At 39.2% G+C, this 144179-nt stretch overlaps 4 protein-coding genes across 6 annotated transcripts; all 4 read right to left on the minus strand.

Moving 5' to 3' along the window:
* Positions 1-57387: 57387 nt before the first annotated feature.
* LOC129209108 (pancreatic alpha-amylase) lies at positions 57388-61901 on the minus strand. The gene is made up of 10 exons (XM_054832952.1): positions 61670-61901; positions 60922-61068; positions 60518-60715; positions 59549-59779; positions 59019-59152; positions 58809-58931; positions 58589-58688; positions 58255-58376; positions 58019-58144; positions 57388-57701 (listed from the first exon to the last, which is right to left on the minus strand). The coding sequence occupies exons 1-10, from the start codon at positions 61835-61837 to the stop codon at positions 57512-57514; spliced, it is 1539 nt and encodes a 512-aa protein (XP_054688927.1). The 5' UTR covers positions 61838-61901; the 3' UTR covers positions 57388-57511.
* A 4601-nt stretch (positions 61902-66502) lies between these two features.
* LOC129209107 (pancreatic alpha-amylase) lies at positions 66503-71021 on the minus strand. The gene is made up of 10 exons (XM_054832951.1): positions 70790-71021; positions 70040-70186; positions 69636-69833; positions 68664-68894; positions 68134-68267; positions 67924-68046; positions 67704-67803; positions 67370-67491; positions 67134-67259; positions 66503-66816 (listed from the first exon to the last, which is right to left on the minus strand). The coding sequence occupies exons 1-10, from the start codon at positions 70955-70957 to the stop codon at positions 66627-66629; spliced, it is 1539 nt and encodes a 512-aa protein (XP_054688926.1). The 5' UTR covers positions 70958-71021; the 3' UTR covers positions 66503-66626.
* A 4603-nt stretch (positions 71022-75624) lies between these two features.
* LOC129209184 (pancreatic alpha-amylase-like) lies at positions 75625-85166 on the minus strand. Its single transcript, XM_054833211.1, has 11 exons — positions 85074-85166; positions 83329-83544; positions 81626-81772; positions 80037-80234; positions 78291-78521; positions 77256-77389; positions 77046-77168; positions 76826-76925; positions 76492-76613; positions 76256-76381; positions 75625-75938 (listed from the first exon to the last, which is right to left on the minus strand). The coding sequence occupies exons 2-11, from the start codon at positions 83494-83496 to the stop codon at positions 75749-75751; spliced, it is 1539 nt and encodes a 512-aa protein (XP_054689186.1). The 5' UTR covers positions 83497-83544; positions 85074-85166; the 3' UTR covers positions 75625-75748.
* RNPC3 (RNA binding region (RNP1, RRM) containing 3) lies at positions 83503-105039 on the minus strand. 3 transcript variants are annotated; one of them, XR_008578007.1, is made up of 16 exons: positions 104804-105033; positions 102810-102857; positions 101303-101421; positions 100076-100153; positions 99206-99317; positions 98649-98717; positions 97043-97191; positions 95976-96101; positions 95105-95238; positions 94107-94268; positions 93835-93929; positions 93697-93755; positions 93093-93225; positions 92047-92119; positions 88157-89159; positions 83503-83544 (listed from the first exon to the last, which is right to left on the minus strand). XR_008578007.1 is itself a non-coding variant. In XM_054833209.1 (15 exons), the coding sequence occupies exons 1-14, from the start codon at positions 105023-105025 to the stop codon at positions 92060-92062; spliced, it is 1566 nt and encodes a 521-aa protein (XP_054689184.1). In that variant the 5' UTR covers positions 105026-105039; the 3' UTR covers positions 88012-89159; positions 92047-92059. The 3 variants fall into 3 exon arrangements, 2 of the variants coding, with proteins under 2 accessions (XP_054689184.1, XP_054689185.1); XM_054833209.1 differs by lacking the exon at positions 83503-83544 and having other exon boundaries at positions 88012-89159; positions 104804-105039; XM_054833210.1 differs by lacking the exon at positions 83503-83544 and having other exon boundaries at positions 88012-88234.
* Positions 105040-144179: the final 39140 nt, after the last annotated feature.

Genomic DNA, 144179 nt, shown 5'->3' on the forward strand with positions numbered 1-144179 from the left:
TTGCCAATTCCTCATCCAGTCTGTTCAATTTCCAAGAGAATGTGCCTGGAAATAATCATCCTTTTTCCGCTCTGTGATACCTGTGCTTTCTTGTCAGAGACTCACTCAGCCGCTGTTCCTTTTCTGAACATGCAGTTTTAATAGAAATGCCACAGGTAGTGAGTCTACTTTAATGACTAAGTGCATTGAAAATCATAGAGTGGATGCATTAAAAAAGAGTTGAGAGCTTGCCCCGAAAAAGCTTTTGAAACCCCACCATAAGTATGGCTAATCTTTAAGAGTAAGATTGTGACTGTGGTGTCATGCAGTAGGAACCCCTTTCATACCCGGCGGGAGCTAGTTTCTGTCTCTTTTCCAGAGGTACAACAACGTCAAAGAATTTGCCTGCTTACTCTACTAGGCAAGTGGGTGGGCAGGTAAGAATGGGCAGGAAAAGACTGCAGCCTTATTTTCTTCTCCTTCCTTCCTAAATGGTCTTTGTTTCTGGTTTGGAAGGATAATAATTTACTGTTCAGTTTTGCTCGGGAATGGATACACAGTCAAAAGCAATCTTCTGTCAGAAATTACATGAACCAGTTGTTTTTTAAGTTATTGATTCATCAAAGGCACTTTTTCCTGCTGAACTAATGGTACTCCATCTAACCATTCTCCAGACCTTGCTTATGCTACATTTACATCAGCTCCTCTCCTGACCCAACAGGAGCGATCATTAGCAAGGGATTCTTTTCCTCTCTTGGGTTGGAAAAGCCTGTGTAAAGCTCAAGGCTGTTGCAAAGGTGTAAGAATCGTCAGGGTGTATGTACACAGCCAGGCTCCTGGCTTGCTTTGCACAGGGCAGTCCCTCTGGAAGCAGGGCTCTCTGTGAGAAACATTCCTCCGAGAATTATTGCTATAAAGAGGAGCGATCTGACCCATATATATTAGAGTTGAAAAGACCTCTGGAGTCACCTACTCCAGCCTCTGCAAACAATGTAGGTTGACGTGATCCTCAGGGACGAACGTCTGCCTTGAAATCAGTGACCCTCTCAGTTATATTACCTCCCTCTTCTCTCATTTTGTACTATTTAATCTACATTTTTCCCTTCAGTAATTTTGAGCTATTACTATACTTCTACCTGCTTTCCCTATGCTGCCAACAGTCCTCCCACACCATCCTCCACCTTCTTTTTACTAATTCTTCTTAAGCACTCACAGCCTGTTATCATGTCATCTTTTCTCTAGACAGGGCAAATTCAGCAGTTGGTTTTCTTGCCTAACTACTCTTAATACAATAGTTGCTGTCTTCTGAACTTCAAGATTTTTTTTTGTTTGCTGGCTGCCCTATTTAAGTCATCTTTTTTCTTCAAATCTACCATGATTTCCTAGTAGGGAATGCTCAGAGTGGTGAAGATGTAGCCTTACCAGCAAGGACTGCGTAAAACATTTTTTTAATTCCGTGTATAAGACCTTTCTTCATGTAGCCACAAGGACAGTAATCAATGGGATAGCAGAAAACACTGAATTTTACAGAAGTCAAAGGAAAAACCACTGAGCACTATGGAAATCAGTAGAAGATGAATTAGGGCAGAAAGATTAAAAAATTCGTAGAATGATGTAGTAGTTTCTTAATAATCCAAAGATAGATATCCACCCTTAGATTTATATTTATTTTTTCTTTTTTAGAAAATTTTTTTTTTTTTTTAAGAACATAGAAATTACATTTTAAATCCTTTTTTCCTTGTGTCCTCCACAAAACACTTTGGGCCAAAGCTCCTTTACTGATTATCAGTCCACCCTGAGTGCACACGGCACTTTGCCCCCTGGTCTGCAGGCCACCCAGCTCGTGCCACCATGCAGCTCAATATCCGGAATGCCGCCACCTCTTACCTGGTTCATGCATCATGTTCTAAATCGCAGCACTTATGGAGTGCAGGTGAAATAACTTAGGATAAAGGCAAGGTCTGGTTTGAACGAATCAGCACCAATTTTGGTTCAGAGTTAAGAGCATATTGGTAGTAATACTGTGAAAAGGAACATATAACCTCTCTTTTTAAAAATTGCTTTTAAATTGAGGGGACAGAAGGGTTGGCTTATGTAAGTATGTATATATTATATGTTTGCTTTCATTTTAATTACAAATAATTTTGCATAATACACACTCAGAATTGTTTGAAACACATAAACTGTAGCTTATCATATTTCTCAACACATTGTGAAAAAATAATGGAGGAGAAGGATATTCGCTTTAACACATAAAACTTTAATTAAATGTATCAATATGTGAAGCATCTTTCTTCAGAATATTATTCAATATTGCCACCTTCAGGCCAAAGTGTATCTAAGCATTTAAGGACATTTTTTCCCACACAGAATCTTACAGTTTTGTATCTTTCTGACTTTTTAATTCATGCTAGTGTTTTTTGCTCTGGGAGGTGGAGGGCAGGCAGTGGTGGCATTGTGAATTTGGGTAAATTAAATTCCCTGAGCTTAAGGAAAGAAAAGCAGAGGGGAAGAAAGCACCACAGTTAATATGTTAAACCCATATAGCGTGTGGTTTCCTTTAACAAATCATCTCAGAGAATTAGAATTGTGCTCGTCGGTCTTCTGTAGTTTACTTTTCTGTTGCCTTGTCTCTTGCAAAACTTTTCCCAAGCTTTCCCCCTTTCCTCCTACTTCTACCCTGGAAGAATAAGGGTGATTTGTAAAGTGAATAGGTTTGGCTTGGTTGAAATTCAGATCAAAGTTCAACCTGAATATATAAGAGAAATTCACTAAATTAAGGAGAGACAATGAATTCTGCTGGAAAAGAAAGGAAACTTATGTGATAGTAACTAAACTGTGATCTTAATCTATATCAAAACTGTCAAAGCTATTTGGTTGTACCAAACATTTGAGTCTCTCTTTAAGGGTTCAGTAGAAAAATTGATAAATAAAAGTAACCCTTGTAGGTAGGCACTCGCATTAAGTAACATTTGCTTTGTCCATGGTCTTTCCTCTGCTGGGTTCTTCCAGTGCTAAGTAGGGAGATTGGTCCATGGCAGTGAGTTATTGATTAACTGATGGTGGGATCCCATTTCCTGTGTATCCAAAGCCAAATCCTTTTGAAATATAGCGTTATACAAACAGTGCCTTCCACCCAGGGAAAAACGTCATGCTGTTCAGTAACAACAATGGCAAACGCTCCCTTTGGACTGAGGCATAATGCTTCACTTCCCACTTAAATGGTTTTGCACTGTTGCACTAAAGAGCTGGCACATTACTCCCCACAGGTGGCTGCATTTCAGCGGTTGGGTGAAGTGAGTCTCTATTGCATCCTTCAGCTGTAGTGAGTACTAAACATAACATAGGGCTCCTCTATTTCCACAGGCTATTAACCTTCCAAAACATTTACCTCTGAGGCTAAACTTCACAGTACTTCGGCTTCGATTCTGAGAAATGTCTCTATTCAAAAACAATGCATTAAGTGAGAGTGAATTAAGTCCCCTTGCAACAAATGGTAAGCATATGCCAGAGCTAAGCTGGGGCTTAAACAGCTTTCTGAACTGAGTCCTTCTCAAAAGTAATATTTTTATTTTAGCAAGTTTGAGCAAAACATCCATTTTTGAATAATGACAGAATGGCAATAAAACACATAACATTACTGAACTTCTGTCTGTAAAAGCTTTTTAAATTATGGCACTTTATCAATAGTATTTTCATAGGATTTACAAAACACAGAAGTTCAGAAGAACTGAAAGCTGACATCTCCAAAAGAAAATGGTTGACATAAAACCCCCTAGCTTCCTTCTGGGGAAATACAACCCTCATCCAGCTGACAACAGAACCACATAAACAAATAGTTTAAATTCTCTGTTAGCTGAAGGTAATATTTGTTTAATAGGGCAGATGGAAAAGGTTGTTCTCCATAAGTAGCTGAGCTGGTTGTTTAACCACAGGCACTTGAACAGCTTCAGGTGCGAGTACAATCCCAAGTGAGCTTGGAGGGAGCAGCTTTACCAAGAAAAGGGAGGTATGTATGTTACAGCTGGACTAAACAAGATGCTATATATGCCATGTCTATAAAGTATCACACAAAACTTGCAGAGAAAGGTAATAGCTAAGCATTCAATACCGCATTTTCATTCCCACTGTCATTTAGAAAACATGGCTGAAGATGAGCTATTCTCTGCATTTATAAAATGGAGAATTATAACAAAAAATGAAGGGCTGTAGAAGTGGGTGGTTAGTCAGAAATACTTTCTGCAGTGGAAAGAAGAAATAAAAATAAAATTAGATACTAAAGGGAGGAAAGCACATCCAACAATAATTCAGCATTCAGTCACTGGCAAAGGGAGCTTAGCAGTCTAAACAATAGTTTTTGAAATATTTAATCTGCAGGATCTGTGGATATCTTATGTGTAGGAAGAGATGTCTTGGCTGTTTTCTGAAATTAAATTTATTGAGGTCTGTGCATTATATTACATGGATTTATTCTGATTAGATGTAAAGCTAAATGTCTTTCTTCCCAAGGCAGATTCAGAAACTCAAGAACTGGGTTTTTTGGGGTTTGTTTGGTTTGTTTTTTTTTTTTTTTTTTTTTTAATGTTGTGGGTTTACCTCGGGGACGCTGCAGCATTGTTCCTGCACCCGTGGTAGCTCAGAAACTGGCATGCCAATTGGCTGCTGCCTTGCACTTGAAAAGCTGCTGCAGTTCAGTGTGGCTACATGGAGGCAGTTATAATACACTCATCACAGTGGTATCTGAACACTGTATAATCTCTAAAGTGCTTGAGGATGAATGGCTTATAAAAATGTAGAATATTATTACTGTACTCTACTTAACTGGGACATACTGCATAGGGATAGCTGCTTTACTGGGTCTATCTCTGTGGAAACTGATGCAGCGTGTAGTAATGACTGTTAGTTAATCGAGATAGTATTGGCATATGTTCTGCTTAAGAGGTCTGATTTAGCTTCTGCTAAATAAAGTGCTGTTTAGCCAGGTGACAAATAGGTGTGAAGTCCTGAACTGGTTTTTAAATATGTAAATTGCCAAATAAAGACAGAGAAGCATATTTTGGGTAGTTCATTCAAGGGTGGCTGAGTTCAGTGGTGCTGGCTGAGGGTAGGAGCAGTCTGTCAGCATCGCACCAAATTGCTTTTGATTGTGGCGCTGACAAGCCCACCGGCCGTGGTAATTCTTGCTTGGCATTTCTGTAGCTCGTAACAGGCGAGTGTGTGCATTGCAGCGCATAAACAGATGCACACCAAATACTGCATCACACCATCCAGTTATGGGCCTGACCACTCCGAAACAACCCAGTGTGTGTGGTGCACTTTCTTCCCAGGTTCCCCCAGTGGAAGGCATCAAAGCTTTTGGAGTGTATGGGGAGCATGTTGCTCTCTTCAACAAGCTGTCTTGCATTTAACTTCTTCCTTGCTGCTTTTGAGCATGCTTGGGCCTGAGTAGGCTTTTTCATGTGAATTTGGTAGGTCTCCTTGGACTGTGGTTCACTGAAGTGCAAAGCAGGAGTTCTGCTAAATTAAACAGCAGGCTGTGGAAGAACGATATTCAGTTTTTAGTGTTGAAGGGCACTGTGGCTTGATGGACTTGGCATATGTGGAAGTGCTACCCCTTTGTCTTCTCAGCCTTAAACCATTCACTCAACTGTAATGTAACAGTATATGAGTCTATGCCTTTTTCCGTAAGAATGTTGGTCTTCTCTCACCTGGCAAATTATATATCCCCTTCACAGGAAAGAAATGCAATTTCTCTGTTAGAAAGATAATCATGCTAGTAAACGCTGCATATCATTGTAGTCTTCATAATGGGATATTAAAATGAAAAGCCCACAGATGCTCTGTAATGATTTACAGCCTTGTTCATTAAACACCTTAGGCTGTTTTATTTTACCATGGAACCAAACAGAATTTATCTTTTCTTCTGTATGGATAAACCCTGAAGATACTGATAAGTCATTTCTGAGTAAAAATTTGTAAAGCCACCATGAAACCAGTAGGTGATCTCAGAAATTATTTAAACATTCTTTTCAAAATTAGTGTTTGATACCATATTAGTACTGATACTAATACAAATACTAGTACAAATACTGATTAGTATTTGTTTTCTGTATGACAAATCCTTTTAAATATCCTGTATGGTGGGTCTGGTAACTGCTGGAAGCTGTGTCTTATTATAGCTGTTTGAAATATACATTGTAAAATTAATTTCCTTCAAAGTGTATTCTGCTTCTGAGTTCACATAGTTTCCATAAAAGTTCAGTGTTTCTGTGGTTTTCTTTTCATACTGTCAGCAATTTCTGGAAAGCTTTGGGTTGGCTTCTTATCCCTAACTGAGAGACTCCATAAAAGCTGAGCGAACCCTATGATATATTCTGCAGTTCTAACCGGGACTACAAAATTGTGTTTGTCAATAAGCTGTGATGCTTTGTACGCTATATTTGATATATTCCTTGAAATCTCAATTGCTGAAATCATGTACAGAATTAATCTCATCTAACTTATACTGTCTAAAAATTAAAGCATCCATTTTAAACTGGTTTCCTAAGTACTCCCCCTTCTATGCGTGGCTGTGTAAACAGTCTGTTTGATGGAGTTCCAGGACAAGGCGAGGTGTGAGTTTCTTTCTGGAGATGCTTTTCTCTCTTTTTCCACTAACAGAAAGGGACTTTGGCATGCTTAGCCTACCTCTTCCCTTTCTGAAACTCATTCTCTGGGTTCTTTATGATAAACTGTAACTCTTTGCATACTTTCTACTGTCTATCTTTAAGCAGAATAGTGCATTGCTTGTTGTTTCTCTTTGCAGTTTGTTTTAAGACTAGTATATTATTTAATATGTCTTCTATTCCCTATTTCCTACCTATTTCACATTTAAGTGAGGGTGAGGCTGTGAAGGTCTGTTTCCAGTGCTCTGTACCCCATAGGTACTGGGGCTCTTAGCTGCCGCCTGGGTGAACAAGGTTATTCATCTTGCTCAGTGCAGAGGCTCTCCATGGAGCCAGCCGACTGCTTTTTGTGGGACCAAGAAAGTCAGGGGTACCTACTCAGGAAATTCTCAGCAGAGCTCATAGGACCGGCCATAAAAGTATTTCAGATGCAAATATTCTACTCACAGTTGCAGCTGTGTAATCTAGAGGAGTACCTCCTGATTTAGAGATGTGAGAACAAAATGTAGCCCTATTAACTTAGCTGCTCCTAGGCTATGAGAATGTCAGTTATGAATAGGTTGGCCCTGGATAATTAGACAACAAACTTCTTGTTAACTGCTAGTAGGAATCAATTCTTTGCATGGTCTTAATTCATAGTATTTCACAGAGAAGGCGTATCAGACTCATGATTAGTTTTATTCTCTGTAAGCCCTTTCAAGTCATAGGATGAAATAAAATTATGACCGAATCTAACGATGGACATGGATCAAGAAGTTTTTTTCTCTCTGTCATGAAATGGAATGTTATGAAAAGGTTTCCTTCCTTTATTAGTTTAGGAAAGAAGAGTCAAGTTGAAAAATAGAACAGAAAATAAAGGGAAAGTTATAGTCTGCAGTAGGAGGAGAGAGACCATTTCAGCTCTTCCAGTTTGACAGAAAATATCTTTGCCTGTCATCATCACCTTTCATTCCCCCTACTCCCAGCTTATGTTAAAATATTTACTGAGGCTGTTGCCTAAAAGCACAGCAGCTAAACCACTTTAGTATGGGGTGAATTTGCAACAGGATTCTTATAATTTGTGCCCAGGGACTGGAAAGAACTGTGCATAATTATGCAAGAGGCATATGTAACAGGCTAAATGGTGAAACAAAAAGGAAAAGAAAGGAAATCACTCATGGACATGCCTGGGAATTGACACAATAGTTTTCTCTGAAGCGGTTCTGTCATATTGTGAAAATACATGCTTGGACCATTTTAAAACTTTTTATTATTTACTCAATAGACCATAACAGCTCTGAAGCTTACTGCAGTGTTTATTCAACAGACCAGGTCTGTATTTCTGGTCTAGCATGTAAATATGTATTTGAGCAATTCTAAAAGGGCATATTTTACTCAATGGACCATAGTGGCTCCTCTGGAGCCTGTTAAGTTGCACAGTATTTTGTAGTATGTTGCAGTTCCAACATTAATACAGGCATACTCATCTCCATGGTGTGCTCTTTCAATATGCTCTAAGGACTGGTTCCCTTCTAACCACTGAGCTGCCTGCATGGAAAGGGAGATTGCTCCAAACAACATTACATTGTGCCAGACTTCCGTGTCTCTTTTTAGAGACACCTGCCTTCTGGGGGTGAGCAGATCAGTGGGAATTAGTGCCACTATCCAGATTTGACTGGAGGATCCTATAGTTAAACTCACATGAAGAAACAAATTCTTCCAGTCGCCTGGTAGCTCCTTCATGCTTGCTTGAAAATCTTAGTTTTCTGGTGTATCTGTGAATGTCTCAGTGATATTATCTTACTCACACAGAATGTATTGTCTTTTTTAAATAATGCAGACACTTGGCTTTGTCTTGCACTGATTCTTGTCAGCATCCCCCTGCAGAGGATCTGCATGTTTCTAGTGACCCAAAAGGGAAGGCAGAGCAGGAAGCTAGAGCTTCCTGTGAAAGCCTGAGGTGCAAGGGTTAACTTTTCAAACCATGAACACCTCTCCAGGTTGCGTGAGGGAGGAGCTCTTCTGTAAACAGCAGTCACTTAAGACTACAAGGGTTTTCACCTATGCCTGGCTTTCCCACAGAATGACAAAACCTGAGCTTGAGTTAGTTACCTCAGACCCTGTGACAGGATGAGGATCTTGTATTAGCTATGAAAACACCTAGACAGTTAAAAGCTGGACCAGAGTCTCAGTTAATGCATGTTAGCTATATGACTGGAAATATTTTATATTGTCATTTCTGCTCCTTCCTTAATTTAGTGAAAGAAAATTGATTAATTGTTGAATTTTTGGGGGGATTATGCATTTTTTTTGTTTTGATTTGGTTTTTTTGTTTTCTTAGTTTCCTCACAGCTGCTGGCATTGCTAAGGCATTAACAGCAGTAAGAGAGGAGTTTGCATATGCAAATTTTACTCCCTTAATTAAAATCAGGAGCACTCGATTACACTGCTGAGCCCCAGAGCTGCAAATATGTAAACAAAGGTTACATGCTCAGAAAGGAAAATCGAGCCCTAAGTCATGTTTTTGTGATAGACTTTTGTTAGTTCTTAGTCTGCTGTTAATGTGAAGCCCAGTGCCAAATTAAATTCCTTATTCCTAGGTTCAAGTACATGTTGTTCCAGGAGCACACTTTGTGGTTATTTTGTTTAGGTTTTGGATTATTTTGTTTTCATTTTGTATTTGCTCCTCTGGCTTGGAACCCCCTTGCTTTCTGGTTGGTAGGAATAAAGCAATTGAGAGCAGGTGTAGCTTGAATAATGTGATGGGGCATCTAGAAAAAGTGATTAACAGGAAAAAGAAGCTGTGGATTTTCATTTGTTTTTTAATTGTCCTCCTGTATGTGGCCTTAGTCCTTTGAAATCCAGAGAATACTGTGTATCTGCTGCCTACAGAAGCTATGAGAACTTCACTGATGGACCTGAGAATATGATTTGGTGAGACATTGTTTCTTGTGGTAACCACCCTTCTCAAAATGCTTGATCCTGTCCTTGCACCGTAGTCTTTAGCCTCCCTCAGCTATGTTGATAAACGGTCCGTGATAAATTGGATCATTCAAATGATCCGGTCACAAGAAAAACAAAAAACCCAGCAGAGCACCCTAGTACCATGCACTTTCTCTACACCAAGTAGTTTCAATTACCTAATTCATAGCACAGTTCCACAAACAGTGCTGGAATGAGAGCCCAGGTGTGACCCAGTGAAAAAAATGACAGGGGAGGGATAAGTTGAGGAGCAAGAATTTCTTAGACTAGATGTATCAACATCATGAGCATCCTTTGCAGATGGACCCTCTCTGATAAAGACACTAGTGTTACATTTCAGTTTTCCTAAGTTTTTCTATGCATAAATCAGTGTAGCAGTACAGAAGATTTGCTTTCCTTACAAACACGTGTCTTACTGAGCTGTCAAGTTCCTTTTTTGATCAGTTATCTCCCAGTCTTAACAAATAAGACCAGTCCTGGAACAGCTATGGGTATTAAAAGGACACAAGATACTTATTCTGGTGTAACTCCCACAAATCCACATCTTCCCCAGGTGTTTCCTTAAGAAGCCATGTATACAGTGCAAAGTAGGTGTGATAGTCTTCGGTGCTGTTTTGTTACACTTTGCAAGGCACAAGTGACTGTATATGGTATTAGTCGGTAGAGAGTAAGACTGTTGTTTTAGGTAAGAAGCTCTGAGATTTTCTAAGGCTATGGTGTGATATGCCCTGTTCACATTTTTAAAAAATAATGTTGCAGGGACTTATTTTTGTCATTTGTCTTAATTTTAATACTTTGAGGTCTTTTCTGTTTACTGTCTATCTATTTATCGGCTTTTGCTGATATGAAAGATATGTAGCAAAATTCAGTATCTGCACAGATGATGCCCCAGAAATAGCAAAGGCTGATGCCAATATGTCACATTTTCAGTTTGTAAATTCCACTGACTTGTTTCACTTTACGGATACAGTTCAAGCCCACTCTCCACACACAGCTTCTAACTGATTTGTAAAAGAAATCACCACAAACATCACAGGTCTGATGAAAGCATAGCTGGCAGGACCTAAGTTCAAGGCAAATCACAGCTACCCAAGTGCCTATCATAGTACAGCCTTGGGTGAGATTTACTGTCATTAAGACAGACAATTTTGATCAAAACCCATAGAATCAAAGCATATATTCACCAACTCCACATACTGACCCCAGCATAAATACACAAATGGCCATACTCTGATCTGTGACATAGACAGAGACTTCGTGTCATCTGGAAAATGGATCTCTGCATTTTGTCTTAATTTTGTGTGTACTTAGTACACAGCAAAAGTAATATGCAAACTAGATTATTAATAGAAAGCAATGCATTTCCTAAAGATGAACTAGAACCCAAACACAAAGGGCAATTTTCTGTTATCAAGATAAAGTGTCTTCTTTTGTCAGTTCCTGCACACATCGCATTAACATTAATGACAGTTTCAGCCACATGCATGTATATCTCTCATTAACACTAATAGGCAATACATGCAATAGATCTCTGGTTAATACTGATGGGAATTAAATATATGTGCCACGCTCATTAGCATTAATGAGGGTTCTCCTGTGGATATCTAATGATCATTAATGGGAGTTACACACATGTGTATTTTCCATTAACATTAGTGGCACGTGCATCTCTCATTAATATTGATGGAAAATACAGGAAGCCATATCTCTCATTAATATTAGTAGGAGTGATGCGCACACTGCAAGGAGAAAGCTATTCCTGCCATATCCTCAATAAGGAAAGTTTGAGCTGTTGTTAATTCCATTCTAAAGCAACTTCAGTTTGTGCTGTCTTTTGGTGAATTATCCAAGGTCTCCATGACCTTGGTCACAAGGCACAGGTTTCCTTCCTACACGAATGAACTATTTCTGAAAAAGCCCAAACATTATTTTCTTTGGTACCAGACAGCATTTCATCTCTGTGTTGGGTTTTGGGGTTTTTTTTAAGCAAACATATTTCTGAATTGCTGCTATTTCATTGAAAAGTCTGTATATGCTTTTCACAGCATAGGGGTGGCACACACCAGCTGCTGAGTTATTGCTCATAGGCACACAAAATTTATTATAAGTTCTTGTGATCATAACTCCGTTTTACATCGTGCACTAATGCAGTGTTGTGTTAAACTCTGACACAGTTCCTGATTAATGTAGTAGAGACTAAAGGCCATAGCTTCCCTTTGGAGTAAAAAAAAAGTAGGAATTTACTACAGTACTGAGCTTTTTATCCTCCCAGTTACAAAGGGATTAAACTTCAGTGCCCCTTTCAAAAAATGTGTTCTTGCGCCTGCCAAACTGTTGCCGTGGAATTTTCTATGGGACTGTATTTTAGATCTCCTTTTGAACATCCGCCATTGCTGTTGTGTAGTGTCAGTGCAGAGCTCAAAGTTTCACATGGTGGGGCAGCTGAGGGGTCTGCTCCTGGAGAGGACTTCCCTCTCTCTCCTCCATAGGGCATCACTGCTTGGGTGGGTGCTAAACAGCCAGGAAGAACCTGCAGCTCAACACCAGGAGGCCACACGGTGTCCACATGGTGGGAACAGGGATGAGCAGACTAGGTAACAAAGAATGTTGATCTCCCTACCGAGTTACATGTATGGAGACAGCAGAAGGTGATTGCATAAAGCTCTGGCCTGGGAATCAAGTAATTTGCAATCAGTTCTCACCTTCATATCCCATCGTAGGATAATTTCTTCTTTTTCTATTCTTTGATATACCTACCACCTTGTACACAGGAATTATAACCTGAAATAGAATCTCTAGATGCCACTGTAATGGCTTAGCTACGGTTAATACTAACAGCCACATTAGATATATGCTATTTAAACTAGAAAGCAATATATTTAGTTTTAAACTGCCCTTTGGTAAGATAGTCTTACTGCTTTTCTTATTACTGTACAGAATTAGAATATCCATTGGCCATGCAAATTAGTTACAAAAAAGATGAAAATTAAAGGATTATTTTTGGCAAACACAACTGTACTATATCAGATACCTTAAGGCTGGGGGAGGTACATATTACACCTTCCTGTGCCAGTAAGTCCCCTGCCGTACAAGAAGGCTTCAGCGCAGGGAACGGCAGGCTGTATCACTGCGGCTGCTGCTCCATTTCAGGAGCCTTCTGGGGAGAGGGAGAGGGAACGAGAGTGTGAGATCAATTTTAACGCCCACAAGAGCTGTGCAGACAAACTGCCTTGCATGAGCCGTTTCCACCTGCCCTAGCTCTGCCCCAGCTCTGCTCCTTCAGCAGCTTGTGTTGAGCATTCTTTTGTTGCATATTGGTTCCTAATCATTACGGTGATGTAAGAGATGTTGACGCTGCTTTCTTTACCAGCAGATGTTTTACTGCTGGGCTCCCTGACCCCAGCAAGGTCTATATGGGCCCCATATGTAATCTACTTCAATTCGCATGAAAATCAACAACAAATTTAGATACAGCAGGCATAAATGCATAAAACCCTTTATACACACAAACACACAGATTCAGACATATGCTTGCATAAGGCGCACACACACATGCACACATTTATCCACACTCGTATTCACCCATCCTGAAAAGTCTAATACAGGACAGGTGATTCTAGTGCTAAAGGATGACAGATGCAGATGTCAGAAGACATCAAGGAAAATCACAACAATAATATTTTATCTGGCTACAGCAGCATTAAAGATTCTAATCCGTAACTACAGCTTTCACTTATAATTCAGAATTCAGCTGCTAAACAAACTAAATAATTTATCAAGTACAATATGTTCTAACTCTGCAGCTTGCAAAACTGCAGCCATACCTTTGTTTCAAAGAGTCACCAAATGGTGGAAATGTCAAGCTCTTCCTTAAAGTGCATCTTCCTCTATTCCCTTGGTAGATAGCACTGATATTTTTTTTTCCTAAAGATGTTTTATTGTTTTTCTACTTTTCATCAGGGTGGGGTTGCCATGGCAATAAAGTAGGATTTCTTGCTGGATTTCACCTTTGCTGTCTAGCTTCATACGGTTCTCTCTCCTCAGAGCAAACATGGTGGACGCAATGCACATACAGATGTCTGATTTCAGATTTCTTTCTCGAGTGTTCTTGGCAGCTGCTCTCCTGAGACAGGCAAAGCAGCACTTCACAAGCAGCACTTCACATTCATCCTCCCACTCTCTAACGGCCACCATCACGTCTCCCTTGCTTTGTGAGCTCTCTTTTAAGATGGACAAAGCTTTTCATGAAAGACTTGCTTCCAGTGTAAACAGAAACTTTTGTTTAAGCATTTCAATTAACTAAATGACCAAATCAATTCTCCTTCTCTTGAAATAAGTTGAGGTTAAATGGAGAAATATGCCACAATAGAAGTTGGAAACATCCATCTCACATCCCAGCAATATGCCCAGAGCTAAGCCAGTTGCCAGATTTAAAAGGCTGGATTTAGACTGACGCTGCCATCATGACTGTGCCTCTGAACTGGGTCTCTCCCTTCTTCTCTCTCAATGTTTATCCCAATCTCTCTCAATGTTTGTTTTCATCCCAATTTTCCCAGTTAAACTTCTAGGACTTCTCCCAGAAAAAAAAAAAAAAAAAAAAAAGAGTTCAAAATTTACATCACTCACCAGGATGAAGAGTTTTCATTTTATATATCTCTCTCCAAATATATATAATCTTTCAAAAATAGATTATAAATCTGTTATCTATATCTGAATTTCACAGTGGTAGCATCTCAGAAATCCAGATGAAAAGGGATAGTTAATGCAAACTTAAGTCACAGTCCTTCAGTGTGAACCTTGCAGATCAGCTCTTCTCTCCTTGTGGAGTACCATCAGCAGAAAGAGCTGATATTTCAGGGTACACTAATGAATAATTCATCCCATGAAAGTATCACTAATATAATCAGAATTTAAAACTCCATATCCCAGAAGCTATATATCATAAAAGAAATAAAAAAGTACATAACATTTTTAATGCAATGTGATTTTTTTCCCTTTAGTGTTTGGATTTCTCTTTGCAATTCAACCAAAGTAAAATAGGGATGTATTACACAAACTCCTGTGGATTAGCCATGATGCCTTTCTTTGCCAGTTTTCAATACTGTGCTTGTAATGGTCAAGCTGTGAAAACATTTCCTGATTTCCAGTTCAAGGGTTTTTTCCCAAGTTCCAGAAAGCAGTTTCTCTGCTTTCCTTCTGTCTTACTCACTAGAGTTGCATTAAGTTTCCCTCTGATTTGACTAACATGGCCCTGGCAGAACATCAGTGTCATTTTAAAGTATCGCTATAATATTTGTTCTTCTGACTATATTGGTCTCTGACTACCAATCCCAGTTTCTCCCTTGAACAGATACTATTAGTATAATTATTATTCATACGCTATATTACCCAAGAGACATGGGCATCGTCAAGCTTTTCCATTTAGTTAATGCCTTAGAAAACTTACAATCTGGGTAGAAGACAAAAAGCAACACATGGGTATCAAGACAGAGGGGAAGAAGGGTGCAACAAGACTACATGACTTTGCATGCTAAACAGCAGTATCAGCACTGTGATAGTATCTCTTACTTTTGGGGTATTATGATAAAAGAGAGATTGGAGGGGAACCTCCAGAGCACTCAGATGGTCATGTAGCTGTTCCTTCAGGACCTCTTTCATAGGATCTGGTGGGGCAAATAGCATGAAGTTATTTCTCTGAAAATCTTGCAGTTAGCGTAAGAGGTTGGCTTGCCAGATGAATGGGTAGTAGGAACTGATTTCTTAATAAAGTCACTCAGAAGATTGAACAAACTTTTTTGTGATATGAGAAAATTTAGTGTGTGTTATTTTGCTGAACTGGAACTTCTGTTTTCAGCCTGGTAGTAATGGCCTGCAAATACGGGTTCACTGCTGCCATCGTGACAAGGACTCTCTGTACTTTACAAAACAGACTCTGTTTACTGATTATGCCCCAGACTAATACTTCTGAGCATGGTATGTCACAGCTATAGTGATAATCATGGTTGTAGAGCAAGCTGTGCTTTGGCTGCTTCTCTCCAGGTTGCTTCTCAGGGCAGAGACCAAGCTTCCTGCCAGTTGTTTGGACAGGACTGGGCAATCCTGTGGCTTTTAAACCAGACCTCAGCTCAGTTTACGAACGCACAAGGCCCAGCTTCGCCTGGTACTGGTAAGCCTTTCCTCAGAGCAGTTGTGACAGTGCCTGATTACAGAGACCTAAAAGCAGGTTCTGCACAAAAAAACAGTGTTCATTCTGTCACCTGAAACAGGCAGCCTGGGTAGATCCCTTGTCCTGGAAAACTGAGCTGCAGCTGCTGACTTGCTGCTATTTTAAGAATGCACCAAACCCCAGGCAGCAAGTGAGAAGAAGAAAATTAGAATGTTTTTAAAGGTAATTACATTGCTTAACATTTTTATCAGGAAGATTTCAAAGTATTTTGCGTGAGTATTACTATTATTGCCAGGTTATATACATGGTGGGACTGAGATAAAGTACAGATCAGCTACTTTCTCAAATCCATGTGAGAGTTAAGTGAAAAAATCAGGAAAGGGACCCCCACCTTGGCTTTCTATTACGTGTTGTAACTGTCATGTAGCCCCATGTCATGTACATTTCTGGTATTTATGATTCTAACTCAGCTGCACCCTTGCCATTTAATTCAATGACAATATGTGCATTTGGTGGGGAAAAAAGGGCCTATTTTTCAGGCAAGCCATGCATGCTGATTATAGTCTAAAATGCATTTAGTGTGAAAATCTGATGGCTTTTGAAAATATCTTCCTGGACTTTTTGCTGAGCCTGCCAAGAACTCTGATAATTAATGGAAATAATTTTTGTGACAGAAACAAAAAGGCTGACCATATGTTTTGGTTATAGTCCTATACTATTTCTCTGAAAGAAAAATGGTACTTCAATCTGCATTAAGACCTGTCAGAACTGAAAACACAGTTCATTGCTTATCATGTTTACACTGAATAAAAGCAGAATTTAGCTTTTATGTTCAATTGCATTATTAGCAACATCTAATAATATTTGATTAACAAATTTTTATAGGCCCAGGGACAGAGTTGGCTGAGCAGAGGTGCTGAAGCATATTATGGTGCGGTATTGCCTGTGTGTCGGCACGTGAGCTCTATCCATAGTTGATTCAAATGGGAAGACCCATGAGCCAAATGTCAACTTTGCCATATGAATAGTAACCATGATGTTTACAATACCAGATTACAGCAGAGGTTTGGTCAGGTACTCTTACATTCCCCTAGCTCTGTATAACTTAAAAAAAAGCTGCCTCAGATTGCCTTATTCTGGGGGAAAAAATCAACATCTGTAGCTGAGGATGATTCCTGACTGCTGCCGAGAGAAAAAAAAAATCTCATAGGCTTCACTGCTGTAGAATGAAGCCAATAAAATGCAGCAATGCAACTGCAATAATGATGGACTACACAGAGGTGTTTATCATGTATGCATGTGATCACATTTATGAAAAATATTTTATCGTAGTCCTTCAAAAAGTCTTGCAGGCCAGATAGTGAAATGTCTCAGATTTTTCATTTTGAATATTTCAGTAATAACAACAATGGTAATGGATAATTTGCACATATAATAGCTTCTGTGTGTTAAGATAGTAAAGTTATTAACAACCTTCATCTAAACAGCAGGTTCCTTTAAGCACTGTATACAGGCATTGTGTGTTTATTTGGCAATTATGTAAACAGGAGTATTAACAACTCTTGTCTAGGGTATGGGAATGACTCTTCCTACGATGATAAATACTCAGTCACCCTTTAATTCACTTTCTAACCCTTCTGCTGAGATGCCCAGTAAGTCTGCTAATTGGTAGTGGTCACTCATGACAGGAGCAGCAGTGACCTGGGAAGCAGAGCAAGACCTGTGACCTCCTCCTTCCAGCAGCTACAAACAACTGCCTGTTTAGGAGGATAATTTCAGCTCCTTTCCACTGCCCTGTGCTGCATTCAAATTACTGTCCTAAAAGGAAAAGCCTGGGCAAGGGCCATGACAAACTTTAAATACATTTATTTTTAGGACACTTTAGCAGAGGGCAAGCAGAGATAGTAAGACTTTGAACCAAGGAGATCACTGCTCTTCAAACAAACAGTGAATATCTGACCTATAATTGAAGATGGGTCATGGTGTCTTATTTCTTGTGGGTCTTATAGTAGCCATAGGTAGTCAAAGAGGCAGAGGAGTTAACACAATTCATATGCTGATGAGCCAGCGCTCTTTCACGTAAGAACTGAGTTATGGTTTCTCTGTGCAACTGGATGAGAATCAGTTCAGTACACATTAACCTGTTATTCTTCAACTGTGTGATGTCTTTAATATTAACCATTGTCTTTATTTCTGTATCTGAGTAATTCCCTGAGAAGGGATACAATATTAATAATCTTGAATAGTTTAGAAATTTGCTGATACATACTTGCAAATGCTTTAATCACCTTGCCAGACAGAACCAATAAGCAAATATCTGTTGCGCGGAAAATGGTTCAGATAAATTAAACAGAGTATTTGTATGTGTTTGTTACTGCAACAGTATCAAACAGACTAGGTCTGAATAGTCTTGTTTTCAGAAATTTGATCCAATGCAGATTACAAGAAGCAAGAAAAAAACCCTCCTTTCTGATTAAAGAGTACTGGGAAGGGCAGGTCAGCCGTTGATTTCCATGCTCACTTTAGACACGCTCGATGTGAATACAACACTAATACAAATCTGAAGGATTTAAATTTGTTAATTTTAGAGTGGACCAAACCCACAGTTCTCGCCAACCACACTGCTCAACCTGAGAGAGAGTGGGACATTATTCCCACTTTCAGAAACCTAGCTCTCGGAAAACAGAAACCAGTTTGTGTCATCACAACAAACGTGGAGAGATGTCAGTGAGGGCTGTAACTTCAGTCAAGCATCTCAGAGCAAAATCAGACAAACTCTTTAGTGACAAAGATTCAACATTAGTGCAAATGCTACTAGTTATAAAATAGTGAGGGAAAAAAAAGACATGCTGTATAGGTGAAATCTCAGTAGACTGATTCAATTTTTTCCGTGAAGCATTAGCAAGGTTTTAAATAGCTGCAACCTGCATATTAAAAATGCCCATGTGTATAATACATGAATAAGGGCACCTTGGCTGAATACATTATGGAACAGAACTGTCATCTTTACCCCCTTCACAACCATACTTTTGCTTGCTTATGTGAATAGACAAGAATAGCAAGGAGCACTTATCAAAAGTTAAATTAGACAGTGGATCAATGGATTAAGATCCTATTTTTAAAAAATGAGCATCCCTCCACCATTTCCTTTCTTTCCATCACTTTCTCAAAACAGATCATTTCTTTGCAGCTCTTTATTTAGACACAAAGCCTGGTAAATGATCATGTTTTATCCACAGACTGACTGGAGCTCTTTTGTGATTCATTCACCTGCTGCTCCAGCAAAGACGTAATCCCATCTTCATTTATATACCTAAGAGACAATTCAGATACAGGAAAGAATGTACGCTACTGAAAGGAGGCTGCTACATCTGCTGTGCTTGATATATGTGAAGTGTGGTAAAAATCCCTCTGCAGCTGTTTGTATTTAGGATGAGAGGATATAATAATGCACTTGCAGGGCAGGAGTGACTCACTGAATATTTCAACAAGATATGTAGATTTTATGCTGTGCTTTTCAATAAAATATATATATTTATTTTGACAAGCCATATATTTCTGGCCCATGAGCCTATTTCAAGAAACAGAGACATAGAATTTTTGGATCAAAGTAGTTTGACTTTTTCCCCTTAAGTATTGATTCCCTGTGTAACCATTATTTTGCAGCTCCCGGTAGAAAGGCTCGCAATTCACATTTTTAATGATGCACTGTCTCTAATGATGTAAGAAAAAAAAAAAAGCGTTGAGTTTTCTAGTAGAGGAGGCTCTTGTCTATGACACTGGCTTTTAGCTCTCGAGTGAGAGGAACAATGTATAGCTCCAAGTGACAAAGCTTAGGAATTGACGTTATGAGTGAGAGCTTGCTGAGAAAATTAAGTGCATGCCTACATTTCTATTTTATATTCTATGGAAATTAAAACCATTTTAGGCCCTGCATGCAGGCCTTTACAGCTATCTGAACTGTATTTTCCCCATCTCACGTCTCTGTGAGTCATTTATAGCACTCTCATATGCAGAGAGATTTTTTTAGGCTATTTATGATGCTCCTTTGAGTGTACTTAAGTCCTCCTTTTTAACAGAGGCTGGGCACACAAGGAAAAAAAGTTTCTTCTGGACAGTGCTTTACAATGATAGAAATTACAATGATGTTTAGAAAATGGAAATCCCTTCCTACTGGAACCAAAATTTTTAAGTGGGAGCAGGCTCTTACCTGTATTTACTACATTTCATCATAAATAAGGAAATCCAGTTTGGCCCTTCTTGTGTGACCTTGACAAATCACGTAATCTTGGCAACCCCAAGATTTCATATGGCCCCAGAGTTGAACAAAAGTCCCAGGCTTCATGTAGCATGGGGCAGACTGCCTCAGCCCTTCGCAGGCTGTGCTGCGCTCAGTGCCAGAGCAGTAGCTGGCCAGGAGGGCAGAGCAACAAAGATGGTTAGCAACACTGTGAGATAGCACTTTGGCAATCCATGTTGTACCTGGGAACAAACATCAGTACTGTGGGGGAAAAACAAAAGATGCAAGATCACTAAAATGGCAGAGCTACTATGTTTGCTTAAAGAAAAAATAAAATTAGCAAACAGAAGCATTGGCGAGTAAAGGACTCAGGGTTTATTGTTGCCTCCAGCAGAGGTTTCACTCTCCTTGTGTTGTGCATCATCCTGTTACACCAAGGGTATGAAATTAAATTCCCTCTCTTCTCTAGGACAAGCTGCTCCCACATCAACACACACTTCTTACTTGAAAATGGCTGCCAAATTGTGAAGATAAGAAAACAAAGTGGTCAATTCCTGTTTAAAATGATCAGATAATAGTTAGCAAAACCATTTTTTTCCGGTCTGTCATTTCAAAACTCTACTGACAAAAAAGACGAGTGTGTGTATGAAAAAATCTGAAACCTCTAAGACACAGCCCTTTTGTGGGAAGGTCGGAATGGTCTTTTCAGGGTTTTCTCTTTATTTTGAAAAAATGTAGTAATATAGATTAGAACAGACCAAAGAAAGGGAGGAGATACCCTAAAAGGAAAGCATTAAACAATATTTAAATGATGTGTGACTTCATCCTTGCCTGAAGGCATGCTGAATTCATACAGAGAGTCCCCCAGGATATTTCACAGTGTGGTGGTACACAGCCTGCTTCCCTGACAGGTCATTATTGCATATCATGCTGGGATCCGATACATGGCATGCTGGTGGCTGCTTTACCTGCCTTGGTCTCAGTGTAGCCCCTGTAAATATAAGTCAAGGACTCCATCTTTGGAAGCCCAAAAGTCTGGGCAGACTCACAGCACAATGGGTGATTGATTTCCACTACAGGACAGAGCTGTCAGACAAAGTTATCTTGAATTTAGAAGGCTTATGGACAGGCTCCTTGCAAAACTTAAGTGTATAACATGGACAGCTATGTGGGGATGGCTTATTGAAGTACTCCTTCCTGACTTCATGTAAGGTAGTAGACTCTGAGTGACTGAAAGAAATTCATTAAAAAGGGGGAAAGAGAACAGCAAGTACAGAAGAATAGGAGGGCTGAATGTAAAATACATAATAGAGATTAATTAGGATGGATGAAACCGAGGAAAAAATATTTCATTAGTGGGATATGGTGAAGGCACACCTCAAGGCTAGCAGAAAAACCACCTTTCTGTGTTGTGTGGTGTTTCTCTGATGAGAAAATCTGCAGTTGGTAAGAGTTTTGCACGGCCGTTTTGAAATCTGGGCTGTCTCCTCTGGGCTCACCAGAGGTGTCAGTGGCACTGGTGACCCTGAAGAGGGAAGAATTCCTCCCTCAAGCAATCTTCCTCTGGCAAGAATTTAGCATCTGATCCTGGCCCACATTCTGCCCAATCAAGTAGCAAGGCAGTAATAGAGTAAAAACCACAGGTACTTGGAGACTGGGCTGAGTTTGATGATCCAAGCCCTTTACCAACTTTAGGCCTTTGGAAGTTGCATTGCTTGTGCAAACTGTTAGTGAATCAAAGCTTTTTAATAGTGGCTGATGCTTATACAGATTTTGAGAGCAAATCAGTCGGATTTCCTGTTTGAAAACTAGTGCAGCTGTGAAAGTTTTAGAGATACATGGATAATGGGAAATATAATTCAATTCTTTCAAGTAAAATATTCAGTCTTTGGGAGGCAGGCAAAATTTCAAGGTTTTCAGACATGTTGGTTATTTAGATCTGCTTGCATTTAGATTCAGAACTCGGAAAATTATTCTTCTGGCAGCATTAGTACCTTCCTACCAGTTAGTAAAAATAACAGGTACACTCTCAGGGTGTGGCCATGCAATGAGAAAAAAATAAAAATACTTAACTTTTATGCTAGATTAACAGAATTTTACTTTTGTCCAGTTAAAGTAATTCTTCAGATGCACTGTGGTCTTCCTGTATCTTTTCTGACTAACTGGACGTTGATCACTTACTTTTTGAAATATGGTAAGAAAAAAACATCTACTTAGCATTAGAGTGGGAAGTATAATCTGTGATCTTACTGTTCTTATTTTAAATCTTAATGAACATTTCTTGTTATAGTGGAATAGAAAAATATGTGCATCAATAAATGGTGCTTCAGTATTAGCTAGCAGAATTGAGAAAGTGCAGCTGGGGATAAAAAATAGCTAGAGGCTCCCTTATAGTTGTTACTAATCCACCTTGTGAAATCTTCACCTCTGTACTTTTTCTTTCTTCCTTTCTTTCTTCTTTCTCAGAAATATCCTTAGTCAGTTTATTGATTTGGTTTTAGTCCAGACTTTTAAATTGTAAAAGTAGTTGTGACTCCTGTTTTGACCAGATACCATCACCTTGACAGCACTTGTAGGCTTGAATCACAGCTACCTGTTATGTTTGGAAAAGTCCTTAGGTTATGAAGGCCCCGCTAGATTGTTGGATGGGAATATCGGAAACCAAGGCTATCTTACTGCATTTTTTTGCAACACAAAAGTATACAACAGTGGCTTTATGTGAGCTTTAATAATAGTTTCTTGTTTGAGCACTAGTGTTTTTAAGCCAACAACATGATAATATGACAAATATAAGACAGAAGGTGTGGAAGGTAGTTATTTATTAATGTGTATTAAGGAACAAGTGAATGATGCTATCACATGGCTAATCAATGCATGCTTATTTTCTGTTTGCTCTGCGTTTCTGAGTTAAATTTTGCTCCTTTGTGGATACAGAGGGCTCCTTCGCATTGCAGCCAGCCTGGTTTTTCTACAGAAAGGCAGAAAACAGTGGGTGGCCACATGGGGATACATGGCCTGTGGACTGCACAAAGCTAAATTTCTTTGCTTGCTCAATGGTAGTAATGACCAGTAAAATAATGGAAATAAATAGATGAAGAACTAGGAATTCTAGAATAGAGATAAATTTAACGCTACACACACAAAAAGTGACCAGGCAAGTAAATGTGCAGTCATGTCTTGTCATGGCAGGGAATGAGGCTTCTCTGCTTCAGCTTCCCATCTGTAAAGGGAGCTGGTCCATGAAGTTTCTTGGCATGTAAAAATTTTTAAAACCACTCTGTAGATCATGTAATTTTTCTTTCAGGAGACAATTCCTAATTAAAAATTATTCCTAGTTAGGACACTTTTCTTCATGTTCATTTGCTTTTATAATATCCCATTATTTCTAATTTCTATATTTCATTATTCTCTCAGCCCACTCTCTTAAGTTCCTCTCCCAACATGGTGATAGTTACTGTACCACCGTTGGTCAATGTTCAGCTACATTACATAATTCTCATAGATGTTCCTCAGCAGTCAAATTGTTCTGGTGCTTAAACATTAGCATTGGGTTTTGATTGTTGGTTTGGGGTTTTTTCCCCCTAAGTTTAACATGTCACCATCTATCATTGCCCTTCGTTTATAGTTTGTCAGCCTCCATGAGGCAGTGCTCATTGCCAACCCAACAGAGATTAATTTTTCAAGTATGATTTCTGAGGTATTGCATCTGATGTCTCCTGATGCTGGATACAAGATCCAAAATTGCTCTATGTTACAAATTTTTGACCCCTACTGTAGTCACCCTGTGTTTTAGCATGTATGTCTAGGATCATAATTTCACTCATTGCTGTTTATTGCTCATGTTTCTGCTGTCAGCTGCTTACTTTCCTTTAAAAAAAAAAAAAAAACAAAACCTCTGACTTCCATTATTTTCTGAGGGATTGTAATGTGATTTACCAGATGATAATTTCCACGATTACTCTTTATTCATCTTCTAAAGTTCAGTGCCATCCAGCCATCTGGCGTCTCATTAGTTCTGCAAAAGCCCTAGCCTACAAAGAAAAAAATTACTCACATGGCTAATTTTAAGTATGTGAGTCCTAATGATGCAAAGGAGACTGCTCATATTTTTTAAGCCAGACATATAGATAACTCTTGCAGGACCAGGCCATAAAATACTTTTGAAAGATTTCTTTGGTTAATCGCATAATGTAATTAGCATGAACACTGCAATGTACTTCACGCAGAAGTGCTAATAGGCCTGTATTAAATATTTTCCATGCATTTCTTTACTAGCTATTTAACAATCACCTAGACATCAGATTTTTGACATATGAAGAGCAGTGTAAATCAATGTTAACCTGAAGCATGTGGATGGATGTATTCTCTCAGGAAATGTGGAATCAGATACATATATTTGTCATTTCTTAATTAGCCATTTTGCTTTCTCCCTCCCTTGTGGTGCTAGAGACACACATACCAGCAACAGTCAGTTTAGAATCAGCATGATCAATTTTTTGTTCTTCCTTAGAGAGCAAATTTTCTCTCTTAAACAACTTGTCCTCACTGATACACATCTTATTTGTCTTCCATTTTGCAACCAGAATTCACTTTTTTTCTGTCTAGAAAGGTGTTACTGCAAAGGAGCAGCTCTTTTCCATACCCTCTTTTCTGACTATATCCGAGAAACACCTTTTGATTTGTTAATGCACTGCTCAGTAAAAACATCTACCCTATACCAATTTTTAGAGTGCCACTACTAAGGCGTGAACTGTTTTGTGAAAGGCAGCTTGTTATTGCTATATATCATAAATATCCTTCAAACGCCCACTCTTTGAACTTGTGACTCATCAGTCTGGCATCTCAAATTCCCTTCTGCTGATTACAAAATACTGATCTTGCTCATTACCACCATAACAATAACACCTAGTTAGGAAGAGAACACTGCTTCTCCTGGCAAACTGCAATGTCTCGTGTTTCATTGCTTTCTGCTGCTTAGCTTATTAAATCAGTTTGCACATTGCCAGTTTTCCACATGCCTCTGCAAAATCCTGAATGCTCTTTTGTAGGCTCCTGAATTCAGACTGGGTAATGTGGAATATGCAGGATGAATGTCACTTGCCATCGTTAACTTACGGAGCCTAGCCCAACTCAGAAATGTATTTAGCTGTGCATTTTGTTAAGGAATATAGGATATTATGTATTTTTATCTCTTTAAGTATGGATCAATGAAATAAACAGAAATCAGGTATGTTTTCTCAGGACCCGTATGAATTTCCTCATACTCAGCATATGTCTTAACTGCAATACTGTTTGTCCTAAAAAGGTAAGGCCTCTAAGCCAATCATTAACTGCTAGAAAATATTAATCAGAAAAGGTAGAGGCAAATTCACCTACCTACCTCTAACTGATTTAGGACAGCTGGGAGCAGTTTAGGGTTACTTTAGCTGCTTTTATATTATTTATTTGTTATGTGCACTTTGATACAAGAACCAGCAGTTCACCAGCCTCGGAGAGAGGAACATCCCAAAGACAACTCGTCCAGGAGAAACAGAGAGAATGGCCAAACTCTGGAGATGGACTATGTACAAACGTAAAAAAAAAATCAACAAATACTCCTCCCCTAAAACAAAACTAAACCACAACATATTCCTAATGGGTTCTTTCAAATTAAGAGATTTAAATTCCCATGTTACTCTTATTTAATCACAGTCCAGATGAGAAATTAATAATGATAAGCAAGTGTTTGGTCTAAATACCAATGTTAAACGCACTCTGCAGAGTTGGAAGTTTGCATAGTTGACTGGCTTTGAAAGAAATGCTAGAATGAACAACTTCCACGGGTCAGGAAAGAATTTGCATGTAAACATCCTGACATAAGAAGACACTTTTAGACAGCCTCTAGATTAAAAGCATTGTTAATTCATTTCAGGCTTAGCATAACAGTCCTGATGGACCGGCATGCTCTCTGGGATAAGAAAACATAACATCTCTGGAAAGATGAGACTTCAGTGGAGCCAAGTCAATTCAGGATCATTTAATTCAAAATCTCCACTTAATTTCCTTTTATTTAAACCATTATTAAGAAATATCCTTCAGCTTATCACATGTGAAGCATAATCTTCCTTTGGTATTAACTTTGACACTTGGGGGATTATATTAATTTAGGTGATAGTACCTGTTAGTGAGAATTTGATTGCCCTCAATGCAGAAGGATTTACTCTTGTTATTGATTTGTTGGCAAATATATAGGGTAGAAATCCCCTGGTACTGCTGGTAGCTGCAGATTCCAAATTTTATTGGATTTGTGAGCAATTTTCCCCTGTGTTTAAACTTGTGATCACTTTATAAAAAGAAGAGCCCAAGAGTAAGGTGAAAAACAAATGCTTGTTTTTATTTTGCTGAAAAGGAAAGCTGCCTTGTTTTGCTTTGTTCCTGGTTGTTGATTGCATTAGTCTGGCTTTTGTCATGGTTACTCTTGTGACAGGCACTGAACTGAGAGTACATACCTACAGTAGCCAGCAAGAAAGAAGCCATTACCTCTAATGGCAAAGGATCATCGGGGCAAATTTTGTCTCATGCAGAGGATTGAAATCAAACACATCCACCCTTTAGTTGCCACAAATAAGTGTATGGCTCAGTGTGACTTGTTTTATAGCACTATTTCCCTCCTAAATAATTTCCCTCAATCCTTCCAGCCAGAGTTAATGAAAGCCAAGAATAAGCCAGACTGAACCCTTGCCATCCCAACCCCTGAGGCCAGGGTTGTGGGCGCCCAGGCAGCTCCTCCCCACTCACACACAGTGGCAGGCAGGCCCTGGGGCCGACTGATGGGCATGCCAAGGGCTGCCCCTTGCCTGCAGGCAGGACACAGCCAGGGAGCAGGTCCCGGCATCCCTGGGAGCGTGTGGCGACAACAGTGAGCATCTGGCTTCCCCGTTCCCATGCTGTGCCTTGGTCTGTGCTCCAGCAATCAATATATTCTTAGTCCTTGTTATCAGGTCCCCAGGAGAGGTAAATTGATTTATCTTTATCTATTCTTTGCCAAGGCGCAATCCCTCTGTCCTTACACACTGAAATTTCTGGTCGAATACCATAGAAGTGTCACAAATAATAAACACAGAATCAGGCCTCTAGGACACAAAATGTCTCCTCTAGCTTTTTTTAAGGCTGATTCATAAAATTTGATCAGAATTAACAACAACAACAAAAAAGGGGAGTTTAATTAAACCCATATTGGGAAATGTCTCAAGAAATAAAGTGTTTCATTATGTTCTCTTATTATATCCTACAATATTCATCCAATTAAGGTTAGCACTCAAGTTATTTTTAAGATGTGGCATGAATAAGATAACCTAAGATATCATATGATTGCTCCAGCTGAGACATAGTAGTTAAAAGTAATTTTTTCCAATAAAAATAACAGCGAACAGTGCTATTAATGCATGGTAATGATGCTACTGGGAGAAGTATATGACTTCCACTGCTGAATAATCAACAAAAGTAAATTAGTTTTAAGCAATAGAATGTGTGTGTGTCTATGTCTGCGAGTGTAAATGACCTTCAGAATAAAGAATTGAGAAAAGCAAATTAAATACAGTTTTAAGCATCATAAGATTTTTTTCTTAATTATGTATTTTGAAATGTAGTCCATGTGAATTCAAGACTCTGCAAGGCAAAATTAATTGTCATTCTCTTAAATATTTTAACTAAAATGCACAAATGTATACTTCTACCTGAAACCTTTCCAAATTTCAGCTTTATCACATGAAGAAATATGGTTCCTGGCACATTTAATTTTTACTTCTAACTCAACAAAATCAGAAGCAAAACATTAAATTTAGCAAATCTGCAGTTTCTTATCCTTTGTCTCTCAGTCCTCACTGTCCCTTTCAAGTGGGCTGTATTTAAAGAGAAAGCATTTATCTCCACTGTAGATATTTTTGATCAGCCTTTTCAAGCTGATTTAAAACTTCAACTTCTTAACTTAGGAAATTCTTTTTTAGCAGTATTTATCTATTAACTAGATTATTTTCTTCCTTTCCTACTCTTCCTGCCTCCCAGAAGGTACATATTTTCCTAAAACTACCTGCTTTTCACTTCCAGTACATTTTTGCTATTTCATCAGGTGTGCACAACTTGCACTTTTACTTGGTCAGACTTAATGTGTTAGTTCAAACTCCTCAGCACCTTTGAAAAAAATACACTTTGCCTTTTTTGCAGTCCATTTCTTACATTTTTTCATATATAGATACTCCACTACTTACTCAATGCTTCTTTGAATTTTTTCAGATTGCTTTCCTTACAGTCCTTTGTGTTGCTTCCCCTTGCAGTCCCTCTCACCAGATTGGTAGATTAGCAGCTGTGCAGCAGCTAAATAATTTTTTCTCTATTACATAGTCTTAAATACATTAAATGTGTTGTTATGTGGAGAGAAGCTGTCGTGTTGTGAAGCTGATTGACGCAGACTTTTACAGAAAAGAAAGAAAAAAATACTTACTTTTGAAGACTTTGTATTTTTCAGTTTGGAGTGCTTCAGTCTTCATACCTGGAGAATTTTAGATATGTAATTAAGTATTGATTATTTAATTTAAGCATATCCTCCAATAATGCCTCTTTCTTGTTTGTTTGTTTGTTTTAAGATGGTCCTTTTCCCATGAAAACGTAGCTAGAGATACATAAAGCAGAATCACAGACTTATTGAAATCTTGAGTTTTATCTTGACTTGAAAGGATCCAGTACTTCTCCAACACATTATGTGCTGCAATAAATGTTGCAGTACATTCTGTGTCTGAATATATAGAGAGTATTTTTGTACATAACTTCAGAGTGGCCATTGTGAAATTATTTTATTGGATTGGTGTACAACTGTTACTGACAAATATTTTTAAGCAGAATTTAGGATAGCTTAGTAGCAGAGGTACGCACATCAAGGGACTTGTGAATTCCATAATACCTCTACAGCCTAAAACTGAAATTTGAATGATAATAAATGTATGAGGCATAATTAGAGGCAAATTAGAGATGGATTAGTATGGCCATTCTAACCATGATTTATTTTAAGAAATTGAAATCTTACAGGCATGGTAGCATAAAAGATACTGATGTACTACAGCCTCTCAGTATTTCAGGCAATATTGAAAACTAAAGCATTACTACAACAGGCTACTGTGTAACAAGTTTTGAAAGAGGTAATGTGCCCTTGTGTTGTTCTGGAGTCAGTTTCCTCCTGTAAGACATACCACCAGTGTGTTACAAGGCTTCCCAGAAAAATTTGGCTGGCTGTGCTGCGCTGTCCTTCCACCTGCTTATCTGGTGTGCCATCTTCTCCAAGGAGTTGGCTGTTGTGGGGAAGGGCTTAGAGGGAGTGAACCAAACACCTCATGTTAACCAAGAACTTATTAAAAGTTCATTTTGGTTCATGGAAACTCCCTAAAGGAAACCTGTCTTACCTTTTCATTTCAGTCATGCTACAAATAAATGTGGGACATTAACTGAGAATAGAAGAGAAAAAAGGACAAGGGAGGCAGGAAGCTGAGCAGAAAGATGAAGCTAGGCAGAATCTGAAATCTATGTACTTTCTCTGCATGAAGCAAAGTATACATAGCGTGTGTAGGTATAGTCAGTGCATGTGTGTCTAGGTGCATGCGTTTTACACTTTCAAACTATACCTGGGTGAAAAATCAACACTCCGTAATTAGTTGTAAGATTCAAAGTTCTTTTGGTGATAAATCATGTGAAATGCATATTGCAGTGTTCATGTGTATCTATTTTATGGCGTTATTGACTGGAAAATATGTAAATAAATTTGAATAAGAATGAGATATGTGACAAATGAGGCTTTGGGCAACGTGGTCTAGTGGAGGGTGTCCCTGCCCGCAGCAGGGGGGTTGGAACTAGATGATCTTTGAGGTCCCTTCCAACCCAAACCATTCTATGATTCTATGAAACTCATTGTGATTCTGCTGGATGACACTGGCTAAGTAGACAAACGTGTCTTTGATTATAATGTATGCCTTAGATTTTTGTCCTCTGGAAATATCTAAAACTACAAAATTGCAATTAATTTAAAATTTACACTTTCTGTAATGGCTCTTAGTGATAAATTTTTTTAAGGATATTTATGAAGACAGAAAAGTCTGGACTTGGGCAAAGCTGTTAGAAAAAATCAAGACCTGTTTGGAAATGTTTTGTGATGTTTTCTCAGGTTGACACAGAACATAACATCAGTAGGTGTTCTCCAAGCTGAAATCTAGATATCCTACATGTGTTCCTACTGAAGACATGGCAAATAGAGAGAGAACTACTGACTTTTCACTAAGTTTGATTTTGATACAATGAAGATATTAAAGTAGCATCTAAGAGGGCTAAGGAAAACATCAAGAAACCGAGACCACCACACAGAAAAGCCCACTTACTAGCTGATTGCCACCTGAGATGATGATTAAGTCATTCAGGTCAAAAAGTCTTCCTTTATTTCATTTTCATATATCTGCAAGCTAGGAAAATGACAAATTTCCACTAGCAAAAGGTGATAAAACAGATTTTGGTCTTTGCAAGTTGGGATATGCTATGGGAAAGTTTTCAGTCATATGACAACTAACTGTGTCAAACTCTTACAGGTAGTTTGCCAGTGCAATGAGTGTTTCAAACTGAACAATTATCCTATTATGCTAGATTCCCAACATAGCTGTGGACTTTTATTCCTGTTCTGAAAGAGTTTGGATCTGATGTCAAGTAACCTGCATGTCATAACTGCAGTTTTCAAAGCCTTCTGTGTACAGAAGATATATTTGGAAGAAAATGCTAGATAAATGAATCTCTTTCAAGTTAACAAGCTGACGGAGAGTTGCATTTCATGCAATATTTTGTGTTTTGAGCAAATATTCTGCAGATTTTTTTTCATAACTACCATTCTATCAGGTAGTGCTCCTGCGACTTCTGTTATTATTATTATTATTATTAAGGCTTAGGAAGACAGAAAATATGTCATCTTTTGCTATGGATAATAATGTAATTTAGAAGGGAATGTGCAATGACTGAGACTACCACTAAATCCATAAGGAAACCATTTTGTAGGTTGTAAACTGCTAATTTGCGTTGCTTGGCATGGTTAATACATACCTTATAGCGGACAACATCCACCAGTGCATTCAACACCAAGTGATCTTAGCTTGTGAATTTCTCATTCATTTCAAACTGCTATAGTACATGAGAACTAAAATGTTGTATCTGATGATGCAAGCAGGATTTTCTTGTGCTTTCTACACAGCAGAAATAATAGATGAATGAAAATCTCTGTCATGCAATTTCTTTCCTGGAATGGCAAATGAGTTTGTGACCTAGTTACTAAGTAGAGGTGATCACCACAGTATTGATGATATATGCTCTTCTGAAGCTATGATAATTAAGGAGCATAATGCTTTGGGTATACAGTCAAAATTTCAGGGACTGATTAAAATTGATGGATCTTTCTATTATTTTTTAATTCCTTGAAAATATCACATATTGCCATCTTAAAAAAAAAATTCAGAGTGCTTTACTTATGTTTGTCAGGAGGTCTACTTAATTAAAATTAATTACCTCTATCTGTAAAAAGTGAGAACAAAAAAAGCCAGAGAGCTCTGTGGGCACTCATCTAAAGGAACAGTTAAATATTAAGCTAAAAACTATCAATGTCTCAAGATACATTTGCCTCTGACTTTTCTATCTCCATCTTCAGTTTAAAATGAATGTCATTTTACTAAGAGTGATTTAAGCATGAGAACAGCTTTAGTTTTTTTGTATGTTGATCTGATTATAGTTAGATGTCCCAGAAAAGAGAGACACTCAGAAAAATACATTTACGCACTAAGTTATATAGGAAAAGTTGGAAGAGGAAGCTGCTCTGCTTTTCCTAGTAATAAGTATATAATTCATGCTCAACAACTTCTTTGATTCATATAGCCTATTTGCGCTCAAGAACTATTCATAAGGAGATGGGGATTTTTCTCAGATTTATTCAATATCTGAATGTATTTTCCAAATGTTTTTTAAAATTGTTTCCTCTTCAGTGTAATCTCCAGTTCAAGTTGTTTTGTTTAGCTGCGAGCTGCCAAACAGTGCTTTTGGGTTTTTTTCCTACCCACTCACTCATTAGGTGGTCATCCACAAATTTCAGATTAGAGCACTGAAATGGGACTTTCGGCAAAAGTACCAGGAAAGGACATCAGCCAGCTGCCAGTTAGACAAGGACAGAAGGACTGCAAACTTCAGCTAAAGAAAATTCATTCACACACACTTGTGAACAATTATATCATTAGCCACTTTGTTCTAATCTTGCCCAGTTATACCATACAGTAGCATAAGGCTTACACTGTTTGCAGATTGTGTTCAACACTTAATGTCGTGTGTGAAAACAGAGGCTCGGCTTTCAGCTCTGTAAACAAATGAGGGATATCCAGAAATATTTTATGTCCTGTCCATATAAAGAAAGAGTAGGTAAGAAAATATGACTATATCAGTACAGGAACATCACTTTGTGCAGTGGAAGTCTGTAGGCAGTACAGTGATGAACTGCACAACAGATTTCTAGGACACTTCACACTGAAGTGAGAAGAAGAATGGAATTTTGATATATTGTGTGCAGAAATCTAGGGAACATTTTTGCTGATGCTCTTTAAAATCTTCCGGCTAAAGAAAAGAGTCTGGTTTGGGACAACAGAGAAATAACTGCTAATGACCAACTGAGGTGAATGAGAAGGAAAGGCATGCGTAAGTGTCATCTGCTCAGCCCCACCAGGGGGTCACATTAACACTTTGCATTTAGCAAGTTGAAGGCAGAAGTTTTTAAGTCTAAGGATGTGCCCTGATGGGAAATTTTGGACATTTAGATGTTGTGGTCATTCTTCCACACTTTTTTGCAACATATCTTTTCACATATTGCCAGATTTTGCAATAGTTGCAATAATGGGAAATGTTTGGTCTTTCCATAGCATATGCATTAGAGTTAGTCAGAGTATTATACTATTTATCATCAGACTATCCTTCCCAAAGAGACCTGTGTACTGCCTCTTAGAAAAAAAAGAAGAAATAAAAACCTACAACAAATTGGTTATCATGGGACTATGTTAATTGCTGACTGCGTAGGGGATGGAATTTGTTCTGATTGTTCTGGCTACTGGGGGTTGGCAGGGGGGGAGGAGGGGGAGTTTGTTTATTTTTCAGTTTTGCTGTTTGCTTTTCCGTTAAAGATAAAATGATCTGGGTTCAAGTGCCTGTGACTTGAACCATTAAAACTGTCTCTCCAGAGCAGAATAATGTTCCAGACTTTGGCACAAACCTTGGAAAATAGTTCCAGGCTTTACAAATGGCACTTTTGCCCAAGTTTGAGGCTGTGTTATATACCTTCTAATAGTCCTCACCTCAGAACTGCATTTCACCAAGACTGAATTGTTTATTTAGTTGCTGTCACTCAAGTGTAATAGGAAGCTTTTAATAAACTGATTTAGTGATCTTTTTAAGAAGGGAACAGAATGGAATAGAATATTTCAGTTGGAAGCGACCTACAATGATCAACTAGTCCAACTGCCTGACCACTTCAGGGCTGACCAGAAGTTAAAGCATGTTATTAAGGGCCTCTTGTCCATCAAGAGAGTTAACAGCACCTCCTGGTTTGGTACCATCGGCAAACTTGCTAATGATGCATTCAACTCCTGCATCCAGATGGTTGATAAATATATCGAATGGGTCTGGCCCTAGACTTGAACCCTGAGGAACAGCGCTGGTAACCAGTCACCAGCCAGATGTAGCCCCATTCACTACAACCCTTTGAGCTCTACCCTTCAGCCAGTTCTTCACCCAACGCACATCTTGTCCAGAAGGATGCTGTGAGGGACAGTATCCAAAGCCTTACTAAAATCCAGAAAAACTACATCCAGCACTTTCCCTTCATCCACTAGGCAGATGACCTTGTCATAGAAGGATAGGAAAATAGTTAAACTGGACTCTCCCTTTGTGAACCTATGTTGACTGTGCCTGATGATTGCATTGCTCTTTAAATGCCTTTCAATAGTACTCAGTATAATCGTCTCCATAATTTTTCCAGGAACTGAGATTAGATTAACAGGAAAGACAGAGCATTTATCTGACAGCAGCTCTTCTTAAACTACTCTGCCATGCTCCTTCTTTTCTACTTTCCATCCTTAACTTATTACGTCCGTGCGCCCTCCCCCTCCCACCCATAAGCATAGAGTGTGGGAAAGCTATCAATTCAGAATTGAAAAGGGACTATCACTTTGTTTAATTCACGTCTTATTTGTATGCCTTGTCAGTGTCTCAAAACCTTTTTAATTTGACCTGTTAAGACTCTGGTTAGAGGGAGAGTTAATCCCGTGTTGTAGCTGTTAGTGCGTGTAGCTCCATACGCTAGGCAGAAAGACAAATTCTGGCTTCTATGGCTGTGAAAGGCAGGGCAGCGATTACTCAATGGCGTCAATGTCTTTCAGAGGGCATTTCATGCAGTGTGTGTGCGCACACACATGTGTATGTGTGTAAAACAATCAGTCACAGAGGGACTACCAGGGTTTTCCAAGCTTTATGTGTAAGTGATGTTTCTATTCAGATATTAAGGCCTTAAAGTTTCATCACTGGTTGAAAATTTTTTTTAAATGCATTCTCAGCTTGAGAGGTAGCAGCAGTGGTAATATATTTGGGGCCCATTATTTCTCTGCTTTGTTTTTTATGGCACCTTGTGAAATAAAATACTTGAAGAAACTTTGTACAGGCTAAAATGCTGTTCTAAGGTTCTTGAAAGGTTGGCTGAAAAAAAATCCTTTCTCAGGTTTTATCCAAAGTATATTGATGTTGACAGTTGCATAGTAACAATGAAGAATTGTTGGCTGTTTCAGTTGTGCCCCAGGAAGATCCCTGACTGAAGCAGTGACTCAGAGGCTTTCAATGGACTACTGGTATGATAGAAATGTGTGTCAAACTGTAAGTCAGACATGAGAGCCCTGAAGACCTACACAGCTGAAAAGAAAATAATGTTTTCTCTAAATTCAAGCCACCATGTAGTTTTAACAATGGTTTGCAATGTGCTGGATAAATCTAGATGTGAAAACACAGATTTGGGGGATCAGTTTTGGCACTCAAACTGATACTTCGGTATTCTAGGTTTGCCTGAAACCTGTTTGGCCTGTGAACTGGCTCAAAATTTCCCCCCCTCCTACCATCATACATCATATATTGCTTGCTGGAACAATAGCATTGGCTAACATTTTTATATTTTAATCCACAAATTGTACATGTGAATCCATAAGAGCTAAGGTGCAAGAACAATTCTAAATGGTAAAGCAAAAGCTTTTTCAAATTGTCTCTTTTACCTATGAAAAGGCACATAAAGTCAAAAACTCATTCACAGAAATGAGTTTTTTACTAAAAAGCTGCAGAATATTTAAAACAAATGGCCCTTGATTACATGCTTATTTAACATGTGCGGGTTTTTAATATAAACTGACTTCAGTGATTTGCACTTTGGCCTTGCCTATTGAATCAAAAGTTTACTATAGAGGAAACTAGAAGCAGCAGGTATTAATAATAGATGCTTTTATTATTCCAAAGAAGTTTCAATCTCATTTTTAGTTGGGCAAGTACTTGTATGGGACTGAAAGGGCTTTTATACAGAGACGTGCTACATAATTTGTTTTGCATGCTCATTTGGAGTGCTATGAGAAACTTTTCAGGACTTGAGCTGAAAAAGTCTTCCTAAGCAAATAAAATTATAATAGTGATCTAACATATGCCTTCAACCATCTGTGTTTTGCTGGCTTATAAAATTCCTATGAGAGTTTGTTTTGATGATGTAAGCAGCATTTTCTCATGCTTTCTATGTATGAAAATACAGACAAATGCAGGGATATTACACTGCCATTCCATAAATGAAATATTGTCAGTAACTTGCTTTCTGTAGGAAACACTGCTATACCGGCACTCCATACATATCCTCTCCACTACTTATAAACCCATATGCCCAAGCCTCGGGGGGGGGGGGGGGGGGGGGAAGAAAAGAATCTTCTCTTTTATTCATATGGATTGCCTTTTCCTCACCTTTCTTCAGTTAAAGCAAATATTATCAATAATATCAACAAATGTTTTGTAATTCTGATGTTCATGTTTAACAAAAGCTAAAAAGAGTTGAGAGAGATCATCTGACATAGAACAGGAAGAAATTAATATTGTGATTAATGTGAATTTCTAGAACTAAAACTTTCTCCTGAAAGGAGATAACATGTTTCTTTTATAGAAAGAAGAGTGAGAGGTCTCTAATGTTAAATCTTTGATGCTTTAAACATGCTAAATATATTTAAAGCTATTTCCCTTAGTGTAAATATGAAGTGATGAAATTCTGGTTTTATTCAACTGGGTGGTAAAACCGCCATAGCAGATTTCTCTATTTCCATAAAGTTTCTAGCTCAGTCATTAAGATGGAGCTTAAAAGTGTCCATGCTCTTGAGAACTTTTCTGCTAAATGTAAGCTTCCATTCTTCTGATTTAGAAATTCAGCTGAATACTTATAAACACAAAAGTAGCCCCTAGAGAGCTCTGTCTGAAGTGTTCTCTGCACTATGCATTTTGCAAATGTGCATTAAACTTTGGAAGCTGGCATATTTTTGTGGGGCTGTTCAGTGTAAGTAGTGGGTGTTCAAAGAGCTGGGAAATTGCTCACTTACTCATCTGTCTTTTACTCTTCTGGTCAGTGTTTCAATAACATGTCAAGAAATTAAATTTACAGTGACATATTTTCTTTTATAAAATTAGAATGTTTGCTTACTAGATCATTTACTATGCAAATATGTTGACATTATGAGATAATTGTTTATTGACTTTTAATAGGTATGACAAAAATCAGACAATTTCTGTCTTCATCAAGCGTGCTGATGTTACAGCTTTGGCTGAACCCCTTTTTGCCTATTTTTAAGTCTCCTCTGTGGGTTTTAAAATTTTTTCTCTCCTATTGGTAGTTTCCTAGTTTTCTGAAAAGGAAGGCAAGAAAATCGGAGAAAGATACATAAACATAAGGGCAAATGAGAGGCAAAATTGTAGTGAAGTCCCTACAGCATGTTAATTTACCCCCAGAATGGATTTTATTCAGGAAATGTGGGAGAGGCATGGAGGGTGAGAAAGAGGAAAACAAACTGAGAACTGTTCTCATGTAAATGTTTTCTTTTTAAAGGGTGAAGTTAGATGTGCTATCCAGAGGTTGCTGAAAAATTGACCACATCTTCCTGCTCATTACCAATTACTCTTCCTCTTTCTAGTTCTAGCAGTTTTATATCATTCTGATTTGGGGCGGGGGGGGGAGGGGGAGGGGGGGAACAATGCACTACTACTGTTAGAAGTTTTTAAAATACTCTGGAGTAGAAGAACATAGGCGGGGGAAATATTCCAGATATTGCAATGCCAGCAAATTTAAACAGAGAGTGATTTTAACACAGCATTGGAAGGGGATTGTTGAATTTGGGGTGGAATGGTGACTCCACACTTACGTTGAACGCAGCCAGAACAGCACATTTGACTGGACCTTGTACACAGCATTGCCTTTCTTTTACCAGGAAAACTTTTCAAAAATTCAGTCACCTTTGAAAAGTAGAAAATAGACTTGGGTACTAGGGAAAGAGTATGAAGCCCTGCAGAGCTTTTGCAGTCTCATGAAAAGATGAAAAAAGGGTTTACGAGAGAGATCTAGAGATGTAGATGAGATTCAGCCAGGTTTTGCTAAAATGATTGGAGTAAACAAATCTAGAGAAACATGTTCAGAAACCATCTTTTAGCAGATGGTATTTCGACTGTAAACCACTTACTATGAACAGTTCAGGTTCTTGTTGCTGATTGTTGTCTTCAAAAGCTTTCAGTGTCTTAGCAGGATTGGTTTTGGACTGTTTGATATTGTCTATATAGGAAGTTACTGTGAAATAAACATAAAGATATGATACTGTAGTACAGTGGGCTTTTCTGCATTAATTTCTTTTATAGGCTACCTCTGGGCAAAATGCACAAGGTAGCCAATTCCACTTTCAGTACTAGCCCACAAGGAGTAGCTGTTGCATGTGAATGCACCTAACAGCCTTCTTCCATACCCTCATGCCCACATCCATGTTATTACGTGTAACTTAGAACAGTCTTGTGGCCCTAACATCATTCTAATTTTCTGTTGGTGCTTGTGAAGGAGCAAATAGTGATGTATTTTAGTAGTATTTTAGTAACTTGGCCCCCTCTACCAACGCCACTACAACAGAAACCTCAATTTATATTTTGGATGGCTTGTTTCTTATTTTCTCCATGCTACATTACCCATTCTTTACATTTGCTCATCCTGTTCACTGTAGGGTAGTCAGAGCAGGTTATAGGATGTGTCATGGTTCCCAGAAGTACTCTTTGCAAAAGAAAATTCTTCCCAAAACAACACTACAACATTAGGCAATGGGTACATTCTGAAATCACTCCCAGATATATGCCTTGCTGGAAACCTTCTTTGGATATGGATTTTTCAAATATGCCAAAGCTTAAAGCTTTTATCTCCTTGAGTATCTTTGAGTTCCATGTCACCTGAAGAGTATGCACATAAAGGAACACACACAAATACAAACACACGCCCATCCATTTTTCAGCTAGTATAATGGGACCTTCAGAGGATGAAAGACACTCAAAAGCAAAGACAGTTTGGCCCTTTTTCTGGTCTTCCTCTATTCTGCCCTGTTTTTTTCTTCAAGGTCAAGTGTCTTCTGCCACCTCTCAAAACAAACACAGAAATAATACTCATGCTTCTTGCCTCTGCGGCAGCACTGTTGCTCTTTAGTTGCTCCTCACATCTAAAGAAGTTACCCTGTAATTTTCCCTTAAATCCTTTTCTTACTCTTTCTATAGAAGCTGGTCACTTTCAAAGACAGGGCACAGCTGTTGTCCTTTGGTCCCTCTGTCATCCTCTGGTAAGGTATGGCGGAGTGACAAGTCACCTAGATGTATTTAATATGAAATGAAATATGTTGCTTTTTGTTGCTTCTGTTTATTAATTTTTTATTTTAATGGCATGTCATCTTAAAACCTATACTCGAAAATACTTTTGAACTAGGGAGCATATTAGTCCACAGGTCACTTTATTATTTATTTATGCTTTCTTCCCACACTGTCATGCTACCAAAATTGCAGCAAAGAGATTCTGATTTTTAAGAGAGCTAGGTAATGTCACAGTGCAGAGTAAATAAAATAATCATATCAGATATGATTCTCTTTTTTGGTGTGTTTCCTACTGGTTTTTGAAGACATATATATATACACACAGTCTAACCCACAGTGTGTTTCCATATTTGCAAAGGAAAATACTAAAAGTTCTGCTAAATCCTTTCCCATTCTGACCTTCCAGATCTCCACTGCTTCAGTGGACCCTTTTGCATCCTGACCTGTAGCAGACATGGCCTGTTATGATAAATCATGGAAAGCTGTTTTTTAAGTACCAAGCCATGCAGTTTTCCGTACACTTGATATGAAGGACTTGATGTTCTCAGCCTGCTGCATACATATCCTTCATCCCTATTTCACTGTATACAAGTTGAGAATTTGGGTTGGAAGGTAGCTAAGACAGCTCTTCGTCTAATCACCTGTAAAGGCAGAATTCCCTATAGGACATTGTATTGGGTCTGGCTGAGATGGAGTTAATTCTCCCCATGGTGCTGTGCTGTGTATTGGTAGCTAGCAAACTGTTGATAACACGCTAGTGTTTTGGCTACTACTGAGCAGTGCCAGCACACATCAAGGCTGTCTTTCCAACATTTCTTTCCCCCCCCAGCAGGAGTCTGGGGGTGGGCAAGATCTTGGGAGGGGACACAGCCAGGACAGCTGACCCAAATTGACCAAAGGGACATTCCATACCATATGACGTCTGCTCAGCAATAAGAAACTGAGAGATAGGGGGAGGAACAGGGCGGGGGCATTCGTTGTTGGGGTTTTTTTTACAATGTTTGTCTTCCGGAGTAAGGGGTACGCATACTGAAGCCCTACTTCCCAGGAAGTGGCCAGACATCGCCTGCTGATGGGAAATAGAGAATAATCTTTTGCTTTTTGCTTTGGTTCCATGCGCGGCTTTTTGCTTTAGCTACATTAAACTGCCTTTATCTCAACCCATGAGTTTGGGGTTGTTTTTCCACTTCCTTTCTCCCCTCCCTGCCTTGCTGAGGAGGAGGTTGATAGAGCGGCTCTGGTGGGCACCTGGTCCCCAGCCAGGGTCAACCCATCACAGACATGCAAACTTGTAACTAGGTGTGAAGGTCTAACCTAAATGCTAGACATATAGGAGAAAATTCAATTTCTAATACTTGTGTGGGGAACTGTTACTTCTTTCTCAGGAAAACTTGAATTAGGACATAGAAGTTACATTGAGATCAATGTAAAGTTTTTGCTTTCATGAAGAGTAGATATTAATGGCTACTGATGATAATTATGCGTAATAATCTAGGGTAAAAATCATGCCTGAGATGTATGTCCACAATGCCTGAATGTTTAGGCAAATAACGAGTAGAAAAGGTAGGTGCATCTGCCACTTTATATCAACTCCTTGAAAAGAATTCTATCTCCAAGATAGACTGCAATTCAAGATGTGAGACAGATGAGACCTTCAGAAATAAGTAGGGTAAGATACTTGCTGTTAGTTATTTTGAAATTAGTTGTATGTATTACAGAATCTCATTGTCTAGTAAGATTTTGGTTTTAAATAGTATGGTTTAAAACATATTCTTAGGAGTTGCTATTTTCTGGAAATTCTGTAAGACTTTTCCATGAGAATTGAGCTCAGTTCCAGATCCAGTAGAAATGGGCATACTTAGGGCTAAGCACTGCACTCATATTAATGTCAATAGCAGCTGTGAATGAGCATCCAAGGACAGACTTTTTTTCCTTAGGATGTGTTCTACTTTGATGTTCCTAGAGTCTATAACCCTTTAAAGTTAATGGGAGTTACATGCTATATATATGCATCAAGGAAAAAGATATACCCTGCAGTTAAATATAATAACATTCCTCTTCGTAGATGAGTACTGGGCGCTGTGTCCACTTTGCTGAAAAACACACCTTGAATGAGGCTCTAAACTAGCAACTTGTGTAGTTATTTGCATCTGACATTGTAAACAGAAATAGATACGTTGAGTTTGTCATGGCAATCGGCAGACTAACAACAAGTTCTTACTGCACCATGACAAATGTTTAGCATGGGGAATCAGCAGTTCTGCAGCCTGCAACTGCCAGCTCTCTAGCAGAGTGCTGTCTGAGACAGGGACTAAACCAGCAAGTGCTTACTTGCTGCAAGTGGTTTCCATCGTGGTTCTGGAGGCACATGTGTGTCTAGGACTCCTCTTGCCACTATACAGTGTGCAGATAAAGCTAGATTTTCTATTTTTATATCATTACAAATGTGCCTGGAATAGAATTTCTTTAGTTTTCCATCGCTTCTTTTAGCACTGCATAAGCATGCATGTATGTGCTTATGCACATTTCTCAATGAGTTCATATGCCTTCGATGAACCTCTTTGCCTGGCTGTGAGACTCTCCAGTTCTCACTCTCATTACATGTGAAGCTTGCCACCTATCTTCTTCGAGCTGCTGCTCTATAAGCACTTCGTTTTGGTGTGATTCTTTGTGTTGTTAGTATAGACAATATCAAGAAATATTTAATAACATAACCAGGCAGTGCCCCAGAAATGGGAATACAATGTTTATCCTTGAGTATATACAATCATTTTATCTGCATGCTCTGAATGACACCTTTCGTATGCAACACATTTTGTATTGATGAAGCAATGCCACAGCAGCTTCCTGCATCTGCTCTCTCTGCTGCCTGAAAGTGGCTGTAATTATTAACATGATAGCTAATCAACAAAAATAGCTGCCAGACACTATTTAATGGCCTCAAATTTCTCTTCCTCAGAAACTGAGGACATGAAAGAGAAATTGAGCACGCAATATGTTCACTGACTGCAGTATGTCCTTTCTTAACTCTTACATGTTTTGTGTTGAAATCCAGCTACATTGTTCCACTGGAGTCTGAGCCACGATATTGAACAAGAACCTGTTCTGCATTACTTGTTAAAAGGAGAATTAAAACAAACCCTGTGGTACCACTAACTTGTGATTATCTTCCTTGAAAATATCCATCTTACACTGTAGCTGTAAACAAGTGGTAAGCATGCTATGCAATGGTCATCACGCTGTTGTTTTAGGTGAGTGAGTTTTATATATTAAACAGTATTGCCATCTTGTGGTTCTGACAAGTTTTATCATTGTTTCTTTTTGCAATCCTTTTTTTCTTTATTGTGCTGACAATAATTCATGAAATGCCACGGCACATACAACAGAATTGGTTGCAAAATATTCACAGAATTTTTTTTTTCAAAAATTAGAACATTCACAGGATAAATTAAAGCCTATATCTCAATGTCATAAACTGTTTCATCAGTCTTTCAACAAGATAATTTTACCTCCTTCCACTGAAAGGAAGGGAGTAGATAGTTAAGGATTTTATTAGAAGGGTCATTGTGAGACACCTGATTGTAAGAGCTGCCTTATTAATTATTGGCCACTTTTGAAATGGAGTTTGCTCCAGACACATATCCTTCAGTAAATGTCTGGACTCTTCATTTGTGGCTCCTGGACAACATCATCCACAAAATCATCCACAGTTCAAAAAGAGACCTGTACTATCTTAACAGCACTTTTATTTCAGACATTGATAATAAGGGGTCAGAAAAATGTTCTGAATTCACAGTGGCAGAAGTAAACGTTTTTTTTCTCAAAAAAAAAAAAAATATCGTTTTCTGTGTTTGCACAGTGCTAATATTGAGGGACCACGCTCTGACTCTCTTGTGGACAATGTTAATCAATAATAATGTACCATTGTCACTGGCCTCAGAGGATGCCCTGTCAGAGTTCAAGACATGCAGCCCATTTGGCAATGGACAGGACCACTGAGTACTTCAAAGAGTGAATGCAATTAGACTCTTGGTCCAGAAGACTGAAGATACAATGCCTTTGTCACCTTTGGTGACAGGAAAGGCTCAAGCCTTTTTACTGCACCAGTCATTTGTCAGGTAACTCAAGAGCTCTGCCTGGTCAGATGAGTTGCTGAGCACCTGATGTTACATGGTCCCATTGAAAGAAAGAGGCTGCAACTTCTGCTGGAGCTTAAGAGACAGGCAGGATTTTTATTTCTCTCTTTTCTATGAAAAATGTCAAGTTGCTTATCGTCCGCTCAAACTTTTATAGAAAATAGCAAGTCTCATATCAGAACAACTTATATTGTTGGTATTAAATCTTCTGGTGACCTGAAGAGAGTGCCACCCATGACGCCCAGAGCCAGGGCTTTCCATATGTGAAGCCAAGGCCCTGTAAACAAGTGATGGCTTCCCTGCGGCTTTGTTCTTTTCCACTCATCTTGGAATTGTTCTACCTGGTATAAAATCAGTAGTTTTCAATATTCTGGATTTGAGGTCCTGTAGAAATCTGCCAAGTACTGAGCAGGTACCTCTGAATATCTCACCCTGTAAAACACTATATAGTGTACATGAGCTCAAGAACTTGCTGTTTTTCTTTCTTTCTTTTTACTGTTTCAGGTTGAGTCTATGAACAAGGATTTCCTGTTTTGCGGGTAACTTCCAGGGCCACCACGGTGTCAGGGAGGGAAGTTTAATGACAACGAGTTGTTTGTTGTTTTTTCAATAAACCAAGGTTTACTGGCAAACTTGCTCCGTATAAAAACTTATCAAACCTGTACACATCTGTGAAGCATTTTGCTTCTGATGATTCAATATCTTCTCATGAAAAATTCCCATAGCCTCAGAAATTACGCAATCCTTGATTTACATTATGATGTGTGAAGAGATATGTATATTTGGCATCTATGCACTTCATAAGATTACGCTCTAAAAGTCTATTCTGAATATTTTGTATTGCTCGTAAAAGACAACACGCATCTCCCATCTGCCCCCCTGCCACCGCAAGCACCAGGAGTCTACAACAAGTGCTGTCATATAATGGTGACTTCTCAGGCTGTACGACAAATCCTACACCATACCAATAGTCACTTTACTCTCACCGTGTTGATTTTTGGTCAAGCTGGTCCAAGTTGAAGTACTCTGTTTTAATTTTCCTGGCAATAAATCTAAAAAGATGAGTTTGTGGAAGTAGTATCTTCAGACTGGAAAGTCCCAAAATGAGTAGCCTTCTAATGGAAGTAAGCTAACCATAAACAACAGGACCTGAATTTACACATGAGTTTCAAGGCTGACTTATAAACCATTTTTTGTGCTTCAGCAGTGCTAAAGCACTGATAGAGGACCTGTGCTACATAGTTCTGATTTTTACTCCTCAGATTAGCAGCCTATCCTGAAAATACCACTTTGATTGGTAAGAAACTTTCTCTCTGTAATAAACCGTAAAGCAAATATATGAAAATAAATTGAGATTTTAACAGTCTTTATGGATTCTGATGGATAAAAACAAAAGACATCATTCTTTCACTGTAGTGATACTAGAAGATGAAGAATTATCATGGTTCAGATTTCAGAGCACACTACACATGATGTACTGCACATCCTTTACACCTAGAACCAGACTGGGGAGATAAAGGATGAGGATTATGTTTATTTATGCATGAATGTAGTGAACATCTGCCAAAATCTATCTAGTTATTTTAAGTCTCCATTTCAACAAAGTTGACCATCTGCTCTGTCATCAGCAAAGATCTTGTCCTAAAAGCTAAATCAAAGATTACCTGTCTTGTGCACCTTGTTCTCACTTAACACAAACAAAATTTTAATGGTATCCAGCTGTAGGTATGATGGTGACCTGAAGCAGGTACATACTCATTGAGTCAAAATTAGCAGCTGGAGTTGTAGTTAGCAGAATGACAATTAAAATTTTTAGTCTCTTTCAATAACTAAAAAGCATGAAATTAGGTGTGCTGCTTAAAACAGTCCCTTGGTATGATTGTAATACAGAATCTTCAGACACCTATAAAAGCCCGCAACACAGAAATTAAAATATATAAACTGTCCTTCAGGTGATGCTAAAGTCTGCAATGAAACTGTTGAACTTATATTCTATTTCAGGTACACATTTAATAACACAGAAAGATTCTATCACTGCATAAATATAAAATATAATACAATAGTACAACAAATTGCCAGATTAGTGTTTAATATGAGAAACTGACTTTTGTAACGTTCTGATTTTTAATATAATTGCTCAAACTACAGAATAGTACATTCCATTGTTTGCTTTTTTTCTTGTTTCCCTCCCTGCCAATATGAGGGAAAAGAAGAGGTAGGTGTTAGAACCTTTACATGACTTCAGTGCTCACTAAGAAAAATATTAGAGAAGAGGGTATTATCATACTATTTGAATTAGTTAATGGGCTTTTATATTGCTTGCACAGCTATCACTGTCCTTGCAGAATTTTATTGTGTTAGTTTTAACTAGAAGGTGGAAACTTTGCAGGACCGTAAGGACTTCAGTAAAGTGCTGGTTTCTTATAGGAGGAAATCTGCCAGAACCAGTAATCATTAGGGACTGTCCCTCCTGACTCAGGCTGCCTGAGGAGCTGCGCCAGCAGGAAACTCCTTGTGTTATTGCAGCCCAGGCCAGCTGAACCTGGGCCCCCAGCCTGCTGCCAACACTTACAATGTTTTCTTACTGTTGTCAAAATCTGAAGTTTTTTCTAATTGAGGATGCAGATAACAGTACATTGTTGATGTTTAGCACTTAGCAAAAAGGCAGCATTTATGCCGTGTGCTTACTTGCAATTCACTAGAACGGTTTCATCTAGCATTAGAGTGAACTTGTTTCTGTGTGCTAAGTATAGTACTATCAGCAAAAATTACATGACTTCATCAATCTGTCTCAATACCAATTAGTGGTTATTTTCCAGAACGGTCCAATTTAGATTAAGCTAAACTATTACATTATTAGTACTTACATTATCCTGATGATCATGATCCAGCTTCTTTAATTAGGCACATCAGCATGTCTATGTAAGATTGTTCTTTTGTAGACAGTCTTTTCAAATTTTTTTCGTTACAGACTCATTAGCCTTACTGACACATCACATTATGTTCCAAGAAACACCTAGCAATCAGGCCTTATCTCTGAATTACATGTGATCTTTTCTGAAATATTTTTAAATCAAACAATCATAGGATTGCATTCAAGGAATAGAGATGAATTGAAATTGAAAAAAAATCTAGTTCTGCTGTACTACATGCAAGCTTAGGCTGTAGATTAGTAGAGGTAACAGACTAAAGCATGAGATTTACTCATGATGAAAGCAAATTTCTTTTCTCTCATATGACTTTACCATATCTCTCAAAATACTCCTCACCACAGCACATTCACCAGGTCCGCCTGCAGGACTAGCTTTCCTGGGCTCAGGGAGCCCAGCATCATGGTGAGGCCACGTGGGGCCCATCCCGCGGTACTTGCAGAAGACAGGCAGGGCAGGGCTGGCTAGGGAAGTGGCCACAGCCACCACCACAGCCTGGGATGGCCAGGCAGGTCCTCAGTGAGGTGGCCAGGCTGCAGCCAAGGCAGGCAGCTGAGCCAGCTGGCTTGAGTAAGTCAGGGCCATAGCTGGGACGAAGCTCAGACAGGGAGTAAGCTTCAGGGCATCTCTGCCTGCTCCATCATGGGGTCCTCCACAGGCTGTAGTGTGGATGTCTGTTCCACCACAGTCCTCTCCACAGGCTGCGGAGGAATCTCTGCTCTAGCACCTGGAGCACCTTCTCCTCCTCTTCTTTCTTTATCTCTTACTTTGGCGGTCACAGGGCTGTTCCTCACACTTTATCATACTCTGCCTGTACAGCATGTTTGTCCTTTCTTAGATACACTCTCACAGACGTGCCACCAGTTTTCACTGAGGGGCTGAGCTCTGCCCTGCGGTGGGGCTGTTGTGGAGGTGGCTGGAACTGGCTGGAACCATCTGGAACTGGCTGGAACCATCCGGAACCGGCTGTGCCCAGCATGAGGCAGCCCCGGCCTCCCATCGCAGGGGCCACCCTGCAGCCCCTGCCGCCAGCACCTCACCACACAGACTCCATAGAGTCCCTTTAAGTGATGTACCCTAAAATACACACTCTAACGCATGGCTTTCTTGTCTATGATAACAACATCTATGTTTTAATGTTTAGATTTGCCAGGTCACGTTACTGACTGGCTTCAGAGACCAAAGGATAGCAGATTCCGTATTTAAAGAGTTTCAGGCCTGCCACATTTTCAAACACAGGATAGGGATGACTGCTTAATAATGCATGTGAAAGAAAGATGTTGACTGACTGTCATCAGCAGCTGCTGCAGTGGCAGTTACTCACATGAGGTCAATCTGGGAAGGCCCAAGGCACAGGACCAGTGGAGCTGCTTTCGACCAGAGTCCGTGGTAAGAGGCAGGTGATGAGAGACCATCCACCTTGTCCAAAGCAGAGGGAGGCAGAAATCCTAGATGTTTTCGTGTTGGTTTTTTGTTTTTGTTTTGTTTTGTTTTTTTTTCCAGGTAGTGTTTTAATAATCTGTTTTTCTCTTAAGTTTGCTAGAGACCGAAGCCATAGCCAAGTGACAAAGAGGAGGTATCTCCTGGTGTATGCGGCCTGTGCATGCTCCCTGGGGCCCAAGCTCTGTCGCAGCAGCAGGGTTTCCCCAGGGCTCAGCGTGTCTGCCTCAGCCTCTTGCCGAGTCACTGTAGTTAACTGCTTATCCAGATAATCGTGGGGAAAAAAGGCCTATGATATTTAATATATACTTGACATATTTTTTCTCCATGTGGAATGGCTTGCTTGAATGTATCAGATGTTCAAATAGATGACATTAGCATACTATCTCTGAACAAAGCACTTTCCTCTGCACTAAAGTTGTCCAGGTAATAGTAAAAAGTAATTCTGAAGGTTGATATTAAGTATAATTGAAAGCATTCAAGGCACAACTGCAAATCTCTTGAAGCTGTTATAAACCACGCAAAACTTCTTCCTCGGTGACAGTTTGTTGAGCATAAAAATGGAATTTGAAGAGCCTAAGCTATTTATTTCAATTCAGTGACATACTCAGCAAAGCTTACAATTCTGTAGAAATGCATTGTCTCCTGAAAATACAGATGATGCCATCTATATTATAAATATAGCTACAACACTGCCTTTGTGTATATGTGTATATATACAATATATAAACATCGGTAGCAAGAGTAAGAATATATTTATTTTGCACAATTTAAATACTTTCAAAATTAGAGAGCAGCAGAATTGTGGTTTTATACACTATCTCTGGTTTAATGCATGTTGTTTCGAAAGTAAATAGCAGCATGGTTTAAAATAGCAAAATTGTGACCATGACCTCAATGGCAGCATGGACAGCTTCTCTAGAATCTCTAGATATTTCTTTTAGAAAAAATTGTTCATTCCCACATATTAAAAGTTTGAGAATTCCTCAGTTTTGCCGAGACAAGCATTTGTGGAGCTGTGTGGTATGGCTCCAAGCTAAAAACAAGCAAAATATGTCATGAATGTAAGGAGTATCTTTTTTTCTCTTTCTATGTATTGTAGCACTGAGAAAATTCAGTTCATGTTTGAGATACTGTAGGCTGGTAATCCCATGCAGATTTGATTTAATGTAATCAGTGTCATTATAGCAATAATTAAACATAGTTGTGAACAAAACAGTTTTCTAATGACATGACACAAGGAATATTTTTTTGATGGCTTGGTTTTTTGAGAGCAGAATGCCTATTATTTTTCAAGAATGATAGACAAATGCATGGAACCATGGACTGAAGAGGTGTTGCCAAGGTGTTCTACAGCAGCACATTCCTAAAACTCCAAAGTAATTTTAATTAGTAGCAGCATAATTTTTTTTTTAACAGCTGAACAATATTGTCATGAGTCTGCAAATACTAATTAGTGGTCACTTTGCTCACATATAAACTAAATGAGTAGTGTTTCCTAGGAATTGCTTGGGGACAAAATTCTTCACCTAGTTCATTCATAAAACATAGTTGTAAAAGAATAGATTTATTAATTAGCCATTTTCTGGCAGGCGAAGATGCTAATAAAATATTTTCAATCAGCAGACAGCTTTTCAATAATAGAAGAATTGAGCTGTAGATTTGCTTGAAATTTTTTCATTAGATCTACTCTAAATCTGGCTTGAAAATATGCACTTTATTGCACAACAGTTAAAGCATAAAAAGGCACAGTGTTTTGAAGCATTGTTAAGAATGTGGGAACAAGAACATGAGGTTATATATATAGTTAATCAAGTAGTCAAAAAGCAATAAAGTCATGAGAATAGACCATTGTGACAAAATAACTGTCTCATTCTCATAAGATTAATTTCTTGACGTTGAGTTGATGTTTATTTTTTATTGCTATCTTTGGTGTTTATATTGCAGCTTTATACATCACTGTGATCAACTTACTGCACATTTATTCCCTAAAAATAAAGCACATTTTGTTAAAATGGATATGGCTAATATCTTGCCATTGAGAATATAAAATATTTTGCGTTATTTATCATTCCATTTTAAAACAGGGTATACACGCAGATGAAACCCTTTCTATCAAATATCTACTTTTTTACATATTCCATGAGAGCAGTAGGTTCAGTATAAGAAAGGAAAATTAATACAATAACATTAATGTTATCTTACATTCCTAATTATTAACAGTTTTCAAAAGGGAACACATGAATCAGGCCTCTAACATTGTTTGTTCTCAGGTATACAGTCCAGGCATGACTCACTGTCTGTTTTGAGTGCCCCAAATAGATGTTACAGCACCTACGCAAGCAGTAGATGACATTCAACAGACTTTGGTGGTCCAGAAAGCCACAGACTAAGCATGGGTACAACTTAGCCACCAAGATGGACTGAAAACAGACTGGTTTGTGTTCCTGTCCTCCATTTTGAGCTTAGATTCATTCAGTCTGAGGTCCTCCTTTGAATGCAGGATATACCAACAGAGTTGCTATGTGCCTTTGGTACATGAGATGAGTGATTAGAGGACCCATCAAGGAGGTTTGTTTGTTTATTGTCTGTGTGTGTTTGGGGGGGAGGGGAGCGTTAGTTCTGTCTAAGGCTTATTGTAGACTTGGAGGGGTGTCAGTGCTCTGCTATATTTTAAGACATCACTCTACTAGACTGCAAGTTATTTGGGAGGGGCAGGAAAGGTGTCCTTTACCTTTTGCTGAAACTGTGCCACTGACTGTCCAAAGTTCAGTGACAGAGAGAGACTGAACAATAGTAAGACTGATTGTGTGCCTAAATGAGATAAAGAGCAGTTTCCTTTAAGAGGAGGAATGCCAGGACTCTGGCTTCATGTGGAGCATTCTCGCAAAACACTTTTTGGCCTAGTGTTTCCTCCTGGGAAGAGATGTGTGGCTGCCAGTTTCACATTTAGGAGCATGGGACTGTCCTACAGAAACACCCATTGCTCCTGTACAGGCAATAGCTTTCTGGGCCTTAGTGAGCTGTTTAAAGACTTTCATGACACTGCCCTATTCCTTCCTGAGTCCGCCTCAACCAAGTCTTTAATTTGGCAGTCTGAAGACAAGACAGATTCAGGCTGTTTATGGCTCAGTTACCCTTCTGTAACACAAATCTTTCCGCAATACAAGTTGCCATGATGATAAATTTGTTCATATTTTTCAGATATTTATGTATTAGGAGGAGAGAAGGAAGGGATGAGACATAAATACAAAGATGAATAGAAGTGGCCTTATTCCACTCTCGGCCTTAAACTCAACTCAGTTTAGGACAAGTATTACTTTAATTAAAGTAATTATTTCATTCTGTATGTGACCACCTTGTAGTCAGACACCAACCAGACCTGTCAGCTCTCATGTTTTCTTTATGAGACTCTTCCACATAGGCTCCATGTGCTATTCCCCAGGCATAGTATCAGCATTATAAGCACTTGCAAAGCACCTCCCTGGCTCGAGGCTGCACACCAGAATGAGCCGTGATGCTGCTTAGTGCTACAGTAGTGGCAATCCCTGAACTCAAAAGCATCCTGCAGCACAGACTATGGCCCCTGCCTCGTCTTATGATACTATAGCTTCATCATCAGATCCTTAAGTGTCCACCGTCAGAGTATACAGAAGGCAAGAAAAATAATTTCTATATTCCTTTCCTCCTTGCAAATCTGAAGTCAACTCCCACCACAGTAAATATTTCAAATAGCCATGTAGAGACAGAGTGTATACCTGCAAAATAGTGAAGGGAGAAGCACAGAAATCAAGTTTGCTTAAAGGACCTGTAAATAGAAGTTTGAAAAAGAACTGCCATTTCTGTTATTTTTGAGGAATAGAAGAGGGAGTAGGGATAGTTCAGACTGCAGATATTTTACTATGTTAAGGGTGTTGGGCTTCAGTAAAAAATTCTCCACTTATTCACTCATTTGTTAGGATAAGGGTGAATTAAAATTCCATCTCACTGTAAAATCATACAGGCATCTTAAAAGTTGAGATTAGAACTCAATATAAAAATATTCAAAAAAATTCAAAAAAATTCAAACCTTTTAAGGGAAATATGCATAAACCAAAAATATTACTGTGATGATTCTGGTCTCAGTGTTTGGTTGGGTTTTTTTTTCTTTCCATACTGATGTCTACTTGATCTCAATGAAAATTCTGGATGTACAAGAAGTATGAGACTGGACCATTGATTATCCCAGAAATAAAACTTTATTTGCTAATTCAGATCCTGAAACTGTTATGGCAGAAATTGAACATAATGGGATCCATACATGTTTCATATAATTTCCAGCTAAATGCCTAAGGGATGTCCTGCAAGCATAAGGAATGAAAAATATATACATGTAGATATGTGTGTATATATATGTGTGTGCATGGATACACCCCCCCATGTATATATATTTAAAAAAATATACACACACATAAATGCTTATATACTACTTGATTTTACGTTAGTCAGACCATAATCTTTCCAGGATAGACAGATATATTAAAAAAAGATTATATTACAGGTTAACTAACAAAGTTTATAAGTGTATATCTATCAGATTATGTGAGGCCAAAAATCTACTGAATCATACAGGATTAGAAAAATTCAATTACTAGATTATTTTCTGTCTACCTAGATAAAAATAAAGAAGGGAAAAATGAATGTGGCTTTCATTTTGTGACAGTGGACTTAATTCTAATGAATCTATACTACATTGACATTCAGCATACAGTTAGTTTCTCAGCTGCTGGTAGGAAATATTGTCAGGGGAAGGACAAGGTATTATTGAATGTGATTAAAGAGTAATGAGCTATGATATGAAAATGTAAATTTCAGCTTACTGATAAAAATAAATCTGCCTATAAAGTCCATTAGGCAGTAGAGTAGCTTTTCAAAAGAAGTCACTGATGCATCAACAAAGCTATGTTAAAAGTAGAGCAGATAAAACGCTTAAGAGATAAATGGAGAGGATCATCTTGTAATTATAGTGCAACTGAAATGACCCCAATGGTGTTATCCAACCTTTTGATCTCTAAGTGAGGGCTAAACAGAACATGGCATTTGAGTGTGAAGATTGAATGAACAGAAAGCCACCTGTGACACTAGAAGATGAATATTTTTCCAAAGTCAGCAGATATGGAAAGAGCAATTGTATTGCATCCATGACAAATGGGAATATAGCAGTAGTAATTCAGGGATGGATTACATGATGTTTCCTTCTTTTAGAAAAACACAACCTTCCACAGTGAAATTACATCACTTCGCCAGTTTGTCAGCTTTGTAAATAAGCTGCAGACTTGTTGACACAAACCTTGTCCAATCTCATGTGAGGTGAGAAAATGACTTGACTGGTTGTACAATGAGTTTATGATACTTGCACAGTGCAACAAGGGAATATCAGTAGAGACAATATGTGGCTTTCCTCATGAAGAGCAGTAGAAGGCATTTGCCCACAATGTAGAAAACCAGGCAAGTGGTTTTTATTGCAGCTATTTTGACTTCTGCTTTTGCATATGTAGGGGCTCCTTAGACAGAAGTGACATGTTCACTTCCCTTGGCAAGCAGCAGAATACCTATCTATAGACCACAACTTAATTTATGATATTGAGGCTGGCGATGAATGTGGTAGCCATTGTATATGTAAAAGAGGGCTAATTTAAAAAATCTGTAGAAGCAGATACTGAAATAGATTTCAAAGAAAAGTAGAAAACTAGATCCAAATCAACTGCTCAAATTTGTCTGCCACATTTCCTTCTGTCTTGTATCATCTGAGGTCTCCTATCAAGAGATTTTAACATCTCATTTCTCTTACACAGCATACAATCCTGACACCAAAATGTGGCAGTCTATTTGTCAGCACAATGTCATTACTTTTACTTTCATAGAGTAAATAGATGATTTGCTACAAGTTACAACCTCATAAAGATCTATCACAGCTGTTCTAAGATATAATCTCTTTTCCCAGTTAAAGCATGAAAGTCCTATCTACAATACACAAACACGGTGCTTGCTGATCCACTTGCTTTAGCCCTGTCTCTTTGTTGTTTCAATCGTCTGCAATTCCTACCCATGGATACAGAGTTTTGTGCTCTAGACAAGTCATCCAGAAGGAGTTTACCTGTTCTCTGTTTGTGTTCCCTCTTGTTATCTATCATTTGTGTTTATTCATCTTGTCAATATCATATTTGTCAACACCGGTATTCATTCTAGCTTACCACCTTTCTAATTGTTCTGCCGTGTTGTCTGTCCACCACTGACTACTCTGTCCTGTCACTGTCATCACTGTGCATACCAGCTGTCCGTTGCTAACTGCACTGTCTAGTAAAGGGTAGATTCAATGAGTATTTGTATGATGACAGAAATGTGCACAGAACCTAGATCGAGAAAGCTAATTTTTTCCTTATGTGTTACTAGCCTTTATTGCATTAGTTACTGCTATACCCTATTTTCTGTCCTGATAGGATTCAGAGGAACTTGCTTGAGTTGCGGTGAGATTAGTTTGTGGAAATCCACATTCTCTCTATGCCCATTTAGCCATCCTAGGATCTATCTCAGCAGGAAGGTTCTGATGTATTATTGATCCCTCTATTATTTTGCTGCAGCTTCACTGTAAGATATTATCCTGCCATTTTCTACCAGACCATGCAAATTATATATGTTTAAATACAGTCAAGATGGTGGTTACAGACACTGAAAGCAGGAGAGTAAAAGACAAATGTAGGATATTCGAATGTCAGTAGAGAGGTGTGGGTATGTGTTTATGAAGCTACCATCATTTCCAAGAAGTTTCTATTTAGGAAAATGCTATTCTTGCAAATGTATTGCTTTGTGGGAAGCATTAGTGGGCCCATAGATCAAGGCTGCTGCTGCATCTGTTGTGCTTTGAACAGTGGGCTGTGACCACAGGACTTAACAAGTGCTTGTTTACTTCACTTTTCTTGCTAACTAAGGCTATACAAGAAGCTTTTTCCATTCACACTGGTTTTAGTGTCAGAAAACAAGAAAACACCTGAAAAAAGAAGAGGGGGGAAAAAAGCCAAAATTACCCTTTTTGCACTGATGTTAATCTGGCTGGCTCAATGTTCTTTTCCTCTTCTTTTTGTTGTTGCTAAAGATTACGACTGCTGAGATTCAACTTCATTAGTATCTAAATGACCTAAATTCAGTCAATGGCTATTCTGCAAGTGAATGTTTTTATCCTGTGAGCTCAGACAGCAATTATTTCAGCTTAGTCTTGACAATTTCCAAGACACAGATATGCCTACAAAATCTTAAAGGCAGAAGACTTTGGACAATAATGGTGTAACAAACAGTTCATTTTAAATATGGGCAAATTCCAGTACTTAAAATATACCATGAGGTCTGTAAAATAATGATTCAAAATTTTAGTGACTACCTCCCACACACAATATAAGGCAACAGCTCAGGAATAATATGAATGTAAATTAGGCTAATATCTGAATGTTCATTATTGTAAACATAATGAGTTCCCTGTAGTCATCTTGCTCAAATTCTAAAGGTTAACTTTCTTCAAGGGTCTTCTGACTGACTTGGTGCTCCACAGAGTATTCAGAACATTGCAGAAATTAGCATCCACAGTTGTTACCATTTGTCAACTATGAACACAGAGAAATAGCTAAGCTTCCAAAGGCTTTCTTCATAATTGGAATGAAAAATAAAATATGATGGTAGTGGTGTATATTTACCACAACATCACCCTTTCTTTTTTCCTGGGAGGGGAAGAAGAAAAAAAAATAAACCTTGGAATAATAAGGAAGTATAATGCAGTTAATTAAGCTGGCTACTCCTCCATCTTGGTGGCTGGATAATGCAATGTAATTCTTAGTTTAGGACCAAGGAAGACAACAGAATTTCATTCTCTGACAGATGTTTGGTATTTCCATTTTCAGCTCACAAGCACCCCAGAATCTCTCACACTTTACTGCTCCCCTACAGGTGTAAGTCACTTTCATAATTGTACCTTAAATGCTCTGCCTACTTAACCCAGAACACTTAGTGTGCCAACTGGGTGAAAACCCAAGCACTTTGACTATAGTAACTGGAGATAGTTCACCACTGTCATCTCAAACAGTGTCACCACAATATTTATGACCAAGACCTTTGTATTAAATGTCATCTGAAAGGCAACATATTTAGTAGCATTTTTCTAGTAGCATTCTTTCACTTCACCATTGTGATTTAACATTAAGGCAAAGTGAAAATTGCTGTGGCATGAAAACATTTGCAAAGACAGTATCTGCATGTTGTTCACAATACGTTGTGTGGTGAGAGTAATAGACTAAGACTGTTAAAAACACAGACTGCAGATAAAGGAAACAAACACATGATCAGCAATTAAAAAGTTAGTGTTATGTTTTGAGTTTTTAATTTGATTCCCTTTAAAAAAAAACTTGAATAAAATTTTCACAGTCTATAAAAAAGATGATAGACTGCTAGCTTCCCTTTGCAGAACTCTTTCTTCTGTTAGAAAAATAAGAGTGATTCACGGAAATAATAAGCTGACACAGAGGCATGCAGAGCTGAACAAAGGTTTCCATTTTTGCTGTTGCATTGAGCTGAGAAAATAAATTTCCATGAATAATTCAGTAAAATTAACCTTCTTGTCCACTCATAGACAATCCACTAGAAGTTCATGATTTTTTTAATATCACTGTTTATTTCGTGTTATCTGTCAAATACATAATTATTTTAACTCTGTGGATTAAAACGACTGAAAGGACAAATCATCTTGTGATATATCAGACCCATCATTTCTCTTTTCTGATTGGGTAACTGTGAAAATCTTTACTGCCTGTATGTGTCTCTCTATCAACTTAAGTATTTCTACGCAATTCCACATACAAGTAGCCATTCACTTTGCTTTATTGTGCAACACTTCCATTAAATTCTGCTCCCTATTATGCTGAAAGCTACATACAGAGACAGAACTAAGGTAAGAAAAGAAAAAAAGGAAAAGCAAAAAAAAAAAAATAAAGGGACAAAAAGAAAAAGCATGAACAAATTTACAAACTTACTGTGCAATTATAGAAGCAGAGATTAATTTAGAAAGAGACAACTATTTATCCAGTTTATCCAATTACTTGCTTAGCTCCACTAATCTCTTGTCAGTGAACGCTACTTATGCACCAGAACAGTCATGGTATGAGAAGGCACCCTCATATGTTGGATACCAAATCAGCTCCACATAACTTCCTTAGTTATTGGCGGGAAAGCTGCCAAGCCTGTGCTGTGCCTGTGTAGTTCTCGGAGATACTGCAGAATAAGCAAGACTAATGCACCTCAGAGACAAGCATATGCTGTGCTTCAGCCACTGTCACGAGGTCTAAACGATGCTGGGATATACAGCACGCTTCTCAGACACCTTTGGAACAGCCCCAGCGAATGTTCGTTTGCAGCAAGCCGCTGGAGCTAACGGTGGAAGATCTGTGGTGTTGATGTGTACAGGCACAAGCTGACTGACTGTCAGCCAGGCAACCTGCTGGCTTGACTGATGTCATAGGCTGGACTAATTGATTGCACGGCCCAGCTTCCTCTGCTGACCCAGACCCCAGGTTTGGCTTGTCGCAAGAATCGGATAAACCATCTGTGTGCGTAGGCACCGCTCATAGCCGACTGCCCACAACGTGGTTGCTCTGGGATACAGATGCGTGGCTGCGTATCGGCCTTGGAAATACCACATTTAAGCTTACCCAGGTGTTGGCTTGGGGGGGGGTGGGGGGGGGGTGTATTTTATTTTCTCCCATGCTTCTGTGACCTGGGAAACGGAGTGCTGCGTTGCCTTAAAACCCGCAACTGCACTGCCGCTAATAATGACGCGATAAAGTTACAGTCCGATTCATTAAGGCAAAAAGCATTACTCTTCAATTTGATTGCCATTTATTATTCGTTAGATACAGAGAATCACTCATCCTCAAATACCAAGGAATTGCATACGGGGAAACAGTAAATGCACAGACCAAACGGAGAAGGACATTTCTCCTGAGTTACAGCTTGGCATTAACATGAATTGCAATGAATGGATCTTCAGCACTGTTACTAATCTGGAAATTAGCCATTCCATCTCCAGAAACATACACCTGTATTCCAGTACATTGGTTGCCCTCCTTTTGTCCAGAAATAACATCACAGTAGGTACCAGCAGGCAGTCCAGTTTGCAAATCGGTGTTCATATACCTATGTGAAAATAAGTGAATGCTATTTATTCATTGTTTCCAAAACAGATATTTCAAACTGGGTATAGGATTGTGAACCTGACGCTACTGCCTTACTTTGAAGGGCAATGTACAGTGTGAGCTTTCTGATGCTATCCCTGCTTCACTCTCTATGCTCCTGTTTTGGCCTCACTGGACCTGGCATGCAATTGAATGATTCTAGCTCGGGGTGTAGGGATCGCTCTGATCAGGAGAAGAGGACGTTCCCCTTCCCTTCAGTACTGCTGATGAGGGATGCTATGTTTCTCCCTGGGGACCCAGTCTCTCCCACTGACTTACCAGTCATCATTATTGAAAACGATGAAGCCTTTATTACCACGGCCAAAAGCTACTTGATTGTTGCCGTTGTCCCACCAGTTGGAGAAAGGCTCACCGTCCACCACATTACGGAAGATAACCATGTTCCTGAAAATACAAGGAATGGCTGTCACTGTGGCTGCCAGGGCCCTAAAGCCACGAGGAACATGAAGCAAAAGCAACTGCTTTTACTTATTTTTTCCTACACAGTGTCCTACTTTATTTGACGCCAGCGATGTTCACAGACCCAGTCGTTGCCACAGGTAGTGTCTGCATTGATTGTAACAGGCTTTGTTGATCCATCTGAGTTGCTTGGTGGTCCAATCCAGTCATTGACGTCCTGTTAGTAAAAAGTGACCTATAATACTTCTTATGGAAAATACAGAGAGCCTGCCTGTAGAGGAAAGCCAGATGGAGCATCAGATTTCCACCTGCGAGATCCAACATGGGGCAGAGAAATCACTTTAACAAATTTCAGTGCTCTGGACTGCTGCTCCGGCTCTCTTCTCATCCTTATTCACCACAAATATATCTTCAGCATTACAAGCTTACCTTCCCATCTACAAAAGATCTTGCCCAGCGAAAACTTGACATCACACGCGTGAACCCGTACGGATGAGCAAGCATGAAACCAACTGCCATTTTATAAAGCCTGTTTGTTAGACACAAAACAAAAAAAGTAATGAGACGCGGAAAGAGAAACCGTGCCAAAGAACAGATAGACAAGCACGCAAAAGGACGAAGCATGGCCCAGGCAAGGGCGATCCCTTACCTGGCGTCCCAGAAGGTTAGAATGGAAGCTCCACCGGCCCCATGGCCCCGCTGGTTGTCGTGATTATCCACAAAAACCAGGGCTCTGTCGGAAGGCACAAAGCCCCAGCCTTCTCCCCAGTTCCTAGCCGAAAACACAAAGACTTGAAGCCACCCTGTCAACTGGTGTATCCAGCGTACCCCAGAGAAGTCACAGCACCTTCATCCTTACTTTAAGTAGGCCATCTTTTCTCCATTCCACCTGCGGATCACCGTCCCCAGTTTTGCACCGTATTTGAATTCTGTCACTCGGCCGTTTCCAAAGTAGTCACTGCCTTTGATCGGCTCTCCGCCCAAGTCAATTACCTGGTACACAAAGGAGAAACTGTGCATCTGTTCTCGTCTCACAGCGACCAGAAATACCGTATGCGTTCATCAACACTAGTTCTTGCTTTATATATTGAGAGAAAAAATATTGAAGTATGTTTATTTCTGCTGTGCAGATCAATCCAAAGTCGGTATAATACGAGATGAACACATGTAAAAACACGATTGAAGAAGGAAAATGTAAAGTCGAATGAAAATCTGTTGTGGAGGCATTTTTAAAAAGCAAAACTACTTATACTTGCAGGGCTGCTCCAAAGAAATGGCTAGCTCTTTCCGGGTTAAAGTTGGATGAAGACGTACTACTGCCATTCCTCTGAAGGAGGAAGGTAAAAGAGATACCAAGGACAACCATAAAGGAAAAAACACGCGGATTACCTCCTGGTAAATGAAAGGTCTTGTTCCTGCAGAAAACCAGTTAGTATTTAGATCTTTCAGCTTGTCCAGAAACGCTTTTATGTCCTCAGGCCACATATGCTTGGCAGCATCAATTCGGAAGCCTGCTACGCCAATATCAATGAGATAGTTCATGTACTCTGCAACTTTTGAGCGTACATAGTCCTTCTCCAGGGCCAGATCAAGAAGGCCACTCAAGCGACAATCCCGGACCTGTGTAATGGGGAAGAAAAAAGAGAAAGTTTTGAGGTGCCACTCTGTCATCTTGTAAAAGCTTTCAATGAACTGTTTGCGTGTTTCGAGCCATAAAATCAATTCTGGTTGGATAGCTAATTTGCATAGAAGAGAATTATTATGCCAAGGTCTGCACCAAGACCTAGGTAAATTTACTATACAGCTCAATAATGACGTTAGGACAGTTGGTGAAGGATATCACCTCCTGTGCAGATGGCATCAGAATTGAGGATGAGAAACTGCGTGGTGTATTGTTACAAAATGGCCAAAGGAAGAGCAGTATCCTTGAGAAAGAACTGCCACACATTCTGTCTACAAAAAAGAGGAAGTTGCTCAGCCAGGGTACCACCTTGCACTGCTGTCAATTTTCCAAGGGGGCTCCTTATCATGATCGGCTGGGTTTACAAGCTGTGAGAAGGAGCTCAGTACACTGAGCTGCGTACACTGAGCTCAGTTCAGGAGCAAACTTCTGCACATGCCCACGGGAAACATGTGGGGACGGTTCTTGATTTCTCAGTGCATAGAATATTTTGCACCACGCATACCTTTCCTGTACCTATGTTCGCTACTTCATGCACTTGTTAGGTGACTGAACACAGGTTTTGTGAGAAACTACTTCCTTTGTCCTTACTGTAATCTTTACACAACAGGTTAAAAAAAAAAAAAAGAAAAACAAAAAAAGGAAAAAGATTTCCAACTTTTTCCAGAGACTGTTACCTGATACATATCACCATAATTTTGAATTTCTCCATTTCCACTGTGACATTTCCCATCATTGAAATCCCAGCCAGAGTATGGCACAGCTGGAAAATCTTCACTCCCAGCATTAAAATAGCTTCCACAGGTAGAATGCGTGCCTGAGCCACCCGCAGCCCCACACATGTGGTTGACAACAGCATCCACATAAATACGAACCTGGAAAAGCAAAAAGGGCATTTCAGCGTGTTTCATAATGATGGTGAAGTAATAGCCAGAGCTTTACCACATCACTATTAATGAGATCTTTTTTCCCCCTTCAGTTTATTCTCAGTTTATGCCTCCTTTGAGGACCGCAGCAGTAACTTCCCTCAGGTGATGCAGCACTCCTTGCCGTAGCAGATCCAGATTTTCAAGGCACTTACTCCTACGTTGTTGCATCTGGTCACCATGTCTCTGAATTCATTTTCGTTTCCTGATCGAGTGCAGAGCTTGTAACTGATGGGCTGGTATCTTTCCCACCAGGGTCTGTTCGGGTTAGTAATGACAATATTTTCATTTGGAGGCGAAACCTGCAGATGAAATGATGTACTTTGATAAGAAATCAGTTGGTTTTATGTCAACATTTTAAGGGCAAAATCTGCACTCAGCACCTCTGCCCTCAGAGGCAGGCTAGCACCCAACCCAGTCTTTCTCTCCCACAGCATAAGCTCAGGTCTGTGAGGTGTCCGTCTTGTGGACTGGCAAGAAAGAAGTGGGCTTTTTTTGTTCCTGTGGGCTGCCCAGGTCCAGCACGGGCCTGCTTTCAAGGACACGTGCATGGGAGGGCTGAAGCCACAGGAATCGCTTTTACCTGGAACAGTGACATCTTTAGGAAAGCCAAAACTCGATGCTTATGCACTTCTCAGAACAAGGTAAAGAGGAAAATTTAGCTTTGCAGAGGAAGCGTTGCAGAGGAAAGCGTGCCCCTTTGTAACTGATCTGCTAGAGATACAGTATCATCCATTGTCCCTGAAAGGCTCTAGGGTTGCATCTAACAGCAGCTACCACTTCCATGCGCCGCTTTCCAGCTCCAAAGGTACTGAGAGCCGTCTGTCTCCGATTCAGGCATTTTGATTTATTAATGAAATGCTACAATGTCATTTTTTTACCTACTCAGAGGAAACAACTTACCTGAACTCCTCCAAATCCATTAGGAGCTAAATAGCGTTCGCACTCAAGAGCAATATCGGCCCAGCGCCATTCAAAGAGATGTACAATAGACGTCCTCCCAGCCTGAGTATTGGGGTTGTATTGCCCCCAGCAAAACCCTACAGCTGCGAGTAGGAGAAGGACTTGCATGATGCCTTCGGTAAAAGGCTGCGGTCTCTCCCCTGGCAATTTATACTCCCGCAAGATGACAAAGTTCCCATTGCAGCTGTCGCAATTCACATAGATCAATGCTATCAGTTATTATTTGGCTAGCTAGCTTGCTATCATTCTTCTGGTTTGGTTTGTTTTTTTTTTTTTTCCTGGATTTCCCAACAGCTGAAGATAAAATACCTTTTCACAATGATTAGCTGTTATCATAAACCAAGCACTATGTGAGCAGTGCAACCAGATTCAGAATTGTACTACTTCCAATCTTGTAAACAAAGATACTTTGTGAAAAGTACTCCAAAACATAACGCATAGGCTCTGGAAGGTAAAAGGAAAGGGGGGTGATTCAAAGACAACTGGAAATCTAACAGCTCTAGAAGAACGAATGAGTTTGCCAGCATTCAGAGGCATCTCAGAGTTAGCGAGAGCTCAAGCCAGGATGCCTGATCAGCCTCTTGCAGTCAATAACAGATCACACAACACGTCGTGGGTCTTCCCCTGATGAATTACACTGGTAACTAGAAACCGAACCCTTGTGATGCCTGAAGTTCTTCTAGCGTCATTGCCCAGTCCCTGCTAGGAACTGTTACTGGTTTTCTTCACACGGTCATGCGGAGCAACTGTCGCTCAACCTGATTGAAAGTGATCAGAGCTGCAAGTGTTTTCCTCGCCAACAAAGACTCTGCATAAATTTTATTCTCACTTTAAATGACCAATGATTCATCTGAGTCAAGGAAGGAAACCCAAAATCAGATGTAAAGTGATAATGCAGATGAGTTTTAGCTGCCTGACACAAAACCGAACTTGAAAGCCAGAGCTGTTGCTCAAGTCCCTTCTGGCTTTTCCTACAATTTCCTCCTCCTTCAAAAAAAAAAACCAACCAAACAAACAAAAAAACCCACCCCAAAAACCTGACTTTTGCTCATGACATGGTTTCAGGTCTTCGTTTGGAACTGACTTACAAGATCAAGGTCTCAGCAACAGCACTCCATGAATAAGCTTGTCATGCTAATGATGAAACAACACTCTGAGAGAATACGAAGACCAGAAAATCCCTGACATTTGATGAATATCTATGAGAAAAACAAAAAGTCCACAAAATGGCACATCTGCTCCAAGAGAAAAGAAACTTCAGCGCACTTTGTACCTGAAATGCCGCTAGTAGGTTCTTTCCGAAACTAGCCATACCATTGAATATGTCACATGCATCCTTCTCTTTCCCAGAATTTGTCTTCAAGGACGAAACGCAGAAGCAAGTCTCATTTGCCCACCTGTTCATTTTCATATCACATACCTTATCAAAGGTCTCTTTTTCCACTACAACAATGAAATAGTAAATGACTGCGAATGACCTTGCCTATTCCCTAGCAGTATAGGAGCCAGTGAGATGATTGCACCTTGTGATTACCAATTCAGTGAGAACAGACACACCCCCATTCCTCAGTATCACCAAGAGCAACTACAGGTGCCTGAGGTTCCTTGTCACAGCACCATTCCCTGTGGGGTTCCGTCGATGCGATAGCGTGTCACTGCAGAACATCCGGTTTCCAATGACATGCGTTTTTCTACTGAAATACACTGCTGTCAGCCAAGGCGAGTAAGGCCCCATCCTTGATGGCCTGATGCAATGGCTGGCCAACCCACCGGCAAGGGGACTGGGAGCCCTCACGTCACAGGCTATTCGGCAGCTCGAGCTGAACAGGCTGCAGTGTTTTAGCATGCTGAGGAAAGGCATGAGGGCAGGAGAGAAGGTGGCCGTCCAGCATTGACAATTTATGAGCCTTTCTGAAGTATAACCCCAAGTAGAAATGTTTTACCAAGCCATTTCAAACATCGCATCTCTCTCGGTATGGCAACAATGTCAGGTGCCTACCAAATTGGCTCTGATTTTCAGGGGACTGTTAGGGGACTTGAAGCTTTGGGCGGACGAGACATTGGAGGGGTTTGGCTTTGTTTTGAAGTCCCATGTTTTAATCCATTTGATCCTCCAGTATCATTGGAAACCTGGTTGTGAGGAATTGAAGGATGCAAAGGCTAGAAGACGGTGAAACGAGACCCTTTTATTTGCAAGCTTTTATACTGCAAACCTAAAAAAAAAAAAAAAAAAAAAGCAGGCTTGCTTTTATATGTCCGTGTGGTTGGAGCACAGCTCTGTCAATCGAATAGACAATGGACACCGTGCTGCAACGGCAGCGTATTCCCCATACACTGCTGCAGCGTCAACGCATACACAAGACCTAGCAGCACATGACTGGCCAGTAAACCCCTCCAAAGGAAGAAGGCTCAGAGGACACTGGCAAGGGTGACTTGCCCATGAAGCTCAGGGACTAATGCAGCCCGTGACTGTCCACAGGTGTTGCACAGAAGGCTCACACAAAGAGGGCTGGGAGGGTGGCCTTTGTTTTAGATAAACAGGTATGTCAGTTGAGTGCATCAGCCAGTAGCGTAACTGTTTCTCCCTGAGTTAACTAAAAGAGTGTGACCGTCTCCCTGGTTTAGCCAGACCGGCGTGGGGAAGCGTGTCCACGTGGTTCAGCGCACCAGAGATCAGAAGAAACCTAAACAACTAGCAAAAGATTTTTCAAAGACAGTAATGGGCTTCAGCTGGTTTCAGCCCACATATTCCTTTCCGGTGACTGGGGACGCCCAGCATCCTGATGGTGAGTGCATTATAGACACTAGTAATGGAGATCATGTCGATGTTGTGATTGAACTGTCTATTGCAATTGTTAGATTGTGCTAGGTGTAAATTATGGTTGTATTGTGAGTTCGGTATATTTTGTATCACTCTGCTAAGTCAGAAAAAGTATCTAGCATCAGTTATCTTCAAATAAGTAAATTTGATACTAAACATTACACTCTCCAAACGTGGAATACCTAGAAGCAGCTGTTCGGAGTGTTGGACTCTGACACAGCGCAATCTAAATGCAATCATCAACCTCACTGCTATTTAGCTTGATCAAATGAGTAATCAATATTGTTGTGCTCTGTCATAACAATGGCTTGAAGGGTATGAAAAGGCATTTAAGCATGCCTGTGTATTAAACGCGGCATTCGATCATTCCCAGACAGGTTATTAAAAACAACATAAAAGACTAAGGGAGATGACAGTCTTAAAGATGCTCACTTAGAGATATTAGACTTGAATTAACATCTTCTAAAAAAAAAACCCCAAAGAACGTGTCTACATTTATTGCTGCTCACCAGACAGGTGAGTATCGTAACGTTACAAAGTTGAGATGTAGGAACTAAAAAAAATCGTGCCAGTTTCCACAGCAGAGATGTATTCATTGTCTTGATTATAAATTTTCAGCTGCCAGGATACTGCCACTACCGCGCGCTACGTGAGATGTCATGCTTTTAAAGCAGCTTTCCTGAAGATTGACTTCAGGGATGTTCTAGCACAAGATGGATGTGAACCCATCCTTTTGCTACCCCAGTCTGCACAAACAAGAGTGATACAAAAGGCGAAGCCAGTCTGTTTCAAAGGGGCACGAGGGCTCCCTGACCTGACCCTGGTGGCAAACAACAGGTTTGCAATGGCTAGTAACGTCCTGCCACATGGGTCTCCCAATCTTTGACGCTGCTCCAGTGAGCAGGCCCAGGGGCTGCATTTTGCCAGCAGGGCCCCTGCCCTCAGCAAGGTGGTGCTGGCCACAGTGAGCAAGGGAGACAGGCGGTGGGTGCAGCCTCAGGGCCAGAGACACTGCCTGGCCCCTTCCTCCCACACCATGACTGCCTCGCCAGGCACTCCGAGCCCCTGGGCACATTGAGAGCCAATATCTGCCCCCATCACCCTGCACTTGCTCTCCCACCACAAAAGGGAAGAGGCCCTTAGCAGCGCACCTTGACCTGAAAAATCATAAATCACAGCACTGCTCTTCCATTTGCCCCTGCAGACTGGGTCACAAGGAGTACTTTTGGCCAATTCTGACTTAAAGCACGGGCTGCGCTCTCGCATTTACCTTGGCATTTTCTCACGGCTGACACGGAAATTGGGAAAGCCGCCAAGCCTGTGCTCTGCCTGCGTAGTTCTCGGAGATGACTAATGCACCTCAGAGACAAGCATATGCTGTGCTTCAGCCACTGTCACGAGGTCTAAACGATGCTGGGATATACAGCACGCTTCTCAGACACCTTTGGAACAGCCCCAGCAAATGTTCGTTTGCAGCAAGCCGCTGGAGCTAACGGTGGAAGATCTGTGGTGTTGATGTGTACAGGCACAAGCTGACTGACTGTCAGCCAGGCAACCCGCTGGCTTGACTGATGTCATAGGCTGGACTAATTGATTGCACGGCCCAGCTTCCTCTGCTGACCCAGACCCCAGGTTTGGCTTGTCGCAAGAATCGGATAAACCGTCTGTGTGCGTAGGCACCGCTCATAGCCGACTGCCCACAACGTGGTTGCTCTGGGATACAGATGCGTGGCTGCGTATCGGCCTTGGAAATACCACATTTAAGCTTACCCAGGTGTTGGCTTGGGGGGGGGTGGGGGGGGGTGGGGGGGGGGGGTGTATTTTATTTTCTCCCATGCTTCTGTGACCTGGGAAACGGAGTGCTGCGTTGCCTTAAAACCCGCAACTGCACTGCCGCTAATAATGACGCGATAAAATTACAGTCCGATTCATTAAGGCAAAAAGCATTACTCTTCAATTTGATTGCCATTTATTATTCGTTAGATACAGAGAATCACTCATCCTCAAATACCAAGGAATTGCATACGGGGAAACAGTAAATGCACAGACCAAACGGAGAAGGACATTTCTCCTGAGTTACAGCTTGGCATTAACATGAATTGCAATGAATGGATCTTCAGCACTGTTACTAATCTGGAAATTAGCCATTCCATCTCCAGAAACATACACCTGTATTCCAGTACATTGGTTGCCCTCCTTTTGTCCAGAAATAACATCACAGTAGGTACCAGCAGGCAGTCCAGTTTGCAAATCGGTGTTCATATACCTATGTGAAAATAAGTGAATGCTATTTATTCATTGTTTCCAAAACAGATATTTCAAACTGGGTATAGGATTGTGAACCTGACGCTACTGCCTTACTTTGAAGGGCAATGTACAGTGTGAGCTTTCTGATGCTATCCCTGCTTCACTCTCTATGCTCCTGTTTTGGCCTCACTGGACCTGGCATGCAATTGAATGATTCTAGCTCGGGGTGTAGGGATCGCTCTGATCAGGAGAAGAGGACGTTCCCCTTCCCTTCAGTACTGCTGATGAGGGATGCTATGTTTCTCCCTGGGGACCCAGTCTCTCCCACTGACTTACCAGTCATCATTATTGAAAACGATGAAGCCTTTATTACCACGGCCAAAAGCTACTTGATTGTTGCCGTTGTCCCACCAGTTGGAGAAAGGCTCACCGTCCACCACATTACGGAAGATAACCATGTTCCTGAAAATACAAGGAATGGCTGTCACTGTGGCTGCCAGGGCCCTAAAGCCACGAGGAACATGAAGCAAAAGCAACTGCTTTTACTTATTTTTTCCTACACAGTGTCCTACTTTATTTGACGCCAGCGATGTTCACAGACCCAGTCGTTGCCACAGGTAGTGTCTGCATTGATTGTAACAGGCTTTGTTGATCCATCTGAGTTGCTTGGTGGTCCAATCCAGTCATTGACGTCCTGTTAGTAAAAAGTGACCTATAATACTTCTTATGGAAAATACAGAGAGCCTGCCTGTAGAGGAAAGCCAGATGGAGCATCAGATTTCCACCTGCGAGATCCAACATGGGGCAGAGAAATCACTTTAACAAATTTCAGTGCTCTGGACTGCTGCTCCGGCTCTCTTCTCATCCTTATTCACCACAAATATATCTTCAGCATTACAAGCTTACCTTCCCATCTACAAAAGATCTTGCCCAGCGAAAACTTGACATCACACGCGTGAACCCGTACGGATGAGCAAGCATGAAACCAACTGCCATTTTATAAAGCCTGTTTGTTAGACACAAAACAAAAAAAGTAATGAGACGCGGAAAGAGAAACCGTGCCAAAGAACAGATAGACAAGCACGCAAAAGGACGAAGCATGGCCCAGGCAAGGGCGATCCCTTACCTGGCGTCCCAGAAGGTTAGAATGGAAGCTCCACCGGCCCCATGGCCCCGCTGGTTGTCGTGATTATCCACAAAAACCAGGGCTCTGTCGGAAGGCACAAAGCCCCAGCCTTCTCCCCAGTTCCTAGCCGAAAACACAAAGACTTGAAGCCACCCTGTCAACTGGTGTATCCAGCGTACCCCAGAGAAGTCACAGCACCTTCATCCTTACTTTAAGTAGGCCATCTTTTCTCCATTCCACCTGCGGATCACCGTCCCCAGTTTTGCACCGTATTTGAATTCTGTCACTCGGCCGTTTCCAAAGTAGTCACTGCCTTTGATCGGCTCTCCGCCCAAGTCAATTACCTGGTACACAAAGGAGAAACTGTGCATCTGTTCTCGTCTCACAGCGACCAGAAATACCGTATGCGTTCATCAACACTAGTTCTTGCTTTATATATTGAGAGAAAAAATATTGAAGTATGTTTATTTCTGCTGTGCAGATCAATCCAAAGTCGGTATAATACGAGATGAACACATGTAAAAACACGATTGAAGAAGGAAAATGTAAAGTCGAATGAAAATCTGTTGTGGAGGCATTTTTAAAAAGCAAAACTACTTATACTTGCAGGGCTGCTCCAAAGAAATGGCTAGCTCTTTCCGGGTTAAAGTTGGATGAAGACGTACTACTGCCATTCCTCTGAAGGAGGAAGGTAAAAGAGATACCAAGGACAACCATAAAGGAAAAAACACGCGGATTACCTCCTGGTAAATGAAAGGTCTTGTTCCTGCAGAAAACCAGTTAGTATTTAGATCTTTCAGCTTGTCCAGAAACGCTTTTATGTCCTCAGGCCACATATGCTTGGCAGCATCAATTCGGAAGCCTGCTACGCCAATATCAATGAGATAGTTCATGTACTCTGCAACTTTTGAGCGTACATAGTCCTTCTCCAGGGCCAGATCAAGAAGGCCACTCAAGCGACAATCCCGGACCTGTGTAATGGGGAAGAAAAAAGAGAAAGTTTTGAGGTGCCACTCTGTCATCTTGTAAAAGCTTTCAATGAACTGTTTGCGTGTTTCGAGCCATAAAATCAATTCTGGTTGGATAGCTAATTTGCATAGAAGAGAATTATTATGCCAAGGTCTGCACCAAGACCTAGGTAAATTTACTATACAGCTCAATAATGACGTTAGGACAGTTGGTGAAGGATATCACCTCCTGTGCAGATGGCATCAGAATTGAGGATGAGAAACTGCGTGGTGTATTGTTACAAAATGGCCAAAGGAAGAGCAGTATCCTTGAGAAAGAACTGCCACACATTCCGTCTACAAAAAAGAGGAAGTTGCTCAGCCAGGGTACCACCTTGCACTGCTGTCAATTTTCCAAGGGGGCTCCTTATCATGATCGGCTGGGTTTACAAGCTGTGAGAAGGAGCTCAGTACACTGAGCTGCGTACACTGAGCTCAGTTCAGGAGCAAACTTCTGCACATGCCCACGGGAAACATGTGGGGACGGTTCTTGATTTCTCAGTGCATAGAATATTTTGCACCACGCATACCTTTCCTGTACCTATGTTCGCTACTTCATGCACTTGTTAGGTGACTGAACACAGGTTTTGTGAGAAACTACTTCCTTTGTCCTTACTGTAATCTTTACACAACAGGTTAAAAAAAAAAAAAAAAAGAAAAACAAAAACAGGAAAAAGATTTCCAACTTTTTCCAGAGACTGTTACCTGATACATATCACCATAATTTTGAATTTCTCCATTTCCACTGTGACATTTCCCATCATTGAAATCCCAGCCAGAGTATGGCACAGCTGGAAAATCTTCACTCCCAGCATTAAAATAGCTTCCACAGGTAGAATGCGTGCCTGAGCCACCCGCAGCCCCACACATGTGGTTGACAACAGCATCCACATAAATACGAACCTGGAAAAGCAAAAAGGGCATTTCAGCGTGTTTCATAATGATGGTGAAGTAATAGCCAGAGCTTTACCACATCACTATTAATGAGATCTTTTTTCCCCCTTCAGTTTATTCTCAGTTTATGCCTCCTTTGAGGACCGCAGCAGTAACTTCCCTCAGGTGATGCAGCACTCCTTGCCGTAGCAGATCCAGATTTTCAAGGCACTTACTCCTACGTTGTTGCATCTGGTCACCATGTCTCTGAATTCATTTTCGTTTCCTGATCGAGTGCAGAGCTTGTAACTGATGGGCTGGTATCTTTCCCACCAGGGTCTGTTCGGGTTAGTAATGACAATATTTTCATTTGGAGGCGAAACCTGCAGATGAAATGATGTACTTTGATAAGAAATCAGTTGGTTTTATGTCAACATTTTAAGGGCAAAATCTGCACTCAGCACCTCTGCCCTCAGAGGCAGGCTAGCACCCAACCCAGTCTTTCTCTCCCACAGCATAAGCTCAGGTCTGTGAGGTGTCCGTCTTGTGGACTGGCAAGAAAGAAGTGGGCTTTTTTTGTTCCTGTGGGCTGCCCAGGTCCAGCACGGGCCTGCTTTCAAGGACACGTGCATGGGAGGGCTGAAGCCACAGGAATCGCTTTTACCTGGAACAGTGACATCTTTAGGAAAGCCAAAACTCGATGCTTATGCACTTCTCTCAGAACAAGGTAAAGAGGAAAATTTAGCTTTGCAGAGGAAGCGTTGCAGAGGAAAGCGTGCCCCTTTGTAACTGATCTGCTAGAGATACAGTATCATCCATTGTCCCTGAAAGGCTCTAGGGTTGCATCTAACAGCAGCTACCACTTCCATGCGCCGCTTTCCAGCTCCAAAGGTACTGAGAGCCGTCTGTCTCCGATTCAGGCATTTTGATTTATTAATGAAATGCTACAATGTCATTTTTTTACCTACTCAGAGGAAACAACTTACCTGAACTCCTCCAAATCCATTAGGAGCTAAATAGCGTTCGCACTCAAGAGCAATATCGGCCCAGCGCCATTCAAAGAGATGTACAATAGACGTCCTCCCAGCCTGAGTATTGGGGTTGTATTGCCCCCAGCAAAACCCTACAGCTGCGAGTAGGAGAAGGACTTGCATGATGCCTTCGGTAAAAGGCTGCGGTCTCTCCCCTGGCAATTTATACTCCCGCAAGATGACAAAGTTCCCATTGCAGCTGTCGCAATTCACATAGATCAATGCTATCAGTTATTATTTGGCTAGCTAGCTTGCTATCATTCTTCTGGTTTGGTTTGTTTTTTTTTTTTTTCCTGGATTTCCCAACAGCTGAAGATAAAATACCTTTTCACAATGATTAGCTGTTATCATAAACCAAGCACTATGTGAGCAGTGCAACCAGATTCAGAATTGTACTACTTCCAATCTTGTAAACAAAGATACTTTGTGAAAAGTACTCCAAAACATAACGCATAGGCTCTGGAAGGTAAAAGGAAAGGGGGGTGATTCAAAGACAACTGGAAATCTAACAGCTCTAGAAGAACGAATGAGTTTGCCAGCATTCAGAGGCATCTCAGAGTTAGCGAGAGCTCAAGCCAGGATGCCTGATCAGCCTCTTGCAGTCAATAACAGATCACACAACACGTCGTGGGTCTTCCCCTGATGAATTACACTGGTAACTAGAAACCGAACCCTTGTGATGCCTGAAGTTCTTCTAGCGTCATTGCCCAGTCCCTGCTAGGAACTGTTACTGGTTTTCTTCACACGGTCATGCGGAGCAACTGTCGCTCAACCTGATTGAAAGTGATCAGAGCTGCAAGTGTTTTCCTCGCCAACAAAGACTCTGCATAAATTTTATTCTCACTTTAAATGACCAATGATTCATCTGAGTCAAGGAAGGAAACCCAAAATCAGATGTAAAGTGATAATGCAGATGAGTTTTAGCTGCCTGACACAAAACCGAACTTGAAAGCCAGAGCTGTTGCTCAAGTCCCTTCTGGCTTTTCCTACAATTTCCTCCTCCTTCAAAAAAAAAAAACCAACCAAACAAACAAAAAAACCCACCCCAAAAACCTGACTTTTGCTCATGACATGGTTTCAGGTCTTCGTTTGGAACTGACTTACAAGATCAAGGTCTCAGCAACAGCACTCCATGAATAAGCTTGTCATGCTAATGATGAAACAACACTCTGAGAGAATACGAAGACCAGAAAATCCCTGACATTTGATGAATATCTATGAGAAAAACAAAAAGTCCACAAAATGGCACATCTGCTCCAAGAGAAAAGAAACTTCAGCGCACTTTGTACCTGAAATGCCGCTAGTAGGTTCTTTCCGAAACTAGCCATACCATTGAATATGTCACATGCATCCTTCTCTTTCCCAGAATTTGTCTTCAAGGACGAAACGCAGAAGCAAGTCTCATTTGCCCACCTGTTCATTTTCATATCACATACCTTATCAAAGGTCTCTTTTTCCACTACAACAATGAAATAGTAAATGACTGCGAATGACCTTGCCTATTCCCTAGCAGTATAGGAGCCAGTGAGATGATTGCACCTTGTGATTACCAATTCAGTGAGAACAGACACACCCCCATTCCTCAGTATCACCAAGAGCAACTACAGGTGCCTGAGGTTCCTTGTCACAGCACCATTCCCTGTGGGGTTCCGTCGATGCGATAGCGTGTCACTGCAGAACATCCGGTTTCCAATGACATGCGTTTTTCTACTGAAATACACTGCTGTCAGCCAAGGCGAGTAAGGCCCCATCCTTGATGGCCTGATGCAATGGCTGGCCAACCCACCGGCAAGGGGACTGGGAGCCCTCACGTCACAGGCTATTCGGCAGCTCGAGCTGAACAGGCTGCAGTGTTTTAGCATGCTGAGGAAAGGCATGAGGGCAGGAGAGAAGGTGGCCGTCCAGCATTGACAATTTATGAGCCTTTCTGAAGTATAACCCCAAGTAGAAATGTTTTACCGAGCCATTTCAAACATCGCATCTCTCTCGGTATGGCAACAATGTCAGGTGCCTACCAAATTGGCTCTGATTTTCAGGGGACTGTTAGGGGACTTGAAGCTTTGGGCGGACGAGACATTGGAGGGGTTTGGCTTTGTTTTGAAGTCCCATGTTTTAATCCATTTGATCCTCCAGTATCATTGGAAACCTGGTTGTGAGGAATTGAAGGATGCAAAGGCTAGAAGACGGTGAAACGAGACCCTTTTATTTGCAAGCTTTTATACTGCAAACCTAAAAAAAAAAAAAAAAAAAAGCAGGCTTGCTTTTATATGTCCGTGTGGTTGGAGCACAGCTCTGTCAATCGAATAGACAATGGACACCGTGCTGCAACGGCAGCGTATTCCCCATACACTGCTGCAGCGTCAACGCATACACAAGACCTAGCAGCACATGACTGGCCAGTAAACCCCTCCAAAGGAAGAAGGCTCAGAGGACACTGGCAAGGGTGACTTGCCCATGAAGCTCAGGGACTAATGCAGCCCGTGACTGTCCACAGGTGTTGCACAGAAGGCTCACACAAAGAGGGCTGGGAGGGTGGCCTTTGTTTTAGATAAACAGGTATGTCAGTTGAGTGCATCAGCCAGTAGCGTAACTGTTTCTCCCTGAGTTAACTAAAAGAGTGTGACCGTCTCCCTGGTTTAGCCAGACCGGCGTGGGGAAGCGTGTCCACGTGGTTCAGCGCACCAGAGATCAGAAGAAACCTAAACAACTAGCAAAAGATTTTTCAAAGACAGTAATGGGCTTCAGCTGGTTTCAGCCCACATATTCCTTTCCGGTGACTGGGGACGCCCAGCATCCTGATGGTGAGTGCATTATAGACACTAGTAATGGAGATCATGTCGATGTTGTGATTGAACTGTCTATTGCAATTGTTAGATTGTGCTAGGTGTAAATTATGGTTGTATTGTGAGTTCGGTATATTTTGTATCACTCTGCTAAGTCAGAAAAAGTATCTAGCATCAGTTATCTTCAAATAAGTAAATTTGATACTAAACATTACACTCTCCAAACGTGGAATACCTAGAAGCAGCTGTTCGGAGTGTTGGACTCTGACACAGCGCAATCTAAATGCAATCATCAACCTCACTGCTATTTAGCTTGATCAAATGAGTAATCAATATTGTTGTGCTCTGTCATAACAATGGCTTGAAGGGTATGAAAAGGCATTTAAGCATGCCTGTGTATTAAACGCGGCATTCGATCATTCCCAGACAGGTTATTAAAAACAACATAAAAGACTAAGGGAGATGACAGTCTTAAAGATGCTCACTTAGAGATATTAGACTTGAATTAACATCTTCTAAAAAAAAAACCCCAAAGAACGTGTCTACATTTATTGCTGCTCACCAGACAGGTGAGTATCGTAACGTTACAAAGTTGAGATGTAGGAACTAAAAAAAATCGTGCCAGTTTCCACAGCAGAGATGTATTCATTGTCTTGATTATAAATTTTCAGCTGCCAGGATACTGCCACTACCGCGCGCTACGTGAGATGTCATGCTTTTAAAGCAGCTTTCCTGAAGATTGACTTCAGGGATGTTCTAGCACAAGATGGATGTGAACCCATCCTTTTGCTACCCCAGTCTGCACAAACAAGAGTGATACAAAAGGCGAAGCCAGTCTGTTTCAAAGGGGCACGAGGGCTCCCTGACCTGACCCTGGTGGCAAACAACAGGTTTGCAATGGCTAGTAACGTCCTGCCACATGGGTCTCCCAATCTTTGACGCTGCTCCAGTGAGCAGGCCCAGGGGCTGCATTTTGCCAGCAGGGCCCCTGCCCTCAGCAAGGTGGTGCTGGCCACAGTGAGCAAGGGAGACAGGCGGTGGGTGCAGCCTCAGGGCCAGAGACACTGCCTGGCCCCTTCCTCCCACACCATGACTGCCTCGCCAGGCACTCCGAGCCCCTGGGCACATTGAGAGCCAATATCTGCCCCCATCACCCTGCACTTGCTCTCCCACCACAAAAGGGAAGAGGCCCTTAGCAGCGCACCTTGACCTGAAAAATCATAAATCACAGCACTGCTCTTCCATTTGCCCCTGCAGACTGGGTCACAAGGAGTACTTTTGGCCAATTCTGACTTAAAGCACGGGCTGCGCTCTCGCATTTACCTTGGCATTTTCTCACGGCTGACACGGAAATTGGGAAAGCCGCCAAGCCTGTGCTCTGCCTGCGTAGTTCTCGGAGATGACTAATGCACCTCAGAGACAAGCATATGCTGTGCTTCAGCCACTGTCACGAGGTCTAAACGATGCTGGGATATACAGCACGCTTCTCAGACACCTTTGGAACAGCCCCAGCAAATGTTCGTTTGCAGCAAGCCGCTGGAGCTAACGGTGGAAGATCTGTGGTGTTGATGTGTACAGGCACAAGCTGACTGACTGTCAGCCAGGCAACCCGCTGGCTTGACTGATGTCATAGGCTGGACTAATTGATTGCACGGCCCAGCTTCCTCTGCTGACCCAGACCCCAGGTTTGGCTTGTCGCAAGAATCGGATAAACCGTCTGTGTGCGTAGGCACCGCTCATAGCCGACTGCCCACAACGTGGTTGCTCTGGGATACAGATGCGTGGCTGCGTATCGGCCTTGGAAATACCACATTTAAGCTTACCCAGGTGTTGGCTTGGGGGGGGGGTGGGGGGGGGTGGGGGGGGGGGGATGTATTTTATTTTCTCCCATGCTTCTGTGACCTGGGAAACGGAGTGCTGCGTTGCCTTAAAACCCGCAACTGCACTGCCGCTAATAATGACGCGATAAAATTACAGTCCGATTCATTAAGGCAAAAAGCATTACTCTTCAATTTGATTGCCATTTATTATTCGTTAGATACAGAGAATCACTCATCCTCAAATACCAAGGAATTGCATACGGGGAAACAGTAAATGCACAGACCAAACGGAGAAGGACATTTCTCCTGAGTTACAGCTTGGCATTAACATGAATTGCAATGAATGGATCTTCAGCACTGTTACTAATCTGGAAATTAGCCATTCCATCTCCAGAAACATACACCTGTATTCCAGTACATTGGTTGCCCTCCTTTTGTCCAGAAATAACATCACAGTAGGTACCAGCAGGCAGTCCAGTTTGCAAATCGGTGTTCATATACCTATGTGAAAATAAGTGAATGCTATTTATTCATTGTTTCCAAAACAGATATTTCAAACTGGGTATAGGATTGTGAACCTGACGCTACTGCCTTACTTTGAAGGGCAATGTACAGTGTGAGCTTTCTGATGCTATCCCTGCTTCACTCTCTATGCTCCTGTTTTGGCCTCACTGGACCTGGCATGCAATTGAATGATTCTAGCTCGGGGTGTAGGGATCGCTCTGATCAGGAGAAGAGGACGTTCCCCTTCCCTTCAGTACTGCTGATGAGGGATGCTATGTTTCTCCCTGGGGACCCAGTCTCTCCCACTGACTTACCAGTCATCATTATTGAAAACGATGAAGCCTTTATTACCACGGCCAAAAGCTACTTGATTGTTGCCGTTGTCCCACCAGTTGGAGAAAGGCTCACCGTCCACCACATTACGGAAGATAACCATGTTCCTGAAAATACAAGGAATGGCTGTCACTGTGGCTGCCAGGGCCCTAAAGCCACGAGGAACATGAAGCAAAAGCAACTGCTTTTACTTATTTTTTCCTACACAGTGTCCTACTTTATTTGACGCCAGCGATGTTCACAGACCCAGTCGTTGCCACAGGTAGTGTCTGCATTGATTGTAACAGGCTTTGTTGATCCATCTGAGTTGCTTGGTGGTCCAATCCAGTCATTGACGTCCTGTTAGTAAAAAGTGACCTATAATACTTCTTATGGAAAATACAGAGAGCCTGCCTGTAGAGGAAAGCCAGATGGAGCATCAGATTTCCACCTGCGAGATCCAACATGGGGCAGAGAAATCACTTTAACAAATTTCAGTGCTCTGGACTGCTGCTCCGGCTCTCTTCTCATCCTTATTCACCACAAATATATCTTCAGCATTACAAGCTTACCTTCCCATCTACAAAAGATCTTGCCCAGCGAAAACTTGACATCACACGCGTGAACCCGTACGGATGAGCAAGCATGAAACCAACTGCCATTTTATAAAGCCTGTTTGTTAGACACAAAACAAAAAAAGTAATGAGACGCGGAAAGAGAAACCGTGCCAAAGAACAGATAGACAAGCACGCAAAAGGACGAAGCATGGCCCAGGCAAGGGCGATCCCTTACCTGGCGTCCCAGAAGGTTAGAATGGAAGCTCCACCGGCCCCATGGCCCCGCTGGTTGTCGTGATTATCCACAAAAACCAGGGCTCTGTCGGAAGGCACAAAGCCCCAGCCTTCTCCCCAGTTCCTAGCCGAAAACACAAAGACTTGAAGCCACCCTGTCAACTGGTGTATCCAGCGTACCCCAGAGAAGTCACAGCACCTTCATCCTTACTTTAAGTAGGCCATCTTTTCTCCATTCCACCTGCGGATCACCGTCCCCAGTTTTGCACCGTATTTGAATTCTGTCACTCGGCCGTTTCCAAAGTAGTCACTGCCTTTGATCGGCTCTCCGCCCAAGTCAATTACCTGGTACGGGACAGAGAGAGCATTCTTTTCTTCAAAAAGCCCAAACATGTAAAAGACATTACCTTAGGCATTGTATTAAGGAAGAGGCATTACTTGAGCTAAGTATAGTATTTGGTTTACTTGCAAAATTGTATTTAAAGTTATTTTATTCATTTTATCTCAGTCTAGCTGTGAACTTGTTTTCTGTCTCCATCCTAAATCTCATTACCCTGATTGATCACTACTGTATAATTAGGGCTTGGCCTGTACCAACTTCATGTTTAGTCTAGTCACCTGTGCCTCTGCTTCCAGCACATGGGCAACCTCATTTCACTATGTAGATAAATAATGTCTCACTATTTGCCCTAGAGCTTGCAGGCAACATACTGATTTACTAAAATGTGTCTAGCAACTTTAACTTCTGCTGACTGATACCAACAATTATCTGCTGCTTAGATCTTGTTAGGATTTGTTATTCAAACATAAAACACAAATTCCGAATGTGAAGTAATGCTGCTTATGTCATTGGAAAACAAAGTTTCAGACCATAATCACCATTTATATCTTCTGTTGCAATTTATTATCCAGAATTTAAAATTCTGGGAATGAAATCTCTTTTTTCAACCAATGGAATTTTTACACCAACTTTGATGCAATAAATTTAATCTTAAGTGAAATTTCCAGGTTACCTAGTTCCAGAAGGTCCAAAACAACCGGGGCATTTTGCATGTCAGTTACAATTTGTGGAGAGATTAGACATTTGTAAATTATGGTCATTAAATCTCGATGGTGATTTCTATAGATCTTAAATCTGAAAGCTGCTCAGGCCCAGCTCAAGCAAAGCATCGCTCCCAGTCTGTGCCTGCAAGAAACGTTTGTAAAGTACAATTAAAAATTAAAAAAAAAAAAAAAAAAAGATTACCTCCTGGTAAATGAAAGCTTTAGTTCCTGCGGAAAACCAGTTAGTATTTAGATCTTTCAGCTTGTCTAAAGTTGCCTTCACATCCTCAGGCCACATATGCTTGGCAGCATCAATTCGAAAGCCTGCTACACCAATATCAATGAGGTAGTTCATGTACTCTGCAACTTTTGAGCGTACGTAGTCCTTCTCCAAGGCCAGATCAAGAAGGCTAGACAAGCGGCAGTCTCGGACCTATATAAAAATTCTGAAATGAAACATTTTTCACCTAGCAAATTAATGTAGTGTTCTACATATGTTTTGAATTTTGTTACCTACATTACAATACCAAATCAAACCTTCACTAAACACTGTTCATCATGCATATCTTTGCCTTGGACAGTTATCTTGGACAGTCATCTACACAGAAGGAGCATTAAGAAGTCTGCATTCACCCAGCTTACACAGCTGTAGATGCTGAAGGATTAAAACAGACAGTCAAACCAGTAAATCTATAACCAGCCTTTTAATGCAAGTATACGGCAAAAATATGATAAATTATTTTTGCTCCAGTGTATTAAAGAAGAGATTCATTACTATTTCAAGTGCACTTATTTCCCCAGGGAAGTAGGGGATTTCCCAACATTGGACACTTCAGATTCGGCTGGACAGGGTGCTGGGCTATCTTGTCTAGAGAGTGCTTTTGTCTAGATGGTGATTTTGCCAAGAGAGGTTGGACCAAATGGTCCGTGAGGTCCCTTCCAACCTAGTATTCTATGGTTCTATGATTTCTTCTCCGATGTAGGAAAGATTTCTAAAAATTATATTTCTAAATCTTTTAAAAGTCTTGATTTATTATAGCTTTACAAAACATTAACCTCTTGGGTTTTGTGCCCTTTTTGACTTTGTTTCTTATAAATACAAAATGATGGGCATTGATTTTCATCAAAAGAATACTTTAAGCATACACTGAATATACTGAAATGCCTTTTTTTTTTTTTTAATACCTCTTACAATGGGTTTCCATGGCTATGCACATCTGCTGCGCAAGGTCATCAGCTTATGTTGCAAACTGTACTAAAGAATTGGCTACAAAGATGCTCCTTTAGAACTGCTCAAGAATTCAGGGACATTTAAAGTCTCCCCTTCTTCTGCCATTTCTCTAAAACCCTCTCCCCTCAGCTCAGATTCAGGAAAGATCAAATGCATTTGAAAGGCCTAAGACATTATTCAGGACAGACAGGTATTTATCTTTATAAAATAAAACTACCACAGAATGAAAAATTAAAGTCCTGACCTCATAATCTGATAAAGAGGAACAGATAGATGCCCAGGAAGAGAAATCTCTACAAAGAAGGTTGAATTTAAAGATCCTAGTGTTATTATTTTTCTTTATGAAATCCTATTCTCTCCTGAAATTGAGCCCAAAGAAAACTTCCAAGTTACAGTAAGAGGCAAATAATAACTCTTACTTTTTTTAAAACATGAAAAACCCCCACAAAATAATCCCTAATTAGATTTTATGAGCTTCAAACTGTCTTTGTAATAACCTAAGCACATTTGTGTACTCTGAAATTGAGCCATTTAAGCAGAGCTATCCGTTTAGGTGGTGTTCTCGATAGTAACGCTAACCTCTATTATCAATTTGGATTGTTTTCCATGAGGGTTTCTGTTTTGTTTTTAAAAAATGTCTGACAGTAAAGGGGAGCAAAGAAATCACAGCCCAGAAACAGATGTACATGAAAAATATATTTATAGTTCTACATTTACCTGAGATATATCATGATAATTCTCAATGTCTCCACTTCTAGATTTACATTTACCATCATTAAAGTCCCAGCCAGAATATGGCACAGCTGGAAAATCTTCAGTCTTTGCATTGAAATAGCTTCCACAAGTAGCATGGTTGCCAGCACCAGCAGTAGCTCCGCACATGTGGTTGATTACTGCATCCACATAAATATGTACCTAGAGAATAGTATTCACATTTTAATTTGAGAATGCTCCTTCCCACAGAGCCACTAATTAATCTTCTGTCTCTCTTCTATCTCCTGCCCTATCCCCCTATTTCTACTTGCTTGCTTCTCCCAACCCTTTATTTAAAATTTATCTCTTATTAATATATATCAATGGTGATACAACATGCATGTCAACAGATAGGCAGATAACATTGCACCCATTTTTAAAAGGAGTAGAAAGGAGGACCCTGGGAACTACCAACCTGTCAGCCTTACCTCTGCCTGGGAAGATCATGTAACAGATCCTCCTTCAAAGCTATGCTAAAGCACATGAAGGACAGAGAGGTGATTCAAGACAGCCAGCATGGCTTCACCAAGGGCATGTCCTGTCTGACCAACCTAGTGGCCTTCTATGATGGAGCAACTACATCAGTGGACAAGGGAAGAGCTACCGCTGTCATTATCTGGACTTCTCTAAGGTCTTTGACACGGCTGAGAAGTGGGCCTGTGTGAACCTCATGAGGTTGAACAAGGCCAAGTGCAAGGTCCTGCATATGGGTTGGGGCAAACCCCGGTATCAACAAAGGCTGGGAGATAAAGGGATTGAGAGCAGCCCTGAGGAGGACTTGGGGGTACTGGTGGATGAAAAGCTGGACATGACCTGGCAATGTGCGCTCACAGCCCAGAAAGCCAACCGTATCCCAGGCTGCATCAAAAGCAGCAAGACCAGCAGGTCGAGAGAGGTGATTCTACCCCTCTGCTCTCGTGAGACCCCACCTGGAGTACTGCATCCAGCTCAGGAGCCCTCAGCACAGGAACAACATGGACCTGTTGGAGTGGGTCCAGAGGAGGGCCACAAAAATAGAGGGCTAGAGCACCTCTCCTATGAGGACAGGCTGAGAGAGTTGGGGTTGTTCAGTCTGAGAAGAGAAGGCTCCAGGGAGACCTTACAGCAGCCTTCCAGTACGTGAATGGGGTACTGGAAAGACGTGGACAAACTTTTTAGCAGGGCCTGTTGTGATAGGAAGGTAATGTTTTTAAACTAAAAGAGGGTAGATTTAGACTAGATATAAGGAAGACAAGGAACAAATTTTTTTACAATGAGGGTACTGAAACACTGGAACAGGCTGCTCAAAGAGGTGGTAGATGCCTCATCCCTGGAAACATTCTAGGTCAGGTTGGATGGGGCTCTGAACAACCTGAACTAGTTGAAGATGTCCCTGCCCATGGCAGGAGGGTCAGACTACCTGACCTCTAAAAGGTTCCTTCCAACCCAAACTATTCTGTGATTCTATGAAAAAAACCCCATCTTCACTTGAGTGCTACCATGTCCTCCCTTCTAAATTACTGATTGTCTATATCCTTGCATTGTTAACACCAGAAGGTTTTCAAAGCACTTACTCCAACATTGTTGCACCTGGTCACCATGTCTCTAAATTCAGTTTCATTTCCAGATCGTGTGCACAACTTGTAGCTGATGGGCTGGTATCTTTCCCACCATGGTTTCCAGGGGTCAGTAAAGATAACATTTTCATTTGGAGGTGAAATCTGTGAATAAGATGGAGTCTTTTGGTAACAGGATACCAATAATGTTTTATTTGTTTGCCTAGTATTAGAGAAAGAATATAAAAATAGACAATCAGGTCCCTTTAATGGAAGACACTTACAATACCTAACCTACATGGAGCCTCAGCATCCTCTGCCTACACTGTAGTGTGCTGGAAATAAAAGACTTAGGCCTGGACTTGCAGCAGGTGGAAATATATTATAAAAAGAATGTCCATGGACATAGCATCCTAATTATCTTTGTGAATGCAGGCCTCGAAGATCAAAAGACAGGTCTGAAATCTGAAGGACTAGATCAGTAGAGATAGCCCTGAATCAGGCAGGTACTGACCGCAGAACAACTGACGTAAGATCCTGGCCTTAAAATTGATCCAACTTCCCATTTTTGTAATGTTTTGGTTAAAAAAAGTTCTTGATGTGAGACTTGTCACAGTTTCCAGATAAGCTATACCTCTTCCTTTTATAATCTGTTTTCAGGACACTTTTCAGGCAACGAGATTTTGCTGTTACCTCCAAGTCTCTGGGCATAACCACCTGATCCCACCATTTCTCACAAAGATCCCTAGGCTGCAGCCTACTTAGCTGCCTTGCCTTTGTGACCAGCTCAGCAAGTCTGCATCTGAAAAAACTTTCTGAGACCCTGTCAGAGCATGGATTAAAAAGATATCCAAGCGTGTACCATAGTCTGAGAAATCAGTTTAAAAATCAATCAATCGGGCCTGTGTGCCTGGAAAGAAGGTTGCAAAGAAAAGATGCATTATTTGAAAGTTATGGGAAAGTTCTCACTTAGGCCAACTTGCAAACTCCTGGGCTACTAGAGATAGGCAGACTGCTCTTGCCAATTTTTCCTGAGCAATCTGACAATCAAACTGAAATAGTTTAATAGGTGACTGCTCTCCAGCCATACTACCCCACCCAGCTGACACTACTGGTTCCACAGGAACACGTGTCTGTTGTTCAGATGGAAGAGATTCACATCGACGCACCTCCCGTAGAACCTGCATTCAGTTCATTTCTGCCTGCTCACACCAGGTTCCTGCAAAGAAAGGGTCTCTTAATGGCTTACTCTAACACTAGTCTTTACAGAGAGAAACTCGCCAGTTTGGGTGAACACAATGAGCAGCCTTTTATATTTATTTATTTAAAATCTTCAGCACACATTGGCATTCTCTTTGGAAGCCCCTTTTTTCAGTCACAGTTTCATTTTATTTTTATCTAGCTCTTAGGAGTTTCCCTTGATTTAAGTAATACTAAGCAGATAGACGGAGGTTACACTTCACAGCAGTAAAAAAAGATTTAGCCAGTGATATGCAATTCTAATTCATCTAAATGTAATAGCACAAAGCGTAAAACGTGCACTTTGGAGCAGTGAAATAAATTCATGCTTACATGTTGATGGCTGAAGAATATATTTGTCAGCATTTACTACTTCCATTACCAAATTCTATTTTTCTTTCTCAGTACTGTCCTTTGGTGAATTGAACGTTTTCTCTGAAAAACAAATTATCATTACTACCTACTGATAGGAACAGACATACCTGAACTCCTCCAAATCCATTAGGAGCTAAATAGCGTTCGCACTCAAGAGCAATATCGGCCCAGCGCCATTCAAAGAGATGTACAATAGACGTCCTCCCAGAGAGAGTATTGGGGTCGTACTGCCCCCAGCAAAACCCTACGATTAACAGAAGAAAACAGATCCCCATCCTGTGCTCTGTGATCAGTCGCGCTCTTCTTACTGCCTATTTATCTTCCTGCAAGAGAGGAAAGTACACGTTACAAAATACACATTTAAAAATAAATGCCCATCTCTGGTATCATATTTATTTATCTTAATTATAATTTTGTTTGATAACTGGATTCTATCTAAGCTATATCAGCCTCCCATACTAACAGTAACTTTGTTTTTCTGAAGTTAAAATTCAGATGTTGTTTAATGCAGGCTGTCTCTAGTGTGCAAAAGTTGTATTTTTATTAGTATAAAGAAAAACCAACCCCAAAAAGCAAACGAGTACTTATATAGACTGAAACAGACATTTTGTTTCTCATTTTGATGTATAATATTGCTGAAAACTCCAACCTGCTATGATACAGATACCCAAACAAAAGTTTATATAAAACATTACACAATTTCTACAAAATAACCCTCATTTTTATTTCAAGGAAACGATGATACATATCTCTTAGTGGAGCTGCACTCTTTGGAGCACATTCAAGCACAAAATATGCCAGTTTATAAAATGTAAAACCTGCCTTCCAGAGCCTGTTGCTATCAGCTGTCACTGTACTTCACAGGCAGCCAGAGCTATTTAGAAGGAATCATTTGGTAAATTTAACTTGTTTTTCTGCTTGTGAACAAAACAATTTTAAAGAAATTATTTACTTGTACACCTTTGGTAGAGTACACAGATAAATTTCAGCTGTAAGCAGTTTTCTACATGCCACCATTTTCATAAAAGAATGCTTCTTTGCCCTGATAGGAAGGCTATACATTAACAGAAAACGAGCCAAGAAAGTTCGATCTTCTCTGATGAGAGAAGCCATTTATTGGATTGGCAATTCTTACTCACAGCAGTAAGTACACAAAGCAGCAAGAATCATATATTTTAACCCAGCCAGCCCCAATCTAAGGCCTAGCGCTTGAAGTGGAGACTGAATGTAGTTTTTCATTTCTTTGAAATAGGTTTACGGCTGCTCTGGCTTCAGTACAAGCAATGGTAAGAGAATGGAGATGTTGAAATCCTCAACACACTCTGAAAGCTCTAGATTCAAAATGCTTTTGAAACCTGGAAAAAAAGTAAGAGGCCTGTATTCTTTTATGGAATGAAAGAGAGCACAACTGAGTGCAATTCAAAGAACACGGGAAAGAATTTTTTCCGAAGAATGCTATTGCTATTAGACAACGTGAGAACTCAGCTCAGTTTGTCTTCTGCTGGGTTAAAGTCTGTGGTACAGAACTCGGCTGCTATCTCCAAAATACTAGCAACAATATTTACATTTGCGAGAGGTTTGGCGCCGGCCTGCTGAACCTTCAGGTGTTAAGGCTGTTACAGGAAAGTAGCTGCCATGTGAACTTCTAGTCACTCCCCGCAGAACCTCCCCCAGCAGCTGCACGTTTCTCACAGACGAAGCAGCTCCGCTTCGGCACCTCCTTTAGAGACAGCACTGCCCCTTGCGCAACCCCCGTCAGGAGCAGCTCTACCGACCACAAATCCTGCCTGGTCTCTTCAGCACATACTTTGGGTTTGTTTATCGCCTGTAAGAAGCAGAACTCAATACGTACATTTTGGGACTGGCCTGTGTCATTTTCGGCGGAGTCCAGCAGCACCATCCGGCCCGCCGGGGCAGCAGCGGCGGGAGCCCAGCCCCTTCCGCTGGGGCGGAGCGGCGCGGAGGGGAGCGGAGGCCCCGCGGCCCCGCACCGCCGCCCCAGGAAGCAAGCTCCAGGCTCTCAGCTTTGCGCCAGGGGTGCCACCGAAAATTGCTATATGGTAAAACAAACTGGTTTATCTACAAGCTTTATATTACACGTGTTTGTGCTGATCCAATATAAAATTACGTTCTGGGATATATTTCTTCTCGAAATTTGAGAAAGGAAAACTCTCTGCATATATACTTTTTTTTAAAAGTATTTTTGTCTTTCGAGTATAGCATCACCTTGCTGTTATCCTACTTCACTGCTTTGAAAGTTTACTTAGTTGGCTTTTTACACAATATTTTAATAGCTTGGGCCTGTAGTTGTAGTTGAACGTGGGTGCTAGGACATATTGCATGTTACCTTTTTATGTGCAATAAATTGAGTCACAAAGCTTTGTGAAGTGGCTCTATCCAGATACAGACTAAAACCGGAGTAGCACAAGGAAGGGTTCCACATCTTTGAGGGCTACAGTGGATTAACCTTTATTTTCTACTTTAACGTTGCTACAGTGGCTTTGCCATACAAAGTAACAAATGGAGTTTGTCATTATCAGACTAATGTTTCTTTTCTCTGGGAACAGTCAAAACCACAACTAGAGTAAATATTTGTCTGTATATAACATAAAAGGATCTCATGCCAGAAACTGCTTGCTAGGGTGGAGTAAGACACAGGTAGGAGTTGAAGGACTCAAGTGTTTGTCCTACAATAGGAAGAGTAGCAACGTAAGCTACTTAAGGAAACCAAAGTATTTACAGTGGCAAAGGTGTTCTCTTCAGTCTTGTATCAAGTCAGAAGATACATTTCAGGAATAAACTGGAAGCAGCTGGAAATGTCTTAGAAAATAATAAAGGAAAAGGATTCCCAGTTCCACGTTAGGTCCTTCCAAACACAAGAAGGGATAACAAAGATGTAAACTATGTAACATGTGAAACGTCTTAGTGAATTTTCCAAGATACTATTTGTCATAACGATAATTTAGCTAGAAACCATTTGTTTCTGCATGCACCTTAACTACACTTTGCAGATGACATTATCATTTTTACCTTCTCAAACCCAAAATTTCTTTTCACTACCATATAGTCACGTCCCTAAAATTCAAAGTTTTTGAGGAAAAAACACTCAAAGGACTGGAACTGAACATCAGCCTTATACATCAAACTCACACTGAGGACACTGGAAAAGTATGCACACTTTTTAAAAATCCGTCTCTTTAGAATTAAAAGCCTATTAGAATGACCTCCTGAATTTGGCTTTCAAAGAAAATTCTGACAGGCACACAATTCACATTTGTATATGGAAAATAAATCTAATTTAGCTTCTGCTATCTCAAGATCTTTCTATATCAAGGAGTCAATTTATACAAGAGCACTATAGTAACATTCAGGATTGTTAGATTATCTGAGTCAGCCTCAGTTTGAAAATTATAGTGATATGAGTATATTCAAAAGTTTAATTAAATAAGAGATGTTGCTGGCTATATTTGTCATTAGCTAATGAAGAAAAATTGTGAAGTAAGCCTGTATTGACTGCTAGCCCTAATAACTTGTTAAAAAGATAGAGGTCATTTGACCTGAAACATCAGATCAAACAGAACAAACATTCCAAGGGAAAGAAAGAAAGAAAAAAACCAAAACAAAACAACAAAACAAAACCCAACCAGCAGAAATGGATATACAAAACCACAGCTGATTAAAGGGAATGAAAGCTTTGCCTTCTGACTTCAAAAAAAAGTTCTCTCAACTGGAGTGCAGAAGTTTCCTTGATAGATTGTCAGTATAGGACAATGGGGAGCATGTTTTATTTATTCCTTAATAATATAACCACACCAAAAGCACAGCTTAGCTTTATTCATAATGGAATGGCCACAGAACACTCAAATTTTTTTTAAGCCACTTTTTTCTTTAAGCGCATAAACCCTTCAGAAGTTCTCATAAAACTTCCTCTCTCAGTGTATTTTTCCTGGCCTACTACTCCAAATACAGATAAGATAAATTAATGAACAACTACACAGTCCACATGGGAACGCAGCAAATGAGCTAAGAATTCCAGTAAAAATATTTTAAAGTAATCTGCTAAGCCAGCTCATATTGAAAAAAAACAGTAAAGAGACACTTATTTTGGTCCAGCAATCAATACTAGTGATTTAGGCTGTTTGCAGCTGGAATGATGACAAAAGTCTTTACACCAGCTGGTTACCACACCATCAATTATGAATTAATATCTATGGAATAAATTTCACCTTAAATCCCTTGGACTCTCTTGCCAAGTAAATGTCATTGCAATGTTTCTGATGTGGTTTTAGAAAGTTATGCTAATCTTCCTGGTATGTAACAAATCTTACTATGTGACCTCCACAGCATTGATTTTTATGAAACACAGTTCAACAGGGCAAGAACCATACCTACACTGGTTTAACACTGTTTTAACTGCTACTCTTGTTTTAATGACATCAGACTCACTAGTGATACTTTTCAAAATGTGGATGAACAATGAAAGTTAATTACCCAAGGAAAAAAGTGCCTGATTTCACATTACAAATTCATACCAGTGCACTGTTCCTCCTGCTTAGTCTCCAAGACAAGAAAGATATTTACACTAAAATGAGATTATCCTTAGATTCTTACCATTTTACCCTGAAACACTAACAGCTAAACATCACACTCAAGGAGGTCCATATGAATATATAGCCTGGATCACCTAGAACAGACTGCACAGTTACAATTGGATTGTTCACTTTTTAAAAAAAAAAAAGTCTTCCTCCTCCTCCCCACGCCCAAACACCACAACAAAACAAAAGTCAAAATGAAGAGAAAGGAAATAATTTATTAGAGATTTCACAAGCAAACTAACATACATGTAAGTCTTGTGACAGTTTAAAGATATCTGGAATCTTTAAGACGAGAAAATTTATACTCTGCCTTAAATACTTTAGAAATGCTACTACGCACAGTTCAAGAGTCCTGACGATTACACTGCTTCTTCCCCCAGCTTGATAATACTTGAAAGAGATGGAACACAAAAGGGACCTGGAACATCACAAAGGCATGTTAAAAGTAAGAACAACTAGAAGATAGTAGTGTTATGCTTTCTTTTGACAACTAAGTGGAAAGATGCTTGGTATTTAGAAAAGTGCTGAATGTCTGAAAAAATCTGACTTTGTAGATACAAGCTGTATTAATTTTATATCATGATAAGTTAAACAGTAATGTAGTATAAAACCCACAAGAAAAATACAAGTCACTGGCAACAACACTACCTCAGTGCAGACAACAATCTAAAACACCCCCCAAAAAGCCAAAACCCAACAAAAAGGTAGTAGTGATTAATAGTTCAAGTCCAAATACTTCGTTGTGAGATATTGTTACATTTTCTTCTCTACGCAAAAAAGAAAAGTAAGGCATGTACAAACTAAGTCAACTACAGACTGTTTCTCATATACCAGGACAACAGTAATCATCAAATGATCTAAAATACTGGTCAACCCTATAATATTATTAAGAATTGCTCTGCAACATATTTTAACCAACGTTGTATTATATTTATTTAAAGAAAAGACAAAATCCTCAGTGTGAGCTCAGCACAGCTCCACGCACATCAATGGAACACTTCTAGCTCATGCAAGCTAAGGAATTGGACTACTAATTAGCAAATTATATGACCTCTGAGGAAGGTGGAGGCCACCTTTCAAGACTAGGAACCTTCATTGTGTCTATTCACACATCACAGACAACTCATTGATTTTTTTTTTTTCCCCCTGAAAAAGTGCCCTTCGCTTTTAAAGTTACCAGATTAGTTCAATCTCTAAAACATGTAAACTCCTCCCCACACCTACTCTATACAAAAACTTAGATGTAGTTGAGCGCTATGGGAAACATTGCACAAAAAAGGATACAACAAGAAAGGATACACTCTGCATGACAGTATTACTGCAGTATTTACGCAGGAATGTTTCTAAAGAAGAACAGCAGAATGTGGTTTAATTTTACTTGATTCTCAGTATTGCATACACATAACTTTATGCTACCTATCATAAGCAAATATGCCTCTGAAAAAATACAGTTCTAACCCCTTATGAGATTTAATGAAGGCTGATGAGTCCAGCAACACTAAACTCCATATTCAAAAGTAAATACATTTTTTTGATAACTTAAACTACTAGGACAACACCAGATTTTTCCATCTCATTAATCCTCCTTCAAGGCTTTGCCATTTTACAGACTCACTTTTTCCATCAGGTCCAAAACCCAATCATGTTTCCATTCAATGCAGGTTTTCAAGTCACTTCTTCCCTATGAAGAAGCTGGAGACCTCTCAATATCAGTTTCTTCTACATAACCTTTCTCCCAAAAAGCTGTATTTTAGCTACAGAAAAAATAGCCACCCCAAATACTAACTGAAATTTTTGCCAGTCCATCAAGAAAAAGACATTTCAGCCAGCAAGGAGTTACATAGTATTTTTATAAATGACACATATTATTTTCTCTACGAAGGATAAAACCTCTGTAGAGAAAATACTAAAAAATAATAAAAATATTTGCAATAACATTCATGAATTTAACACAGCTTCTTCCTGTTTAAAAATAATGAAAAGTTTAACTTATGTCAATTTAGTTGTTAAAAAAACCAAACATTGAGACACAAGATACAGATCAAATTTGAAGTCCCTCAAATGTTCGCATAAACTTGTTTACATGCATATTTATGTTTCAAATGAGCTTCTGACACTGTTCTTCCTTACAGACTCAGACTTGTATCATGGAATTTTGCACCATAAGTCAGCATCCATCAGAATATTCCAGCAGGAACAGGAAAACATAGTCATGCAGAAATAGGGTTCAGTTTCATCATTAGTTGAGAAGTGAAATAAATATTTTTAATTAAACCTCATGGATCCCTAGAAATCTCTATTAGTCTATGGCACATTCTGTGATCTTTACATACAAAGTAAGGCAGAACTTCTGCCCATGATACATTAAACCAATGACACCAAAATAACTCATGTAGACTTTCAGGTGCACAAATAAATCTTGCAGAAGTATGTTTGCTCACTCTAAAAAAAACTTCCAAGTTGACCATCAACATGATTAATAGCCAAATAAGCACCTCGTGATTTTCTTTATGTAATTCAAGTATTATTTAGCATGCTTAGTGAAGTGAGAAGTAGATGTAATGTACAAAATTAGTTGGAAAGATATGGAATTCCTAAAAGAATAAAAGTGTTCAGACTTCATTTATAAGGCTAATAGCTAAAATACTTCAAGTTTCTTTTTTGCGTTTAAAGAAACCTTAGTAATTTTCTTATTAGACACTGGATAAAATAATATAAATACAAGGGTTTTTTTAACAAGAAAGGTGTAAGAAACAAGACTGAAATATTCCCATAAATCACTGATCCTAATAGAATACTTAAGCCAAGGCTCCTTTGTCTCTTTTCAATGACCAACAGAGAAAAAAAGTAATCTTTGATAAAATAAAATACAGATTTTTGCAAACCACAAATCAATGACTCAAAACAGCAACTGCTAAGACCAAAGAGCATCTCAGAAATGAGGGAAACAAGCTCTAACATAACCTGACAAAAAAAAAAGAAATCCTGAGACAACTGACAGAACAAGAAACCTACAATTAAAGTAACTTTTAAACACAAATACTACCCTCACAATAACCATACTGCTGGGTCTCCAACCAATTTTTAAAAATCAAAAACAGTTGTTCACATCCTTTATTTCAAAGTTCAGGGTTTTTCCCGAAGTAACAAATGATCAAAACATCCCGATTAAAAACACATCATGGAGTAAGTAGAATGTTTTAGAAGCATTCGGTCTAAGCTTTGAGTTTGTTTGGTCTTGTGTGGAGGCATAACCAGAGCGATGCCCAACTGGAATCTGTAATTAAGTTAAATGCCCTTTAAATTTGAGCTAGCTGATCTATCAAAGGTTCATACTGAGAAATAAGTGCTTCTAATACTTGCACCACTTACTTCACATTCTAATTTGGGACAGTTAACTATTCAAATGTTTTTAGGCCATGAAAACCCTCACAGTTAAATTAGAGCTGATTTGCCTGAGTTACTTTCATATAAAGCAAATACTTAGAGTAAACAGTAGTGAAGTAAAGCTAAGTTATAGGAAATAAAGTTAAACAGTGATTACTTTCTGCTAAAAGTTACTTTCCCATCAAGTTTAGACAGTAACGTCAAAAATCAGGACCTATGCATTCCACAACAAAGGAAGCCTTGATCAATGCTATATTAAATAGCACTTTCTGACACAATACCCTTCCTTAAATCAGGCAAGTTTAAAGGATCCTGCAACAGTACCAAGATCTCATTTTCTCAGGTTAGCAAAGACAAAGGTCCTTTACAGAGCTAGCAGAAGTGAGTTTATTGCTGGAAACAGTTCTTCAGGATCACTTTACAATTGTGGGGACAGAAGGAAAGAAGTGAGGATTTTCAAAGCCAAAACCCCAGAAGATTACTAAAAGGTACGTGGTCAGATTCCAGACAATTACTCTCCCCAGGTTCTCAGATTAAGGATTAGAGAAACTGACAACTACCCTAGGGTGTCAGGATTAGGGAAATGGCAGTCCCCAAGTTTCTAAACAGAGTAAGAAGCAACATTTTAAACTTACACCAATTATATACCTTGCATTCTGGTTTTCTGATTCAAGTGCACATTTAAGAAAAGAAAAGAAAATTGTATGGAACATTTCTCCTCCACCATCACTATTTCTAAAGCAGTCATTAAAAAGATAAAGACAAAAAACCCCAACAAAACAAATGAAGAAAAAAAACTCCTGCCTATTTCTTTATTTTTATTTTCAGGCACAAAATCCATACCTTATGCAGTGTCCTACTTTTTTCTTTTCCCTTCATTGGCATCCTGTTTTGGTCTAGCTGAACGAGCAAATTGCTGAGATTCTGTTAAGGACTACAAGTGTCAATGATAAACAGAAGTCAATCAAGAAGCAAAACAAGTATTACTTATTTCAGCGAAAGACAGTTTAAGAAGTGGCCTTTATCTGTGCATCAATTCTACTACAGTATTAAATATTACAACAATAGTATCTATTAATCAAAGATTAGGACCTCACTGATCTGCAGTACAAAATATTAAGAAAGCCTGTTCAAGAGTTTACAATACTAAGTAAGTAAGGATGACTAACGGGAATGAGTTAGGTGCAAATAGAATAACTACAGCAGGATAAACGCTTGATATTTACAATCCTCCATCCCAGCATGTTTATTCCATAACTTTGATGTCTCAGTAGGTATTTGGGAGGAAAAAAGCTAAAAGGAACAGAGGTTGGGGTGAGTAAGAGTACAAAGAAAAGGAAATGAACTATGAAACATTTTAGTGAAAAATAAGAAAGGACAGGAAGAGATTTAAAACATACAGACAAAAACCAGGGCAATGCAATCGAAAACTGTTGAAAACCCAACATGTTACACAGGCCCAAAAAGTAATGACAGTTCTAGCCAGAGCAGCAGTTGAAATCAAGACCACTGACCCTGACAGGAACAATTCTTTTTCTTAGTTCTGCAAACACAGACTTATCCACATCAAAAAGTCTACTTAATTTAAATACAACAGTCATACAAGCTTTTGTGTTGTGTTTGCAGGATCAAAGAGCTAAGATCAGAGAAGTCAATTTTATTGTCTTAAATAAAGCACATTTACCTTCCTATTTCAGGAGAGGTGCCTCTATATTTTTCAGTTATCATAAAGTTAGTAATAGTACACTATGCTATGCTGCCTGGTATTATTAAGGTATTTTCTCTTTCCATAAATTTCTAATAAGTGGAACACTATGACAGCAAAACTTGAGATTGACAAACAGATAGATTATAAAGAATATAATGTAAATGTTTGAAGAAAAAGATACAACCACCATGGGTTTTTCAAATAAGACATATCCATTTGCTTCTTTTAAAGCTTTAGCAGCTGCTTTTTCATTAGGAAGTCCAATGAAAGCCTGTCCCTTCATACGGCCTTCTTTCATCAAACGTATATCAAACCTAGAGGCAAAATTCAGAATTGGGAATTACTCATGTCTAACCACACCTTCATATTTCACAGTACAAATATAATTCTCATGCTTCAAGTTGGAGAAATAGCAGAAATGGGAGCAGATTCTGCAAGCCAGAATTATGTCAATGGAAACCACTTTGCTGGGGCAACCATACAGTAAAAAGTGACATAAGACTTCAGAATGGCAAATTGGTGTGCTACTGTAGTAAATATGACATACGCAAAGTGACCAGATACATACAATCCTCTACACTGTTCATTCTATGTCACTCAGCCAATAAACAGTAAATTTGGTTACAAAAATAAGGGCAAAATAGTGGGGTCTTCATCACTGACAAAAAAAAAAAAATTCTACTTCTGTACTTGGGATAAATGAAGATTTTCAGATGAGATTTTCACCAGTATTATAGTAGTTAACACAAAAGGCTTAATTTTAACCAAGTATCAAGTTAACTTACATATTTCGTTCCACTTCTGACTGAAAGTCAACATATCTTCCAAAAATAAACTTGAGATCCTGAAATTAAAGGGTAGGTATAAGAGGAAAGCTGATAAAAAGCCCTTTTGATAAATATTTAATTTGCTTGTTTACCTACCTTTTCTTGGACTTGTTTAGCTAAATTCTTCACATATATCCTGCAATTTGGATCACCTGGCTCATAGTTTTTGAAAACAGAAAATTTTTCCATTTCTTGAAGACGACAGAAAAACAGACAATGTTTTAGGTCATTTAATTACTTTGTATTTTTTTCTCAGTATAAAATGATTGAATTTAACATATGCTCAATTAATAAAGGAAATACTTATTTAAACTATTTGTTGCAACAAATCAAAGAGCTAGTATTAGATAATTTATTCTCAGTTATACCTTCTCTAGAAAGTCTGTTTTTTTCTAGATCCTTTCTAGAAATAAATTCTGACGGTATTTCATCATCCTCCTCTTCAGTTTCCATTTTATCATTTGAGCTAGGAGCTGGGAAAATCCTTCCAAAGCCTGTATTATTGATTTCTTCTGTGGTTGCATAAAGGTCTGCAATTTCAACACATTATGTAAGTGATTTGTAGTTTATCCACAAGAGGATCAACAGCAAGCAAAAATTATACTCCTTCCAGTAACATTTTAATATAGTAGACTTTGTAAAGAAATGTCAACACATCCTTAAATAAATGTGCCTAAATCCCTGGTTCGAAAAACACCTGCCCTATATGGTCCTATAAAATCAACTGTACTAGAAATAAAAGCCATGGCACATGCCAGTTAACGTAAAACTAACCTCACTGCTCAAGCCTGTATCCATTTTAATGGTTTATTTAATTTTCATTCAAAGAAACTGTATATTACAGTAAAGTACCAAGAAACACAGACTGACCATAACCCTATAAGAAACCATCACGCCTCATTGCTATTATCGCCCAGCATTTTTATAGCAGACAATCAGTGCATCACAGAGAAGGAGTTGGCAATCACTTGAATGCTGCTCTCTAAGAGCTGGAAAAGGAAAATCTGAAATTAGCCTGATATATTCAATTACACTGTATAATACTGAGAATGCATTTTAACATATTTGCGAAAAACACCTTAAGAGTGAAATTTACCACGATCACACAGGAGAGAAAGAGACCTTTAAAATCCTCTAGATCATTTACTGTACCAAAGCACAGAACTTTGTGCTTTAACATGGGAAAAACTGCAAATGCAGACAAGGTACAAGTTGGTGTTCTTAAACAAACCCTGATGTATACTAGTTATGAAAGCTCCAATAGAAAAGAAGAAAAGAATTCCCTGGCCTAAATTTTAGCAGTCTTCTACACACCGAAACCACAAGAATTTAATATTAAGTACAGCTGCAGTACAAACTCTCTTACCATTTTTTTCTTTTTCCGAGTTTATCTGAAAAACAGCTGGGATGTCAGTAGTAATATGGAACTCAATTTTTTTATGACCTACATGCTGTGGCTGCTCAAAGACATCTGAAGGTGATAGTGTAGGGTGCAAATTACTGTTTAAAACAACAACATGTTAATTAAGAGTCAGATACTGATGAATGCATAGTCAAATACAAGATTTCTTCCAGATAGATTTTATGCTGTTGTTTACTACAAATACGTGAGTTCTCAGTTTCATAAGTTTTACCCAATATAGTTCAAATTGATTAAAACACTGCAAATGTAGTAGGTATGGCTGGCAGCGAGAGCAAACCCAAGAATTACATCCCACGTTACAGTACAGACAGGCACTTATGAAAAACTTTATTGGTAATTTAAATACAAAAAATAACTGGCTTTGCTGCTCTCTTGCGTAGTGTATAAAATACACTAAATTTTCAAAAAATATACCAGATCACTTAGAGGAAGAAGGCAGCTATTAGTAAAAATGCATTCACAATTGATCATCACTACACAGAAATACTACACTGGTGTCTACTGTGCCATACTACTGCGCCATACTACTGCAGTTTCAGAAATCAAAATTATTTAAAACCAAATCATTTTTTATTCTTCTAGTATCATACTTCTTAAAATAAAAATTTATAATTAAAAAAAGAAGATCCCAAACAATAAATCCAGATTGCTTCTGTCAGGGCTGAGATATGAAACTTTTGTTTCCAAAATTCACATATCAGTGAAGAATGCTTGTTTTAAAAACATTAACACTAAAGCAAACATGATACAGAGAACATTTAGTAAAAGGAATAATCTTCTGAAAAAGTGCAAAAACCACAGAAATAATACAAACCTGTGGGGAGTACACACAGGAACATTCAGCAAGTCTTTAATTCTTTGCTTTTTTCTAACACCACGCCTCTTTGTGTTTATTGGTCTTTTAGGCTGAAGGGTTGCTAATTCCATCAACTTGGTCATTCTATTTTAAAGAAAATTTAAAAAAGAACCAAAGTGGCTTACAGTTTATTTGAAAATACGGATTTTGAGAGCCCTTCCCCCTTTCTTTAAGCCCTTGAAATACAACTTTTCAGAATATGGTTATAAATTTAGCTACCTTAAAACCAAAACTACATTAATAAACTATAACACATAAGTGCTCTCTGTATATCAAGTTGCTAAGTGATCACTCAAAATTGTAGTGAGTTCAATGATGCCCCTTCCTCCCCCAAACATGCACCTAATTAAGACACTGAAGCTGCAGAAATGCCAAGAAACCCAAAGCTGAACCTTTATCTATAATATTATATCTACTCAACAGGAGTGCCTTCTTCCAAATGCATGTATTTTTCTGAATATAGCATAGGGACTTTCTGGTTTACTTTTCAGTTTAAATAGCAAATTAAGAAAATTGCTTCTTCATTTAGTATTAAAGATTGAAAAAACAGCTATGATGCAATTCAATACCAAAACTGCAAGAGAATTCTCAGCATGTGCAACCTCCCATTATTATTACTCCGAGCAATACACACTGATGTACAAAGAACATTTTGGAAGTCAGAGTGCACGTATGATTCAGGCTGAGTAGTTTACTCAGTAAAGATGTGGAAAAATGAAGAATCCAGAAATGCTAATTATTGCTTCCTGTATCTGCACTCTCTCTTCATTCTGAGCTTTTGTTTTGTTGGGTTTTTGGACATGGAAACAAACGATAATTCCTTTGGTCATTTTCCTTCTCTTACTGTGATTCAAAACAGCACTGTCCTGTTTAAGTGACTCTGGAGCTTCCTTAAGCATCTGGAAAGATTATCTATATGCTGCCAATGTTAACGGATACCACCATTTGCTGAACCAGAAGCTAGAAAAGTAAAAATGCCATTTTAAAAGAGGCCAAAAACTTACAAATGACTGTAAAATGCTTACCTCTCCTTCTCCTCTTCATTATCACTTTCATATTCTGATTCATCTCCACTAGATAGTTGCTCTTCTTCCTCTTCAGGCAAAGGAGGCTCTTCAGGAGGCAGAGGTGGGATTGGGGGAGGTGGCACAGGCACTGGTAAATACTCTTCATACTAATTATGGGGAAGAAGTTAAAAAAGTAACTAAACATTTTAAGAAAAAAATGCATATCTTGTTTTCATTTACATAATAATAACAGTCAAAACAATTAATTAGAAGTGACAAGAAGTGTTTTTTTTAAAATATGTTTATAGGGATTTATATGCTATTTTGCTAAACTATGTTACTAATGAAAACCTTCCACAAGAAAAAAATTACTGCTTTCTGAAGCATAACAGTGAATGTTTTCATTCTTTTAATTTGAGGAGTTAAAAAAAATTGCAGCCATGGCCCTGGGTTTTTACTTTGCACTCAGCTTTAAGGACTTTCCTGAGGGGAATGTGGTCAAACCATATAGGAGGAGGCCTAAGCTCCCACACCATCTCAATTTCTACACTGAACCTTCCATCATCTATCAAAGTTGCATTTCTTTAAGGAGTGAGGATTTCATGAAATGAATTAGATTTTTAATTGAGACTGCAAAAACCTTATATAAGGAATTCCCTATGTACAGAATATCTCCAGCCCCACTGTCAGCAATTTTACTACACTTAACAGCTACTTTTATGTACCACCACTTCCATAAGGCACTGATGTCTTCTGGCATTAGAAATACACTGTGGCCTTTAGAAACTGCTCCAGGAATTTCAAGGAGTGGCTTCTCACCTTACTACTCTTTTTGCATGACCATTAAATTCATGGTGTTTAACCTGACTCAATACCAGGCAACAAATAAAATTATTGCCAGAAAATCAGTGTGAATTCATTTATTTGATAGATTTATTTCATAGTTTTCTTTACCAGCTAGCTCTTCTGTTATGAGAAGTAGGTGTTCTGTTAAGGCAAACACAAAGCGTAGCAGAGCACAACTTCACTATATTAAAATACTGTAGCTATCACTAGTAATGCAAGTCCTCACTCTATCTTCCACTGGCAGTCAGTCAAACTATCACAGGAACAGAGAACTGAGACCACAGACCCAGTATTTCTATTTGTCTTCAGAAACAGCTCCCCATAAACCTCTGCCAGTTTCCCTCAACACCGCCTCTTTCAAAAAGACAGAGCAAGTTAAATCCAAAAGTGCTGTATAATCTCATTAACAATCTGAATCTAATCAGAACTCCAACAAAACACATGGATCAAAACTTAACACATCTTTGTAAGGCAACAGGCTAATCATATTCTTTATTTCCTGTATCTGTAACATGATGCTATAACCTCCCTTTTTTTAATAGTCAGTTTGAAATATTCCAGTGCTACTGTCATACGTGTATATTCTTTGTTCTAACTATAAAGATTTCTTTAGAAGACTAACACACACATCTTACCCAATGAAATATAGCAGTATTTCCTATCTTCTAGAGATTTCTCCAACTTCTAGAAGTTTGAACTTAGATCTCCTAGCATGTTGCTAACATTTAAAATTGTGAATCCATTTTACAGTACTTAAAACATATATTAAAAAAGTTACCATGGGAGGGCGAGCAGTAATTGGTCCAAAAGGTGGAGGAAGATTCATTTTATTCATAAGATGAAGCACCTGAAATTATTCAAGACAAGTAGATTTCCTTTAAATAAATATAGTTCCTTGCTAGCTATCATAGCCGATAACTTCTGGCAGGTGTAAATCAGCATAGTTTTAATGTAGACACAACTACATTGATTATTAAACAATGTGAAAGCCTGCACTTGAGATCCAACACTAATGGTAAATATGAGTAACACTCTAAAAAGGCTAATCAAAAAAAGTAAAGCATCTTCTCTGAAGGAAATTCTAAGCACTCAAGTCACATCTAATTAGGAAGAGCATATCCAGTTAAGTCTTCAGTGTCAATGAAGCAACAGTTACTTCTGGTCAATGAAATCTTATTATCTCAACATAGTAAAAAATTAACTTTGGTTAACACTATCATAGGAAAACTAACTTTATATTTACTGCAACAAAAAATATTTCTGTGGATAATTAAAAGAGGAAAAAGGAGATGCTTTTCTTTTTATATTTTGGGTTTTTTGCTGTTTTTTACTTACCTGGACATAAAATTTGGGCACGCTTGCCAAGGCATTTGCTATATTTGCTAGAATTGTACTTGAAGGTGGTGGATACAAATATTTGAGGCAAGAATTGATGGGAAAGGTGAGGCTGAGGAAAAAAAATTTAAGAACAAGGAATCTTAGCACCATCACCACATAATGACTGATAACAATTAATGATTAATACAGGTCAAACTATTCATTACATCTGAAGTACACTGAATTATTATTTTCCCTAGAATAGTTTTGGGCCGCTTACATTTTGTCTTTAACATCAGGGAACAGTCCCCTAATGCATGACAGACTTACTGGGCTTTGGCACAATGAAAGTACCAACACGCACAGAAAGCCTAAAGCACACAGAAACAATCAACATGTCCAAAACCAAAAGCACAGCATAGCATGCTGTATAAATGACTTAAACTCAATGCTCAAAGCACTGGATTTATTAGCCCAAAAATAAATTTATTCTTCATGTATGCAAAAATGTAAATGGCAGGCAAAAAGAACAAGAAATATCCAGAAAAACAAATGTCAGTGGTATTCTGCTGTTAACACTGGGACAACCTACCCAGTCTTCAAACTCTTCCTGAGAAAGCAACGCATCATGCTAGAAGGCTATTATGCAATCCAGAACTTCACAGCTGAAAGCACCGGTTGCTAGTCGACTGTGAGGGTTCTAAACTTGAAGAATTAAAATTTCACCTTTATGACAATTCCTACAGCTATGCATGTAGAACAGTAGCATACCATAAAACACAAGACAATGCAGCATACCACATTCTCTCTAGTTCAACAGTGCATAACTCTTATTTTAAAAATAAAATGTAACAGAATAAAATAATTAAAACAAAAAAACCTACTAACCCATGGCTGGGTGCAATTCCATTCTCTATTGTAACACAGTTTGGTTCTTTCTTCTCTTCTTTCACTGGTTCTTCTGAACTGAAAAGTAATTTAGCATTAATTAAAACAGGGCAAAATTTACATAATGTATGAAATATGTTTAATCTCATATTTAAAAAGGTAAGAAATAGATTGGTATAATGTTTTTAACATCTTTTATCAACGGCATTACTACAGCCATTATTAATTGTTAATTAATACATGTTGATACTTACAGCAGCCAGACTTCTAAGGCCTACATAAATATTTGTGCATATTTAAGTAAGCCTCCCTATATTTAAACACTTATGACTTAAATCTGCTCACAGGAAAAGAACTAAAATTATTTCTTGTTGCTCTCTGTTCAGAGACTGTGTAAAATCAAAGGCATTAAATTACTGATTTGTTCATATTCAGAGAGTGGAATAAATAACTTAAAACCTCCAGAGTTGATTTTAATTAAGCACTATCACATAGGTTCTATCACTTAGTTACATATTACACAGGTAAAAGTGAAAGCCTAACTATGCAACTTTTTTTTTTTTTTAAAGTATTGACGGACAATTGAAATCCAAACTATCACAGTTCTTGGTCACACTAGTATTAGGATTCATCGATATTTTTATCTATTTTTTAAATATTACATATTCTTTAACTATTTGAAGAAAGACTCTGACAGTTTTGTTTGTTCTGCTCATGCTTCAAGCTAGATATATGCAAACCAGCTCCAGCCTAGAAGCCAGTGGCTATAATAGTATAGTCTTATACAGTTATGCTAGCAGGTGTCAGTTCTGCCTGACTCTTGATTAGATTAGAAACATTGCACGCACTATTTAACAGAAAAACAAAATTATAATTCTGACAAAAAAAAAAGTAGAAGAGTTTTTTAAACACAGGGAACCTGTGCAACTCAGAGGTCAGCTTCCACAGACTGGAGCATTGCTCTGTAAATGAGAACAAACAGGGCCATCTGCTGATTAAAGATATTAATAACTACAGGAATAAGGATGGGAATTATTACATGACAATACTGAATGAAACAATACTAATAGGAGGAATGCAGTCACTTATCTGTAGATCTGAACCTGTCTGTTAACACTTCTAAACTAATTATTTATCCTTTGACTTAACAGTATGACGAAAGTATCATGAATACAGAATTTCCTTTCCTTGACCACAAACATAGAAACTAAATTATTATGCACATACCTTTTACACTTCTCTGAGACAGAAGGCTGGCTAAGTACCTGCACACTATCTTGCTCCTTTGCAAATTCAACAACTAAGGTGTGACCTAAAAGTTTCAGCTGATGCAGTCTTGACAAAGCCTTCAAATAATTATAACAGAAAAAAGAAAGAAAGGGAAGAAGAAAAACATCAGAATTATTTCAAAGCATAACTGTTTTTTCTTTGGTTGGCAAACTAGGCATAGGATGCAGTCCCAACTGCTTTAAACTAAGTCTGTGCCACTACAGATGCAGGTAGTTCTGCACTGTTTCTGCCTTCACAGCACTGCTTTTAGCAGCCAGCCCCTTTCCTGCTGGCAGGAAGGAAAGAGAGGAGGTTGCACAACTAGAATCATAGAATCACAGAATCATAGAATGGTTAGGGTTGGAAGGGACCTCAAAGATTCCAACCCCCCTGCTGCAGGCAGGGACACCCTCCACTAGACCACGTTGCCCAAAGCCTCATCCAACCTGGTCTTAAAACACTTCCAGGGATGGGGCCTCCACAACCTCTCTGGGCAACCTGTTCCAATGCCTCACCACTCTAACAGTGAAGAATTTCTTTCTAACATCTCATCTAAATCGACCCTCCTTAACTAGAACCATTAGAGAGACTTAGGTCATCTGAACACAGTAGCAAGACTGCAGCCTTGATACTTATTACATAGCCTAGTAAATCCCTGTGATTTTAAGTAACCAATCTCTTGCTCATGAACTACAAACATGCTTAAGTCCACTAGCTGACAATTTTAAAAACAAGAGTCTTAACAGTGACACTAGGAAGCTTCAGCATTCTGCAAGTCCAGATCCTGGTACGCTGCTAGCAGTTGACATCAACCTAAATTCACCACTCTTCACCTCACATAGTCTGTAACTTTTTTGAGTAGTACTTTACAGCATGGCCTAAAAAAAAAACCATAAAAGCAACACCAGGAAAAAAAAAAAAACAGGGCATAAGAGGGAAACTCAGGACACAGGCTTCTTACCAGATTCATATTTAAAAAGCGCTAGTAGTGTTAGCTTTTTGGTATCCATGTTCCCCATTAACATTGCAGTTTTCTTTTTCTTATCAAAGTTGGGCATTCAAGGCTATCTTGAATTGTGTACATCACTATGTATGAATTTTGCAGCAAATATGCAATTATGCAGGAGACAAGTAAATTATGTTTAGTTTATAGTTAGTATACAAATACACACACAGCCTAGACAATGCCCTGATCAGTCTTAACTCACGTAAGTTTGCCATGCTTTAAGTGACAGGTTGGATCAGAAGACTTCCACAGGCCCCTTCCAACCCACCCTTCTTATGACCCTCCAGAAGTTTTCATTTTATCAAATCCTTCAATCATCTCCTGTCAGAGAACTAATACTACATTGGTCTGCATTTTCCTGACACCGATTACTAGATGACATGTAAAACATTTTAAAGCACAACTGGCAATTCAGAAAAGTGTTTTGCTAAAACATTCAATAACAAACTCAGTACAAACCTTCACAGCTGCATTTTCACTGGGAAAGGTAGCAAAAGCAGTATGTTTCTAGAAAACAAAAAAAAATGTCATACTGAATTCAAATCAAAAAGGTAAGAAATTGCAAATAAGACATACATCCACATGTAATTCATAAGTTCAAGTTTATATATTTGAAAGCTTCCAGATAGTAGTCATCTACCTCCCACGTGGGTGCAAAGCTGAAGGACTAGAGAATGGTTTTCTTAAGAATTTAGGACAAGCACCTCCTGCATTCAAAAATTAAGATAGGAACTCAGCAGTTTGAGGAATACAGGAAAACAGTATTTTTTTTTCTAGTGAGCAAAAGCCATCCTAAACTGCAAGCAAGTACATATTGATAAAGAATCATAGAATGGTTAGGGTTGGAAGGGACCTCAAAGATCATCTAGTTCCAACCCCCCTGCTGCGGGCAGGGACACCCTCCACTAGACCACGTTGCCCAAAGCCTCATCCAGCCTGGCCTTGAACACTTCCAGGGGTGGGGCATCCACAACTTCTCTGGGCAACCTGTTCCAGTGCCTCACCACCCTCACAGTAAAGAATTTCTTTCTAACATCTCATCTAAATCAACCCGCCTTCAGCTTAAACCCATTCCCCCTTGTCCTGTCACTACACTCCCTGATAAACAGTCCCTCTCCATCTTTCCTGTAGGCCCCTTCAGGTACTGGAAAGCCACAATTAGGTCTCCCTGGAGCCTTCTCTTCTCCAGGCTGAACAATCCCAACTGGAGAGGTGCTCCAGCCCTCTGATCATCCCTGTGGCCCTCCTCTGGACTCTCTCCAACAGGTCCATGTCTCTCCTGTACTGGGGCCCCCAGAGCTGGACGCAGTACTCCAGGTAGGGTCTCACAAGAGCAGAGTAGAGGGGCAGGATCACCTCCCTCGACCTGCTGGTCACACCTCTTTTGATGCAGCCCAGGACACGGTTGGCTTTCTGGGCTGCAAGCGCACACTGCCGGCTCATGTTGAGCTTCTCATCAATCAATACCCCCAAGTCCTTCTCCTCAGGGCTGCTTTCAACCCATTCTCCACCCAGCCTGTAGTTGTGCTGGGGACTGTGCCGACCCACATGCAGGACCTTGCACTTGGCTTTGTTTAAAGAAGTTTAATCCCCTTTTCAAAAAGGAAATTGATTTCAGCACCTCTCCATAGAATGTTTTCATCAAAGCAACTCTTAAAAGTAATACTTTCCTGCTACAAAAGTTGTAATTATTGTTGTGCCCTGAAAGTTTGGATGGTTTTTAACTAACACTTTCCCTTACTTTTTAAGTTTAAAAAAAACCTTAAGCTTTCCAAATTAGATCAAATCCTCACAGAACACACAGTTCTTCTTAAAATTAAATTTGTTTTAACAAACTTTATTACTTCATTTTGCCACTACATGATCTGATATTAGAAACCAAAAACTTTAATACTGTTATAATAGCCACTATGAGGAAAATCATTGTAATGAAGTCAGTATTTTTAACATCCTATAAAAGAAAGCATGACCCTGACACAAGAATGTAGACTTCATTTAGCTGCAGTTCTGCAGGAATACAGGGCTCTTTCCAAACAGCATTTGTCACCTGACAGATATTCCTATGGTTTTTGTAATTTGGAGGAAGAAAAAAATAAAATAATGATTTCAAGAGACAGACCTGTGAAACTGCATCCCTACACCTACCAACAGACCCTTCTGCACTGCTTTTCCACAGCCTTGTTCCTAACACCAAGCAAGGCCAAAGCTGCGGCCAGGGAACAGCACTTGCAGCCGGCGGGGAGACGGGGCCCCGCGACAGACGCTCTCCCGCATCCTGCCATCGCGCCGCAGCCCGCTCCACCCCGAGCGGGGAGAAGGAAGAACCCTGACCCGGCAAACACGCTCCCTGAGGCCCGCTCTGCGCCCCTGAGCCGCGGCCAACGGCCCAGGGCGGCGGCAGGTCTTTTCTCCCGCTCCCGCCGCCCGGAGCCGCCCGAGGCCCCAGGCCTCACCAGCCGCCCGTGGTCGGACAGGACGCGCACAGACACCGCCCCGAAGTGCTTCAGCAGATCTTCCTTCTCCGTCGCCGTCAGCTCAGCGGGCAGGTGCCGCACCAGCAGCGTCCGGCCCCGCCGCCGCGCCACGCCGGGATGAGGCGGGACGCTGGGATGAGGCGGGCCGGCACCCAGCCCCACGCCAACCGCCCGCACCTCCTCACAACCCAGCGCCGCCATCGCCGCACGCACCCGGAAGCAAGAGGACAAATCGCGCGAGAGCGGAGGCGGGGCTTGGGCCTCGAGTCTCGCGAGACTGGCGGGGCACGGGGAAGGGTTGCTGCTAGCGACGAGGGCGGGAGGCGCCTGCTGCAGGCGGCAGTTGCTGCGAGTTTGGGAGCTGCCGCCTCAGGCTGGCCCTGCCGCCGTGCTGGGCATCTGCTGGCAGCTGGGGCGGAAAGGGGCGCCTCGGTAAGCTGCTCTGCCTACCTGCTCTGGCCCGTGTGCTGGCGGGCGGCTGGAGGAGCAGCCTAAGTCAGCCGTCGGGGTCTGCCTGCCCCCTCGGTGTCGCTTGCTGTAAGCGCTGTGGTGGGCTGCCTGGGAGCCCTTCTTCCAGCGCCATGTCTCAGGTGATGCCTGAAAATCTGTACAAAATCTGCCTTAGTCAAGTCTGAAATAATTCTCCAAAGGAAGAGATAATCCTTGCCCTCTTCCCCTCCCTCAACAGTTAAGAGTTTGTTGTCAGACCAAATTGTAAGAAGTTGTATTGCTTTCAAAAAAATATGATTCTCATTAGCCTTTAGCTGAAGAGACTTCTCTTTTCCTCTGCCACTTTACCTGAACAGCAAGGTATTAAGATCTTTCTGGCATAGACATCTATATGCTGCTTGAGGATAGCAGCTGTTGAGTGTTTAGCAAAGGCAAGCAGCATGGGTGAAGCACAGCCATAATACAACCTGTAATTATCGGCATGAGGGAATTCTGCAGCACAAGCAGTACGTACAGAGGCAGTTACCAGTCAGCTCCTACTGAAACCAGACAGATTGATCCAGAGCCAGCCTTTTTTTCTGAGCCCAGAGGCTGTGACCTCAAAAGGGGAGGGGAATCCCCAAACTTAACTAATGAAATCTCAGGTCTTATACCTAATTAGCTGGTTGCTGGCTGGCAAATACACCACCTGCCTAGATCACTGTTGCCACTAGGTCTGGGTCCAACAGAGCCATAGCACCTGATGCCACTGTGCAGAGCTGGAAGAACTTGCCCTGGCACTGGGCAGTGAGAGCACTGAGGGAGACCCAAGCTCTGGGACTGGTGTCTGGGGTACACTGAAGCCAGCCCCAAAGAAAAAACACTTTGTAAGGTGTGCAGTGTACCTGGTGAATAGGAAATCATTGCTTATTGCATCTTTCAATAGAACAAAATAAGGCCTTCAGTCATGAAGTCCTCAAGACTGCTCCTTTTCCTTGAAGAGTCATGATGAACCTGGTCCTCTGTGTGCAGTACACCTGAAGGGCCTTGGGCCATGCTCATATTATGACTGAACACTGACAATTTGGGGAAAAATCTGGCCGTTGTGGGTGGTCACTGTTCTCACTGGGTAGATCAGATGACAGTCCAAGTTCATCAAGATGGGTTTGGGAAGGAGTTGGGAAAAAAGACTGAGGAAGCACAGGATGTTCAAAAGGGATCTAGGAGAAAAGCAGAAATGTAGCTGCAATTTCTTACAGGATCCATTACTGCATTTTTGTTGCTGCAATTAGTATAAGCTAGGAAATATCTATGAACTTGCAAACAGGTGAAAGAATTGGCACAGTATGCAAATACGGCAGTGTACTTTCCCTTTTGATGATACCAGCAGTACTGTTTTTTTGTGAGACTGTTGAAACTTTAAAAGCAACACTGGCCAGCCTAGTAAGTTCTGTGTGTGGCCTGTGATTTGTATATAGTCCAGAAGACTTTCTGCGATATGCTGGTCAACGTGCAATTGTAGTAGAAGGGAGCGTCAGGATTGCAAAAGCAAGTCTATGGTGGTTGTGCTGCTGCATCCTATTTAAATTGGCCTGACTTGTAGTTCACTCCTGGGTAATGACATAGGAGAACTTTTTATGCAACAGGTCTGTGAAACTTGTGAGCAAACTAAACTTCCCTGTTTCCCTTGTAGCTTTCTAGTACATTCCAAGTACTAATCTGCACATCAGTCACCAGATGGTGAAATAATGATATAATTTCGAATATGTTTTCCCCTCAGAATGCAGAAACACTGTTCTCAGTTCCAGTCAGGGTAGGCTGAGGAAAATATGTATTTTCTAATGACATTGAATGCTAAAGTCACAAGAGCAATTTCACTGGAAACAACTCTAATATCTCACGGCTGTTCAGTCCCCTTGTCCCTCTCAGCACAGAATCCCCTTCAAAGAAAGAAAAAAAAAAAACGTTTTAAAAGTCTGTTCACCCTGATGGACAGGTGCCTGAAACTGAACTTCTCTAGAGCAGAGGTTTAACAGTGTCATGCAAATCAAGGCAATAAAAATGTACAGGATTTTTTCTAAGATACAAGAAGCAGAAAAAAATTTTTTTTCCTTTCTCTCCCCCTCACCCCACATTTAAAATAGATAACAAATGTGTTATTTTTTTTACTTTCCAAGATGTTAAATTTGTAGATACTCGAACAACAGCTTTCCTTAACACAAATGCATCATGCTTTTATGTTGAAATATTAGGTTTGCACGTGCAAGAGGTTTAGTAATAGCAGGATGAGTCAGAACTACAGACTCATTCAGGTCAGAAAGGAAGGAGATCCTTTTGTGGAGATTTCTAGTCCAGCCTCCTACTCAAAGCAGGGTCAACACTGAGTTCCAACCACATCACTCAGGACTTTCTCCAGCCTGGTCTCAAAAGACTGTAAGGGTGAAGATTCTATAGCCTCTACAGACAAGCTTTTCTACTCCTTTAATAATCTCCCAGTGATTTTTTCCCCCCCTCCTCTTTTATCCAGTTGGAAGTGACTGTATTTGTATAAATGTGTAGTAACTTCATAAAGACAAAATTTCAAATTCACAATTAAAATTTGAGTTGGTAAGAAGTACAAGTTTGAAAATAATCAAGAAAACGAAAGCTAGCTTTGCAGAATACCGTGATGTTTTGCACACTATTCATTACCCACCCCATAAAGTTGTCCATTAGTGACATCAAATCAGCAGTGGCCAGGGGCAGATACAGTTGTCCAAAGTAACAGAAGTCCAACTCAGCCCATCCTTTGCAGTTACTTATGAAAGCAGCAAATCGAATTATAAACCAATACAAATTTATTAAAAAAAAATATGTAAGGGTCCACTTGAAATAGATGAGTTTAATTTTGGATGGTATGAGTTAGCAGGCTAACAATTTTTTGGAAAGTACTTATCTGCATCCTTAAACAGAGAAAGGTGAACATTACTGAGAGCAGCAATGCTACTGTTTCTTGAAGCAATTGAGATACACAAAGATGCTGTTAGATCATTATGCTGATAAATTGAGACCAGAAAGAGGCTAAATGTTGAAGGAAAGCTGCAGTGTGGGATTTCTAGCTGTTATCATTATTGATTTTTATTTTTTTTAATATATGCCTTCAGGTATTTTCTGTTGTCTCCAGCAGATGTTCCAGTTGGCTGGACACAAGCAAGCTCTGAGTGAGGAGACAAGTAGCTGTGTTAGCATGAAGATAAGCACAAGGTAGTATGGCTTGTTTTACCTTGTCTACAAAATACTGTATACCCATGTAGTACATGAATCTCCAAGGGCAACCTAACATTTTGGAACTCTCTTGTATGGCTAGGGCCAGAAAGGCTACCAGAAGCAGAGTTTTAAATGGCCCCCAGAACTGGTCACACAATCCACAGAATAAATAACACTGTATAATGGGGTCACATTCTTTCATTAAGGAAATTGCATATTAGAGTTAGCACTACAGAAAGACTGTACAATTGAATTTACTGACTCTTCTGGTTTTGCATTCATCCTTTACTGACCAAAAAAAAAAAAAAAAAGTGCCTTCAGATTACAAAAGCAGTAACTCCAAAAAATCTTAATTCAACTTCCTTCCCCCAGAAAGAACAGATAGAACTTTTAATACAATTTGAGAGGCTGTCAGAAAAGGCTTTTTTAAAAGAAAACAGTCTCTTCACTAAAGGGAAGAAAAAAATGGTTTCCTCTGTTATTTTTTTCCCCAGATGATACAATTGTTTTTCTTGTGTTTTTTCTGCCTTTAATGAAACACACGAAAGACTTTTGGTACTGTGGTGGGTTGAGCCTGGCTGGGGGCCAGGTGCCCACCAGAGCCGCTCTCTCACTCCCCTCATTCACTAAACAGGGGAGAAAAAGTATAATGAAAAGCTTATGGGTCGAGATAAGGACAGGGAGAGATCACTCACTAATTATCGTCACGAGCAAAACAGACCAAACTGAGAGAGGGAATTCATCTAATTTATTACTAGGCAAAACAGAGTAGAGGAATGAGAAAATAAAATCAACTCTTAAAACACCTCCCCCCACCCCTCCCATCTTCCCGGGCTCAACTTCACTTCCGGCTTCAACCTTCCCCCCCTCAGCGGCACAGGGGGACGGGGAATGGGGGTTACGGTCAGTTCATCTCACGGTGTTTCTGCCGCTTCTTCATCCTCAGGGGGAGGACTCCTCTTGATCATTCCCCTGCTCCAGCATGGAGTCCCTCTCACGGGGTGCAGACCTTCAGGAGCAAACTGCTCCAGCGTGGGGTCCCCCACGGGGTCACAAGTCCTGCCAGCAAACCTGCCCTGGCGTGGGCTCCCCTCTTCATGGGTCCACCGGTCCGGCCTGGAACTTGCTCCAGCGTGGGTTTCCCACGGGCCACAGTCTCCTTCAGGTGCCTCCACCTGCTCCGGCGTGGGGTCCTCCACGGGCTGCAGGTGGAATCGCTACACCCCCTCATCCTTCCTCCATGGGCTGCAGGGGGACAGCCTGCTTCACCATGGCCTTCACCACGGGCTGCAGGGGGATCTCTGCTCCGGCGCCTGCAGCATCTCCTCCCCCTCCATCTGCACTGACCTTGGTGTCTGCAGAGTTTCTTACATCTTCTCACTCCTCTCTCCGGCTGCAAAAGCTCTCCCTCTCTAAGTGTTTTTCTACTTCTTAAATATGTTATCACAGAGGCGCTGATTGGCTTGGCCTTGGCCAGCAGCGGGTCCGTCTTGGAGCCGGCTGGCATTGGCTCTATCAGACACAGGGGGAGCTTCTAGCAGCTTCTCACAGAAGCCACCCCTGTAGCCCCCCCCACTACCAAAACCTTGCCACGCAAACCCAACACAGGTACACTATATATTCTGTGCATTATTCAGACTGTGGCAACTGGAATTCCAGTAACAAAGTAAGGAAAGAGGTTTTTCCTGCACACTGAGAAGCCTCAGCAGCAATTTCTAATAATTTCTTTAATTTTTAAACAAAGTTCATGGAGTTTGTTCTAACACTGGTAACTTTTGCCTCTCTTTCCCTATGCAGTTGTGTTGTGGTTGCTTTTCCTCCAAGCCTTTGTCTGAATAAAAAGTTTTGTAATAACATCTGCATGTTTAAGTATGTCTTGCAGCATAGGAGCAAGAAACCATTTAGTGTAACACTTTCTCTTTATAATAAAAGTGCTACATTTAAACAGTGAAGTGTCAATCAAAACAAATTACCTGTCACTCAGTATGTTGAAGGGAAGAACTACATGCTGCATTTCATCAGTTTTCAAAGTCAATTCTCAGGTTACATGTCTAATGCTAAGGTGATGTATTTTATATCTTAAAGCAAGTGTCAACAACCTTTCAGGTGAAAGCGTGAAATGCACCTCTGCATAAGCCGAGTGCCTGGGTTTTCTACCCACAGGTTCAGGACCAATGCCTTATTGTGTGTTATACTTCTATGTAAGACGGTGTCTTTTTCCACCAAATACAATCAATACTTTATATGCAAGTACAACTTTATTCTAGATCATTAGGCTATGAGTTTTCAGACATGCTGCCTTATATTAAAATGAAGAGCCTGTACGCTGCTATTCCAGAAGTAATTGGCATTTTACTTTCAGCAAGCTGTTTGACACAGCAAGATCTGACAATTGCAATCTGCAGTTTCCTTCTTTTTTTCTCTCCTGCCTTGTGGAATGATATCTATAGCTATGTGAGAAATAATTATAGGTGACAAAAAATAGCCCGGGGAGAGGGAATTTTTGTTTTCCTTCAGAAAGAGGAGTGTATAACAAGCAAATGGCTTTTAGAATGATGACATCCACAGGAATATAATTTTAGTTCTCCAGAGTTGCAAATTTGGCACTTGTCAAATTTGATTCTTTCATCCTGTTTTTTTTAATTAATATATTTTCTGCCTTATTTCAAAAGCCATCAGAAGAGACTTGGTTTAATCAAAGACTGTCTAGTATAGGACATTTATTACCTGTGAATCAGAGTTAATTCATCATATAGGATTTGGTGACATCATTACTCTGACTTCAGTGTGAAAAGTTTCTAGTGACTTTAATATTTGTATACCAAGTGTTTGGCACAAGAAACCAAAGATATTCAAAGCTATAAATAAATTTCATTGCATTCTAATTCTATGTTGATAGCTGAGTTTTCTCAAAATACCAAAAATGTTTACCTGTTCAGTATTAGGTGTTCTTTAGGATGGTATCAGTGCTGACTTTGTTGTTGCTGTAGTTGCATCCTTTAAAGCAGAACTTCTCAGTTTGTGGATCATGGTGCAGAGTAGGTTCTACCAATTGGCTGATAAGTAAATATATTTCCTCTGTGGAAGAGCATGAGTACCTCATGGGAAAATAAGCCACATAGTTCTCAAGTATGCCTTCATCACAAGCAGAAGTCTCTGTATGAAACCATATCCAACACTAGAGTACTCAGCCTTATTCTTGGGACAAATGTCAATGAAAGACTAATATCATTTCAAAGTACAGGTTCCATCTTAGCTCTCAAATGCCACACGAAACAATTGATCTGTAACTATACAGTTACTTGCAGAACTGTAGAATGTGCAGCCAGGACTGTTTCACTGGTTCTCTGAGTGAGGTCTGCTTTTACTTTTCCTTGATAAATTCAAAATACAGGTTACAAATACTGTGTAGCACTCCAGTTTCTACAAAGCTTCTACAACCATTCTTGTATATACGTTAGCATACAATTACAGACAAATTGAGAGGTTGATAAGAATTTTGCCATACACCTCATTGATTTCAAGGCTCTGCTGTCATACTAGGCCTATATTTCTGCATTAGAGTGATAAATATTTCATTCTATACAAAATGACTACTTATTACTACAGTTTATATCAAATCTATTTTTCACTACAGAGGTAAACAGACATCTGATAAGAAAAATTGATGTTACATCTAAACAAGTTAAGACAAAGCTCCAGACTGGTCTAGATGAATTCAAGCAGAGCAAGTCTGACATGCCTCAGTCCTGAGGCTTTGCAAACTCAGTGAAAGCCTGTGGCTCATTATTAGTAATGGCAATACTGTGTATCCTGGCCTGCAGGGTAGCATCCTATATTACCAGGTCATTATTGCAATAACAACTCTGTAGATCAAAAATATAGGAGGTATAGGTGATACTACTTGTTATTCAAATTCAGTCCCCCCAAAAATTTTTTTCTGCCTAGCTGCTTGTGAGCTAAACAAGGCTAGCAAGGTGTTTATTAAGAGTTTTAGAAGCCTCAGGAGAAAATGTTTTAATTACTAAGGCAAAAAAAGAAAACCACAAGAGCAGCTTTGAGACAGAAATGGCAAAATTCGTAGGGAAAATTTGATTTTCATGGTGGCAGTTCTGGAACTTTCTTCATATTAATATGAATAGTGTAGTGTAACAAAGTAGCCTTAGAAATAAGGTCACAGAAGGACCAGAATACTACTGACAAGATAATATCTGTTACTGCTAGCATCATGTATACACATTACAGAAGCTTCAGACATGGACAAGAGCTGTAATTTGTTAGGTACTATGTAAGCATACATATAACCTCAAAGAGAGACTGCAAAATGATTGCTAAATGTCATTTCAATTGACTTGTACATTTCGTGGAGGATTTTGTTTCCATTTGGAGTATATCTGAATACAGTTAAAGAAAACGTGAGTAAGAGTACATGATGTCTCCTCTATTAGTGTGCTTTATTAAATTTCTTTTCTATGAAAAAAAAAGAGAAAGTAGACATATAAAAAGCCTGCTCTCCTGGTTTTTGCCTACAATGCTTTCTGAAGTGTAAATAGTAATTTTCTTTATGCTTTTAATTTTTTCTGTCTGAATAAAGTCCCAAAACAATGGATAATTCACTTAGATGCTGCTTTCATATTTGACCACTAGGTGATGCTGTGACTCTTAATTGCAAATGATACTGTACTGTTAATATTTTGTTGTTATTCTTTCGTTTTATAGAGCTCTGCAGCATTTTCATATATGAAAAATTGTATTTTCTTTCTTGTTTTTACATGAATTATAGCTGTTACCATATATAGCCTAATTATATTTTATACAAATCCATATAGATGACACAGCAGTAGCTTTCTGCTGACACTGAGAATATCACAATTCTAGAAGCTGTGCATATATACATTCTCCATAGATGCTTTGAGTAAAGATTTTTTGCAAAAAGTGAAAACTATACTGAGAAGAGATGTGATATATTTAATTCAGATTTATATTTCATTCTGTTTATCTGCCCTACATAATTAGTTAAAATACTGCTTTTAGTTTCAGTTCTAGAATTTGTTTTTCTATGCTGTAAATGCATCTAGAATTAAGGGTGACAATTCTATTTTGCAACTATTGCTAAAAATTTAGATGATCTTACTTATTTTCATAGGCATTATTTCTGATTTCTGTTGCTGTAAGTCATTTCCCCTTTTTATGTTAAGTGTAGTGTTTTGATCCACACCATTGAGTCTCTTAGCCAAGAGCTCCATTAGACTTTCAAGGATGACACCATTTTACTGATGATCTTCTCAAAATGATTTCAAAAGAACAGCAGCCAAGAGCTCCATTAGACTTTCAAGGATGACACCATTTTACTGATGATCTTCTCAAAATGATTTCAAAAGAACAGCATTCTTTCACGTGAGCTAATTGTTTTTCACCATTTGCCATTTTTATGAACTCCTACCTTTTAATTTCTGCAGTAATTCTTCCATCTTCTTATGGGAAATGTTAACTACAATAAAGTTAAACTGATTGCAGCAGACAAAGCATACATACTCAACTAGCCACCTCCTGTATAGGAGTGTTAAAGGCACAGCTCCATTCAAGTGATTCCCATATGTCAAAAACAGTGCAGGAGTGAAACCAGGTTATACATTTCAGAACAGCCTGTAAGCTAGGTCAGTGCCTGTCAGTTCCAGCATGAAAAAGCTTTGGAACTCACTCAATATCAATCAGCCTTTCCCACTTCTAGACATGCCTATAGTATAATTCTGCAGAGATCTGCATCATATTTTCAATATGTAAGGAAGGAAACTACACTGAGGGATAAGTAGTACATAAAGCCTATTTTGCCCTCACTGAAATAGCATCTGCTAGTCACACCGGGGTCTAATCGGGAAATGGCTACATTGCACTACAATGCCAACTTCACTGGGACATTGTTATATCCACAGCAGGCTCAAATTCAGGTATAATTCAACAGTCATTTTAAAAGTGAGCTTCCTTTTTGCAAATTCATTAACAATTATACTGAAACTGAGCTCCTGTCACATAAGCATGCTAACTCTTTTTTTAGTGTATGTCTTTACTAATTATATAAAGAACACCAAGTTGCTAAATATATAGGATATTATTCATTTTACTTCCAGATATGAGCTTACTGCCACCTTCAAAGACATCTAAAACTGCCTTCCAAAAAAGTCATGTACTTATGTAGGCAACAAGTACATGAAGTAAAGTCCTTAAGTGAAATATTTGCCCTTAAAATTTGTTGAAAATTCTGTGCCACTAGAATGACAGTGTTAGGGACCTCAAATCTACAGAGCCTGCTTATGCAGTAGCAGTGTGTATGCAGTAACATGTTCTAATGAGGCAGCACAACAGAGAATCATAAGGCTTTCTTCAGGCTTAACCAGAGGCTAGTCTTAGGTTCTAAGACACCTAGAACCAAGACTGAAAGCCACTTGTTTTTCTTCTTCTACCCCATGACCAGGCAATTTAGACCCTTGTTTCACTAATGGTCCCACTGATATCCAGGTACTGTATGAAGTATTTATTCAGTATTAATAAGGATGTCAGCATTCTACCTGGACTTTATCTGACCTTAAAACTATTGGTGTACAACTCTAAGGATTAAAACTGATACAAGAGGCTTCATCACCAGAATTTCCATTTCAATAAAACTATCTATTTCCCAAACCCTGAAGAGTCTTGGGTTGTAACAGACTCCTATTTTGTTTAAGAGAGTGATTTAAAAAACCCAACCAAACAAAAACACCAAAACTTTTTTATTTGTGTCTCAACTCTATTTTTAGATGCTAGTAGGTATATCCGTTTCTACTCTGGAAGAACTTCATTCATCAGAAGCTTCCCTGCTGCAAAAAGAATTTTCTTTGATAACTTTAAAAAGTCATCTGGAGATTTATTGACTTGAATTACAGCAGCTCGCTTACCACTAAGGCTTTGTGTAAATCACAGAAGAGGATGACAAATTTCATATGGGAATATAGTGGATTTCACCCATTGTCACCAATAAATAGAAGAGCTCCAACAGTCATTAATATTAGGTGTATACATATACTTTATATATTGATGCCAAAGTCAGCTTGAGATTGGAGTCAGGTCATATTTAAAAGGAGAAACAAAGAAGAATGGGAGAACACTATCTTAAGCCAAACTGCAAACCAAGGAATATTCACTAGTGGTTATATTCTTTCCAGTGCAGTGTCTATAAACATTCTTTTGCAGCTCTGCTTCATTTAAGACATGACTATAAAAGGTTGTATTTCCCCCTAAGTTCTTCTCCTTGTTGTACCCTAATTAGAGTTTTTATCTAGTGTGTTATTATTCTGATTCTACTGAATAAGGGCATGACTCTTTTGGAAGACTTTCAAGTGCACACTTTCATAAGTTCATTTGCCTTATAAAAGCCAGAAAAAACAGGTGATTTTTTTTTACATGTATATTATATGATAATATTTAACTATTAATTCTCCCCTTGAGACAAACATTCTTTTTCATTTTGTACACTAGCTAAAAAAAGCTGTGGGGCTAACCAAGAATTTTATACATTTAGAACAATATTTTTGTAGTGTAACTTTGATAAAATCTATGCAGTGAGGCATCACAATGCCTTCATCTGTATGCTTTCAGAATGATCTGGCAGAGGTCTTCAAGTTAAAGATCAGCATCTTAATAGGCCTTTTTTCCTATAAGGTTAATGCTTTTCAGAACAGGCTGCCTTAGGCTAAGAGCATTCCATACAGTTTCACTGAATCCTAGTAGTTACAATAAGTGTTACACATGGATGCTCACTTTGCCAAAAGCTTCTACATGCATGGTGCTGAGCACTCTACCTCAAGTAAAGCACTTCAAGTACAACCTGTAAGCAACTCAGTTACTGGCTGGATTGAGGTCTAAGCATTCAGTATACTTTAGACTTGAAACCCACTGGAAAACTGCAATTTAAGTTTTCTATACATTGAAGGAGAACATGCATATGGCATACCCTGCTCTGGGGAACCACTGCAATTTCCTACTCTTAGTTCCTTACCTTAGGAGGAAGAAAGGACATACCACCTTTTTTAATACTAAAGTAGCCTTTGTGCCTGCTATAGGGAGACAGCAGTGAATTGAAGAGGTGGAACAAATGGGAACAAGCCACTGTTGAACACAGCCTTGGGAGCACGGCAGTCAGGAGGGCATTAAAATAGTTATTTTGACACTCAGAATGATAGTGGAAAGAGATTTAGAACTGTAAGTATTGGCTGCTGTGGTTTGATTTCTGTCTCAGTCATAAAGAACTTGTACTAAAGTAATACCTAGCACTCTCAATCTCTTCACCTAGTGGAAGAAAAGTACATGATCTCATGTTCAGCAAAACACTTTGAGCAGAAAGATGCTAAAGTGAATACTGGGAGGAAAAAATTATTTCCTTCATGTGAGAGCTTCCACTGTGACAAGAGTAATAGAAGGAAGCTTCTCTGGTGCTCAGAGCCACTACTTCCAAGAGCTGTGCTGAGGAAGAGCCCCACACTGTCCCTGTATGGCTATAATCAGGTGTTGTTGGGGGTTTTTTATGTTTTGTTTGTTTGTCTTTTAAACACATAACCATTTTGTTCGCAAATCAGTTCATCAATGTGGCAAATACACCACAGTACTTGGCAAACAAGGCCTGCATGAGTTTCATAAAAATCTACTCATAACGTTTCTGGTTTTGTAGCCCCTGATGGAAGGAGCAGGGCAGCAGATCCTTATTTACACTTTGCATAAATTTCAGTTCGTGAAGGAAGCTTCTTGTCAGCTCTGAAGGAAGCACATCTGTCAAACACTACATTTACTGCAGAACATTCTTGTAGCTCATTACTCATTCCAGAGTCTTAGCACAAAAAAAAAAACCCAGCATTTTCCTTTCTTCATTCAGCATTGGGTTTGATGACTTTGAGACAAAGTTTACACACAAATTTTAAGAGGAAGAGCTCAGAGTTTTTATGCCTAAGATTCTAGTTAAGAGAGAGCTTGGCATTTTAGTCTGTGTGTACCTGTGCCCGCCACCCCCCAAGTGCGGTGACCTTTCTCAGATGTCACTAAGAGTTTATACTAAATTATTACGTATCTTTTAACTCTCAACATTTTTATCTCCATTTTTCACTTATTCTGTAAAATGATTCCAATTTATTTTCTGAGAAAGTAACCTCTATTGATTTAGGGACAGATCAAGTCATAAAACCATTTTCATCAGGATAGGCATGAAGTAGTTCTACTGAAGACAACTGTCAGGGATTTTCTAGCGGAAGGGGACAGAGTGCTAGAGAAAGGAGTGAGATCCACAGCTAGGAGGCCTAGTGAAAACCTAAGAAGGTTATGAAAGGAAGGGCAAACCAACAGTCAATTGGAAACCTGAGGAGAAAAAGGGGTAGAAAAACCTAAGAAGGAAAGATACAGATAAAACATAAGAAAAAAATATTTACCACTGCATAATGAGAAAGTATACTCAAGACTACAGATAAGCTGCACTGTCTAGTGCCTCTCTGAGGGAAAGCAAGCTAGGAGCTGAGCATAACAGAGCCAGCCTTACAGTACCTGAACAAGGTAAGCAGGGCATGTCCAGAGGTGGTTACCATATCCAACCAAGAGTCTGGATCACAAGGCAACTATATTGTCATAATACAGGTCTAAGATCAAGGGAGAGAGTCAATTCACACACATAGATCAGTTCCACTGGTTGCCAAGCAGGTCCACAGCAGCATGGATAGTCCAAGGTGAAGCCAGAAAGTCAGTTTGTAGGTCAAGGCCTGAATCAGGGGCTCAATAGCCATACACAGGCATGACTAGCACTAAACCAAGATCAGTACTCCTCTAGCAGTGTGGCTTAGGCCACTAAAGGACCAAGGCTGACCTTAAATAGAGCTTCTGGGCCCATGGGCAAGGGATGTGAGTGGAGGCTCCAGCTGAGGCTGGTCAGGGCCATGAAAACCTATTAGTGCCTTGAGGGCTCTGACAGTAAGAGTAAGCAAGTCCTTTTGTCTCTAAAGAGAGTGTGGTGACAGTGTGAAGAGTTAGGCTGACTGATGGATGTGACTAGTTGAAACTCAGTGCAATAATGGAAGGGTTAATAGAGGCTAGAGAGTATTATTGACAATGAACTGCTGCCTGCATGTTTTCTACATGCCCTTTCATGAACTGCAGGTGAACTCAGTGCAAACATCATCTATGAAGTTTTGGAAGGAAATTTCATGAAGGCAAAATTTCAAAAAATGCAGTCATTACCTTTTTTACCTATTAACTTCTAGTTTTTCTGATAAGTTCTCTAAAACTATTGTCAAAGAGGGAAGTGGAAGAGGCATGGTAAGGAAGGAATAGGAAAAAGGATCTTTGATGTTGTTCTTATATGACTTGCTCAGATAGAATCTTTCCCTTGCTTTTGTTTCTGTATTCTAGTAATAAGTTATATCCACTTTTTCTTTACATGACATTTTTGAAATCCACTCAGTTGTGAGATAGTTTACTTCCCTAAAACTGCATGTGCTGGGATTATGCTGTTGTTATTTTTCCTTTGCAGTGGTTTATGTCACTTCCTCATGATGTCTACTGAAACATTCACAATCCTAAATTTTCTGTAGTATTTTCTTCTTCTTCTGGATCTTCCTTATAGTAAATCTACTTTCTGTTAAATATCTTTATTTTGTGATTTAAGAGACAGATTATTAGGATTTTCATTTTGTGTCAAACTATGTTAACTAAGAGCTCACTTGGTTAACATTTTCAGTGGTGAATAGTTGCACATTGCTAACTTCAAGCTTCTCATAATTGTGTACCTTCTCAAAGGCCAATACCAAGACCAATACTGTATGTGCAAATCAGTCAGACTTTTAAATTGATGAAAGGTTTGACAGCTGTTAAACATCCCTGTTGTTTGGTGTCTGTAATAATTAGAATTGTAAACTATACCCATCTTGGAGGTGTATTTTGAGCCTTGAACTCTAACTCTCAAACCATTTACTGTGAGATAAATGGATCATTTAATACAGTAAAATACATATGCCTTCACATTCTTAAATGTAGCACTGGTCTGACCACCCAAATGCACCTGGTGGAGGCAAAATGAGGTAGAACTGAGGAATGATCTGGAGAGGATACGTATTAGACTGACTCCAGTTTTGCAGAAGGGTCACGTCATCTGCATGTCATTGGTGTTGGGCAGGCAGCTTTAAAGAGGTGTTTTCTGTGCAAGGGAAATTTTTCTGATTCAGAAGAAGATATTTTCTACTTGAGTACTAAAATCAGCGTGTTCAAGTATTTCAAGGATACTTGAAGTGGACCAACTGGAAAAAATTGCAGTTTACAGTAGGGAAATGGGACAGGTATTACATTTTTGGTTATATACTATGCTTATACTTGAATGCTGTCCAAATAATTCTTTGTCCCTTAATGACACTAGATTAAAAAATAATATGACCTTTAGTTAATTATGGAATATGTCAGTTTTTCTAAAGATTATTCTGTTTGATTTTTTAAAAATCTGTGTTTTAAATTTCAAGCAACATTCCTGCTAAGATTAATTTGAATTGACATAGCATAGCCAAGCTCCTGAGTCACACTTCTGCTGTCAAGTAAATGTATTTTCTTTTCCTTTCTATTTTATAGAATCTTCTAACATCAAAAGTAAATTTCTATTCAAAAATTCTGTTGCAAAAAGCTGTAGCACCTCCAGGAAAATATATTTTACTTCCCAAACTGACTTTGATAAATAAAAAGCTACAGTGACCTTGACATTTGTAAGTCCTTTACCATCTACCCCTAGGATATGAAAATCCATTTTAGAACTAATTTTTATGTTAGGCACTAATAAGTACCATTCTAGCCAATTTAAAATTAATTTGGTGTGCAGCAAGAATGCTTCAAAGCATCCTAAAAAATGGAGCACATATAAAATGGCATTGAAGATGATATTAGTAACTGAAACCACATACAAGTGCAAGTTTCAGTCATCTGTTTTCTTTTGTGTCTTCTTTGTGTATGTTACAAGCATATCATTGAAAGCTTAAGACTTCACTCCTCACTCAAGCAGTATTCTTGTTGAGATCACATAATGACAGTGGAACTGGACCTGAAATGTGTAAATCTAGGGCAAATATATTTCTTAATGTTTTTTGAGTCTGTATGGTAAAACGGATTATTTAATTCTAAGTGGTCAGGCAGTTGGACTAGATGATCATTGTAGGTCCCTTGCAACTGAAATTATTCCATTCCATTCCATTCCATTCCATTCCATTCCATTCCATTCCATGGCAACCTGGTCTAGTGGAGGGTGTCCCTGCCCATGGCAGGGGGGTTGGAACTAGATGATCTTTGAGGTCCCTTCCAACCCAAACCATTCTATGATTCTATGATTCCATGATTCTATGATTCTATTCTATTCTATTCTATTCTATTCTATTCTATTCTATTCTATTCTATTCTGCAATCTTTATAAGCAAAAAGAATGTAAAAGTCATGGCACAACCCAGGTGTCTGGCCTTTGCTACATGCTGTTCTTCCAGGAACTAAGGACTACCACAAACCCCATATGGTCTCCCCCGGGAGAACAGAAGACATTTTGAGTTTACATCCTGTGTATTTGACAAATAGCAATCAAAACCAGAACCAAAACAAATCCTTCATCCAGATCCTAGAAAGCAGATCACTGCACTTTACAAAAAAGGCCTCTGGTGCCTGAAATCCTGTAGCCCCTTTTACAAAGGCAAATAAAGAGCACTAAAGTTGTAGCACCTTAGCAGCCATTGTTATTCAAAAATTGCATTAAATAAATTATTTCAAACCTAAAATAGAACTAAGGCCAATTTAGAATTAAAAAGTGTTTAAAGCCCTAAGACTGTTTCTCCAAGGCTCTGGGAGTGCCCAGCTGAGATTCAGCCTGCCTGGCTTTTGCAGTCAAGGAAGGCACTGCATTACAGTGCAGACATATCTTTAAACCAGAATGCTGCTCACAGTAAGTTATGTCACTTGAAATGGTGTTACAGCAGTCTTCTAATAAAGGCTTTTCTGAGGAGTTATAGAAGACTGAGGTAAACTATACTGTGTGCAGAATAACAAACTGTGACAACTGGTATTAGAATCAGACTTGGAAATTACTTAAAATCGACCTTTTTCATTCTTTAAATAATTTTTCAAACATATAAAGTCACCACACACTTTTGATCTTGTGAATGAAATATTCTACACAAATTAGTGACACATAACTGCCAGGAGAGAAATATAAACTTCCTATGCAATCCAAAGCAGAGTAAAGGAAATGTTATAGCAAATAGTCTGGCCGGATCTCTAATGTTGAAAGGAGAGTTCCAGTGTAATATCTGGAAGTACTCTAGTGCAATTTGGATGATTGTTTTGGTAGTTGGCAAGAAAGGGTTATAGTGTCATAATCAGCTTAAACTAACTAATGCTGCTGTCAGAAGTGGCACTCCGTCCACCCTAGGCCACGTATTCTGCTGTCTGCCACGTGCTGGCAGACTGCTGATATGGTCGTACCACTATATGTTTCTGCTTGCTGATGTGGCTCAAAGCTAACCCAACAAAAGCAGAATTATTTAACTTTAGTCATGTGCCTGAGATGCTTCTGCTACAAAACAAGCTTCCCTGTCCTAGAAGAGATGTATAACCCCTCTGGGGTCATGCAGACCACTTTTAAGTTAGTAGCTTTTATCGACATTGGCTTTAAGGATTATAATGTTAGACTTTGTGAATAACCCCTCAAATAGATAACTTTTAACATGAATATTTATTTTCTTTTTGAATACAGTGTTTGCAGAGTGCCTAAGTGAGGAGTCTACATGTTAAAAAGTAGACAGAGCTGTTCTGAGATAAAATTATTCCATGCTAATGTCATTTGTCCCTTGGTAATTGTTTCAATTTTCAATCAAAGTTGAGTAGACAAATCATAGGCTTTACTCATGCTGTAAGCCTCTGCTTCTGTTCATGAAGAAGGATGATTCTTTGGCTGTTAATTGATAGAAATAGCAGCTCATTGTGTGTCAGAACTCCAAATGGCTTGAATGGCTTTTAGAGAAATAATTGGATAACTATGGGCAGGCACTCAGAATATGTGAAAGATGATGTATTTTGTTTCCTATTCATAAGTTTTCTACAATCCATTTAATCCATCTGTTTTGAGCAGATGTCATGATATGATATTTATGAGGGTTCTTTGTATTTTTTTACATTGAGTAGGCCTCAGGAATAGCAAACTAAAAGTTTCACTAATATTTTTACCAAAAAGTTTACTATTCTAAGTATGTTAAACTTTTTTCTTTTTTTTTTCTTTTTTTTCTTTTTTTTTTCTTTTTTTTTTCTTTTTTTTTTCTTTTTTTTTTTAATTTGAGTAGGCCTTGGGAATGCCAAACTAAAAGTTTCCCTGATATTTTTACCAAAAGTTTTGTATTCTAAGTATATGAACTTTTTCTCTTGTTTTTTCTTAAACATTAATAAAGGTCATATTGCTGCATGCTGAATCAACTATAAATATTTCCGGTGAGTTGGATTTTATTTCCAAAGTTGCTGACCTGACTTCTGTGTATGACTTTGTATCAGATGACCATCTGGGAGACATCTGTTAAGCTGTAATATCTCCCAGACAGGGAACATATCCTACAGTACAATTGTAAAAAGCTGAAGTAACCTTCCACCTCTATACAAGTGTTCTTTAATAAAGAGCAAACAGTAAATAATAAGACACTGATCGAGTTGCTTGGATTCTGTCCATAACTGTGGATAAGATCCACTTATGAATTTGGTGACCTTGTATTTGATTACAATAAACAATAGCTCAATATTTTCTTGCATATCTATCTGACTTTCTTATAGCACTATGTCTCCTTATCTTAAAAAAACTAAAATCATAGTTCATGTTGCAGACTGAGTTGTCTTATTGCTTTCAGCTTTCCCAACAGGCTTTAAGAGATTAATATTTCTGAAAGCGACCATATAGATTTTACCATATATATTCAAATGTGTTTGTTGGTTCTCCAGCTGTATTTTTACAAGTTATATTAGTCTTCGTTAAAAAAAAAAAATCTATCAGAGCAATGCATACACAATATAAGCAAAAAAAAAAAAAATCTCAGTGGAGATAGAGGCTCCATATTCATAAATAGAGTTTCAGAAAACTATCCAGTGATAAAAAGACTCTTAGCTATATTTTTACTTTATGCCAGCACACTGTGTAGACAAATTTATGCCTTCCCATTATGAATCCATTGATTTGGCTCGTTTTATTCTAGCATTATAAAAGTGATCTAGTTGGAAAACCTGAAAAAGCTTACTACACCTCACACATTGGAAGGCTTAGAATAAGTTATATCTTTTAAATTCAAACAATAGGTTTCAAATTAAGAAAATGTATATTTCTCTTGAGGAGTATATTGGTATAGCATGTCTTATGACATTAGTTAGCTAGTACCAGCCTTATCTTCTTCATTCATATAGCATAATACATGCTTAATCCTTCACCACTGAGAAGAGTAATTCCTAGTGAATATCACTGAACTAGACTAATTCCCTGGTGTATTATACTGTGAAGTAAATCTGTCATTGGCACTTAATGCTCTAGTTCTATGCAACAGCAGGAGTGGACTTGCTAACTACAGATGTTACCATTGAACACATAATTTTAGCTAGTCTAATATGACATGTTTGCTTGGCTTACTAAAAAGATGTGAAAATGAGTTACAGGAATATTTTTTTTAGTAATCGTACTTCCATATGATTATGTTTAAATAAAAGTAAAGAACTTTGAAATGGTTTGATATATAAAAGTACTTCTTTTATTACTTACAGTGTACACACTGCAAATTCATTCAATGATGAGAGAAATAAAAGAAATTCACAGAAGCCTAACAGTCAGTGAAGTAAAAATGGTGTAATTCCCTATTATTTTATGGAGTGAGAGCTGGTATTACAGAAAATGAGAGAAAAGCAGGAGTCTAGAAAGCATTATGTCTCATGTTGGTACTATATTACTAGAAAACAGGGGAACAGACATAATTTGGTTTCCAACTTTCTACTAACTTTTTCTGCTTCCTGGTTACTACTTAGCTGGAAGTGTGAGAATAAGAGTGCAAACATGATCAACCTTCAGACGCAGCACTGCAATGTCCTGACCATACACTAGACTGACCATGCTGCAGATCTGCTAGGATTTTCTTAATTCTTTTGGACAGCTGTGCTTTTCATGATCATTAGATTGTGCTAAGCTGTAGAGTGTCTGGTACAGTCTGTACTTTTATAATTTAATTTTAAAACACTCACAAAACAGTCTCTGTTCCTGTTCTTCAGCAAAATCATGCTACAGCTAATGTCACCAGAAGTAAAGTCTGTAATGGTCTTCATCTTGCTTTAATATCGGATAGAATCACCACTGAACTTTGCTGCTTTTGCATCAAAAATAGAATTAAACAGTATTCTCTAGTCCATCCAGGAAAAAAGCTGGTTTTCCCTTCCTTTATGCTGCAGGCATCCAGAAATGACAGGATATTGGGTCTGTGGGCTTGCCTAAACTAATGTCACATCTAAGAGCTGAGGAAGGCATCAGGAAGCAGTTATCTGAGTGAAACCAGACATAACAGATACCATTTTCTAAAATGTAGCATCAGCTAAAAAGTCTGCTAAGAAAGTTGTGTCTTGCTGATGCTTCTCTTTTGCTGACCAGGTACATAGCAACAAAGATCAAAGATGTCGTGGCAATCTGGAAAGAGCTACTGCAAATAAAGCTCATCCATCAGATTCAATACAGTTTAAGCCAGTTGGCACTGGAACAAGTATCTACACAAGGTACAAGACAGCAGGGAATCAGTGCCTTACAGGTGCAAGACAAGTACACTTATAACAGGTCCAGTGACTTTGTGACAGGCACACTCACTAAGTGCGAGCAAATGCCATGGACAGGTAGCTAAGTCTGGTGCTATCACTAATTTATCTTGCTTACATATGAACATAAAAATACGTCTGACCTGTAAATTCTATTCATATCTAGCCCATGTACCTTTACTTTCTTATCTTCTCTGGCTTGCTTACCTTGCCAGTTTGTGGTACCATGTCTGAAATCAAGCCATAGTCCTACCATCAGAATGGCACAGAGGTAGAGAACCATTTATGGATTGTGAGACTGAAGCTACTCAGCTTCATCCACAGTCTGTTGAATTATAAAAAGTTCCTTCCATTAATTTTAATAAATTGGAAAAGTTGTATGTATTTTAAATATGCTGAAGCATGACTTTCTTTTACACTATGTTTCTATAGAATCTGTCACAGATAATTACAGTCTGCAGGTATTGCTTTGAGACAAGTTAACAATATGATGTAAAGGAAGCTTAAACTTGAGGCTGTCAGTATTGAATATTCACAGCAGAGTGTCCAGTCTAATCCAAAGAGCAAGATAGTATGAATACATTGAATAAAACATTGGGGAAATCCTAAAAAATGTATTAGTTTATTATGAACTTTTTTTACAATTTTTTCTAAGAAAAAATTCTGGCTTATCTTTAATAAATCTACCAATGTGCAGTATAGTTTCTTGTCTCTGAAATTGATTATGTATTGATGAGATATTATATATGCTTAATGGGAATGTTTATGTATGTATTAACTTGTCTTTGGTTCAGAATAGAGCGTGTAATTCCACTCTGTAAAGTGATAAAATTTCTGCTTTAATCTTTGCTTTGATGGCTTTTCACCATTTGAGCAAACTGCTGATGGAAAATGAAATTAATTATCTTCTGAGAAGCTCAGTTTAACTGCTAAACCCCCTGATTTTTTAGCAGTATTTTAATACTGTTTAAATGATTCTCATTAACTCTGATTTAAAACTGTTCTACCATTGAAAATTACTAGTTTGCATACAAGAAACAGAATATATTCTGATTTCAGAATGTGATTGTTAATGGTAATACAGATCCAGAAAGACTTCCAGTTAGGATGAATTTGCTGACTGTAGACAGCCAAATTTAATACAAAAATTGTACTTATATCACAGTTACTGAAACTGGCATAAATCTTGTTTGCCTGATTTATCAAGAGTATTATTTAGGGCTGACTTGCACAGCCAAAATAATTCTTGAGGCCCTCTTTCAATCTCACAGGAAACACAGCAGTCAGCATCTCTTGGCACTCACACTTTAAATGGTGCTACAAGGAGAGGCATATTCCAAATTACTTCCCGAAATAAATGATGTTGATCGACATGCAATTATAACCTGTTATGAAGCAGGTCTAATGATATTGCAGAGCATGTAAGAAAGAACATACTGTGTCCTATTGCAAGACTGGCAAAACTGGCAAAGACAGTAACTGATGGAAGGCCAAAGCATTTCTGATTAATGAAATGCATTGTGTCACCCAGCCTGTGCCGAATGATAGGTGACCAGGACCATGTGCCATAACAGCTTCATTGACTTAGCCCTAAAAGAGATCCGTTGCATCATTTGGGTCTCAGCTTTCTGCATACGCTAGTTGCTGGCTCTGGTAGCATAGGACAGCAAGGATTAAAAGTCCAAAGGGGAGGAATGCACAGCAAGTGGGGAGAGAAGGCCACAGGGTGGTCCAGTTTTGAGATTTCCCAGTGGCTTTCTCAATTAACAGTACATCTCTGTTCTACTCTGTAGAATCCTGCATTATTTGTTTGACTTCACTTATTCATTTAGGTTCATTATCAGTCTGTATCTGTGATATAATCTTTCACAAGGACATGTACATGAGTCACGTATATGAATGATTCGTGTTCATCCATATTCACAAAGCTCAAAGCTTCTGCAGTTAAAACTGAGCGTTAAAGTTTTAAGGGAGAAAAGACATCCTGACATATGTATAATGATGCATTTAAAACATTAGCATATCTGCAGTCATCTGAGCAGGTGACATAAAGATGTTTATCTCTGCCCGTTTTGTTTTGACAAAGAAATAACCATTATTTCCCATTATGAAGTCTTTCACTTCTTTATAGAGAAACTTACAGAAATGTATGCTATCATTTATATATTCCAACTCCCTCTTATTAAGGGTCATATCACATGTGTATGATAGTGAGAGAACAATCAGTCCTGTTAGGGTTAAGTGTAATAATCTTCACATTTTATGCTATTCAACTCAGTGGAGTAGGACTTTGAGAACAACAGAAAATCATTTTCCTGTCCAAATGACAAAAGAGAAATTAAATTTCTTTACTTAGAGTATTTGGACTGACAAGCTGTCAGAACTGGTTTTCCTGATCCAAAAATGAGAGGCTTATAGACCACAGAATAAGAGAATAATCTTTGAATTTTCTTACCTTGAATGACCTCCTTACCAGTGATTTTTGATAGTATCAAATCATGACATAAACAATTGTATTCATTATAAGGATTTTTTTATTTCTCATTTTAACATTTCCTAGCAAATTTATTACAGTCCTAATCTTCCTATAATTGGCATGGGTTTACTCCATCTGATGATATTCACATCAAAGTTGGTAAATTTCCAAGTAACACAGTGTATAGATTTACATAGATAAAATATTCTTATTTTTGGTAAATAAGCTTTCCCTTTCTTCCATGTACAAGATGTCATCATATTGGAAATATGCTTAGAATTATGCATATTTCCACTGAAATATATTGTCTTTATTTTTTATGCCTGATTAACTTTAGGCATTACATGAAAAAGAGGACCAAGGACTTTAGTTATGTAAATAACAAAGACCTGATTTGCATCCAAACCCCTTGTATTTTCCCAGTTTACTTGGCAAAATTACCTCATTAGACAGAAATTCTAAAGAATGCATTGTTGGGACTTTCTTTAAATTTTTGTCTATTTAAGGTATTATGAAAGCCTAACATATAATTTGGAAAATGTAAATGCAATTTCCAGGTAGCATTTTGGCAAGCTACCAGTGGCATCTATTGGCAATGCAGAATGTACAAGAAGGGGCAAATAAAAGCAAAATACAGAAGGTAGGTTGATGGGTATGTGAGGAGATCACAAGGCAGTTGTGAGCCAACAGCAAGCTTTTATTTTAATTAGGGCTTTGTATACAACAGGATTATGATGCTTATAAAGGCTTCATAATTATTATATGGGGAAAAGTACTCATTGTGCATATTAGGATATGAATTCTCAGCCCTGAAGTTTTCTCCATAGAGTATAGCAAGCGGAAAGTAAATGTGGAGGAGCGCATCAGGATTCCCTGTGTTGCAGGGTTTGCCCAAAGCCTGCCTAATTGGGGCATACCACCAAGATACGCCAGTCGGAACAAGCAGACAAAAAGCATGACACAACTAGGTGGCTCAGTCCTACTGTTTAGTTACAGACAATTTAGTAAAGCCTGCAGAGAATGTGTAGAATGGGAAACATCTGTGTCCACTGATATATTTAGACTGCTCTGGTGTTATAAAATAAGTATCTCAGACTATGAAAACACCAGGGAATTATGTGAAGAAAGATTCTCGCTAAGGAATAGATTCCATTATTAGAGGCAGACTTGGGGATCATTATCACCTACATTTATGTATCCATCTTAGGTACTTACACTGGGGGCTTAGCACTCTTTGTAGGCAACAAAATAAAAAGTAACTTTTACAGGACAGGTAAGACTGTCATTTCATAGGGAAACTAACATCTGAAATGCCATCTAAACAAGTTGATTAAAAGAAGCTGGTGTGAATATGCCTGATGTTGGGCACATTGGCCGCAGCTGGAAGTCTGCTCAATATAAATATAGGGAGCAATGAATTTCCACAGGATTTCAAAGTAGTCTAATTTCGGACATGTACATGCATTGCAATACTTAAGGTGCACTTGTCCAGTACGTATAAGGAATATGTAATCCTTACAAAACCTGAGAGTCAGGCATGTAACTTTTTTCTGAGAGTCAGGCTCTCCCACTTTTTAAAAATAAAACTTATTATCAATTCCAACATGTGCTGTAGAGACGCAAGAGTCTTCAGACAAGGCTGTGCTTATAAATAGCAGATGTTGAGAGCCTCCTGGACACAGGATAATCTTTCTTTATGTTAAGTTTGTGTAGTCCTAAGAATGGAACTAAGTCCTGTGTATTAATATTTTAATCAATATGAACATTTACTCAAAATAAAGTTGTAACAGAAGAAATAGCAGCAATCACTAACTGTCAGTTATTGTGGTACAGAAAGAAATTACATGTGTCACATGCCATTTCCTCTTTTTGATTGTTTTTTGACTGTGGATTATATGAGACCACTGGCCAGGCACAGTAAATGTGACTAAGATTTCTCTGAGATGCTGGATTGGAGAAGTATGCCCAGATGCTGCGAACAAGCTGTTCTGGTGCAGTAAGCTGTGCTGATTCACTGGAACTCTTATCCCCTAAAGGTACTTCACAAGAGTAACTAAAATCCATGAAAACCACTGTATAAGTGTCCTGGTTTCAGCTGGGATAGAGTTAATTTTCTTCGTAGTAGCTGGTAGAGTGTTGTGTTTCGGATTTAGTGTTAGAATAATGTTGATAACTGACTGATGTTTTAGTTGTTGCTAAGTAGTGCTTACACTAAGTCAAACCGTCACTCCCAACAACACGTGAAATCCCTGCTTATTCTCCTAAGTGCCTAACATCAAAGATAATCCATTTAGGTCAGCTCATAAAGTCCTGCAGCTGTCGCCAGGAGCTGGATCAGGCTCAGTGCTCAGCTAAGGAACTTGATGCAGAGATTAGTAAGAGATATTCTTTAGCTGGTATCATATTTGTAGTTGTGAGCATAATCTTCTTTTCTGATGGAAAACCAGAAGTCCACTTGCATGGAATTTCAGCAGTCTTAGAGCAAAGCTATGCCCTAGCTTTCCTGTTTTGACAGGCTCGCACTACAGTTCAGTGATAGGCAGTGCTCCAACTTCAATGCTAGTACAGCAGGTTTAAGGATTGCCACACATTATAGTAATTTAATGCATGCCTGTGTTACTGCCCGTGATCAGAAGTGGGAGCAAGGAAATTCTTGTTGCTGTAGTTCTCTTCATGCTCAATTTTGGTTGAACAACAGCAAGTCACATAGGGTTGCTCCATTTCTGACAAAATTTAATCTGAGGAGGGAGGACATCAGTGCCTCATTACAGCAATGGGTTTTTTTAAGTTCTCTTCACAAACTTATCCATTTCTTATGAAGCAGCTCACACTCCACACCATACCTTCTCACTTTGTAAGTGCGATAGTTTCTCAGCCTTGCTTGTCAGAACAGGAGACCTAGATCCCTGCAAGTTCTCTTGCTGCAAAGACAGAGAAACTGAAGGGGGAGAAACAAACAAAACAAAACAAAACCAAACCCCACAAAAATAACAGTCATTGACTTTACATGACTATAAGAAGTGTTCCACACAGTCTGTGAGAGGAACTGGCTTTCTATCAACCAACAATTCAAACATAACTAATGAAAAATATTTATCGAGCAGCACCACTTCACATATTGCTGGGCAAATGGGAGGATGCTATCTGTGTTCCAGGACACCCACAGTCTATAAAAGACAGAATTGTTCCTACCTTTATCACTTTTGCTATTATTTAAGGACCTAGCAACAAGAAGATCCAGCTTTTATAAAAGACTAGTGTAAATATGAATTAAATAAATAAGTTTCAGCTCATTTCTAATAGAATTAAATAACCTGAGAGACTCACCTGAAGAAAGTTAATCTTTACTCTTCAGCAGATTTAAGACACTATCTTAGAAACTTTATTAGAGCTTTTGTGAAAAAGTTTTACTTCAAGTATACAAACGCGCTGACTGGGAAAATAAGTCTTCCTGTATTTTTTTTCTCAGTTCATCAGTTTTGTGAACTGACAGACCTCTTGTTATCACTAGTCTTTGATCATATCTTTCATGTTCTATCCAGGCTCCCACATTCTGCTATGACTCTGGCTTTAAAAAAACCATAAATCTAGAACAACAGGTCGAGCAGATACATACGTTTGACAGAGAAATAAAAAGGACTTGTTTTCTTCAGTATGATGGCAGAGGACAAGTAACCATACCTCCTGAAGGCTGTTTTGTGTATCATCTGAAGACTTACAGAGAGAACTGTACAGGTTATTTAATATGCTGGACTTGTAGCAAGCCTATGCTGTTCGACTTGAATCCAAAATAGCCTCATTATTCAAGATATTCTTTGAGTTGACATCTTCATCTGACAACTATGACATATTGTTAGAACAAAATGTGTGATTTTGTAGTAGATGAGTTCTGTAACTCTTTTCACTGCTTATTTACCACTGTCTAATCTATACAACCTCTCTACTATATTTATATGCTCTATATTTTTGCTTCAGAATGATGTTTGATCTTTTTAAAAACACTGATTTGTATTTGTTTGCCTCCTCATCTTTTGGGTATTTTCTCTGAGGAGATGACTCTTTTGTCTGATTAAGAAGTGCATAGCAAACCCATTTGTTCCTGCATTTCCAAAGGGCAAGCCTATAGTCATTTCTGTGTTCAGGATGTAATTCTGCATTTGGGGTTAGAGCTCCATGCTCATCTATACCCTTTTATCCAAACAGCAAAAGTCTTATGGCCTTGATTTGAGCATTGAGAGATCTTGTTTTAGGAGCTTTAGGAAGAAAGAATACGTCCGTATTTGACCTTTTTGCCTTCAGGTGACTGCTAGGTTGGCTATTTTGAAGTTGTATCTTGGCATTTTCACAGGGCTGTTCATAGAATTTGAAAACCTAATGAACTGTGCTTGAAAATTTCCTATGTCATTTTTTTATAATTGGTTAGATTAAAATGTAGTTGTATTAATCATTTCACAAGTTGAACTGCTGACTGCAAATGTTGTGTAATCACCAGATCTAACGATATAAAACTAGTGCCAGTCCAGTAAATTACATTGTTTCACAATGTGCAAACCAAATTCAATCATCCTGTAACATGTAAAGTTTCCTGTTTTAACTGTTTCCACTCTGTGTAACCTATAAAGCTGTATAGCAGATTTCTAATGATAATGATAAAAGTACACTAGCAGTTTGGAAGAAAAATGACACGAATTTTATGCACAGCAGCTATCAGTTAAACATACAATATATAAAGTATGTTGCCAGGCAGTATCTGCTGTGCTTCAGGAGTATTAGTTTTATAATGTTTGTTAACCACAGCAAACCAGAAAAGGGTTATACATTGAAACACAGTTGTATTGTGTTTTATTGGTTTTACTTTAAAATCTTAGTTACTCAGCTGGTTTACAGTGCTGTTATGTATTGACATTGTTTTGTCAATGGATCTGTGCCAATTTAATACTGCCAGAAGATCTGGCTGTACTATACTTATGGTATATTTTTGTCTTTCATCTTTTTCCTTTTAGGAAATTCAAACATCAGGTGCATTCAAGATGTAAAGTTGCAATGAAAATTAAGTACTGCATAAGTACATAATTGCTGAATATGTTCTGGTTTGCTGGTTTTGAATTAAGACTAACTTACACATATACTCCAAATTATAGCGTTATTTTTAATATATTAAGTATATTGGTTTTGTTAAGCCAAGAAGCTCAATCTGTCACAAATAAATTTTGATTAGTCATATCCTGCTGACTGAGATCACAGCAAGTATTCAGAATTCACTAGTTCTTACATATTTTTAAATGACAAACTTATTTGTATGTACTATTAAGGCCTTTTTTGAGAGAGGCAAATTCAAATTTGAAGGTCCCTCAAAGATTAAATATGTTACTGTAATGCAAGTACGTTACTGTGAAGTGCATCTTTTAAGATTGTTGACACCCTGCTGAGTTTAAAATTCCTAAAATTTAGCAGGATCTGGCATATTTTTCAATAAGTATGTTCAAAATTCAACTTTAAAAGTTAAATTTCTTGGCATTGCATCTGATCTTTAATTTTTCATTTAATTTTATAATTCTATAATCTACTATAATTTTAGAAGACATAGGTTAAGTCAGACACAGTATATCTATATACACTGTATAAACTTGTATGCTGCATATACTCAGGTACAGTATTTCTTTATGAAATGTTTTTAGGTGCTGAGGGGACTTAGGACTTACTGAGCTATTTCACAGTCTTCACTGTGTCTACTGTCCAGATCATCAGCTAGTGTTTCACTGATGTGAGGTCCTTACTACTTTTCTTGTCTAAATTTTTTACTTTAGAGTAATAGTAGTGGAAAGATACAGTTCAGTTATAAATTATTTTCAATTATATGGTAATTTGATTTCATTTAGAAGAGGAAAGATAAAATAATGATTACACAAGAAACCATGCATGAGTGTCTTTACAAGTTGTACATTTATTCAGTGTAGCCTAGAGCATGTATGTTGCTTCAGAGTACCCAAAACCAAAGAGGTCTGATGTTTGCTTTAAAAATCAATAAATTTGTTAACTGCAGTGCTTGGTATGTAGAAGTTGCCAAGCAGATATTTGCAGATAAAACCAGCCAAAGGAATTAAGAATGACACACAAAGGAAAAAAAGAAAAGAGAAAGAAAAAATGATTCAGCAGAGTAAGAAATGAAAAATAAGTAGCAAGGATTTAAACAAAAAATACCAGAACACAATCATCAAACATATTATCATTATATAGTCAGATCAGATCCCTTAAACTAATTATGACTGATTAAATTTGCTATGAATATACATCATTGCAATTTGATGAAGTACATAAAAATGGTAACCATATATAAATGTAGCTCTAATAATCAATACTTTGAAATTAAGTACAGGGTGGGATAGAAAGACTTGTTTGAATGTACAGAATGCTAATTATTTTCACTTGCCAATTATGAAAAATGTGTGAGCTAGAGTAACTAAATACAGAGGAGATGAAGAGCAGATCTTACTACTTTTCCCAGCATTAATATGCCAAAATAAATACATGTGTCTTGTTTAAAGTAATGCCAACATTTGTTGACTGCTCTTTCACACTGTGCCAATAATTTCAGACAGCTGACAGTGATAACTGAGACTTCTTTCCTGAGCTCTAATTACCATTTCTACAATCAGCAACCCATAACCACAGTCTAAGTTATTTTTTCTTTACCTTCCATTTCCACACATTGAAGCCCATCTGCTATCTTTTATCCATGCAATCACTTTTGTGAGGTCTGTGTGGAGTACCTCACCATCAGCATAGTATCTACTCAAATCCTTTGCAGCACACTGTCATCTACAGATGTGGAGATTCAGTTACGCACTCTCCTTCGATCATCAATGAAGGCATCAAATAGAACTGATATCAGCAGTGATCCGTAGAAAACTCCACTGCTGACTGTTCTCCATTCTGGCAAGTGACCATTAAGTCCTCTCCATCCTTTACCATCTACAAAAGAACCTTCCGCCTTCCTGTCGGAACTTAATTTCCCTAATAACCTTTGCCAATAAACCTCATGAAAGGCTTTCTGAAAATCAAAGTACGTTACATCCACTGGATCTCCTTTGTGCATATGCCTTTTGACACTGTCATTGAACAGTAGCAGGTTATTGAGGCAGGATTTTCCCTTACAGAAGGCATGCTGACTTTCCCCAATAGACTATGTTAATCTGTACGTTCACTGGTCCTGTTCCTCATAATTAACTTGACACTTCACCAGGGAGAGAACCAGACTCATCTGTCTGTAGTTCTTGTAAACCCTTCAAGAGCCCTTTCTGCAAATGGAAGTTCTACTGGCAGCCTTCCAGTCCTCTGATGTGGTGTCAGTTTTTAATGACAGGTTATGCACTTTGACCAGCTGTTATACAATTTCATATCTGGATTCCTTCAATATTCCCACGTGAGTGCCATTCAGTCCTGGTTATCTAGCAACATCTAACTTACCTGTTTGCTTGAATATTATTTACTTCAAAATTATCTTCTGATTGCAACAAAGCTACGGGAATCTCTCCAGCACCTCCAGGAGAGCAGAGCAACACGAAGAATTCAGAGAGAATTTCTCTTATGCCTTTGTCATACCAGAGTGTACCTTAACACCCTTGCCATCGAGATGGGTTTTCTAGATGACTTCCTGCTTTCATGCATTTGAAGTCTTTTACTATTGGTTTGAGCATCTTTTGCAAAATGCCTTTCAAATCATTTTGTAAGCTATCTTCATCTTGTGTTTACATTTTTTTCTTCTCTTTTAGGTGAGCTTTCCATTTTTTAAAATGCCAACTTTTTCCTTGCATTAGCCACCTTTAATTTTATATTGATCCATATGTTAAGGGGAAAGTTTGATCCATTTGATATAATTTTGAATTGTGGTACATATTTTATCTGGTCTTCTAACGCAATATTTTTAACAGCCTCCAGGCTTGAAGAATTCTTGATTTCTGGGCTTCTTTTAGATTTTTTTGACTAATTACCTCATTTTACATAGTTACTTTCTAGTGATTGAATAGATTTATATGGCTTGCTCTGTCCTGCTACCATGTTAAACCTTATTGTGATTGGCCGTTATTACAGATTGGCTCCCAAACTGGCACCTCTTAAACTAGGTCCTAGGCACCAACCAAGACCAAATCCAAATAACATCTGTGCTTCATCTTAAGTTTTGTGGGGGGAGAAAAGCTTTGCTTTTCAGTTTTCATATGAGCTAGAAATAAGAATCTTATGTAAAAAAAAAAAAGAAAAAAGAAAAAAAAAGTCACAAATGTTTTCCCTATTATGTAAATAAAGAATATTTTAAAGCTTTTTCATAGAATCATAGAATCATAGAATGGTTTGGGTTGGAAGGGACCTCAAAGATCATCTAGTTCCAACCCCCCTGCCATGGGCAGGGACACCCTCCACTAGACCACGTTGCCCAAAGCCTCAGCCAGCCTGGCCTTGAACACTTCCAGGGAGGGGACATCCACAACCTCTCTGGGCAACCTGTTCCAGTGCCTCACCACCCTCACAGTAAAGAATTTCTTTCTAACATCTCATCTAAATCGACCCGCCTTCAGCTTAAACCCATTACCCCTTGTCCTGTCACTGCACTCCCTGATAAACAGTCCCTCTCCATCTTTCCTGTAGGCCCCTTCAGGTACTGGAAAGCCACAATTAGGTCTCCCTGGAGCCTTCTCTTCTCCAGGCTGAACAGTCCCAACTCTCTCAGCCTGTCCTCATAGGAGAGGTGCTCCAGCCCTCTGATCAGCTTCGTGGCCCTCCTCTGGACTCTCTCCAACAGGTCCATGTCTCTCCTGTACTGGGGCCCCCAGAGCTGGACGCAGTACTCCAGGTGGGGTCTCACAAGGGTAGAGTAGAGGGGCAGGATCACCTCCCTCGACCTGCTGGTCACACCTCTTTTGATGCAGCCCAGGACACGGTTGGCTTTCTGGGCTGCAAGTGCACACTGCTGGCTCATGTTGAGCTTCTCATCAATCAATACCCCCAAGTCCTTCTCCTCGGGGCTGCTTTCAATCCATTCCTCGCCCAACCTATAGTCGTGCTTGGGATTGCGCTGACCCACGTGCAGGACCTTGCACTTGGCCTTGTTGAACTTCACATAGGTCGCACGGGCCCGTGTCTCCAGCCTGTCAAGGTCCCTCTGGATGGCATCCCTTCCCTCTAGCGTGTCAACCACACCACACAGCTTGGTGTCGTCGGCAAACTTGCTGAGGGTGCACTCGATCCCACTGTCCATGTCACCAACAAAGATGTTAAACAGTACTGACCCCTGAGGGACGCCACTCGTCACCGTTCTCCACTTGGACATTGAGCCATTGATCACAACTCTTTGAGTGCGACCATCCAGCCAATTCCTTATCCACCAAGTGGTCCATCCACTGAATCCATGTCTCTCCAATTTAGAGACAAGGATGTCATGCGAGTAAGGAATATGTGTAAAATGAAGCTGTATTCAGGAGTAAGTGTTGCTTCTGTTTGTTATATAATCAATAATATGCTTTAATATAAGCATTTTCTTTCTGAAACACCAAAACTTCTAAATTATTTTACAAAGTTGGGTACAAAGTGCAGAAGTGCTATGTTCTATAACATTATCTCATAATAGTTTCTCTTTAGACCAAATTATTCCTGCATCTATAACCTGTAATTTAAGTACATTTACAATTAATTTTAAAGATTCTTATTAAATATTCTACAAAAATCACAGATCACAATAACTAGCACATCCATATGTCTTTTAAAGCAGAGTTTAAAAGATAATGGCACAGAATGTTAAAGACAAGTAAAAGATGTAATGGTGCTTTTAGGACTGACTGTCAAAACAGAAATTCAGGTACCAAATATGCCCACAGAAACATCAACCTCTATGATCCATTTAAGGTCTGTTACTAGTTTAATCAGCTGCAGACATGTCACTGGAATTTCTGCAATTACCATACTTTATTGTATATTGACTAAAAAAATTTTACAATATACTTTTTCTCCTCAAAAAAGAAAATCAAACTTATATGCTATTATATTTTCCAAGTGTTACAATTAAAAAATAAATCTTTTACTTAAAATTCAATAAATACGATATGATAAAGTAATTTAAATAATATATTTAAATATATATCATATATATAAGGTATATGTGAGATATATATTACAGATGTTATTTATTTTATTTTAATAAGATACAATAAATTAATTTTTAAAATGGGTTTGTATCTATATTAAGGTTTACTGCCTTTGATATGTTTAATGGAACAAAATGCGTGTTTCAGAAAAATCCCACCAGCTGTTATCCTACAGGTACCCTGAGTCAGCTTTACAGAAGATACTGTGCTAAACAAAGTGAATAAAAGTAAGGATTAATTTTCTAAATACAGTCTCAGCTTTCATATGATCTAGCATCCATTGAAATAATTTGAAGCACTCATAAAAGTTGCGTTGCATTTTAAAATGAACCCCAGGCAACTCATCAATGCTTCTTTGACTCCACTTACAGAATTTTTTCTAATGGCAAAAGAGTTAAGAAATGTCTAACAAGAGCAGACTAATTGTTCCATCTTGTTCACTACTTTGTATCCAGCTAATGACAGGTCTGGAAGGAAAAGTAGCAAGAATTAGGTTGTGTAACGCTGTAATAAACACTCCTGTTTCTGTGCAAGTGAGGGAATATATTCCTTAAACCCTCACGATTGACAGATCTTACTATAAGTTTTGTCCTAGCTACTGCTACTGCAAATGTTATCCCTGTTGATCTTGATTTTTAACCAGCTTTTGCGTTTGTCAGAATAGCAGCCTGTGCCAGTCAATTTCATTGTTAGGGGCACAAGGGTTTATTAGCCTTTTTAATCTTTAAAAATCAAAGGCCAGATTTCCTTTCTGGGCTATTAACTACACTGATCATAAGCAAATGTATAGCAAAGGCAACTTTAGTTGTTCAGAGACAGAAACTGAGCTAAAGTAATTCATCATTAGCCAAACTGATGTTAATGGAGCCACACTAATTCACACACGCAGGATCAAGCTCATAAACTCACATATGTGTTTCATTTACTGATTTTACTAACCTACCAAGATGTATTGTATTGATGATTGGAGGGTTAATCCCACTTTTCTTGAGCTGACTCCTGAATGAAATGTACATTTGCAAGAGCAAATGTTGCATATAGTTATTTTTTTAATTTCTGAATGTCTTTGCACTGGGAACTGACAACTTTGACATTTCCTGTGGCTTAAAGAAGGAGCGTGTATTTATAGCTCTGTGAGTATGCACAAGTTGTATTGTTTCTGTCACAAATTTCTTGCATGAATGTGTACTCCCTGTGAGGCTGCATTAAGACTATTGCTTGATTGGTAATGTTTCCTTTTGGCCTTCCCATATATATATTGAATATGTCCATCTTCTTATCAGCATCAGGTGATCTTCCAAAAGAGGCAACTGGAAATGTTTACAATAAAAAGAAATCTTTTCAGTATTCCAGGTTCATATATGTAGTTCTATTCATTGTTGAGTCTTCAGAAAAAATATGCAAACAGAGTCTCAGAAGTGAGACAGGAAGTATGATTTCCTTGCACAAGATTCAGCTGAATTAACGGAGGATGAAAGACAATAATAACATTCCATTCTTGAGCTGACTTGGAAGAGTCATGTGAATCCAGGGTTGTACAGAAACTGTTCCCATTTACTTTCTTGACACTGCAGTTAAAGAGATAGGATGGCATTATAGCCACACGTTGCTCTTGTAGTGCCTTAATGACATAGTTGAGAAGTGAACTTAAATCTATATTCCTGTGTCAGTTTTACAGTCTTACTATAAGCTTAGTAAGTGATGCTTCCTCATTTAACCTTTCTGGGTTACCTTGTTCTCCTCTGAATATAAAGGGAGCTTAAGGAGATTAGGATCTGAACACTAAGGGTCTTGTTTATTAATTATTAATTATGTCACTGACATCATTTATTTCATAGTTCCAGATTGCTTCCTCTGGCAGTTCATGCAAGGCTTGATCTCATCGGGGCAGGTTGTCCTGGCAAAAGCAGCCACACCTCTTCTGCTATTGTGGTGACAAGCACTCACAAGCATCCCATCCTTCTCAGAATACCTTAATCCCAAGTGTTGTATAGGCACAGACTGAAGAGACTTTGCCCTACTGCTGCCATCTTTGTCTTTATGTAGTTTTTCCAATGCATTTCCCCCCTTTCCTATTGATCATCACATTCTGCAGTAAAGTGAGGTCCATTTAGTAGGAGAGAGTACATCTGTCATTAGTCCTTGAATTGATAGAGTTGCGTGGAGTGAGTTTTCTTTCAAATCCATGCAAAGAGTTTGGGCTGTTGGAGGTATTTTCTAACACTCACTTCAAGTCAGCTGCTACCATGAAAACCAAGCAAACTCATCTTCTGTTACAGAAAGTAGATGCAGAATGGCTGAGAGAACAGTCAAAGAGAATTTACTGTGAAATGTGAATGAATAACTTTTCAGATTTTTTTTTTTTTTTAAAGAAACGCTTTCATAAATACTTGACCTAATTCTGGAAAACTAAAAGTAATCCTGAAAAAGTCATTGTTAGTAACCGCCCAAACTCTTTTTTTTCTTAGTTTCTGTAAAACCAGACTAATTTAACAGATATGAGATTTGCTCTGAATTTGCATGGTAACAACAGAAAGAACTTCCTATCCCTGTGTCCCCACCCCTTTCTTCTCACTGCTGATTTTGGGAATGGGCTGTTTCCTGATATTCTTCGGATAGAGATATTACTATTCTTTAAAAGATTGTTAGATTGTGCTAGTGGCATATTTCAGCATGACAATATAAGCAGGCAGCATGATGAATCAGCCAGTGGCAAACCAAGCCTCAGAATCTGGAAAGACAAATCTCACTAAAAAGCATCACGACAACGTGTTTTCCAATGAAGAGGTATTCAGCACAATCATAGTTTAGAAGATATTTGGCAGGGATATCATACCCCCTCAGTCTTCTTTAGGGTATTTTGATATTGATCATATCCACCTGATTTATTCATGTGTCTGTTTCTGGAATGCCATCATTTACTTACCACAGCTCTCTCTTGATGCTTAAAATCATATGGGTGAAAGAAAGAATCCATTTTAAGTATCTTTTGTATTAAATCAAATACAGTGTCAGATGAGACAGCATTAACAATGCCTTCCAAATAAACAGTAACTGCACAGCATCATCTCTAATGGTTTTTTGTCTGGGCTTACTTCAAGCATCAACTAATCCAGCTGCATCAGAAACAAAAGAAACACTGTTTTAAATTGTTATCTCCCCTTTATGAAGGAGGAAGAAGCCAGGCATGTGAACTCCATGGCTCAGCATTAGAATCATTCTCAATCAAATCAATCCGAGACTCTGTAAGTTAACAAATCCTAGTTAAAAGTAATTTTAAAATATCGGGAAAATATTTTTAAAATTTAGAATATTTTTCAAAATAGCAGAAAAGCAAAGATGACATCTTTCTCTAGGCTTGGAAGTTGTGATGAGACTTTAAACAGTTTTGCAGTTCTGAAACTAAACATCCGTCTCGAAGCTAAACCCTGCGTTACAAAAGCGCGATAATATTTTCTATTGGGCAAATGCCATTCCTCTCTTAGGTTAAAAAAGGCCGTGACATTCGAGCATGTAGCCATTAGAGGTCACTATTAACAGGGAAATGCAAGACCTCTCCAGAGGGAAGGGAGATGGGGGATACGGGGGCTGCGGGGCCGCCGGGCTGGGGCTGCCCTGGGCTCTGCGGCGGAGTGAGTCCCCCCTGCTACGGGCGGCTGAGCCGGTTCCCCCAAGCGCCTGCGCTGCCGGCGCCCGCAGGGGCTCGGAGCTCAGAGCCACCTCCAGCCACAGCACTATTAACTTGTTAGGTGGGAGTTTGTTTTAATATAAATAGAAAAAAAGGAATTTACTCCCACTACTTTATTTGGATTAATCTTTTGACTGTACTCTCAAACGCTGCCTTTGTGATTATCTTAGCAAATTGACACAGGCAAGGGTGCAGCAAGGACGAGTTCCTGTAGGTTTGTATTGTTTATTCTTCTACTTTCTCATATTTAAAATTTGAATCTGCGATTTTGGAGGATTTTAACTTTGCAAGAGTCAGTCAGTTGCTATTCTCTATGTAAATTTGCACCGCTCATGCAATCCACGAGGCTAGGAATATCACTACTTTGAAAGAATGAAAAAAGTGGGGAGGAGAGGGGAGAGAGGAAAAAAAGCAATTGGAGGCTGAAGCAACAAAGAACTCATCTTTAGGACCTAACGCAGCTGAAGAGGAGGTAGCAGGGACCTCCTTTACCATTAACATTACTAAACTATTTTAACACTAGAGGCAATCTGTCATTTTGAGTAAATTCTCTTCTGCTTCCATAAACACAGCCGTAATCAATTAAAGACCTACTTGTGAAGGAGCTATTGTGTGCAGTTCCATTCAGACACTGCTGAGTTGTCTTTTAGACAGCCTGTGGGGAAACACTGGTAAGGTGATGGGAAAGTTCAAAGTGCCTAACTTTTCATTGTGGATTTTGTTATTGAGACTTTTTTCTCTCTCTTTTTTTCCATATTGCTTATCATAACCAGGGTGAAAAATGGGTGATACCTCTCTATCCATTTATTTATAACATGTTCTGCTTGGGAGGTTCTGCAAAAATTTTAAATGATTCTCTAATGTAATTCCTTGGGGGACTTATGCATGGCAGCAAATCAATTACTAATTTGAAAGCACTGAAAGAACAAACAAACCCTGTAGAAACTATACATACATATATATATATACACATATTTATAATTGTGCACATGGGCTCAGTTCCTAACACATTAGACACCAGTCCAATGCATTTTTTTGCAGTGAAATATAACCTGATTTGCAGTAGAGTGAAGATGATATCAATTTCTGTCTGACACAAGCCCTTCCAAAAGTCAGAGACCAATTTCATATTGAAAGAAACAGTCAAACAGATCATTCCAATAACTCAAATCCATTTATTTTTTTATTATCTTTCTATTGCACTTGATCACCTATGCCTTCAGAGTCCTTGAATGTTACCAATCTTCGCTGAAGCAACCAAAATAAACAAGGCAACTTGAACTTAAGTCTGGTTATTTTATTCTCTTTCATTTTTCTCAATGAAGGAAATGGTAAGGTTAAACAGAAAAGTGTGTATAAGGAGACCAAATTCTTGCTCTTGTTTTATTAGCTTTTTTCCCCTGAACATTGGCATGGATTTTAGGGACATGAATGAGGACAGAAATGCTGAAATACAAAGGGAGTTAAAAAATTTCCCCATTTCTTTGTGCTTGCATTAAAAATAAATGTAATGAAATTTTAAGAATAGGCCCTATTTAAAAAAAATAAAAAATAAAAAAAGAGAGTAGAGATTTAGAGATATTTGTGGAAAGAAAATAAAAGAGCAGGGAGATCATACCTGTAGAATCTGGATTTCATCAGACTTTCTGATGTATTTACTTTTGGATCCATTGTCAATCTTCACTGCATAGTCAGGTAGGGGTAAGAGTCTCACAGAAAAGTATATTTGTATCACTCTCTGGAAATTCATAAACACGCTGCCTGGGGACTCAGGAATGACAGTGCCTTATTCCAAGGAAAGTCACTTAAAATTATCATTACGCCAAGCAGACTTTTGGCATGGTGTAAATTATTTTGAAGGGATGGTGAAAAAAAGGAGGAAAGTGTGAAGATCATAAAGAAGTTATCTTTCTTAAAAATGTAGTGACAAATCATAGATGATGACAAATGAACTTCTCTTATAGTGCCTTAGCATCTGCAGATTGAAAGAAAAATGAACAGTAGCTTTTTCTAGGGCACTCAGGGCAGACTGAAACCCGGTCATGGGCTGTACTAATGCTAGCCAGCAAACTTTCTAAACTTCATTTTTCTCTGAATGACAGCTTTTTGGAAGTTATACAGGAGAGCCTTGGTGTATATACCAGGCACTTTGTAGATGAGTCAGGACACCTTAACTAAATCCATTCATTACCCTGTCCCCACTGGGACAGGCAAAAGCCGCCAATTTGATGTTGGTAACGTGGATGCTGCATTAGGGAATTGGCTAAGCCTGCCAGAATTCATTCCTGAACTTTAGCAGCCACAAAAGAGTATTTCTCTGTCGTCTGTAATTGATTCAGAGCCAGGTCCCAAAAGGACAAGCTTCCTTTTGTGTGCCATCTATACCAGGGTCTAAGGACACACAGTGCTACAACTTTTTTTTTTTTTTTTTTTTTTAAAATCTGGATCACAGGAAACATCTTTAAAAAGAAAAGAAATAAAATCCAAAATGTCATAAATTATACTCCCGAGCTTTCTAAGATATATTCTTTATTAGCT

This window comes from Grus americana, chromosome 8 (assembly GCF_028858705.1).
Source record: "Grus americana isolate bGruAme1 chromosome 8, bGruAme1.mat, whole genome shotgun sequence".
In the NCBI taxonomy this organism is placed as follows: domain Eukaryota; kingdom Metazoa; phylum Chordata; class Aves; order Gruiformes; family Gruidae; genus Grus; species Grus americana.

Excerpts from the sequence above, each read along its gene's own strand:
- LOC129209108 (XM_054832952.1), bottom strand. The coding sequence starts at position 61,837 with ATGCAAGTCCTTCTCCTACTCGCAGCTGTAGGGTTTTGCTGGGGGCAA. Across the intron at positions 61,069-61,669 it reads ATGGATTTGGAGGAGTTCAG|GTTTCGCCTCCAAATGAAAA; the intron begins GTAAGTTGTTTC and ends TTTCATCTGCAG. Across the intron at positions 58,689-58,808 it reads CTAACCTTCTGGGACGCCAG|GCTTTATAAAATGGCAGTTG; the intron begins GTAAGGGATCGC and ends TCTAACAAACAG.
- LOC129209107 (XM_054832951.1), bottom strand. The coding sequence starts at position 70,957 with ATGCAAGTCCTTCTCCTACTCGCAGCTGTAGGGTTTTGCTGGGGGCAA. Across the intron at positions 68,895-69,635 it reads ATTATGGTGATATGTATCAG|GTCCGGGATTGTCGCTTGAG; the intron begins GTAACAGTCTCT and ends CCCATTACACAG. Across the intron at positions 67,804-67,923 it reads CTAACCTTCTGGGACGCCAG|GCTTTATAAAATGGCAGTTG; the intron begins GTAAGGGATCGC and ends TCTAACAAACAG.
- LOC129209184 (XM_054833211.1), bottom strand. The coding sequence starts at position 83,496 with ATGGGGATCTGTTTTCTTCTGTTAATCGTAGGGTTTTGCTGGGGGCAG. Across the intron at positions 77,390-78,290 it reads AAGCTTTCATTTACCAGGAG|GTAATTGACTTGGGCGGAGA; the intron begins GTAATCTTTTTT and ends GTCCCGTACCAG. Across the intron at positions 76,614-76,825 it reads GATCTTTTGTAGATGGGAAG|GACGTCAATGACTGGATTGG; the intron begins GTAAGCTTGTAA and ends TTTTACTAACAG.
- RNPC3 (XM_054833209.1), bottom strand. The coding sequence starts at position 105,025 with ATGGCGGCGCTGGGTTGTGAGGAGGTGCGGGCGGTTGGCGTGGGGCTG. Across the intron at positions 102,858-104,803 it reads TGTCCGACCACGGGCGGCTG|AAACATACTGCTTTTGCTAC; the intron begins GTGAGGCCTGGG and ends TTTGTTTTCTAG. Across the intron at positions 100,154-101,302 it reads GTCTCAGAGAAGTGTAAAAG|TTCAGAAGAACCAGTGAAAG; the intron begins GTATGTGCATAA and ends ATTACTTTTCAG.